Source organism: Harpia harpyja, chromosome 4 (assembly GCF_026419915.1).
Source record: "Harpia harpyja isolate bHarHar1 chromosome 4, bHarHar1 primary haplotype, whole genome shotgun sequence".
Classification (NCBI taxonomy): Eukaryota; Metazoa; Chordata; class Aves; order Accipitriformes; family Accipitridae; genus Harpia; species Harpia harpyja.
Genome location: NC_068943.1, coordinates 38,858,181 through 38,987,737, shown reverse-complemented (window position 1 = coordinate 38,987,737; position 129,557 = coordinate 38,858,181).

Genomic DNA, 129,557 nt, shown 5'->3' with positions numbered 1-129,557 from the left:
GTCCCCGGCAGCCGAGCCCTCGTCGAGTAGTTTTTCTTCGGCAGCCGAGCCTTAGTCGAGTAGTTGTTCTTCGGCAGCCGAGCCCTCGTCGAAGAAAAGGTCCCCGGCTTCCGAGCCCTCGTCGAACATTATTTTTTTGTGAGCCGAGCCCTCGTCGAAGAAAAGGTCCCCGGCAGCCGAGCCCTCGTCTAGTAGTTTTTCTTCGGCAGCCGAGCCCTCGTCGAGTAGTTTTTCTTCGGCAGCCGAGCCCTTGTTGAAGAAAAGGTGCCCGGCAGCCGAGCCCTCGTCGAACATTGTTTTTTTGTCAGCCGAGCCCTCGTCGAACATTGTTTTTTTGTCAGCCGAGCCCTCGTCGAAGAAAAGGTCCCCGGCAGCCGAGCCCTCGTCGAAGAAAAGGTCCCCGGCAGCCGAGCCCTCGTCGAGTAGTTTTTCTTCGGCAGCCGAGCCCTCGTCGAAGAAAAGGTCCCCGGCAGCCGAGCCCTCGTCGAAGAAAAGGTCCCCGGCAGCCGAGCTCTCGTCGAAGAAAAGGTCCCCGGCAGCCGAGCCCTCGTCGAAGAAAAGGTCCCCGGCAGCCGAGCCTTCGTCGAAGAAAAGGTCCCCGGCAGCTGAGCCCTCGTCGAAGAAAAGGTCCCCGGCAGCCGAGCCCTCGTGGAAGAAAAGGTCCCCGGCAGCCGAGCCCTCGTCGAAGAAATGGTCCCCGGCAGCCGAGCTCTCGTCGAAGAAAAGGTCCCCGGCAGCCGAGCCCTCGTGGAAGAAAAGGTCCCCGGCAGCCGAGACCTCGTCGAAGAAAAGGTCCCCGGCAGCCGAGCCCTCGTCGAGTAGTTTTTCTTCGGCAGCCGAGCCCTCGTCGAAGAAAAGGTCCCCGGCAGCCGAGCCCTCGTCGAGTAGTTTTTCTTCGGCAGCCGAGCCCTCGTCGAGTAGTTTTTCTTCGGCAGCCGAGCCCTCGTCGAAGAAAAGGTCCCCGGCAGCCGAGCCCTCGTCGAAGAAAAGGTCCCCGGCAGCCGAGCCCTCGTCGAAGAAAAGGTCCCCGGCAGCCGAGCTCTCGTCGAAGAAAAGGTCCCCGGCAGCCGAGCCCTCGTCGAGTAGTTTTTCTTCGGCAGCCGAGCCTTAGTCGAGTAGTTGTTCTTCGGCAGCCGAGCCCTCGTCGAAGAAAAGGTCCCCGGCTTCCGAGCCCTCGTCGAACATTATTTTTTTGTGAGCCGAGCCCTCGTCGAAGAAAAGGTCCCCGGCAGCCGAGCCCTCGTCGAAGAAAAGGTCCCCGGCAGCCGAGCCCTCGTCGAAGAAAAGGTGCCCGGCAGCCGAGCCCTCGTCGAAGAAAAGGTGCCCGGCAGCCGAGCCCTCGTCGAAGAAAAGGTGCCCGGCAGCCGAGCCCTCGTCGAAGAAAAGGTCCCCGGCAGCCGAGCCTTCGTCGAAGAAAAGGTCCCCGGCAGCTGAGCCCTCGTCGAAGAAAAGGTCCCCGGCAGCCGAGCCCTCGTGGAAGAAAAGGTCCCCGGCAGCCGAGCCCTCGTCGAAGAAATGGTCCCCGGCAGCCGAGCTCTCGTCGAAGAAAAGGTCCCCGGCAGCCGAGCCCTCGTGGAAGAAAAGGTCCCCGGCAGCCGAGACCTCGTCGAAGAAAAGGTCCCCGGCAGCCGAGCCCTCGTCGAGTAGTTTTTCTTCGGCAGCCGAGCCCTCGTCGAAGAAAAGGTCCCCGGCAGCCGAGCCCTCGTCGAGTAGTTTTTCTTCGGCAGCCGAGCCCTCGTCGAAGAAATGGTCCCCGGCAGCCGAGCTCTCGTCGAAGAAAAGGTCCCCGGCAGCCGAGCCCTCGTCGAAGAAAAGGTCCCCGGCAGCCGAGACCTCGTCGAAGAAAAGGTCCCCGGCAGCCGAGCCGTCGTCGAGCAGTTTTTTTTGGCAGCCGAGCCCTTGTCGAAGAAAAGGTCCCCGGCAGCCAAGCCCTCGTCGAAGAAAACGTCCCCGGCAGCCGAGCCCTCGTCGAAGAAAAGGTCCCCGGCAGCCGAGCCCTCATCGAAGAAAAGGTGCCCGGCAGCCGAGCCCTCGTCGAAGAAAAGGTCCCCGGCAGCCGAGCCCTCGTCGAAGAAAAGGTCCCCGGCAGCCGAGCCCTCGTCGAAGAAAAGGTGCCCGGCAGCCGAGCCCTCGTCGAAGAAAAGGTCCCCGGCAGCCGAGCCCTCGTCGAAGAAAAGGTGCCCGGCAGCCGAGCCCTCGTCGAAGAAAAGGTCCCCGGCAGCCGAGCCCTCGTCGAAGAAAAGGTCCCCAAGAGCCGAGCCCTCTTCGAAGAAAAGGTCCCCGGCAGCCGAGCCCTCGTCGAGTAGTTTTTCTTCGGCAGCCGAGCCCTCGTCGAAGAAAAGGTCCCCGGCAGCCAAGCCCTCGTCGAGTAGTTTTTTTTCGGCAGCCGAGCCCTCGTCGAGTAGTTTTTTTTCGGCAGCCGAGCCTTAGTCGAGTAGTTGTTCTTCGGCAGCCGAGCCCTCGTCGAAGAAAAGGTCCCTGGCTTCCGAGCCCTCGTCGAACATTATTTTTTTGTGAGCCGAGCCCTCGTCGAAGAAAAGGTCCCCGGCAGCCGAGCCCTCGTCGAAGAAAAGGTCCCCGGCAGCCGAGCCCTCGTCGAAGAAAAGGTGCCCGGCAGCCGAGCCCTCGTCGAAGAAAAGGTGCCCGGCAGCCGAGCCGTCTTCGAAGAAAAAGTCCCCGGCAGCCGAGCCCTCGTCGAGTAGTTTTTCTTCGGCAGCCGAGCCCTCGTCGAAGAAAAGGTCCCCGGCAGCCGAGCACTCGTCGAGTAGTTTTTTTTCGGCAGCCGAGCCCTCGTCGAGTAGTTTTTCTTCGGCAGCCGAGCCCTCGTCGAAGAAAAGGTGCCCGGCAGCCGAGCCCTCATCGAACATTGTTTTTTTGTCAGCCGAGCCCTCGTCGAACATTGTTTTTTGTCAGCCGAGCCCTCGTCGAAGAAAAGGTCCCCGGCAGCCGAGCCCTCGTTGAAGAAAAGGTCCCCGGCAGCCGAGCCCTCGTCGAAGAAAAGTTCCCCGGCAGCCGAGCCCTCGTCGAGTAGTTTTTCTTTGGCAGCCGAGCCCTCTTCGAAGAAAAGGTCCCCAGCAGCCGAGCCCTCGTCGAGTAGTTTTTCTTTGGCAGCCGAGCCCTCGTCGAAGAAAAGGTCCCCGGCAGCCGAGCCCTCGTCGAAGACAAGGTCCCCGGCAGCCGAGCCCTCGTCGAGTAGTTTTTCTTCGGCAGCCGAGCCCTTGTCGAAGAAAAGGTCCCCGGCAACCGAGCCGTCGTCGAGCAGTTTTTCGTCGGCAGCCGAGCCCTTGTCGAAGAAAAGGTCCCCGGCAGCCGAGCCCTCGTCAAAGAAAAGGTCCCCGGCAGCCGAGCCCTCGTCGAAGAAAAGGTGCCCGGCAGCCAAGCCCTCGTCGAAGAAAAGGTCCTCAGCAGCCGAGCCCTCGTCGAAGAAAAGGTCCCCGGCAGCCGAGCCCTCGTCGAAGAAAAGGTCCCCGGCAGCCGAGCTCTCGTCGAAGAAAAGGTCCCCGGCAGCCGAGCTCTCGTCGAGTAGTTCTTCTTCGGCAGCCGAGCCTTAGTCGAGTAGTTTTTCTTCGGCAGCCGAGCCCTCGTCGAAGAAAAGGTCCCCGGCAGCCGAGCCCTCGTCGAGTAGTTTTTCTTTGGCAGCCGAGCCCTCGTCGAAGAAAAGGTCCCCGGCAGCCGAGCCCTCGTCGAAGAAAAGGTCCCCGGCAGCCGAGCCCTCGTCCAAGAAAAGGTCCCCGGCATCCGAGCCCTCGTCGAGTAGTTTTTCTTCGGCAGCCGAGCACTCGTCGAAGAAAAGGTCCCCGGCAGCCGAGCCCTCGTCGAAGAAAAGGTGCCCGGCAGCCGAGCCCTCGTCGAAGAAAAGGTGCCCGGCAGACGAGCCCTCGTCGAAAAAAAAGGTCCCCGGCAGCCGAGCCCTCGTCGAAGAAAAAGTCCCCGGCAGCCGAGCCGTCTTTGAAGACAATGTCCCCGGCAGCCGAGCCCTCGTCGAGTAGCTTTTCTTCGGCAGCCGAGCCCTCCTCGAGTAGTTTTTCTTCGGCAGCCGAGCCCTTGTCGAAGAAAAGGTCCCCGGCAGCCGAGCACTCGTCGAGTAGTTTTTTTTCGGCAGCCCAGCCCTCGTCGAGTAGTTTTTCTTCGGCAGCCGAGCCCTTGTCGAAGAAAAGGTGCCCGGCAGCCGAGCACTCATCGAACATTGTTTTTTTGTTAGCCGAGCCCTCGTCGAACATTGTTTTTTTTTCAGCCGAGCCCTCGTCTAAGAAAAGGTCCCCTGCAGCCGAGCCCTCGTCGAAGAAAAGGTCCCCGGCAGCCGAGCCCTCGTCGAGTAGTTTTTCTTTGGCAGCCGAGCCCTCGTCGATTAGTTTTTCTTCGGCAGCCGAGCCCTCGTCGAAGAAAAGGTCCCCGGCAGCCGAGCGCTCGTCGAGTAGTTTTTCTTCGGCAGCCGAGCCCTCGTCGAGTAGTTTTTCTTCGGCAGCCGAGCCCTCGTCGAAGAAAAGGTCCCCGGCAGCCGAGCCCTCGTCGAAGAAAAGGTCCCCGGCAGCCGAGCCCTCGTCGAAGAAAAGGTCCCCGGCAGCCGAGCTCTCGTCGAAGAAAAGGTCCCCGGCAGCCGAGCCCTCGTCGAGTAGTTTTTCTTCGGCAGCCGAGCCTTAGTCGAGTAGTTGTTCTTCGGCAGCCGAGCCCTCGTCGAAGAAAAGGTCCCCGGCTTCCGAGCCCTCGTCGAACATTATTTTTTTGTGAGCCGAGCCCTCGTCGAAGAAAAGGTCCCCGGCAGCCGAGCCCTCGTCTAGTAGTTTTTCTTCGGCAGCCGAGCCCTCGTCGAGTAGTTTTTCTTCGGCAGCCGAGCCCTTGTTGAAGAAAAGGTGCCCGGCAGCCGAGCCCTCGTCGAACATTGTTTTTTTGTCAGCCGAGCCCTCGTCGAAGAAAAGGTCCCCGGCAGCCGAGCCCTCGTCGAAGAAAAGGTCCCCGGCAGCCGAGCCCTCGTCGAGTAGTTTTTCTTCGGCAGCCGAGCCCTCATCGAAGAAATGGTCCCCGGCAGCCGAGCTCTCGTCGAGTAGTTTTTTTTCGGAAGCCGAGCCCTCGTCGAAGAAAAGGTCCCCGGCAGCCGAGCCCTCGTCGAAGAAAAGGTCCCCGGCAGCCGAGCTCTCGTCGAAGAAAAGGTCCCCGGCAGCCGAGCCCTCGTCGAAGAAAAGGTCCCCGGCAGCCGAGCCTTCGTCGAAGAAAAGGTCCCCGGCAGCTGAGCCCTCGTCGAAGAAAAGGTCCCCGGCAGCCGAGCCCTCGTGGAAGAAAAGGTCCCCGGCAGCCGAGCCCTCGTCGAAGAAAAGGTCCCCGGCAGCCGAGCTCTCTTCGAAGAAAAGGTCCCCGGCAGCCGAGCCCTCGTCGAAGAAAAGGTCCCCGGCAGCCGAGACCTCGTCGAAGAAAAGGTCCCCGGCAGCCGAGCCCTCGTCGAGTAGTTTTTCTTCGGCAGCCGAGCCCTTGTCGAAGAAAAGGTCCCCGGCAGCCGAGCCGTCGTCGAGCAGTTTTTCTTTGGCAGCCGAGCCCTTGTCGAAGAAAAGGTCCCCGGCAGCCAAGCCCTCGTCGAAGAAAACGTCCCCGGCAGCCGAGCCCTCGTCGAAGAAAAGGTCCCCGGCAGCCGAGCCCTCGTCGAAGAAAAGGTGCCCGGCAGCCGAGCCCTCGTCGAAGAAAAGGTCCCCGGCAGCCGAGCCCTCGTCGAAGAAAAGGTCCCCGGCAGCCGAGCCGTCGTCGAAGAAAAGGTGCCCGGCAGCCGAGCCCTCGTCGAAGAAAAGGTCCCCGGCAGCCGAGCCCTCGTCGAAGAAAAGGTGCCCGGCAGCCGAGCCCTCGTCGAAGAAAAGGTCCCCGGCAGCCGAGCCCTCGTCGAAGAAAAGGTCCCCAAGAGCCAAGCCCTCTTCGAAGAAAAGGTCCCCGGCAGCCGAGCCCTCGTCGAGTAGTTTTTCTTCGGCAGCCGAGCCCTCGTCGAAGAAAAGGTCCCCGGCAGCCAAGCCCTCGTCGAGTAGTTTTTTTTCGGCAGCCGAGCCCTCGTCGAGTAGTTTTTTTTCGGCAGCCGAGCCCTCGTCGAGTAGTTTTTCTTCGGCAGCCGAGCCCTCGTCGAGTAGTTTTTCTTCGGCAGCCGAGCACTCGTCGAAGAAAAGGTGCCCGGCAGCCGAGCCCACATCGAACATTGTTTTTTTGTCAGCCGAGGCCTTGTCGAACATTGTTTTTTTTTCAGCCGAGCCCTCGTCGAAGAAAAGGTCCCCGGCAGCCGAGCCGTCGTCGAGTAGTTTTTCTTCGGCAGCCGAGCCCTCGTCGAAGAAAAGGTCCCCGGCAGCCAAGCCCTCGTCGAGTAGTTTTTTTTCGGCAGCCGAGCCCTCGTCGAGTAGTTTTTTTTCGGCAGCCGAGCCCTCGTCGAGTAGTTTTTCTTCGGCAGCCGAGCCCTCGTCGAGTAGTTTTTCTTCGGCAGCCGAGCCCTCGTCGAATAAATGGTCCCCGGCAGCCGAGCCCTCGTCGAAGAAAAGGTCCCCGGCAGCCGAGCCCTCGTCGAAGAAAAGGTCCCCGGCAGCCGAGCCCTCGACGAAGAAAAGGTGCCCGGCAGCCGAGCCCTCGTCGAAGAAAAGGTGCCCGGCAGCCGAGCCCTCGTCGAAGAAAAGGTGCCCGGCAGCCGAGCCCTCGTCGAAGAAAAGGTGCCCGGCAGCCGAGCCCTCATCGAACATTGTTTTTTTGTCAGCCGAGCCCTCGTCGAACATTGTTTTTTTTTCAGCCGAGCCCTCGTCGAAGAAAAGGTCCCCGGCAGCCGAGCCCTCGTCGAAGAAAAGGTGCCCGGCAGCCGAGCCCTCGTCGAGTAGTTTTTCTTCGGCAGCCGAGCCCTCGTCGATTAGTTTTTCTTCGGCAGCCGAGCCCTCGTCGAAGAAAAGGTCCCCGGCAGCCGAGCCCTCGTCGAGTAGTTTTTCTTCGGCAGCCGAGCCCTCGTCGAGTAGTTTTTCTTCGGCAGCCGAGCCCTCGTCGAAGAAAAGGTCCCCGGCAGCCGAGCCCTCGTCGAAGAAAAGGTCCCCGGCAGCCGAGCCCTCGTCGAAGAAAAGGTCCCCGGCAGCCGAGCTCTCGTCGAAGAAAAGGTCCCCGGCAGCCGAGCCCTCGTCTAGTAGTTTTTCTTCGGCAGCCGAGCCCTCGTCGAGTAGTTTTTCTTCGGTAGCCGAGCCCTTGTTGAAGAAAAGGTGCCCGGCAGCCGAGCCCTCGTCGAACATTGTTTTTTTGTCAGCCGAGCCCTCGTCGAAGAAAAGGTCCCCGGCAGCCGAGCCCTCGTCGAAGAAAAGGTCCCCGGCAGCCGAGCCCTCGTCGAGTAGTTTTTCTTCGGCAGCCGAGCCCTCGTCGAAGAAATGGTCCCCGGCAGCCGAGCTCTCGTCGAGTAGTTTTTCTTCGGCAGCCGAGCCCTCGTCGAAGAAAAGGTCCCCGGCAGCCGAGCCCTCGTCGAAGAAAAGGTCCCCGGCAGCCGAGCTCTCGTCGAAGAAAAGGTCCCCGGCAGCCGAGCCCTCGTCGAAGAAAAGGTCCCCGGCAGCCGAGCCTTCGTCGAAGAAAAGGTCCCCGGCAGCTGAGCCCTCGTCGAAGAAAAGGTCCCCGGCAGCCGAGCCCTCGTGGAAGAAAAGGTCCCCGGCAGCCGAGCCCTCGTCGAAGAAAAGGTCCCCGGCAGCCGAGCTCTCGTCGAAGAAAAGGTCCCCGGCAGCCGAGCCCTCGTGGAAGAAAAGGTCCCCGGCAGCCGAGACCTCGACGAAGAAAAGGTCCCCGGCAGCTGAGCCCTCGTCGAGTAGTTTTTCTTCGGCAGCCGAGCCCTTGTCGAAGAAAAGGTCCCCGGCAGCCGAGCCGTCGTCAAGCAGTTTTTCTTTGGCAGCCGAGCCCTTGTCGAAGAAAAGGTCCCCGGCAGCCGAGCCCTCGTCGAAGAAAAGGTCCCCGGCAGCCAAGCCCTCGTCGAAGAAAAGGTCCCCGGCAGCCGAGCCCTCGTCGAAGAAAAGGTGCCCGGCAGCCGAGCCCTCGTCGAAGAAAAGGTGCCCGGAAGCCGAGCCCTCGTCGAAGAAAGGTGCCCGGCAGCCGAGCCCTCGTCGAAGAAAAGGTGCCCGGCAGCCGAGCCCTCGTCGAAGAAAAGGTCCCCGGCAGCCGAGCCCTCGTCGAAGAAAAGGTCCTCGGCAGCCGAGCCCTCTTCGAAGAAAAGGTCCCCGGCAGCCGAGCCCTCGTCGAGTAGTTTTTCTTCGGCAGCCGAGCCCTCGTCGAGTAGTTTTTTTTCGGCAGCCGAGCCCTCGTAGAGTAGTTTTTCTTCGGCAGCCGAGCCCTCGTCGAGTAGTTTTTCTTCGGCAGCCGAGCCCTCGTCGAAGAAAAGGTGCCCGGCAGCCGAGCCCACATCGAACATTGTTTTTTTGTCAGCCGAGCCCTCGTCGAACATTGGTTTTTTTTCAGCCGAGACCTCGTCGAAGAAAAGGTCCCCGGCAGCCGAGCCCTCGTCGAAGAAAAGGTCCCCGGCAGCCGAGCCCTCGTCGAAGAAAAGGTCCCCGGCAGCCGTGCCCTAGTCGAAGAAAAGGTCCCCGGCAGCCGAGCCCTCGTCAAAGAAAAGGTCCCCGGCAGCCGAGCCCTCGTCAAAGAAAAGGTGCCCGGCAGCCGAGCCCTCATCGAACATTGTTTTTTTGTCAGCCGAGCCCTCGTCGAACATTGTTTTTTTGGCAGCCGAGCCCTCGTCAAAGAAAAGGTCCCCGGCAGCCGAGCCCTCGTCAAAGAAAAGGTCCCTGGCAGCCGAGCCCTCGTCGAAGAAAAGGCCCCCGACAGCCGAGCCCTCGTCGAAGAAAAGGTGCCCGGCAGCCGAGCCCTCGTCGAAGAAAAGGTGCCCGGCAGCCGAGCCCTCGTCGAAGAAAAGGTGCCCGGCAGCCGAGCCCTCGTCGAAGAAAAGGTGCCCGGCAGCCGAGCCCTCGTCGAAGAAAAGGTGCCCGGCAGCCGAGCCCTCGTCGAAGAAAAGGTGCCCGGCAGCCGAGCCCTCGTCGAAGAAAAGGTCCCCGGCGGCCGAGCCGTCTTCGAAGGCAAGGTCCCCGGCAGCCGAGCCCTCGTCGAGTAGTTTTTCTTCGGCAGCCGAGCCCTCATCGAAGAAAAGGTCCCCTGCAGCCGAGCCCTCGTCGAGTAGTTTTTTTTCGGCAGCCCAGCCCTCGTCGAGTAGTTTTTCTTCGGCAGCCGAGCCCTCGTCGAAGAAAAGGTGCCCGGCAGCCGAGCCCTCATCGAACATTGTTTTTTTTTCAGCCGAGCACTCGTCGAAGAAAAGGTCCCCGGCAGCCGAGCCCTCGTCGAAGAAAAGGTCCCCGGCAGCCGAGCCCTCGTCGAGTAGTTTTTCTTTGGCAGCCGAGCCCTCGTCGAAGAAAAGGTCCCCGGCAGCCGAGCCCTCGTCGAGTAGTTTTTCTTCGGCAGCCGAGCCCTCATCGAAGAAAAGGTCCCCGGCAGCCCAGCCCTCGTCGAGTAGTTTTTCTTCGGCAGCCGAGCCCTCGTCGAAGAAAAGGTCCCCGGCAGCCGAGCCCTCGTCGAAGAAAAGGTCCCCGGCAGCCGAGCTCTCGTCGAAGAAAAGGTCCCCGGCAGCCGAGCCCTCGTCGAGTAGTTTTTCTTCGGCAGCCGAGCCTTAGTCGAGTAGTTTTTCTTCGGCAGCCGAGCCCTCGTCGAAGAAAAGGTCCCCGGCAGCCGAGCCCTCGTCGAGTAGTTTTTCTTTGGCAGCCGAGCCCTCGTCGAAGAAAAGGTCCCCGGCAGCTGAGCCCTCGTTGAAGAAAAGGTCCCCGGCAGCCGAGCCCTCGTCGAGCAGTTTTTCTTCGGCAGCCGAGCCCTTGTCGAAGAAAAGGTCCCCGGCAGCCGAGCCCTCGTCGAAGAAAAGGTCCCCGGCAGCCGAGCCCTCGTCGAAATAAAGGTCCCCGGCAGCCGAGCCCTCGTCGAGTAGTTTTTCTTCGGCAGCCGAGCCCTTGTCGAAGAAAAGGTGCCCGGCAGCCGAGCCCTCGTCGAACATTGTTTTTTTGTCAGCCGAGTCCTCGTCGAACATTGTTTTTTTGGCAGCCGAGCCCTCGTCAAAGAAAAGGTCCCCGGCAGCCGAGCCCTCGTCAAAGAAAAGGTCCCCGGCAGCCGAGCCCTCGTCGAAGAAAAGGTGCCCGGCAGCCGAGCCCTCGTTGAAGAAAAGGTGCCCGGCAGCCGAGCCCTCGTCGAAGAAAAGGTGCCCGGCAGCCGAGCCCTCGTCGAAGAAAAGGTGCCCGGCAGCCGAGCCCTCGTCGAAGAAAAGGTGCCCGGCAGCCGAGCCCTCGTCGAAGAAAAGGTGCCCGGCAGCCGAGCCCTCGTCGAAGAAAAGGTCCCCGGCAGCCGAGCCCTCGTCGAAGACAAGGTCCCCGGCAGCCGAGCCCTCGTCGAGTAGTTTTTCTTCGGCAGCCGAGCCCTCGTCGAAGAAAAGGTCCCCGGCAGCCGAGCCCTCGTCGAGTAGTTTTTTTTCGGCAGCTGAGCCCTCGTCGAGTAGTTTTTCTTCGGCAGCCGAGCCCTCGTCGAAGAAAAGGTGCCCGGCAGACGAGCCCTCATCGAACATTGTTTTTTTGTCAGCCGAGCCCTCGTCGAACATTGTTTTTTTTTCAGGCGAGCTCTCGTCGAAGAAAAGGTCCCCGGCAGCCGAGCCCTCGTCGAAGAAAAGGTCCCCGGCAGCCGAGCCCTCGTCGAAGAAAAGGTCCCCGGCAGCCGAGCCCTCGTCGAGTAGTTTTTTTTCGGCAGCCGAGCCCTCGTCGAAGAAAAGGTCCCCGGCAGACGAGCCCTCGTCGAGTAGTTTTTCTTCGGCAGCCGAGCCCTCGTCGAAGAAAAGGTCCCCGGCAGCCGAGCCCTCGTCGAGTAGTTTTTCTTCGGCAGCCGAGCCCTCGTCGAGTAGTTTTTCTTCAGCAGCCGAGCCCTCGTCGAAGAAAAGGTCCCCGGCAGCCGAGCCCTCGTCGAAGAAAAGGTCCCCGGCAGCCGAGCTCTCGTCGAAGAAAAGGTCCCCGGCAGCCGAGCCCTCGTCGAGTAGTTCTTCTTCGGCAGCTGAGCCTTAGTCGAGTAGTTTTTCTTCGGCAGCCGAGCCCTCGTCGAAGAAAAGGTCCCCGGCAGCCGAGCCCTCGTCGAAGAAAAGGTGCCCGGCAGCCGAGCCCTCGTCGAAGAAAAGGTGCCCGGCCGCCGAGCCCTCGTCGAAGAAAAGGTGCCCGGCAGCCGAGGCCTCGTCGAAGAAAAGGTGCCCGGCAGCCGAGCCCTCGTCGAAGAAAAGGTGCCCGGCAGCCGAGCCCTCGTCGAAGAAAAGGTCCCCGGCAGCCGAGCCCTCGTCGAAGAAAAGGTCCCCGAGAGCCGAGCCCTCTTCGAAGAAAAGGTCCCCGGCAGACGAGCCCTCGTCGAGTAGTTTTTCTTCGGCAGCCGAGCCCTCGTCGAAGAAAAGGTCCCCGGCAGCCAAGCCCTCGTCGAGTAGTTTTTTTTCGGCAGCCGAGCCCTCGTCGAGTAGTTTTTTTTCGGCAGCCGAGCCCTCGTAGAGTAGTTTTTCTTCGGCAGCCGAGCCCTCGTCGAGTAGTTTTTCTTCGGCAGCCGAGCACTCGTCGAAGAAAAGGTGCCCGGCAGCCGAGCCCACATCGAACATTGTTTTTTTGTCAGCCGAGGCCTCGTCGAACATTGTTTTTTTTTCAGCCGAGCCCTCGTCGAAGAAAAGGTCCCCGGCAGCCGAGCCCTCGTCGAAGAAAAGGTCCCCGGCAGCCGAGCCCTCGTCGAAGAAAAGGTCCCCGGCAGCCGAGCCCTCGTCGAAGAAAAGGTCCCCGGCAGCCGAGCCCTCGTCGAAGAAAAGGTCCCCGGCAGCCGAGCCCTCGTCAAAGAAAAGGTCCCCGGCAGCCGAGCCCTCGTCAAAGAAAAGGTCCCCGGCAGCCGAGCCCTTGTCGAAGAAAAGGTCCCCGGCAGCCGAGCCCTCGTCAAAGAAAAAGTCCCCGGCAGCCGAGCCCTCGTCGAAGAAAAGGTGCCCGGCAGCCGAGCCCTCGTCGAAGAAAAGGTGCCCGGCAGCCGAGCCCTCGTCGAAGAAAAGGTGCCCGGCAGCCGAGACCTCGTCGAGTAGTTTTTCTTCGGCAGCCGAGCCCTCGTCGAAGAAAAGGTCCCCGGCAGCCGAGCCCTCGTCGAAGAAAAGGTGCCCGGCAGCCGAGCCCTCGTCGAAGAAAAGGTGCCCGGCAGCCGAGCCCTCGTCGAAGAAAAGGTGCCCGGCAGCCGAGCCCTCATCGAACATTGTTTTTTTGTCAGCCGAGCCCTCGTCGAACATTGTTTTTTTTTCAGCCGAGCCCTCGTCTAAGAAAAGGTCCCCGGCAGCCGAGCCCTCGTCGAAGAAAAGGTCCCCGGCAGCCGAGCCCTCGTCGAGTAGTTTTTCTTTGGCAGCCGAGCCCTCGTCGATTAGTTTTTCTTCGGCAGCCGAGCCCTCGTCGAAGAAAAGGTCCCCGGCAGCCGAGCCCTCGTCGAGTAGTTTTTCTTCGGCAGCCGAGCCCTCGTCGAGTAGTTTTTCTTCGGCAGCCGAGCCCTCGTCGAAGAAAAGGTCCCCGGCCGCCGAGCCCTCGTCGAAGAAAAGGTCCCCGGCAGCCGAGCCCTCGTCGAAGAAAAGGTCCCCGGCAGCCGAGCCCTCGTCGAAGAAAAGGTCCCCGGCAGCCGAGCCCTCGTCGAAGAAAAGGTCCCCGGCAGCCGAGCCCTCGTCGAAGAAAAGGTCCCCGGCAGCCGAGCCCTCGTCGAGTAGTTTTTTTTCGGCAGCCGAGCCCTCGTCGAAGAAAAGGTCCCCGGCAGCCGAGCCCTCGTCGAGTAGTTTTTCTTCGGCAGCCGAGCCCTCGTCGAAGAAAAGGTCCCCGGCAGCCGAGCCCTCGTCGAGTAGTTTTTCTTCGGCAGCCGAGCCCTCGTCGAGTAGTTTTTCTTCAGCAGCCGAGCCCTCGTCGAAGAAAAGGTCCCCGGCAGCCGAGCCCTCGTCGAAGAAAAGGTCCCCGGCAGCCGAGCTCTCGTCGAAGAAAAGGTCCCCGGCAGCCGAGCCCTCGTCGAGTAGTTCTTCTTCGGCAGCTGAGCCTTAGTCGAGTAGTTTTTCTTCGGCAGCCGAGCCCTCGTCGAAGAAAAGGTGCCCGGCAGCCGAGCCCTCGTCGAAGAAAAGGTGCCCGGCAGCCGAGCCCTCGTCGAAGAAAAGGTGCCCGGCAGCCGAGCCCTCGTCGAAGAAAAGGTCCCCGGCAGCCGAGCCCTCGTCGAAGAAAAGGTGCCCGGCAGCCGAGCCCTCGTCGAAGAAAAGGTCCCCGGCAGCCGAGCCCTCGTCGAAGAAAAGGTCCCCGAGAGCCGAGCCCTCTTCGAAGAAAAGGTCCCCGGCAGACGAGCCCTCGTCGAGTAGTTTTTCTTCGGCAGCCGAGCCCTCGTCGAAGAAAAGGTCCCCGGCAGCCAAGCCCTCGTCGAGTAGTTTTTTTTCGGCAGCCGAGCCCTCGTCGAGTAGTTTTTTTTCGGCAGCCGAGCCCTCGTAGAGTAGTTTTTCTTCGGCAGCCGAGCCCTCGTCGAGTAGTTTTTCTTCGGCAGCCGAGCACTCGTCGAAGAAAAGGTGCCCGGCAGCCGAGCCCACATCGAACATTGTTTTTTTGTCAGCCGAGGCCTCGTCGAACATTGTTTTTTTTTCAGCCGAGCCCTCGTCGAAGAAAAGGTCCCCGGCAGCCGAGCCCTCGTCGAAGAAAAGGTCCCCGGCAGCCGAGCCCTCGTCAAAGAAAAGGTCCCCGGCAGCCGAGCCCTCGTCAAAGAAAAGGTCCCCGGCAGCCGAGCCCTTGTCGAAGAAAAGGTCCCCGGCAGCCGAGCCCTCGTCAAAGAAAAAGTCCCCGGCAGCCGAGCCCTCGTCGAAGAAAAGGTGCCCGGCAGCCGAGCCCTCGTCGAAGAAAAGGTGCCCGGCAGCCGAGCCCTCGTCGAAGAAAAGGTGCCCGGCAGCCGAGACCTCGTCGAGTAGTTTTTCTTCGGCAGCCGAGCCCTCGTCGAAGAAAAGGTCCCCGGCAGCCGAGCCCTCGTCGAAGAAAAGGTGCCCGGCAGCCGAGCCCTCGTCGAAGAAAAGGTGCCCGGCAGCCGAGCCCTCGTCGAAGAAAAGGTGCCCGGCAGCCGAGCCCTCATCGAACATTGTTTTTTTGTCAGCCGAGCCCTCGTCGAACATTGTTTTTTTTTCAGCCGAGCCCTCGTCGAAGAAAAGGTCCCCGGCAGCCGAGCCCTCGTCGAAGAAAAGGTCCCCGGCAGCCGAGCCCTCGTCGAGTAGTTTTTCTTTGGCAGCCGAGCCCTCGTCGATTAGTTTTTCTTCGGCAGCCGAGCCCTCGTCGAAGAAAAGGTCCCCGGCAGCCGAGCCCTCGTCGAGTAGTTTTTCTTCGGCAGCCGAGCCCTCGTCGAGTAGTTTTTCTTCGGCAGCCGAGCCCTCGTCGAAGAAAAGGTCCCCGGCCGCCGAGCCCTCGTCGAAGAAAAGGTCCCCGGCAGCCGAGCCCTCGTCGAAGAAAAGGTCCCCGGCAGCCGAGCCCTCGTCGAAGAAAAGGTCCCCGGCAGCCGAGCTCTCGTCGAAGAAAAGGTCCCCGGCAGCCGAGCCCTCGTCGAGTAGTTTTTCTTCGGCAGCCGAACCTTAGTCGAGTAGTTGTTCTTCGGCAGCCGAGCCCTCGTTGAAGAAAAGGTGCCCGGCAGCCGAGCCCACATCGAACATTGTTTTTTTGTCAGCCAAGCCCTGGTCGAACATTGTTTTTTTTTCAGCCGAGCCCTCGTCGAAGAAAAGGTCCCCGGCAGCCGAGCCCTCGTCGAAGAAAAGGTCCCCGGCAGCCGAGCCCTCGTCGAAGAAAAGGTCCCCGGCAGCCGAGCCCTCGTCGAAGAAAAGGTCCCCGGCAGCCGAGCCCTCGTCGAAGAAAAGGTGCCCGGCAGCCGAGCCCTCGTCGAAGAAAAGGTGCCCGGCAGCCGAGCCCTCGTCGAAGAAAAGGTGCCCGGCAGCCGAGCCGTCTTCGAAGACAAGGTCCCCGGCAGCCGAGCCCTCGTCGAGTAGTTTTTCTTCGGCAGCCGAGCCCTCGTCGAAGAAAAGGTCCCCGGCAGCCGAGCCCTCGTCGAGTAGTTTTTTTTCGGCAGCTGAGCCCTCGTCGAGTAGTTTTTCTTCGGCAGCCGAGCCCTCGTCGAAGAAAAGGTGCCCGGCAGACGAGCCCTCATCGAACATTGTTTTTTTGTCAGCCGAGCCCTCGTCGAACATTGTTTTTTTTTCAGGCGAGCTCTTGTCGAAGAAAAGGTCCCCGGCAGCCGAGCCCTCGTCGAAGAAAAGGTCCCCGGCAGCCGAGCCCTCGTCGAGTAGTTTTTTTTCGGCAGCCGAGCCCTCGTCGAAGAAAAGGTCCCCGGCAGCCGAGCCCTCGTCGAGTAGTTTTTCTTCGGCAGCCGAGCCCTCGTCGAAGAAAAGGTCCCCGGCAGCCGAGCCCTCGTCGAGTAGTTTTTCTTCGGCAGCCGAGCCCTCGTCGAAGAAAAGGTCCCCGGCAGCCGAGCCCTCGTCGAAGAAAAGGTCCCCGGCAGTCGAGCTCTCGTCGAAGAAAAGGTCCCCGGCAGCCGAGCCCTCGTCGAGTAGTTCTTCTTCGGAAGCCGAGCCTTAGTCGAGTAGTTTTTCTTCGGCAGCCGAGCCTTCGTCGAAGAAAAGGTCCCCGGCAGCCGAGCCCTCGTCGAGTAGTTTTTCTTTGGCAGCTGAGCCCTCGTCGAAGAAAAGGTCCCCGGCAGCCGAGCCCTCGTCGAAGAAAAGGTCCCCGGCAGCCGAGCCCTCGTCGAGTATTTTTTCTTCGGCAGCCGAGCCCTTGTCGAGTAGTTTTTCTTCGGCAGCTGAGCCCTCGTCGAAGAAAAGGTCCCCGGCAGCCGAGCTCTCGTCGAAGAAAAGGTCCCCGGCAGCCGAGATCTCGTCGAAGAAAAGGTCCCCGGCAGCCGAGATCTCGTCGAAGAAAAGGTCCCCGGCAGCCGAGCCCTTGTCGAAGAAAAGGTCCCCGGCAGCCGAGATCTCGTCGAAGAAAAGGTCCCCGGCAGCTGAGCCCTCGTCGAAGAAAAGGTCCCCGGCAGCCGAGCCCTCGTCGAGCAGTTTTTCTTCGGCAGCCGAGCCCTCATCGAAGAAAAGGTCCCCGGCAGCCGAGCCCTCGTCGAAGAAAAGGTCCCCGGCAGCCGAGCCCTCGTCAAGTAGTTTTTCTTCGGCAGCCAAGCCCTTGTCGAAGAAAAGGTGCCCGGCAGCCGAGCCCTCATCGAACATTGTTTTTTTGTCAGCCGAGCCCTCGTCGAACATTTTTTTTTTGGCAGCCGAGCCCTCGTCAAAGAAAAGGTCCCCGGCAGCCGAGCCCTCGTCAAAGAAAAGGTCCCTGGCAGCCGAGCCCTCGTCGAAGAAAAGGTCCCCGACAGCCGAGCCCTCGTCGAAGAAAAGGTGCCCGGCAGCCGAGCCCTCGTCGAAGAAAAGGTGCCCGGCAGCCGAGCCCTCATCGAAGAAAAGGTGCCCGGCAGCCGAGCCCTCGTCGAAGAAAAGGTGCCCGGCAGCCGAGCCCTCGTCGAAGAAAAGGTGCCCGGCAGCTGAGCCCTCGTCGAAGAAAAGGTGCCCGGCAGCCGAGCCCTCGTCGAAGAAAAGGTCCCCGGCAGCCGAGCCGTCTTCGAAGGCAAGGTCCCCGGCAGCCGAGCCCTCGTCGAGTAGTTTTTCTTCGGCAGCCGAGCCCTCGTCGAAGAAAAGGTCCCCTGCAGCCGAGCCCTCGTCGAGTAGTTTTTTTTCGGCAGCCCAGCCCTCGTCGAGTAGTTTTTCTTCGGCAGCCGAGCCCTCGTCGAAGAAAAGGTCCCCGGCAGCCGAGCCCTCATCGAACATTGTTTTTTTGTCAGCCGAGCCCTCGTCGAACATTGTTTTTTTTTCAGCCGAGCCCTCGTCGAAGAAAAGGTCCCCGGCAGCCGAGCCCTCGTCGAAGAAATGTTCCCCGGCAGCCGAGCCCTCGTCGAGTAGTTTTTCTTTGGCAGCCGAGCCCTCGTCGAAGAAAAGGTCCCCGGCAGCCGAGCCCTCGTCGAGTAGTTTTTCTTCGGCAGCCGAGCCCTCGTCGAAGAAAAGGTCCCCGGCAGCCGAGCCCTCGTCGAAGAAAAGGTCCCCGGCAGCCGAGCTCTCGTCGAAGAAAAGGTCCCCGGCAGCCGAGCCCTCGTCGAGTAGTTTTTCTTCGGCAGCCGAGCCTTAGTCGAGTAGTTTTTCTTCGGCAGCCGAGCCCTCGTCGAAGAAAAGGTCCCCGGCAGCCGAGCCCTCGTCAAGTAGTTTTTCTTTGGCAGCCGAGCCCTCGTCGAAGAAAAGGTCCCCGGCAGCTGAGCCCTCGTTGAAGAAAAGGTCCCCGGCAGCCGAGCCCTCGTCGAGCAGTTTTTCTTCGGCAGCCGAGCCCTTGTCGAAGAAAAGGTCCCCGGCAGCCGAGCCCTCGTCGAAGAAAAGGTCCCCGGCAGCCGAGCCCTCGTCGAAATAAAGGTCCCCGGCAGCCGAGCCCTCGTCGAGTAGTTTTTCTTCGGCAGCCGAGCCCTTGTCGAAGAAAAGGTGCCCGGCAGCCGAGCCCTCGTAGAACATTGTTTTTTTGTCAGCCGAGTCCTCGTCGAACATTGTTTTTTTGGCAGCCGAGCCCTCGTCAAAGAAAAGGTCCCCGGCAGCGAGCCCTCGTCAAAGAAAAGGTCCCCGGCAGCCGAGCCCTCGTCGAAGAAAAGGTGCCCGGCAGCCGAGCCCTAGTCGAAGAAAAGGTGCCCGGCAGCCGAGCCCTCGTCGAAGAAAAGGTGCCCGGCAGCCGAGCCCTCGTCGAAGAAAAGGTGCCCGGCAGCCGAGCCCTCGTCGAAGAAAAGGTGCCCGGCAGCCGAGCCCTCGTCGAAGAAAAGGTCCCCGGCAGCCGAGCCGTCTTCGAAGACAAGGTCCCCGGCAGCCGAGACCTCGTCGAGTAGTTTTTCTTCGGCAGCCGAGCCCTCGTCGAAGAAAAGGCCCCCGGCAGCCGAGCCCTCGTCGAGTAGTTTTTTTTCGGCAGCTGAGCCCTCGTCGAGTAGTTTTTCTTCGGCAGCCGAGCCCTCGTCGAAGAAAAGGTGCCCGGCAGACGAGCCCTCATCGAACATTGTTTTTTTGTCAGCCGAGCCCTCGTCGATCATTGTTTTTTTTTCAGGCGAGCTCTTGTCGAAGAAAAGGTCCCCGGCAGCCGAGCCCTCGTCGAAGAAAAGGTCCCCGGCAGCCGAGCCCTCGTCGAGTAGTTTTTTTTCGGCAGCCGAGCCCTCGTCGAAGAAAAGGTCCCCGGCAGCCGAGCCCTCGTCGAGTAGTTTTTCTTCGGCAGCCGAGCCCTCGTCGAAGAAAAGGTCCCCGGCAGCCGAGCCCTCGTCGAGTAGTTTTTCTTCGGCAGCCGAGCCCTCGTCGAAGAAAAGGTCCCCGGCAGCCGAGCCCTCGTCGAAGAAAAGGTCCCCGGCAGTCGAGCTCTCGTCGAAGAAAAGGTCCCCGGCAGCCGAGCCCTCGTCGAGTAGTTCTTCTTCGGAAGCCGAGCCTTAGTCGAGTAGTTTTTCTTCGGCAGCCGAGCCTTCGTCGAAGAAAAGGTCCCCGGCAGCCGAGCCCTCGTTGAGTAGTTTTTCTTTGGCAGCCGAGCCCTCGTCGAAGAAAAGGTCCCCGGCAGCCGAGCCCTCGTCGAGTATTTTTTCTTCGGCAGCCGAGCCCTTGTCGAGTAGTTTTTCTTCGGCAGCTGAGCCCTCGTCGAAGAAAAGGTCCCCGGCAGCCGAGCTCTCGTCGAAGAAAAGGTCCCCGGCAGCCGAGATCTCGTCGAAGAAAAGGTCCCCGGCAGCCGAGATCTCGTCGAAGAAAAGGTCCCCGGCAGCCGAGCCCTTGTCGAAGAAAAGGTCCCCGGCAGCCGAGATCTCGTCGAAGAAAAGGTCCCCGGCAGCTGAGCCCTCGTCGAAGAAAAGGTCCCCGGCAGCCGAGCCCTCGTCGAAGAAAAGGTCCCCGGCAGCCGAGCCCTCGTCAAGTAGTTTTTCTTCGGCAGCCAAGCCCTTGTCGAAGAAAAGGTGCCCGGCAGCCGAGCCCTCATCGAACATTGTTTTTTTGTCAGCCGAGCCCTCGTCGAACATTGTTTTTTTGGCAGCCGAGCCCTCGTCAAAGAAAAGGTCCCCGGCAGCCGAGCCCTCGTCAAAGAAAAGGTCCCTGGCAGCCGAGCCCTCGTCGAAGAAAAGGTCCCCGGCAGCCGAGCCCTCGTCGAAGAAAAGGTGCCCGGCAGCCGAGCCCTCGTCGAAGAAAAGGTGCCCGGCAGCCGAGCCCTCGTCGAAGAAAAGGTGCCCGGCAGCCGAGCCCTCGTCGAAGAAAAGGTGCCCGGCAGCCGAGCCCTCGTCGAAGAAAAGGTGCCCGGCAGCTGAGCCCTCGTCGAAGAAAAGGTGCCCGGCAGCCGAGCCCTCGTCGAAGAAAAGGTCCCCGGCAGCCGAGCCGTCTTCGAAGGCAAGGTCCCCGGCAGCCGAGCCCTCGTCGAGTAGTTTTTCTTCGGCAGCCGAGCCCTCGTCGAAGAAAAGGTCCCCGGCAGCCGAGCCCTCGTCGAGTAGTTTTTTTTCGGCAGCCCAGCCCTCGTCGAGTAGTTTTTCTTCGGCAGCCGAGCCCTCGTCGAAGAAAAGGTTCCCGGCAGCCGAGCCCTCATCGAACATTTTTTTTCTGTCAGCCGAGCCCTCGTCGAACATTGTTTTTTTTTCAGCCGAGCCCTCGTCGAAGAAAAGGTCCCCGGCAGCCGAGCCCTCGTCGAAGAAAAGGTCCCCGGCAGCCGAGCCCTCGTCGAGTAGTTTTTCTTCGGCAGCCGAGCCCTCGTCGAAGAAAAGGTCCCCGGCAGCCCAGCCCTCGTCGAGTAGTTTTTCTTCGGCAGCCGAGCCCTCGTCGAGTAGTTTTTCTTCGGCAGCCGAGCCCTCGTCGAAGAAAAGGTCCCCGGCAGCCGAGCCCTCGTCGAAGAAAAGGTCCCCGGCAGCCGAGCTCTCGTCGAAGAAAAGGTCCCCGGCAGCCGAGCACTCGTCGAGTAGTTTTTCTTCGGCAGCCGAGCCTTAGTCGAGTAGTTTTTCTTCAGCAGCCGAGCCCTCGTTGAAGAAAAGGTCCCCGGCAGCCGAGCCCTCGTCGAGTAGTTTTTCTTTGGCAGCCGAGCCCTCGTCGAAGAAAAGGTCCCCGGCAGCTGAGCCCTCGTTGAAGAAAAGGTCCCCGGCAGCCGAGCCCTCGTCGAAGAAAAGGTGCCCGGCAGCCGAGCCCTCGTCGAAGAAAAGGTGCCCGGCAGCCGAGCCCTCGTCGAAGAAAAGGTGCCCGGCAGCCGAGCCCTCGTCGAAGAAAAGGTGCCCGGCAGCCGAGCCCTCGTCGAAGAAAAGGTCCCCGGCAGCCGAGCCGTCTTCGAAGACAAGGTCCCCGGCAGCCGAGACCTCGTCGAGTAGTTTTTCTTCGGCAGCCGAGCCCTCGTCGAAGAAAAGGTCCCCGGCAGCCGAGCCCTCGTCGAGTAGTTTTTTTTCGGCAGCTGAGCCCTCGTCGAGTAGTTTTTCTTCGGCAGCCGAGCCCTCGTCGAAGGAAAGGTGCCCGGCAGACGAGCCCTCATCGAACATTGTTTTTTTGTCAGCCGAGCCCTCGTCGAACATTGTTTTTTTTTCAGGCGAGCTCTTGTCGAAGAAAAGGTCCCCGGCAGCCGAGCACTCGTCGAAGAAAAGGTCCCCGGCAGCCGAGCCCTCGTCGAGTAGTTTTTTTTCGGCAGCCGAGCCCTCGTCGAAGAAAAGGTCCCCGGCAGCCGAGCCCTCGTCGAGTAGTTTTTCTTCGGCAGCCGAGCCCTCGTCGAAGAAAAGGTCCCCGGCAGCCGAGCCCTCGTCGAGTAGTTTTTCTTCGGCAGCCGAGCCCTCGTCGAAGAAAAGGTCCCCGGCAGCCGAGCCCTCGTCGAAGAAAAGGTCCCCGGCAGTCGAGCTCTCGTCGAAGAAAAGGTCCCCGGCAGCCGAGCCCTCGTCGAGTAGTTCTTCTTCGGAAGCCGAGCCTTAGTCGAGTAGTTTTTCTTCGGCAGCCGAGCCTTCGTCGAAGAAAAGGTCCCCGGCAGCCGAGCCCTCGTTGAGTAGTTTTTCTTTGGCAGCCGAGCCCTCGTCGAAGAAAAGGTCCCCGGCAGCCGAGCCCTCGTCGAAGAAAAGGTCCCCGGCAGCCGAGCCCTCGTCGAGTATTTTTTCTTCGGCAGCCGAGCCCTTGTCGAGTAGTTTTTCTTCGGCAGCTGAGCCCTCGTCGAAGAAAAGGTCCCCGGCAGCCGAGCTCTCGTCGAAGAAAAGGTCCCCGGCAGCCGAGATCTCGTCGAAGAAAAGGTCCCCGGCAGCCGAGATCTCGTCGAAGAAAAGGTCCCCGGCAGCCGAGCCCTTGTCGAAGAAAAGGTCCCCGGCAGCCGAGATCTCGTCGAAGAAAAGGTCCCCGGCAGCTGAGCCCTCGTCGAAGAAAAGGTCCCCGGCAGCCGAGCCCTCGTCGAGTAGTTTTTCTACGGCAGCCGAGCCCTTGTCGAAGAAAAGGTCCCCGGCAGCCGAGCCCTCGTCGAAGAAAAGGTCCCCGGCAGCCGAGCCCTCGTCAAGTAGTTTTTCTTCGGCAGCCAAGCCCTTGTCGAAGAAAAGGTGCCCGGCAGCCGAGCCCTCATCGAACATTGTTTTTTTGTCAGCCGAGCCCTCGTCGAACATTGTTTTTTTGGCAGCCGAGCCCTCGTCAAAGAAAAGGTCCCCGGCAGCCGAGCCCTCGTCAAAGAAAAGGTCCCTGGCAGCCGAGCCCTCGTCGAAGAAAAGGTCCCTGGCAGCCGAGCCCTCGTCGAAGAAAAGGTCCCCGGCAGCCGAGCCCTCGTCGAAGAAAAGGTGCCCGGCAGCCGAGCCCTCGTCGAAGAAAAGGTGCCCGGCAGCCGAGCCCTCGTCGAAGAAAAGGTGCCCGGCAGCCGAGCCCTCGTCGAAGAAAAGGTGCCCGGCAGCCGAGCCCTCGTCGAAGAAAAGGTGCCCGGCAGCTGAGCCCTCGTCGAAGAAAAGGTGCCCGGCAGCCGAGCCCTCGTCGAAGAAAAGGTCCCCGGCAGCCGAGCCGTCTTCGAAGGCAAGGTCCCCGGCAGCCGAGCCCTCGTCGAGTAGTTTTTCTTCGGCAGCCGAGCCCTCGTCGAAGAAAAGGTCCCCGGCAGCCGAGCCCTCGTCGAGTAGTTTTTTTTCGGCAGCCCAGCCCTCGTCGAGTAGTTTTTCTTCGGCAGCCGAGCCTTCGTCGAAGAAAAGGTTCCCGGCAGCCGAGCCCTCATCGAACATTTTTTTTCTGTCAGCCGAGCCCTCGTCGAACATTGTTTTTTTTTCAGCCGAGCCCTCGTCGAAGAAAAGGTCCCCGGCAGCCGAGCCCTCGTCGAGTAGTTTTTCTTCGGCAGCCGAGCCCTCGTCGAAGAAAAGGTCCCCGGCAGCCGAGCCCTCGTCGAAGAAAAGGTCCCCGGCAGCCGAGCTCTCGTCGAAGAAAAGGTCCCCGGCAGCCGAGCACTCGTCGAGTAGTTTTTCTTCAGCAGCCGAGCCCTCGTTGAAGAAAAGTTCCCCGGCAGCCGAGCCCTCGTCGAGTAGTTTTTCTTTGGCAGCCGAGCCCTCGTCGAAGAAAAGGTCCCCGGCAGCTGAGCCCTCGTTGAAGAAAAGGTCCCCGGCAGCCGAGCCCTCGTCGAGCAGTTTTTCTTCGGCAGCCGAGCCCTTGTCGAAGAAAAGGTCCCCGGCAGCCGAGCCCTCGTCGAAGAAAAGGTCCCCGGCAGCCGAGCCCTCGTCGAAATAAAGGTCCCCGGCAGCCGAGCCCTCGTTGAGTAGTTTTTCTTCGGCAGCCGAGCCCTTGTCGAAGAAAAGGTGCCCGGCAGCCGAGCCCTCGTCGAACATTGTTTTTTTGTCAGCCGAGTCCTCGTCGAACATTGTTTTTTTGGCAGCCGAGCCCTCGTCAAAGAAGAGGTCCCCGGCAGCCGAGCCCTTGTCGAAGAAAAGGTGCCCGGCAGCCGAGCCCTCGTCGAAGAAAAGGTGCCCGGCAGCCGAGCCCTCGTCGAAGAAAAGGTGCCCGGCAGCCGAGCCCTCGTCGAAGAAAAGGTGCCCGGCAGCCGAGCCCTCGTCGAAGAAAAGGTGCCCGGCAGCCGAGCCCTCGTCGAAGAAAAGGTCCCCGGCAGCCGAGCCGTCTTCGAAGACAAGGTCCCCGGCAGCCGAGCCGTCTTCGAAGACAAGGTCCCCGGCAGCCGAGACCTCATCGAGTAGTTTTTCTTCGGCAGCCGAGCCCTCGTCGAAGAAAAGGTCCCCGGCAGCCGAGCCCTCGTCGAGTAGTTTTTTTTCGGCAGCTGAGCCCTCGTCGAGTAGTTTTTCTTCGGCAGCCGAGCCCTCGTCGAAGAAAAGGTGCCCGGCAGACGAGCCCTCATCGAACATTGTTTTTTTGTCAGCCGAGCCCTCGTCGAACATTGTTTTTTTTTCAGGCGAGCTCTTGTCGAAGAAAAGGTCCCCGGCAGCCGAGCCCTCGTCGAAGAAAAGGTCCCCGGCAGCCGAGCCCTCGTCGAGTAGTTTTTTTTTCGGCAGCCGAGCCCTCGTCGAAGAAAAGGTCCCCGGCAGCCGAGCCCTCGTCGAAGAAAAGGTGCCCGGCAGCCGAGCCCTCGTCGAAGAAAAGGTGCCCGGCAGACGAGCCCTCGTCGAAAAAAAAGGTTCCCGGCAGCCGAGCCCTCGTCGAAGAAAAGGTCCCCGGCTGCCGAGCCGTCTTTGAAGACAAGGTCCCCGGCAGCTGAGCCCTCGTCGAGTAGTTTTTCTACGGCAGCCGAGCCCTTGTCGAAGAAAAGGTCCCCGGCAGCCGAGCCCTCGTCGAGTAGTTTTTCTACGGCAGCCGAGCCCTTGTCGAAGAAAAGGTCCCCGGCAGCCGAGCCCTCGTCGAAGAAAAGGTCCCCGGCAGCCGAGCCCTCGTCAAGTAGTTTTTCTTCGGCAGCAAAGCCCTTGTCGAAGAAAAGGTGCCCGGCAGCCGAGCCCTCATCGAACATTGTTTTTTTGTCAGCCGAGCCCTCGTCGAACATTGTTTTTTTGGCAGCCGAGCCCTCGTCAAAGAAAAGGTCCCCGGCAGCCGAGCCCTCGTCAAAGAAAAGGTACCTGGCAGCCGAGCCCTCGTCGAAGAAAAGGTCCCCGGCAGCCGAGCCCTCGTCGAAGAAAAGGTGCCCGGCAGCCGAGCCCTCGTCGAAGAAAAGGTGCCCGGCAGCCGAGCCCTCGTCGAAGAAAAGGTGCCCGGCAGCCGAGCCCTCGTCGAAGAAAAGGTGCCCGGCACCCGAGCCCTCGTCGAAGAAAAGGTGCCCGGCAGCCGAGCCCTCGTCGAAGAAAAGGTCCCCGGCAGCCGAGCCGTCTTCGAAGGCAAGGTCCCCGGCAGCCGAGCCCTCGTCGAGTAGTTTTTCTTCGGCAGCCGAGCCCTCGTCGAAGAAAAGGTCCCCGGCAGCCGAGCCCTCGTCGAGTAGTTTTTTTTCGGCAGCCCAGCCCTCGTCGAGTAGTTTTTCTTCGGCAGCCGAGCCCTCGTCGAAGAAAAGGTTCCCGGCAGCCGAGCCCTCATCGAACATTTTTTTTCTGTCAGCCGAGCCCTCGTCGAACATTGTTTTTTTTTCAGCCGAGCCCTCGTCGAAGAAAAGGTCCCCGGCAGCCGAGCCCTCGTCGAAGAAAAGGTCCCCGGCAGCCGAGCCCTCGTCGAGTAGTTTTTCTTTGGCAGCCGAGCCCTCGTCTAAGAAAAGGTCCCCGGCAGCCGAGCCCTCGTCGAGTAGTTTTTCTTTGGCAGCCGAGCCCTCGTCGAAGAAAAGGTCCCCGGCAGCCCAGCCCTCGTCGAGTAGTTTTTCTTCGGCAGCCGAGCCCTCGTCGAGTAGTTTTTCTTCGGCAGCCGAGCCCTCGTCGAAGAAAAGGTCCCCGGCAGCCGAGCCCTCGTCGAAGAAAAGGTCCCCGGCAGCCGAGCCCTCGTCGAAGAAAAGGTCCCCGGCAGCCGAGCTCTCGTCGAAGAAAAGGTCCCCGGCAGCCGAGCACTCGTCGAGTAGTTTTTCTTCGGCAGCCGAGCCTTAGTCGAGTAGTTTTTCTTCAGCAGCCGAGCCCTCGTCGAAGAAAAGGTCCCCGGCAGCCGAGCCCTCGTCGAGTAGTTTTTCTTTGGCAGCCGAGCCCTCGTCGAAGAAAAGGTCCCCGGCAGCTGAGCCCTCGTTGAAGAAAAGGTCCCCGGCAGCCGAGCCCTCGTCGAGCAGTTTTTCTTCGGCAGCCGAGCCCTTGTCGAAGAAAAGGTCCCCGGCAGCCGAGCCCTCGTCGAAGAAAAGGTCCCCGGCAGCCGAGCCCTCGTCGAAATAAAGGTCCCCGGCAGCCGAGCCCTCGTTGAGTAGTTTTTCTTCGGCAGCCGAGCCCTTGTCGAAGAAAAGGTGCCCGGCAGCCGAGCCCTCGTCGAACATTGTTTTTTTGTCAGCCGAGTCCTCGTCGAACATTGTTTTTTTGGCAGCCGAGCCCTCGTCAAAGAAGAGGTCCCTGGCAGCCGAGCCCTCGTCGAAGAAAAGGTGCCCGGCAGCCGAGCCCTCGTCGAAGAAAAGGTGCCCGGCAGCCGAGCCCTCGTCGAAGAAAAGGTGCCCGGCAGCCGAGCCCTCGTCGAAGAAAAGGTGCCCGGCAGCCGAGCCCTCGTCGAAGAAAAGGTGCCCGGCAGCCGAGCCCTCGTCGAAGAAAAGGTCCCCGGCAGCCGAGCCGTCTTCGAAGACAAGGTCCCCGGCAGCCGAGCCGTCTTCGAAGACAAGGTCCCCGGCAGCCGAGCCGTCTTCGAAGACAAGGTCCCCGGCAGCCGAGACCTCATCGAGTAGTTTTTCTTCGGCAGCCGAGCCCTCGTCGAAGAAAAGGTCCCCGGCAGCCGAGCCCTCGTCGAGTAGTTTTTTTTCGGCAGCTGAGCCCTCGTCGAGTAGTTTTTCTTCGGCAGCCGAGCCCTCGTCGAAGAAAAGGTGCCCGGCAGACGAGCCCTCATCGAACATTGTTTTTTTGTCAGCCGAGCCCTCGTCGAACATTGTTTTTTTTTCAGGCGAGCTCTTGTCGAAGAAAAGGTCCCCGGCAGCCGAGCCCTCGTCGAAGAAAAGGTCCCCGGCAGCCGAGCCCTCGTCGAGTAGTTTTTTTTCGGCAGCCGAGCCCTCGTCGAAGAAAAGGTCCCCGGCAGCCGAGCCCTCGTCGAGTAGTTTTTCTTTGGCAGCCGAGCCCTCGTCGAAGAAAAGGTCCCCGGCAGCCGAGCCCTCGTCGAGTAGTTTTTCTTCGGCAGCCGAGCCCTCGTCGAGTAGTTTTTCTTCAGCAGCCGAGCCCTCGTCGAAGAAAAGGTCCCCGGCAGCCGAGCCCTCGTCGAAGAAAAGGTCCCCGGCAGCCGAGCTCTCATCGAAGAAAAGGTCCCCGGCAGCCGAGCCCTCGTCGAGTAGTTCTTCTTCGGCAGCCGAGCCTTAGTCGAGTAGTTTTTCTTCGGCAGCCGAGCCCTCGTCGAAGAAAAGGTCCCCGGCAGCCGAGCCCTCGTCGAGTAGTTTTTCTTTGGCAGCCGAGCCCTCGTCGAAGAAAAGGTCCCCGGCAGCCGAGCCCTCGTCGAAGAAAAGGTCCCCGGCAGCCGAGCCCTCGTCCAAGAAAAGGTGCCCGGCAGCTGATTCCTCGTCGAGTAGTTTTTCTTCGGCAGCCGAGCCCTCGTCAAAAAAAAGGTCCCCGGCAGCCGAGCCCTCGTCGAAGAAAAGGTCCCCGGCAGCCGAGCCCTCGTCGAAGAAAAGGTCCCCGGCAGCCGAGCCCTCGTCGAAGAAAAGGTGCCCGGCAGCCGAGCCCTCGTCGAAGAAAAGGTGCCCGGCAGACGAGCCCTCGTCGAAAAAAAAGGTTCCCGGCAGCCGAGCCCTCGTCGAAGAAAAGGTCCCCGGCTGCCGAGCCGTCTTTGAAGACAAGGTCCCCGGCAGCTGAGCCCTCGTCGAGTAGTTTTTCTTCGGCAGCCGAGCCCTCGTCGAGTAGTTTTTCTTCGGCAGCCGAGCCCTCGTCGAAGAAAAGGTCCCCGGCAGCCGAGCCCTCGTCGAGTAGTTTTTTTTCGGCAGCCCAGCCCTCGTCGAGTAGTTTTTCTTCGGCAGCCGAGCCCTCGTCGAAGAAAAGGTGCCCGGCAGCCGAGCCCTCATCGAACATTGTTTTTTTGTCAGCCGAGCCCTCGTCGAACATTGTTTTTTTTTCAGCCGAGCCCTCGTCGAAGAAAAGGTCCCCGGCAGCCGAGCCCTCGTCGAAGAAAAGGTCCCCGGCAGCCGAGCCCTCGTCGAAGAAAAGGTCCCCGGCAGCCGAGCCCTCGTCGAGTAGTTTTTCTTCGGCAGCCGAGCCCTCGTCGAAGAAAAGGTCCCCGGCAGCCGAGCCCTCGTCGAGTAGTTTTTCTTCGGCAGCCGAGCCCTCGTCGAAGAAAAGGTCCCCGGCAGCCGAGCCCTCGTCGAGTAGTTTTTCTTCGGCAGCCGAGCCCTCGTCGAGTAGTTTTTCTTCGGCAGCCGAGCCCTCGTCGAAGAAAAGGTCCCCGGCAGCCGAGCCCTCGTCGAAGAAAAGGTGCCCGGCAGCCGAGCTCTCGTCGAAGAAAAGGTCCCCGGCAGCCGAGCCCTCGTCGAGTAGTTTTTCTTCGGCAGCCGAGCCTTAGTCGAGTAGTTTTTCTTCGGCAGCCGAGCCTTAGTTGAGTAGTTTTTCTTCGGCAGCCGAGCCCTCGTCGAAGAAAAGGTCCCCGGCAGCCGAGCCCTCGTCGAGTAGTTTTTCTTTGGCAGCCGAGCCCTCGTCGAAGAAAAGGTCCCCGGCAACCGAGCCCTCGTCGAAGAAAAGGTCCCCGGCAGCCGAGCCCTCGTCGAAATAAAGGTCCCCGGCATCCGAGCCCTCGTCGAGTAGTTTTTCTTCGGCAGCCGAGCCCTTGTCGAAGAAAAGGTGCCCGGCAGCCGAGCCCTCATCGAACATTGTTTTTTTGTCAGCCGAGCCCTCGTCGAACATTGTTTTTTTGTCAGCCGAGCCCTCGTCGAAGAAAAGGTCCCCGGCAGCCGAGCCCTCGTCGAAGAAAAGGTCCCCGGCAGCCGAGCCCTCGTCGAGTAGTTTTTCTTTGGCAGCCGAGCCCTCGTCGATTAGTTTTTCTTCGGCAGCCGAGCCCTCGTCGAAGAAAAGGTCCCCGGCAGCCGAGCCCTCGTCGAGTAGTTTTTCTTCGGCAGCCGAGCCCTCGTCGAGTAGTTTTTCTTCGGCAGCCGAGCCCTCGTCGAAGAAAAGGTCCCCGGCAGCCGAGCTCTCGTCGAAGAAAAGGTCCCCGGCAGCCGAGCCCTCGTCGAGTAGTTTTTCTTCGGCAGCCGAGCCTTAGTTGAGTAGTTTTTCTTCGGCAGCCTAGCCCTCGTCGAAGAAAAGGTCCCCGGCAGCCGAGCCCTCGTCGAGTAGTTTTTCTTTGGCAGCCGAGCCCTCGTCGAAGAAAAGGTCCCCGGCAGCCGAGCCCTCGTCGAAGAAAAGGTCCCCGGCAGCCGAGCCCTCGTCGAAGAAAAGGTCCCCGGCAGCCGAGCCCTCGTCGAGTAGTTTTTCTTCGGCAGCCGAGCCTTAGTCGAGTAGTTGTTCTTCGGCAGCCGAGCCCTCGTCGAAGAAAAGGTCCCCGGCTTCCGAGCCCTCGTCGAACATTATTTTTTTGTCAGCCGAGCCCTCGTCGAAGAAAAGGTCCCCGGCAGCCGAGCCCTCGTCTAGTAGTTTTTCTTCGGCAGCCGAGCCCTCGTCGAGTAGTTTTTCTTCGGCAGCCGAGCCCTTGTTGAAGAAAAGTTGCCCGGCAGCCGAGCCCTCGTCGAACATTGTTTTTTTGTCAGCCGAGCCCTCGTCGAACATTGTTTTTTTGTCAGCCGAGCCCTCGTCGAAGAAAAGGTCCCCGGCAGCCGAGCCCTCGTCGAAGAAAAGGTCCCCGGCAGCCGAGCCCTCGTCGAGTAGTTTTTCTTCGGCAGCCGAGCCCTCGTCGAAGAAATGGTCCCCGGCAGCCGAGCTCTCGTCGAGTAGTTTTTCTTCGGCAGCCGAGCCCTCGTTGAAGAAAAGGTCCCCGGCAGCCGAGCCCTCGTCGAAGAAAAGGTCCCCGGCAGCCGAGCTCTCGTCGAAGAAAAGGTCCCCGGCAGCCGAGCCCTCGTCGAAGAAAAGGTCCCCGGCAGCCGAGCCTTCGTCGAAGAAAAGGTCCCCGGCAGCTGAGCCCTCGTCGAAGAAAAGGTCCCCGGCAGCCGAGCCCTCGTGGAAGAAAAGGTCCCCGGCAGCCGAGCCCTCGTCGAAGAAAAGGTCCCCGGCAGCCGAGCCCTCGTCGAAGAAAAGGTGCCCGGCAGCCGAGCCCTCGTCGAAGAAAAGGTGCCCGGCAGCCGAGCCCTCGTCGAAGAAAAGGTGCCCGGCAGCCGAGCCCTCGTCGAAGAAAAGGTGCCCGGCAGCCGAGCCCTCGTCGAAGAAAAGGTGCCCGGCAGCCGAGCCCTCGTCGAAGAAAAGGTCCCCGGCAGCCGAGCCCTCGTCGAAGAAAAGGTCCCCGGCAGCCGAGCCGTCTTCGAAGAAAAGGTCCCCGGCAGCCGAGCCCTCGTCGAGTAGTTTTTCTTCGGCAGCCGAGCCCTCGTCGAAGAAAAGGTCCCCGGCAGCCAAGCCCTCGTCGAGTAGTTTTTTTTCGGCAGCCGAGCCCTCGTAGAGTAGTTTTTCTTCGGCAGACGAGCCCTCGTCGAGTAGTTTTTCTTCGGCAGCCGAGCCCTCGTCGAAGAAAAGGTGCCCGGCAGCCGAGCCCACATCGAACATTGTTTTTTTGTCAGCCGAGCCCTCGTCGAACATTGTTTTTTTTTCAGCCGAGCCCTCGTCGAAGAAAAGGTCCCCGGCAGCCGAGCCCTCGTCGAAGAAAAGGTCCCCGGCAGCCGAGCCCTCGTCGAAGAAAAGGTGCCCGGCAGCCGAGCCCTCGTCGAAGAAAAGGTCCCCGGCAGCCGAGCCCTCGTCAAAGAAAAGGTCCCCGGCAGCCGAGCCCTCTTCAAAGAAAAGGTCCCCGGCAGCCGAGCCCTCGTCAAAGAAAAGGTCCCCGGCAGCCGAGCCCTCGTCGAAGAAAAGGTCCCCGGCAGCCGAGCCCTCGTCAAAGAAAAGGTCCCCGGCAGCCGAGCCCTCGTCAAAGAAAAGGTCCCCGGCAGCCGAGTCCTCGTCGAAGAAAAGGTGCCCGGCAGCCGAGCCCTCGTCGAAGAAAAGGTGCCCGGCAGCCGAGCCCTCGTCGAAGAAAAGGTCCCCGGCAGCCGAGCCCTCGTCGAAGAAAAGGTGCCCGGCAGCCGAGCCCTCGTCGAAGAAAAGGTGCCCGGCAGCCGAGCCCTCGTCGAAGAAAAGGTCCCCGGCAGCCGAGCCCTCGTCGAAGAAAAGGTGCCCGGCAGCCGAGCCCTCGTCGAGTAGCTTTTCTTCGGCAGCCGAGCCCTCGTAGAAAAAAAGGTGCCCGGCAGCCGAGCCCTCGTCGAGTAGCTTTTCTTCGGCAGCCGAGCCCTCGTCGAAAAAAAGGTCCCCGGCAGCCGAGCACTCGTCGAGTAGTTTTTCTTCGGCAGCCGAGCCCTCGTCTAGTAGTTTTTCTTCGGCAGCCGAGCCCTTGTCGAAGAAAAGGTGCCCGGCAGCCGAGCCCTCGTCGAACATTGTTTTTTTGTCAGCCGAGCCCTCGTCGAAGAAAAGGTCCCCGGCAGCCGAGCCCTCGTCGAAGTAAAGGTCCCCGGCAGCCGAGCCCTCGTCGAGTAGTTTTTCTTCGGCAGCCGAGCCCTCGTCGAAGAAAAGGTCTCCGGCAGCCGAGCTCTCGTCGAGTAGTTTTTCTTCGGCAGCCGAGCCCTCGTCGAAGAAAAGGTCCCCGGCAGCCGAGCCCTCGTCGAAGAAAAGGTCCCCGGCAGCCGAGCTCTCGTCGAAGAAAAGGTCCCCGGCAGCCGAGCCCTCGTCGAAGAAAAGGTCCCCGGCAGCCGAGCCCTCGTCGAAGAAAAGGTCCCCGGCTGCCGAGCCCTCGTCGAGTAGTTTTTCTTCGGCAGCCGAGCCCTCGTCAAGTAGTTTTTCTTCGGCAGCCGAGCCCTTGTCGAAGAAAAGGTCCCCGGCACCCGAGCCGTCGTCGAGCAGTTTTTCGTCGGCAGCCGAGCCCTTGTCGAAGAAAAGGTCCCCGGCAGCCGAGCCCTCGTCGAAGAAAAGGTCCCCGGCAGCCGAGCCCACGTCGAAGAAAAGGTCCCCGGCAGCCGAGCCCTCGTCGAAGAAAAGGTGCCCGGCAGCCAAGCCCTCGTCGAAGAAAAGGTCCCCGGCAGCCGAGCCCTCGTCGAGTAGTTTTTCTTCGGCAGCCGAGCCCTCGTCGAAGAAAAGGTCCCCGGCAGCCGAGCCCTCGTCGAGCATTTTTTCTTCGGCAGCCGAGCCCTTGTCGAGTAGTTTTTCTTCGGCAGCCGAGCCCTCGTCGAAGAAAACGTCCCCGGCAGCCGAGCCCTCGTCGAAGAAAAGGTCCCCGGCAGCAGAGATCTCGTCGAAGAAACGGTGCCCGGCAGCCGAGCCCTCGTCGAAGAAAAGGTCCCCGGCAGCAGAGATCTCGTCGAAGAAACGGTGCCCGGCAGCCGAGCCCTCGTCGAAGAAAAGGTCCCCGGCAGCCGAGATCTCGTCGAAGAAAAGGTCCCCGGCAGCCGAGATCTCGTCGAAGAAAAGGTCCCCGGCAGCCGAGATCTCGTCGAAGAAAAGGTCCCCGGCAGCCGAGCCCTCGTCAAAATAAAGGTCCCCGGCAGCCGAGCCCACGTCGAGTAGTTTTTCTTCGGCAGCCGAGCCCTTGTCGAAGAAAAGGTGCCCGGCAGCCGAGCCCTCGTCGAACATTGTTTTTTTGTCAGCCGAGCCCTCGTCGAACATTGTTTTTTTGGCAGCCGAGCCCTCGTCAAAGAAAAGGTCCCCGGCAGCCGAGCCCTCGTCAAAGAAAAGGTCCCCGGCAGCCGAGCCCTCGTCGAAGAAAAGGTCCCCGGCAGCCGAGCCCTCGTCGAAGAAAAGGTGCCCGGCAGCCGAGCCCTCGTCGAAGAAAAGGTGCCCGGCAGCCGAGCCCTCGTCGAAGAAAAGGTGCCCGGCAGCCGAGCCCTCGTCGAAGAAAAGGTGCCCGGCAGCCGAGCCCTCGTCGAAGAAAAGGTGCCCGGCAGCCGAGCCCTCGTCGAAGAAAAGGTGCCCGGCAGCCGAGCCCTCGTCGAAGAAAAGGTGCCCGGCAGCCGAGCCCTCGTCGAAGAAAAGGTCCCCGGCAGCCGAGCCGTCTTCGAAGACAAGGTCCCCGGCAGCCGAGCCCTCGTCGAGTAGTTTTTCTTCGGCAGCCGAGCCCTCGTTGAAGAAAAGGTCCCCGGCAGCCGAGCCCTCGTCGAGTAGTTTTTTTCGGCAGCCGAGCCCTCGTCGAGTAGTTTTTCTTCGGCAGCCGAGCCCTCGTCGAAGAAAAGGTGCCCGGCAGCCGAGCCCTCATCGAACATTGTTTTTTTGTCAGCCGAGCCCTCGTCGAAGAAAAGGTCCCTGGCAGCCGAGCCCTCGTCGAAGAAAAGGTCCCTGGCAGCCGAGCCCTCGTCGAAGAAAAGGTCCCCGGCAGCCGAGCCCTCGTCGAGTAGCTTTTCTTTGGCAGCCGAGCCCTCGTCGAAGAAAAGGTCCCCGGCAGCCGAGCCCTCGTCGAGTAGTTTTTCTTCGGCAGCCGAGCCCTCGTCGAACAAAAGGTCCCCGGCAGCCGAGCTCTCGTCGAAGAAAAGGTCCCCGGCAGCCGAGCTCTCGTCGAAGAAAAGGTCCCCGGCAGCCGAGCTCTCGTCGAAGAAAAGGTCCCCGGCAGCCGAGCCCTCGTCGAAGAAAAGGTGCCCGGCAGCCGAGCCCTGGTCGAAGAAAAGGTCCCCGGCAGCCGAGCCCGCGTCGAGCAGTTTTTCTTCGGCAGCCGAGCCCTTGTCGAAGAAAAGGTCCCCGGCAGCCGAGCCCTCGTCGAAGAAAAGGTCCCCGGCAGCAGAGCCCTCGTCGAAATAAAGGTCCCCGGCAGCCGAGCCCTCGTCGAGTAGTTTTTCTTCGGCAGCCGAGCCCTCGTCGAAGAAAAGGTGCCCGGCAGCCGAGCCCTCGTCGAACATTGTTTTTTTGTCAGCCGAGCCCTCGTCGAACATTGTTTTTTTGGCAGCCGAGCCCTCGTCAAAGAAAAGGTCCCCGGCAGCCGAGCCCTCGTCAAAGAAAAGGTCCCCGGCAGCCGAGCCCTCGTCGAAGAAAAGGTCCCCGGCAGCCGAGCCCTCGTCGAAGAAAAGGTCCCCGACAGCCGAGCCCTCGTCGAAGAAAAGGTGCCCGGCAGCCGAGCCCTCGTCGAAGAAAAGGTGCCCGGCAGCCGAGCCCTCGTCGAAGAAAAGGTGCCCGGCAGCCGAGCCCTCGTCGAAGAAAAGGTGCCCGGCAGCCGAGCCCTCGTCGAAGAAAAGGTGCCCGGCAGCCGAGCCCTCGTCGAAGAAAAGGTCCCCGGCAGCCGAGCCCTCGTCGAAGAAAAGGTCCCCGGCAGCCGAGCCCTCGTCGAAGAAAAGGTCCCCGGCAGCCGAGCTCTCGTCGAAGAAAAGGTCCCCGGCAGCCGAGCCCTCGTCGAAGAAAAGGTCCCCGGCAGCCGAGCCCTCGTCGAAGAAAAGGTCCCCGGCAGCCGAGCCCTCGTCGAAGAAAAGGTCCCCGGCAGCCGAGCCCTCGTCGAAGAAAAGGTCCTCGGCAGCCGAGCCCTCGTCGAAGAAAAGGTCCCCGGCAGCCGAGCCCTCGTCGAAGAAAAGGTCCCCGGCAGCCGAGCCCTCGTCGAAGAAAAGGTCCCCGGCAGCCGAGCCCTCGTCGAAGAAATGGTCCCCGGCAGCCGAGCCCTCGTCGAAGAAAAGGTCCCCGGCAGCCGAGCCCTCGTCGAAGAAAAGGTCCCCGGCAGCCGAGCCCTCGTCGAGTAGTTTTTCTTCGGCAGCCGAGCCCTCGTCGAAGAAAAGGTGCCCGGCAGCCGAGCCCTCGTCGAACATTGTTTTTTTGTCAGCCGAGCCCTCGTCGAACATTGTTTTTTTGGCAGCCGAGCCCTCGTCAAAGAAAAGGTCCCCGGCAGCCGAGCCCTCGTCAAAGAAAAGGTCCCCGGCAGCCGAGCCCTCGTCGAAGAAAAGGTCCCCGACAGCCGAGCCCTCGTCGAAGAAAAGGTGCCCGGCAGCCGAGCCCTCGTCGAAGAAAAGGTGCCCGGCAGCCGAGCCCTCGTCGAAGAAAAGGTGCCCGGCAGCCGAGCCCTCGTCGAAGAAAAGGTGCCCGGCAGCCGAGCCCTCGTCGAAGAAAAGGTGCCCGGCAGCCGAGCCCTCGTCGAAGAAAAGGTGCCCGGCAGCCGAGCCCTCGTCGAAGAAAAGGTCCCCGGCAGCCGAGCCGTCTTCGAAGACAAGGTCCCCGGCAGCCGAGCCCTCGTCGAGTAGTTTTTCTTCGGCAGCCGAGCCCTCGTTGAAGAAAAGGTCCCCGGCAGACGAGCCCTCGTCGAGTAGTTTTTTTCGGCAGCCGAGCCCTCGTCGAGTAGTTTTTCTTCGGCAGCCGAGCCCTCGTCGAAGAAAAGGTGCCCGGCAGCCGAGCCCTCATCGAACATTGTTTTTTTGTCAGCCGAGCCCTCGTCGAAGAAAAGGTCCCTGGCAGCCGAGCCCTCGTCGAAGAAAAGGTCCCTGGCAGCCGAGCCCTCGTCGAAGAAAAGGTCCCCGGCAGCCGAGCCCTCGTCGAGCAGTTTTTCTTCGGCAGCCGAGCCCTTGTCGAAGAAAAGGTCCCCGGCAGCCGAGCCCTCGTCGAAGAAAAGGTCCCCGGCAGCAGAGCCCTCGTCGAAATAAAGGTCCCCGGCAGCCGAGCCCTCGTCGAGTAGTTTTTCTTCGGCAGCCGAGCCCTCGTCGAAGAAAAGGTGCCCGGCAGCCGAGCCCTCGTCGAACATTGTTTTTTTGTCAGCCGAGCCCTCGTCGAACATTGTTTTTTTGGCAGCCGAGCCCTCGTCAAAGAAAAGGTCCCCGGCAGCCGAGCCCTCGTCAAAGAAAAGGTCCCCGGCAGCCGAGCCCTCGTCGAAGAAAAGGTCCCCGGCAGCCGAGCCCTCGTCGAAGAAAAGGTCCCCGACAGCCGAGCCCTCGTCGAAGAAAAGGTGCCCGGCAGCCGAGCCCTCGTCGAAGAAAAGGTGCCCGGCAGCCGAGCCCTCGTCGAAGAAAAGGTGCCCGGCAGCCGAGCCCTCGTCGAAGAAAAGGTGCCCGGCAGCCGAGCCCTCGTCGAAGAAAAGGTGCCCGGCAGCCGAGCCCTCGTCGAAGAAAAGGTCCCCGGCAGCCGAGCCCTCGTCGAAGAAAAGGTCCCCGGCAGCCGAGCCCTCGTCGAAGAAAAGGTCCCCGGCAGCCGAGCTCTCGTCGAAGAAAAGGTCCCCGGCAGCCGAGCCCTCGTCGAAGAAAAGGTCCCCGGCAGCCGAGCCCTCGTCGAAGAAAAGGTCCCCGGCAGCCGAGCCCTCGTCGAAGAAAAGGTCCCCGGCAGCCGAGCCCTCGTCGAAGAAAAGGTCCTCGGCAGCCGAGCCCTCGTCGAAGAAAAGGTCCCCGGCAGCCGAGCCCTCGTCGAAGAAAAGGTCCCCGGCAGCCGAGCCCTCGTCGAAGAAAAGGTGCCCGGCAGCCGAGCCCTCGTCGAACATTGTTTTTTTGTCAGCCGAGCCCTCGTCGAACATTGTTTTTTTGGCAGCCGAGCCCTCGTCAAAGAAAAGGTCCCCGGCAGCCGAGCCCTCGTCAAAGAAAAGGTCCCCGGCAGCCGAGCCCTCGTCGAAGAAAAGGTCCCCGACAGCCGAGCCCTCGTCGAAGAAAAGGTGCCCGGCAGCCGAGCCCTCGTCGAAGAAAAGGTGCCCGGCAGCCGAGCCCTCGTCGAAGAAAAGGTGCCCGGCAGCCGAGCCCTCGTCGAAGAAAAGGTGCCCGGCAGCCGAGCCCTCGTCGAAGAAAAGGTGCCCGGCAGCCGAGCCCTCGTCGAAGAAAAGGTGCCCGGCAGCCGAGCCCTCGTCGAAGAAAAGGTCCCCGGCAGCCGAGCCGTCTTCGAAGACAAGGTCCCCGGCAGCCGAGCCCTCGTCGAGTAGTTTTTCTTCGGCAGCCGAGCCCTCGTTGAAGAAAAGGTCCCCGGCAGACGAGCCCTCGTCGAGTAGTTTTTTTCGGCAGCCGAGCCCTCGTCGAGTAGTTTTTCTTCGGCAGCCGAGCCCTCGTCGAAGAAAAGGTGCCCGGCAGCCGAGCCCTCATCGAACATTGTTTTTTTGTCAGCCGAGCCCTCGTCGAAGAAAAGGTCCCTGGCAGCCGAGCCCTCGTCGAAGAAAAGGTCCCTGGCAGCCGAGCCCTCGTCGAAGAAAAGGTCCCCGGCAGCCGAGCCCTCGTCGAGTAGCTTTTCTTTGGCAGCCGAGCCCTCGTCGAAGAAAAGGTCCCCGGCAGCCGAGCCCTCGTCGAGTAGTTTTTCTTCGGCAGCCGAGCACTCGTCGAACAAAAGGTCCCCGGCAGCCGAGCTCTCGTCGAAGAAAAGGTCCCCGGCAGCCGAGCTCTCGTCGAAGAAAAGGTCCCCGGCAGCCGAGCTCTCGTCGAAGAAAAGGTCCCCGGCAGCCGAGCCCTCGTCGAAGAAAAGGTGCCCGGCAGCCGAGCCCTGGTCGAAGAAAAGGTCCCCGGCAGCCGAGCCCGCGTCGAGCAGTTTTTCTTCGGCAGCCGAGCCCTTGTCGAAGAAAAGGTCCCCGGCAGCCGAGCCCTCGTCGAAGAAAAGGTCCCCGGCAGCAGAGCCCTCGTCGAAATAAAGGTCCCCGGCAGCCGAGCCCTCGTCGAGTAGTTTTTCTTCGGCAGCCGAGCCCTCGTCGAAGAAAAGGTGCCCGGCAGCCGAGCCCTCGTCGAACATTGTTTTTTTGTCAGCCGAGCCCTCGTCGAACATTGTTTTTTTGGCAGCCGAGCCCTCGTCAAAGAAAAGGTCCCCGGCAGCCGAGCCCTCGTCAAAGAAAAGGTCCCTGGCAGCCGAGCCCTCGTCGAAGAAAAGGTCCCCGGCAGCCGAGCCGTCTTCGAAGACAAGGTCCCCGGCAGCCGAGCCCTCGTCGAGTAGTTTTTCTTCGGCAGCCGAGCCCTCGTTGAAGAAAAGGTCCCCGGCAGACGAGCCCTCGTCGAGTAGTTTTTTTCGGCAGCCGAGCCCTCGTCGAGTAGTTTTTCTTCGGCAGCCGAGCCCTCGTCGAAGAAAAGGTGCCCGGCAGCCGAGCCCTCATCGAACATTGTTTTTTTGTCAGCCGAGCCCTCGTCGAAGAAAAGGTCCCTGGCAGCCGAGCCCTCGTCGAAGAAAAGGTCCCTGGCAGCCGAGCCCTCGTCGAAGAAAAGGTCCCCGGCAGCCGAGCCCTCGTCGAGCAGTTTTTCTTCGGCAGCCGAGCCCTTGTCGAAGAAAAGGTCCCCGGCAGCCGAGCCCTCGTCGAAGAAAAGGTCCCCGGCAGCAGAGCCCTCGTCGAAATAAAGGTCCCCGGCAGCCGAGCCCTCGTCGAGTAGTTTTTCTTCGGCAGCCGAGCCCTCGTCGAAGAAAAGGTGCCCGGCAGCCGAGCCCTCGTCGAACATTGTTTTTTTGTCAGCCGAGCCCTCGTCGAACATTGTTTTTTTGGCAGCCGAGCCCTCGTCAAAGAAAAGGTCCCCGGCAGCCGAGCCCTCGTCAAAGAAAAGGTCCCCGGCAGCCGAGCCCTCGTCGAAGAAAAGGTCCCCGGCAGCCGAGCCCTCGTCGAAGAAAAGGTCCCCGACAGCCGAGCCCTCGTCGAAGAAAAGGTGCCCGGCAGCCGAGCCCTCGTCGAAGAAAAGGTGCCCGGCAGCCGAGCCCTCGTCGAAGAAAAGGTGCCCGGCAGCCGAGCCCTCGTCGAAGAAAAGGTGCCCGGCAGCCGAGCCCTCGTCGAAGAAAAGGTGCCCGGCAGCCGAGCCCTCGTCGAAGAAAAGGTCCCCGGCAGCCGAGCCCTCGTCGAAGAAAAGGTCCCCGGCAGCCGAGCTCTCGTCGAAGAAAAGGTCCCCGGCAGCCGAGCCCTCGTCGAAGAAAAGGTCCCCGGCAGCCGAGCCCTCGTCGAAGAAAAGGTCCCCGGCAGCCGAGCCCTCGTCGAAGAAAAGGTCCTCGGCAGCCGAGCCCTCGTCGAAGAAAAGGTCCCCGGCAGCCGAGCCCTCGTCGAAGAAAAGGTCCCCGGCAGCCGAGCCCTCGTCGAAGAAAAGGTCCCCGGCAGCCGAGCCCTCGTCGAAGAAAAGGTTCCCGGCAGCCGAGCCCTCGTCGAAGAAAAGGTCCCCGGCAGCCGAGCCCTCGTCGAAGAAAAGGTCCCCGGCAGCCGAGCCCTCGTCGAGTAGTTTTTCTTCGGCAGCCGAGCCCTCGTCGAAGAAAAGGTGCCCGGCAGCCGAGCCCTCGTCGAACATTGTTTTTTTGTCAGCCGAGCCCTCGTCGAACATTGTTTTTTTGGCAGCCGAGCCCTCGTCAAAGAAAAGGTCCCCGGCAGCCGAGCCCTCGTCAAAGAAAAGGTCCCCGGCAGCCGAGCCCTCGTCGAAGAAAAGGTCCCCGACAGCCGAGCCCTCGTCGAAGAAAAGGTGCCCGGCAGCCGAGCCCTCGTCGAAGAAAAGGTGCCCGGCAGCCGAGCCCTCGTCGAAGAAAAGGTGCCCGGCAGCCGAGCCCTCGTCGAAGAAAAGGTGCCCGGCAGCCGAGCCCTCGTCGAAGAAAAGGTGCCCGGCAGCCGAGCCCTCGTCGAAGAAAAGGTGCCCGGCAGCCGAGCCCTCGTCGAAGAAAAGGTCCCCGGCAGCCGAGCCGTCTTCGAAGACAAGGTCCCCGGCAGCCGAGCCCTCGTCGAGCAGTTTTTCTTCGGCAGCCGAGCCCTTGTCGAAGAAAAGGTCCCCGGCAGCCGAGCCCTCGTCGAGGAAAAGGTCCCCGGCAGCCGAGCCCTCGTCGAAGAAAAGGTCCCCGGCAGCCGAGCCCTCGTCGAAATAAAGGTCCCCGGCAGCCGAGCCCTCGTCGAGTAGTTTTTCTTCGGCAGCCGAGCCCTTGTCGAAGAAAAGGTGCCCGGCAGCCGAGCCCTCGTCGAACATTGTTTTTTTGTCAGCCGAGCCCTCGTCGAACATTGTTTTTTTGGCAGCCGAGCCCTCGTCAAAGAAAAGGTCCCCGGCAGCCGAGCCCTCGTCAAAGAAAAGGTCCCCGGCAGCCGAGCTCTCGTCGAAGAAAAGGTGCCCGGCAGCCGAGCCCTCGTCAAAGAAAAGGTGCCCGGCAGCCGAGCCCTCGTCAAAGAAAAGGTGCCCGGCAGCCGAGCCCTCGTCGAAGAAAAGGTGCCCGGCAGCCGAGCCCTCGTCGAAGAAAAGGTGCCCTGCAGCCGAGCCCTCGTCGAAGAAAAGGTCCCCGGCAGCCGAGCCCTCGTCGAAGAAAAGGTCCCCGGCAGCCGAGCCCTCGTCGAAGAAAAGGTCCCCGGCAGCCGAGCCCTCGTCGAAGAAAAGGTCCCCGGCAGCCGAGCCCTCGTCGAAGAAAAGGTGCCCGGCAGCCGAGCCCTCGTCGAAGAAAAGGTCCCCGGCAGCCGAGCCCTCGTCGAGTAGTTTTTCTTCGGCAGCCGAGCCCTCGTCGCAGAAAAGGTCCCCGGCAGCCGAGCCCTCGTCGAGTAGTTTTTCTTCGGCAGCCGAGCCCTCGTCGACTAGTTTTTCTTCGGCAGCCGAGCCCTCGTCGAAGAAAAGGTCCCCGGCAGCCGAGACCTCGTCCAAGAAAAGGTCCCTGGCAGCCGATCCCTCGTGGAGTAGTTTTTCTTCGGCAGCCGAGCACTCGTCGAAGAAAAGGTCCCCGGCAGCCGAGCCCTCGTCAAAGAAAAGGTCCCCGGCAGCCGAGCCCTCGTCGAAGAAAAGGTCCCCGGCAGCCGAGCCCTCGTCGAAGAAAAGGTCCCCGGCAGCCGAGCCCTCGTCGAAGAAAAGGTCCCCGGCAGCCGAGCTCTAGTCGAAGAAAAGGTCCCCGGCAGCCGAGCCCGCGTCGAGTAGTTTTTCTTCGGCAGCCGAGCCTTAGTCGAGTAGTTTCTCTTCGGCAGCCGAGCCCTCGTCGAAGAAAAGGTCCCCGGCAGCCGAGCCCTCGTCAGGTAGTTTTTCTTTGGCAGCCGAGCCCTCGTCGAAGAAAAGGTCCCCGGCAGCCGAGCCCTCGTCGAAGAAAAGGTCCCCGGCAGCCGAGCCCTCGTCGAGCAGTTTTTCTTCGGCAGCCGAGCCCTTGTCGAAGAAAAGGTCCCCGGCAGCCGAGCCCTAGTCGAGGAAAAGGTCCCCGGCAGCCGAGCCCTCGTCGAAGAAAAGGTCCCCGGCAGCCGAGCCCTCGTCGAAATAAAGGTCCCCGGCAGCCGAGCCCTCGTCGAAGGAAAGGTCCCCGGCAGCCGAGCTCTCGTCGAAGAAAAGGTCCCCGGCAGCCGAGCTCTCGTCGAAGAAAAGGTCCCCGGCAGCCGAGCCCGCGTCGAGTAGTTTTTCTTCGGCAGCCGAGCCTTAGTCGAGTAGTTTCTCTTCGGCAGCCGAGCCCTCGTCGAAGAAAAGGTCCCCGGCAGCCGAGCCCTCGTCAGGTAGTTTTTCTTTGGCAGCCGAGCCCTCGTCGAAGAAAAGGTCCCCGGCAGCCGAGCCCTCGTCGAAGAAAAGGTCCCCGGCAGCCGAGCCCTCGTCGAGCAGTTTTTCTTCGGCAGCCGAGCCCTTGTCGAAGAAAAGGTCCCCGGCAGCCGAGCCCTCGTCGAGGAAAAGGTCCCCGGCAGCCGAGCCCTCGTCGAAGAAAAGGTCCCCGGCAGCCGAGCCCTCGTCGAAATAAAGGTCCCCGGCAGCCTAGCCCTCGTCGAAATAAAGGTCCCCGGCAGCCGAGCCCTCGTCGAGTAGTTTTTCTTCGGCAGCCGAGCCCTTGTCGAAGAAAAGGTGCCCGGCAGCCGAGCCCTCGTCGAACATTGTTTTTTTGTCAGCCGAGCCCTCGTCGAACATTGTTTTTTTGGCAGCCGAGCCCTCGTCAAAGAAAAGGTCCCCGGCAGCCGAGCCCTCGTCAAAGAAAAGGTCCCCGGCAGCCGAGCCCTCGTCGAAGAAAAGTTCCCCGACAGCCGAGCCCTCGTCGAAGAAAAGGTGCCCGGCAGCCGAGCCCTCGTCAAAGAAAAGGTGCCCGGCAGCCGAGCCCTCGTCAAAGAAATGGTGCCCGGCAGCCGAGCCCTCGTCGAAGAAAAGGTGCCCGGCAGCCGAGCCCTCGTCGAGGAAAAGGTCCCCGGCAGCCGAGCCCTCGTCGAAGAAAAGGTCCCCGGCAGCCGAGCCCTCGTCGAAATAAAGGTCCCCGGCAGCCGAGCCCTCGTCGAGTAGTTTTCCTTCGGCAGCCGAGCCCTTGTCGAAGAAAAGGTGCCCGGCAGCCGAGCCCTCGTCGAACATTGTTTTTTTGTCAGCCGAGCCCTCGTCGAACATTGTTTTTTTGGCAGCCGAGCCCTCGTCAAAGAAAAGGTCCCCGGCAGCCGAGCCCTCGTCGAAGAAAAGGTCCCCGGCAGCCGAGCCCTCGTCGAAGAAAAGTTCCCCGACAGCCGAGCCCTCGTCGAAGAAAAGGTGCCCGGCAGCCGAGCCCTCGTCAAAGAAAAGGTGCCCGGCAGCCGAGCCCTCGTCAAAGAAAAGGTGCCCGGCAGCCGAGCTCTCGTCGAAGAAAAGGTGCCCGGCAGCCGAGCCCTCGTCGAAGAAAAGGTGCCCGGCAGCCGAGCCCTCGTCGAAGAAAAGGTGCCCGGCAGCCGAGCCCTCGTCGAAGAAAAGGTCCCCGGCAGCCGAGCCCTCGTCGAAGAAAAGGTCCCCGGCAGCCGAGCCCTCGTCGAAGAAAAGGTCCCCGGCAGCCGAGCCCTCGTCGAAGAAAAGGTCCCCGGCAGCCGAGCCCTCGTCGAAGAAAAGGTCCCCGGCAGCCGAGCCCTCGTCGAAGAAAAGGTCCCCGGCAGCCGAGCCCTCGTCGAAGAAAAGGTCCCCGGCAGCCGAGCCCTCGTCGAAGAAAAGGTCCCCGGCAGCCGAGCCCTCGTCGAAGAAAAGGTCCCCGGCAGCCGAGCCCTCGTCGAGTAGTTTTTCTTCGGCAGCCGAGCCCTCGTCGAACAAAAGGTCCCCGGCAGCCGAGCCCTTGTCGAGTAGTTTTTCTTCGGCAGCCGAGCCCTCGTCGAGTAGTTTTTCTTCGGCAGCCCAGCCCTCGTCGAAGAAAAGGTCCCCGGCAGCCGAGACCTCGTCGAAGAAAAGGTCCCCGGCAGCCGAGCTCTCGTCGAAGAAAAGGTCCCCGGCAGCCGAGCCCTCGTCGAGTAGTTTTTCTTCGGCAGCCGAGCCTTAGTCGAGTAGTTTTTCTTCGGCAGCAGAGCCCTCGTCGAAGAAAAGGTCCCCGGCAGCCGAGCCCTCGTCAGGTAGTTTTTCTTTGGCAGCCGAGCCCTCGTCGAAGAAAAGGTCCCCGGCAGCCGAGCCCTCGTCGAAGAAAAGGTCCCCGGCAGCCGAGCCCTCGTCGAAGAAAAGGTCCCCGGCAGCCGAGCCCTCGTCGAAATAAAGGTCCCCGGCAGCCGAGCCCTCGTCGAAGAAAAGGTCCCCGGCAGCCGAGCCCTCGTCGAAGAAAAGGTCCCCGGCAGCCGAGCCCTCGTCGAAGAAAAGGTCCCCGGCAGCCGAGCCCTCGTCGAGTAGTTTTTCTTCGGCAGCCGAGCCCTTGTCGAAGAAAAGGTGCCCGGCAGCCGAGCCCTCGTCGAACATTGTTTTTTTGTCAGCCGAGCCCTCGTCGAACATTGTTTTTTTGGCAGCCGAGCCGTCGTCAAAGAAAATGTGCCCGGCAGCCGAGCCCTCGTCGAAGAAAAGGTGCCCGGCAGCCGAGCCCTCGTCGAAGAAAAGGTGCCCGGCAGCCGAGCCCTCGTCGAAGAAAAGGTGCCCGGCAGCCGAGCCCTCGTCGAAGAAAAGGTCCCCGGCAGCCGAGCCCTCGTCGAAGAAAAGGTCCCCGGCAGCCGAGCCGTCTTCGACGACAAGGTCCCCGGCAGCTGAGCCCTCGTCGAGTAGTTTTTCTTCGGCAGCCGAGCCCTCGTTGAAGAAAAGGTCCCCGGCAGCCGAGCCCTCGTCGAGTAGTTTTTTTTCGGCAGCCGAGCCCTCGTCGAGTAGTTTTTCTTCGGCAGCCGAGCCCTCGTCGAAGAAAAGGTGCCCGGCAGCCGAGCCCTCATCGAACATTGTTTTTTTGTCAGCCGAGCCCTCGTCGAACATTGTTTTTTTTTCAGCCGAGCCCTCGTCGAAGAAAAGGTCCCCGGCAGCCGAGCCCTCGTCGAAGAAAAGGTCCCCGGCAGACGAGCCCTCGTCGAAGAAAAGGTCCCCGGCAGCCGAGGCCTCGTCGAAGAAAAGGTGCCCGGCAGCCGAGCCCTCGTCGAGTAGTTTTTCTTCGGCAGCCGAGCCCTCGTCGAAGAAAAGGTCCCCGGCAGCCGAGCCCTCGTCGAGTAGTTTTTCTTCGGCAGCCGAGCCTTAGTCGAGTAGTTTTTCTTCGGCAGCCGAGCCCTCGTCGAGTAGTTTTTCTTTTGCAGCCAAGGCCTCGTCGAGTAGTTTTTCTTTGGCAGCCGAGCCCTCGTCGAAGAAAAGGTCCCCGGCAGCCGAGCCCTCGTCGAAGAAAAGGTCCCCGGCAGCCGAGCCCTCGTCGAAGAAAAGGTCCCCGGCAGCCGAGCCCTCGTCGAAGAAAAGGTCCCCGGCAGCCGAGCCCTCGTCGAGTAGCTTTTATTCGGCAGGCGAGACCTCGTCGAAAAAAAGGTCCCAGGCAGCCGAGCACTCGTCGAGTAGTTTTTCTTCGGCAGCCAAGCCCTCGTCGAAGAAAAGGTCCCCGGCAGCCGAGCCCTCGTCGAAGAAAAGGTCCCCGGCAGCCGAGCCCTCGTCGAAGAAAAGGTGCCCGGCAGCCGAGGCCTCGTCGAGTATTTTTTCTTTGGCAGCTGAGCCCTCGTCGAAGAAAAGGTTCCCGGCAGCCGAGCCCTCGTCGAAGAAAAGGTGCCCGGCAGCCGAGCCCTCGTCGAAGAAAAGGTGCCCGGCAGCCGAGCCCTCGTCGAAGAAAAGGTGCCCGGCAGCCGAGCCCTCGTCGAAGAAAAGGTCCCCGGCTTCCGAGCCCTCGTCGAACATTATTTTTTTGTCAGCCGAGCCCTCGTCGAAGAAAAGGTCCCCGGCAGCCGAGCCCTCGTCGAAGAAAAGGTCCCCGGCAGCCGAGCCCTCGTCGAGTAGTTTTTCTTCGGCAGCCGAGCCCTCGTCGAACAAAAGGTCCGCGGCTGCCGAGCCCTTGTCGAGTAGTTTTTCTTCGGCAGCCGAGCCCTCGTCGAGTAGTTTTTCTTCGGCAGCCCAGCCCTCGTCGAAGAAAAGGTCCCCGGCAGCCGAGACCTCGTCGAAGAAAAGGTCCCCGGCAGCCGAGCTCTCGTCGAAGAAAAGGTCCCCGGCAGCCGAGCCCTCGTCGAGTAGTTTTTCTTCGGCAGCCGAGCCTTAGTCGAGTAGTTTTTCTTCGGCAGCAGAGCCCTCGTCGAAGAAAAGGTCCCCGGCAGCCGAGCCCTCGTCAGGTAGTTTTTCTTTGGCAGCCGAGCCCTCGTCGAAGAAAAGGTCCCCGGCAGCCGAGCCCTCGTCGAAGAAAAGGTCCCCGGCAGCCGAGCCCTCGTCGAAGAAAAGGTCCCCGGCAGCCGAGCCCTCGTCGAAATAAAGGTCCCCGGCAGCCGAGCCCTCGTCGAAGAAAAGGTCCCCGGCAGCCGAGCCCTCGTCGAAGAAAAGGTCCCCGGCAGCCGAGCCCTCGTCGAAGAAAAGGTCCCCGGCAGCCGAGCCCTCGTCGAGTAGTTTTTCTTCGGCAGCCGAGCCCTTGTCGAAGAAAAGGTGCCCGGCAGCCGAGCCCTCGTCGAACATTGTTTTTTTGTCAGCCGAGCCCTCGTCGAACATTGTTTTTTTGGCAGCCGAGCCGTCGTCAAAGAAAATGTGCCCGGCAGCCGAGCCCTCGTCGAAGAAAAGGTGCCCGGCAGCCGAGCCCTCGTCGAAGAAAAGGTGCCCGGCAGCCGAGCCCTCGTCGAAGAAAAGGTGCCCGGCAGCCGAGCCCTCGTCGAAGAAAAGGTCCCCGGCAGCCGAGCCCTCGTCGAAGAAAAGGTCCCCGGCAGCCGAGCCGTCTTCGACGACAAGGTCCCCGGCAGCCGAGCCCTCGTCGAGTAGTTTTTCTTCGGCAGCCGAGCCCTCGTTGAAGAAAAGGTCCCCGGCAGCCGAGCCCTCGTCGAGTAGTTTTTTTTCGGCAGCCGAGCCCTCGTCGAGTAGTTTTTCTTCGGCAGCCGAGCCCTCGTCGAAGAAAAGGTGCCCGGCAGCCGAGCCCTCATCGAACATTGTTTTTTTGTCAGCCGAGCCCTCGTCGAACATTGTTTTTTTTTCAGCCGAGCCCTCGTCGAAGAAAAGGTCCCCGGCAGCCGAGCCCTCGTCGAAGAAAAGGTCCCCGACATCCGAGCCCTCGTCGAAGAAAAGGTCCCCGGCAGCCGAGGCCTCGTCGAAGAAAAGGTGCCCGGCAGCCGAGCCCTCGTCGAGTAGTTTTTCTTCGGCAGCCGAGCCCTCGTCGAAGAAAAGGTCCCCGGCAGCCGAGCCCTCGTCGAGTAGTTTTTCTTCGGCAGCCGAGCCCTCGTCGAGTAGTTTTTCTTTTGCAGCCAAGGCCTCGTCGAGTAGTTTTTCTTTGGCAGCCGAGCCCTCGTCGAAGAAAAGGTCCCCGGCAGCCGAGCCCTCGTCGAAGAAAAGGTCCCCGGCAGCCGAGCCCTCGTCGAAGAAAAGGTCCCCGGCAGCCGAGCCCTCGTCGAAGAAAAGGTCCCCGGCAGCCGAGCCCTCGTCGAGTAGCTTTTATTCGGCAGGCGAGACCTCGTCGAAAAAAAGGTCCCAGGCAGCCGAGCACTCGTCGAGTAGTTTTTCTTCGGCAGCCAAGCCCTCGTCGAAGAAAAGGTCCCCGGCAGCCGAGCCCTCGTCGAAGAAAAGGTCCCCGGCAGCCGAGCCCTCGTCGAAGAAAAGGTGCCCGGCAGCCGAGGCCTCGTCGAGTATTTTTTCTTTGGCAGCTGAGCCCTCGTCGAAGAAAAGGTTCCCGGCAGCCGAGCCCTCGTCGAAGAAAAGGTGCCCGGCAGCCGAGCCCTCGTCGAAGAAAAGGTGCCCGGCAGCCGAGCCCTCGTCGAAGAAAAGGTGCCCGGCAGCCGAGCCCTCGTCGAAGAAAAGGTGCCCGGCAGCCGAGCCCTCGTCGAACATTATTTTTTTGTCAGCCGAGCCCTCGTCGAAGAAAAGGTCCCCGGCAGCCGAGCCCTCGTCTAGTAGTTTTTCTTCGGCAGCCGAGCCCTCGTCGAGTAGTTTTTCTTCGGCAGCCGAGCCCTTGTTGAAGAAAAGGTGCCCGGCAGCCGAGCCCTCATCGAATATTGTTTTTTTGTCAGCCGAGCCCTCGTCGAACATTGTTTTTTTGTCAGCCGAGCCCTCGTCGAAGAAAAGGTCCCCGGCAGCCGAGCCCTCGTCGAAGAAAAGGTCCCCGGCAGCCGAGCCCTCGTCGAAGAAAAGGTCCCCGGCAGCCGAGCCCTCGTCGAAGAAAAGGTCCCCGGCAGCCGAGCCCTCGTCGAGTAGTTTTTCTTTGGCAGCCGAGCCCTCGTCGAAGAAAAGGTCCCCGGCAGCCGAGCCCTAGTCGAGTAGTTTTTCTTCGGCAGCCGAGCCCTCGTCGAACAAAAGGTCCCCGGCAGCCGAGCCCTCGTCGAGTAGTTTTTCTTCGGCAGCCGAGCCCTCGTCGAGTAGTTTTTCTTCGGCAGCCCAGCCCTCGTCGAAGAAAAGGTCCCCGGCAGCCGAGACCTCGTCGAAGAAAAGGTCCCCGGCAGCCGAGCTCTCGTCGAAGAAAAGGTCCCCGGCAGCCGAGCCCTCGTCGAGTAGTTTTTCTTCGGCAGCCGAGCCTTAGTCGAGTAATTTTTTTTTCGGCAGCCGAGCCCTCGTCGAAGAAAAGGTCCCCGGCAGCCGAGCCCTCGTCGAGCAGTTTTTCTTCGGCAGCCGAGCCCTTGTCGAAGAAAAGGTCCCCGGCAGCCGAGCCCTCGTCGAGGAAAAGGTCCCCGGCAGCCGAGCCCTCGTCGAAGAAAAGGTCCCCGGCAGCTGAGCCCTCGTCGAAATAAAGGTCCCCGGCAGCCGAGCCCTCGTCGAGTAGTTTTTCTTCGGCAGCCGAGCCCTTGTCGAAGAAAAGGTGCCCGGCAGCCGAGCCCTCGTCGAACATTGTTTTTTTGTCAGCCGATCCCTCGTCGAACATTGTTTTTTTGGCAGCCGAGCCCTCGTCAAAGAAAAGGTCCCCGGCAGCCGAGCCCTCGTCGAAGAAAAGGTCCCCGGCAGCCGAGCCCTCGTCGAAGAAAAGTTCCCCGACAGCCGAGCCCTCGTCGAAGAAAAGGTGCCCGGCAGCCGAGCCCTCGTCAAAGAAAAGGTGCCCGGCAGCCGAGCCCTCGTCAAAGAAAAGGTGCCCGGCAGCCGAGCCCTCGTCGAAGAAAAGGTGCCCGGCAGCCGAGCCCTCGTCGAAGAAAAGGTCCCCGGCAGCCGAGCCCTCGTCGAAGAAAAGGTCCCCGGCAGCCGAGCCCTCGTCGAAGAAAAGGTCCCCGGCAGCCGAGCCCTCGTCGAAGAAAAGGTCCCCGGCAGCCGAGCCCTCGTCGAAGAAAAGGTCCCCGGCAGCCGAGCCCTCGTCGAAGAAAAGGTCCCCGGCAGCCGAGCCCTCGTCGAAGAAAAGGTCCCCGGCAGCCGAGCCCTCGTCGAAGAAAAGGTCCCCGGCAGCCGAGCCCTCGTCGAAGAAAAGGTCCCCGGCAGCCGAGCCCTCGTCAAAGAAAAGGTCCCCGGCAGCCGAGCCCTCGTCGAGTAGTTTTTCTTTGGCAGCCGAGCCCTCGTCGAAGAAAAGGTCCCCGGCAGCCGAGCCCTCGTCGAGTAGTTTTTCTTCGGCAGCCGAGCCCTTGTCGAAGAAAAGGTCCCCGGCAGCCGAGCCCTCGTCGAGTAGTTTTTCTTCGGCAGCCGAGCCCTCGTCGAGTAGTTTTTCTTCGGCAGCCCAGCCCTCGTCGAAGAAAAGGTCCCCGGCAGCCGAGACCTCGTCGAAGAAAAGGTCCCCGGCAGCCGAGCTCTCGTCGAAGAAAAGGTCCCCGGCAGCCGAGCCCTCGTCGAGTAGTTTTTCTTCGGCAGCCGAGCCTTAGTCGAGTAGTTTTTCTTCGGCAGCCGAGCCCTCGTCGAAGAAAAGGTCCCCGGCAGCCGAGCCCTCGTCAGGTAGTTTTTCTTTGGCAGCCGAGCCCTCGTCGAAGAAAAGGTCCCCGGCAGCCGAGCCCTCGTCGAAGAAAAGGTCCCCGGCAGCCGAGCCCTCGTCGAAGAAAAGGTCCCCGGCAGCCGAGCCCTCGTCGAAGAAAAGGTCCCCGGCAGCCGAGCCCTCGTCGAGCAGTTTTTCTTCGGCAGCCGAGCCCTCGTCGAAGAAAAGGTCCCCGGCAGCCGAGCCCTCGTCGAAATAAAGGTCCCCGGCAGCCGAGCCCTCGTCGAAGAAAAGGTCCCCGGCAGCCGAGCCCTCGTCGAAGAAAAGGTCCCCGGCAGCCGAGCCCTCGTCGAGTAGTTTTTCTTCGGCAGCCGAGCCCTTGTCGAAGAAAAGGTGCCCGGCAGCCGAGCCCTCGTCGAACATTGTTTTTTTGTCAGACGAGCCCTCGTCGAACATTGTTTTTTTGGCAGCCGAGCCCTCGTCAAAGAAAATGTGCCCGGCAGCCGAGCCCTCGTCGAAGAAAAGGTGCCCGGCAGCCGAGCCCTCGTCGAAGAAAAGGTGCCCGGCAGCCGAGCCCTCGTCGAAGAAAAGGTGCCCGGCAGCCGAGCCCTCGTCGAAGAAAAGGTCCCCGGCACCCGAGCCCTCGTCGAAGAAAAGGTCCCCGGCAGCCGAGCCGTCTTCGACGACAAGGTCCCCGGCAGCCGAGCCCTCGTCGAGTAGTTTTTCTTCGGCAGCCGAGCCCTCGTTGAAGAAAAGGTCCCCGGCAGCCGAGCCCTCGTCGAGTAGTTTTTTTTCGGCAGCCGAGCCCTCATCGAGTAGTTTTTCTTCGGCAGCCGAGCCCTCGTCGAAGAAAAGGTGCCCGGCAGCCGAGCCCTCATCGAACATTGTTTTTTTGTCAGCCGAGCCCTCGTCGAACATTGTTTTTTTTTCAGCCGAGCCCTCGTCGAAGAAAAGGTCCCCGGCAGCCGAGCCCTCGTCGAAGAAAAGGTCCCCGGCAGACGAGCCCTCGTCGAAGAAAAGGTCCCCGGCAGCCGAGGCCTCGTCGAAGAAAAGGTGCCCGGCAGCCGAGCCCTCGTCGAGTAGTTTTTCTTCGGCAGCCGAGCCCTCGTCGAGTAGTTTTTCTTCGGCAGCCGAGACCTCATCGAAGAAAAGGTCCCCGGCAGCCGAGCCCTCGTCGAGTAGTTTTTCTTCGGCAGCCGAGACCTCGTCGAAGAAAAGGTTCCCGGCAGCCGAGCCCCCGTGGAAGAAAAGGTGCCCGGCAGCCGAGCCCTCGTCGAAGAAAAGGTGCCCGGCAGCCGAGCCCTCGTCGAAGAAAAGGTCCCCGGCACCCGAGCCCTCGTCGAAGAAAAGGTGCCCGGCAGCCGAGCCCTCGTCGAAGAAAAGGTCCCCGGCACCCGAGCCCTCGTCGAAGAAAAGGTGCCCGGCAGCCGAGCCCTCGTCGAAGAAAAGTTCCCCGGCAGCCAAGCCCTCGTCGAAGTAAAGGTCCCCGGCAGCCGAGCCCTCGTCGAGTAGTTTTTCTTCGGCAGCCGAGCCCTCGTCGAGTAGTTTTTCTTCGGCAGCCGAGCCCTCGTCGAGTAGTTTTTCTTCGGCAGCCGAGCCCTCGACGAAGAAAAGGTCCCCGGCAGCCGAGCCCTCGTCGAAGAAAAGGTCCCCGGCAGCCGAGCCCTCGTCGAAGAAAAGGTCCCCGGCAGCCGAGCCCTCGTCGAAGAAAAGGTCCCCGGCAGCCGAGCCCTCGTCGAAGAAAAGGTCCCCGGCAGCCGAGCCCTCGTCGAGTAGTTTTTCTTCGGCAGCCGAGACCTCATCGAAGAAAAGGTCCCCGGCAGCCGAGCCCTCGTCGAGTAGTTTTTCTTCGGCAGCCGAGACCTCGTCGAAGAAAAGGTTCCCGGCAGCCGAGCCCTCGTCGAAGAAAAGGTGCCCAGCAGCCGAGCCCTCGTGGAAGAAAAGGTGCCCGGCAGCCGAGCCCTCGTCGAAGAAAAGGTGCCCGGCAGCCGAGCCCTCGTCGAAGAAAAGGTCCCCGGCACCCGAGCCCTCGTCGAAGAAAAGGTGCCCGGCAGCCGAGCCCTCGTCGAAGAAAAGGTCCCCGGCACCCGAGCCCTCGTCGAAGAAAAGGTGCCCGGCAGCCGAGCCCTCGTCGAAGAAAAGGTCCCCGGCACCCGAGCCCTCGTCGAAGAAAAGGTGCCCGGCAGCCGAGCCCTCGTCGAAGAAAAGGTCCCCGGCAGCCGAGCCCTCGTCGAAGAAAAGGTCCCCTGCAGCCGAGCCTTCGTCGAAGAAAAGGTCCCCGGCAGCCGAGCTCTCGTCGAGTAGTTTTTCTTCGGCAGCCGAGCCCTCGTCGAGTAGTTTTTCTTCGGCAGCCGAGCCCTCGTCGAAGAAAGGTCCCCGGCAGCCGAGCCCTCGTCGAAGAAATGGTCCCCGGCAGCCGAGCCCTCGTCGAAGAAAAGGTCCCCGGCAGCCGAGCCCTCGTCGAAGAAAAGGTCCCCGGCAGCCGAGCCCTCGTCGAGTAGTTTTTCTTCGGCAGCCGAGCCCTTGTCGAATAAAAGGTCCCCGGCAGCCGAGCCCTCGTCGAGCAGTTTTTCTTCGGCAGCCGAGCCCTTGTCGAAGAAAAGGTCCCCGGCAGCCGAGCACTTGTTGAGGAAAAGGTCCCCGGCAGCCGAGCCCTCGTCGAAGTAAAGGTCCCCGGCAGCCGAGCCCTCGTCGAGTAGTTTTTCTTCGGCAGCCGAGCCCTCGTCGAGTAGTTTTTCTTCGGCAGCCGAGCCCTCGACGAAGAAAAGGTCCCCGGCAGCCGAGCCCTCGTCGAAGAAAAGGTCCCCGGCATCCGAGCCCTCGTCGAAGAAAAGGTCCCCGGCAGCCGAGCCCTCGTCGAGTAGTTTTTCTTCGGCAGCCGAGACCTCATCGAAGAAAAGGTCCCCGGCAGCCGAGCCCTCGTCGAGTAGTTTTTCTTCGGCAGCCGAGACCTCGTCGAAGAAAAGGTTCCCGGCAGCCGAGCCCTCGTCGAAGAAAAGGTGCCCGGCAGCCGAGCCCTCGTCGAAGAAAAGGTGCCCGGCAGCCGAGCCCTCGTCGAAGAAAAGGTGCCCGGCAGCCGAGCCCTCGTCGAAGAAAAGGTCCCAGGCACCCGAGCCCTCGTCGAAGAAAAGGTGCCCGGCAGCCGAGCCCTCGTCGAAGAAAAGGTCCCCGGCACCCGAGCCCTCTTCGAAGAAAAGGTGCCCGGCAGCCGAGCCCTCGTCGAAGAAAAGGTCCCCGGCAGCCGAGCCCTCGTCGAAGAAAAGGTGCCCGGCAGCCGAGCCCTCGTCGAGCATTTTTTCTTCGGCAGCCGAGCCCTTGTCGAGTAGTTTTTCTTCGGCAGCCGAGCCCTCGTCGAAGAAAAGGTCCCCGGCAGCCGAGCCCTCGTCGAAGAAAAGGTGCCCGGCAGCCGAGATCTCGTCGAAGAAAAGGTCCCCGGCAGCCGAGATCTCGTCGAAGAAAAGGTCCCCGGCAGCCGAGATCTCGTCGAAGAAAAGGTCCCCGGCAGCCGAGATCTCGTCGAAGAAAAGGTCCCCGGCAGCCGAGCCCTCGTCGAAGAAAAGGTCCCCGGCAGCCGAGATCTCGTCGAAGAAAAGGTCCCCGGCAGCCGAGATCTCGTCGAAGAAAAGGTCCCCGGCAGCCGAGATCTCGTCGAAGAAAAGGTCCCCGGCAGCCGAGATCTCGTCGAAGAAAAGGTCCCCGGCAGCCGAGATCTCGTCGAAGAAAAGGTGCCCGGCAGCCGAGACCTCGTCGAAGAAAAGGTCCCCGGCAGCCGAGCCCTCGTCGAGTAGTTTTTCTTCGGCAGCCGAGCCCTTGTCGAATAAAAGGTCCCCGGCAGCCGAGCCCTCGTCGAGCAGTTTTTCTTCGGCAGCCGAGCCCTCGTCGAAGAAAAGGTCCCCGGCAGCCAAGCCCTCGTCGAAGAAAAGGTCCCCGGCAGCCGAGCCCTCGTCGAAATAAAGGTCCCCGGTAGCCGAGCACTCGTCGAGTAGTTTTTCTTCGGCAGCCGAGCCCTCGTCGAAGAAAAGGTGCCCGGCAGCCGAGCCCTCGTCGAACATTGTTTTTTTGTCAGCCGAGCCCTCGTCGAACATTGTTTTTTTGGCAGCCGAGCCCTCGTCAAAGAAAAGGTCCCCGGCAGCCGAGCCCTCGTCAAAGAAAAGGTCCCCGGCAGCCGAGCCCCTCGTCGAAGAAAAGGTCCCCGACAGCCGAGCCCTCGTCCAAGAAAAGGTGCCCGGCAGCCGAGCCCTCGTCGAAGAAAAGGTGCCCGGCAGCCGAGCCCTCGTCGAAGAAAAGGTGCCCGGCAGCCGAGCCCTTGTCGAAATAAAGGTCCCCGGTAGCCGAGCCCTCGTCGAGTAGTTTTTCTTCGGCAGCCGAGCCCTTGTCGAATAAAAGGTCCCCGGCAGCCGAGCCCTCGTCGAGCAGTTTTTCTTCGGCAGCCGAGCCCTCGTCGAAGAAAAGGTCCCCCGGCAGCCGAGCCCCTCGTCGAAGAAAAGGTCCCCGGCAGCCGAGCCCTCGTCGAAATAAAGGGTCCCCCGGTAGCCGAGCCCTCGTCGAGTAGTTTTTCTTCGGCAGCCGAGCCCTCGTCGAAGAAAAGGTGCCCGGCAGCCGAGCCCCTCGTCGAACATTGTTTTTTTTGTCAGCCGAGCCCCTCGTCGAACATTGTTTTTTTGGCAGCCGAGCCCCTCGTCAAAGAAAAGGTCCCCCGGCAGCCGAGCCCTCGTCAAAGAAAAGGTCCCCGGCAGCCGAGCCCTCGTCGAAGAAAAGGTCCCCCGACAGCCGAGCCCTCGTCGAAGAAAAGGTGCCCGGCAGCCGAGCCCTCGTCGAAGAAAAGGTGCCCGGCAGCCGAGCCCTCGTCGAAGAAAAGGGTGCCCGGCAGCCGAGCCCTCGTCGAAGAAAAGGTGCCCGGCAGCCGAGCCCCTCGTCGAAGACAAGGTCCCCCGGCAGCCGAGCCCTCGTCGAGTAGTTTTTCTTCGGCAGCCGTGCCCTCGTTGAAGAAAAGGTCCCCCGGCAGCCGAGCCCCTCGTCGAGTAGTTTTTTTCGGCATCCGAGCCCCTCGTCGAGTAGTTTTTCTTCGGCAGCCGAGCCCCTCGTCGAAGAAAAGGGTGCCCGGCAGCCGAGCCCTCATCGAACATTTTTTTTTTGTCAGCCGAGCCCTCGTCGAACATTGTTTTATTTTCAGCCGAGCCCCTCGTCGAAGAAAAGGTCCCCGGCAGCCGAGCCCTCGTCGAAGAAAAGGTCCCCGGCAGCCGAGCCCTCGTCGAAGAAAAGGTCCCCGGCAGCCGAGCCCTCGTCGAGTAGATTTTCTTTGGCAGCCGAGCCCTCGTCGAAGAAAAGGTCCCCGGCAGCCGAGCCCCTCGTTGAGTAGTTTTTCTTCGGCAGCCGAGCCCTCGTCGAAGAAAAGGTCCCCGGCAGCCGAGCCCTCGTCGAGTAGTTTTTCTTCGGCAGCCGAGCCCTATTCAAATAGTTTTTCTTCGGCAGCCGAGCCCTCGTCGAAGAAAAGGTCCCCGGCAGCCGAGCCCTCGTCGAAGAAAAGGTCCCCGACAGCCGAGCTCTCGTCGAAGAAAAGGTCCCCGGCAGCCGAGCTCTCGTCGAAGAAAAGGTCCCCGGCAGCCGAGCCCTCGTCGAGTAGTTTTTCTTCGGCAGCCGAGCCTTAGTCGAGTAGTTTTTCTTCGGCAGCCGAGCCCTCGTCGAAGAAAAGGTCCCCGGCAGCCGAGCCCTCGTCAGGTAGTTTTTCTTTGGCAGCCGAGCCCTCGTCGAAGAAAAGGTCCCCGGCAGCCGAGCCCTCGTCGAAGAAAAGGTCCCCGGCAGCCGAACCCTCGTCGAGCAGTTTTTCTTCGGCAGCCGAGCCCTCGTCAAAGAAAAGGTCCCCGGCAGCCGAGCCCTCGTCGAAGAAAAGGTCCCCGGCAGCCGAGCCCTCGTCGAAATAAAGGTCCCCGGCAGCCGAGCCCTCGTCGAGTAGTTTTTCTTCGGCAGCCGAGCCCTTGTCGAAGAAAAGGTGCCCGGCAGCCGAGCCCTCGTCGCACATTGTTTTTTTGTCAGCCGAGCCCTCGTCGAACATTGTTTTTTTGGCAGCCGAGCCCTCGTCAAAGAAAAGGTCCCCGGCAGCCGAGCCCTCGTCAAAGAAAAGGTCCCCGGCAGCCGAGCCCTCGTCGAAGAAAAGGTGCCCGGCAGCCGAGCCCTCGTCGAAGAAAAGGTGCCCGGCAGCCGAGCCCTCGTCGAAGAAAAGGTGCCCGGCAGCCGAGCCCTCGTCGAAGAAAAGGTGCCCGGCAGCCGAGCCCTCGTCGAAGAAAAGGTGCCCGGCAGCCGAGCCCTCGTCGAAGAAAAGGTGCCCGGCAGCCGAGCCCTCGTCGAAGAAAAGGTGCCCGGCACCCGAGCCCTCGTCGAAGAAAAGGTGCCCGGCAGCCGAGCCGTCGTCGAAGAAAAGGTGCCCGGCAGCCGAGCCCTCGTCGAAGAAAAGGTCCCCGGCAGCCGAGCCGTCTTCGAAGACAAGGTCCCCGGCAGCCGAGCCCTCGTCGAGTAGTTTTTCTTCGGCAGCCGAGCCCTCGTCGAAGAAAAGGTCCCCGGCAGCCGAGCCCTCGTCGAAGAAAAGGTCCCCGGCAGCCGAGCCCTCGTCGAAGAAAAGTTCCCCGGCAGCCGAGCCCACGTCGAGTAGTTTTTCTTCGGCAGCCGAGCCCTCGTCGAGTAGTTTTTCTTCGGCAGCCGAGCCCTTGTCGAATAAAAGGTCCCCGGCAGCCGAGCCCTCGTCGAGCAGTTTTTCTTCGGCAGCCGAGCCCTTGTCGAAGAAAAGGTCCCCGGCAGCCGAGCACTCGTTGAGGAAAAGGTCCCCGGCAGCCGAGCCCTCGTCGAAGTAAAGGTCCCCGGCAGCCGAGCCCTCGTCGAGTAGTTTTTCTTCGGCAGCCGAGCCCTCGTCGAGTAGTTTTTCTTCGGCAGCCGAGCCCTCGTCGAAGAAAAGGTCCCCGGCAGCCGAGCCCTCGTTGAGTATTTTTTCTTCGGCAGCCGAGCCCTCGTTGAGTATTTTTTCTTCGGCAGCCGAGCCCTCGTCGAAGAAAAGGTGCCCGGCAGCCGAGCCCTCGTCGAAATAAAGGTCCCCGGTAGCCGAGCCCTCGTCAAGTAGTTTTTCTTCGGCAGCCGAGCCCTTGTCGAATAAAAGGTCCCCGGCAGCCGAGCCCTCGTCGAGCAGTTTTTCTTCGGCAGCCGAGCCCTCGTCGAAGAAAAGGTCCCCGGCAGCCGAGCCCTCGTCGAAGAAAAGGTCCCCGGCAGCCGAGCCCTCGTCGAAATAAAGGTCCCCGGTAGCCGAGCCCTCGTCGAGTAGTTTTTCTTCGGCAGCCGAGCCCTCGTCGAAGAAAAGGTGCCCGGCAGCCGAGCCCTCGTCGAACATTGTTTTTTTGTCAGCCGAGCCCTCGTCGAACATTGTTTTTTTGGCAGCCGAGCCCTCGTCAAAGAAAAGGTCCCCGGCAGCCGAGCCCTCGTCAAAGAAAAGGTCCCCGGCAGCCGAGCCCTCGTCGAAGAAAAGGTCCCCGACAGCCGAGCCCTCGTCGAAGAAAAGGTGCCCGGCAGCCGAGCCCTCGTCGAAGAAAAGGTGCCCGGCAGCCGAGCCCTCCTCGAAGAAAAGGTGCCCGGCAGCCGAGCCCTCGTCGAAGAAAAGGTCCCCGGCAGCCGAGCCCTCGTCGAGTAGTTTTTCTTCGGCAGCCGTGCCCTCGTTGAAGAAAAGGTCCCCGGCAGCCGAGCCCTCGTCGAGTAGTTTTTTTTCGGCATCCGAGCCCTCGTCGAGTAGTTTTTCCTCGGCAGCCGAGCCCTCGTCGAAGAAAAGGTGCCCGGCAGCCGAGCCCTCATCGAACATTGTTTTTTTGTCAGCCGAGCCCTCGTCGAACATTGTTTTTTTTTCAGCCGAGCCCTCGTCGAAGAAAAGGTCCCCGGCAGCCGAGCCCTCGTCGAAGAAAAGGTCCCCGGCAGCCGAGCCCTCGTCGAAGAAAAGGTCCCCGGTAGCCGAGCCCTCGTCGAGTAGATTTTCTTTGGCAGCCGAGCCCTCGTCGAAGAAAAGGTCCCCGGCAGCCGAGCCCTCGTCGAGTAGTTTTTCTTCGGCAGCCGAGCCCTCGTCGAAGAAAAGGTCCCCGGCAGCCGAGCCCTCGTCGAGTAGTATTTCTTCGGCAGCCGAGCCCTCGTCAAATAGTTTTTCTTCGGCAGCCGAGCCCTCGTCGAAGAAAAGGTCCCCGGCAGCCGAGCCCTCGTCGAAGAAAAGGTCCCCGACAGCCGAGCTCTCGTCGAAGAAAAGGTCCCCGGCAGCCGAGCTCTCGTCGAAGAAAAGGTCCCCGGCAGCCGAGCCCTCGTCGAGTAGTTTTTCTTCGGCAGCCGAGCCTTAGTCGAGTAGTTTTTCTTCGGCAGCCGAGCCCTCGTCGAAGAAAAGGTCCCCGGCAGCCGAGCCCTCGTCGAAGAAAAGGTCCCCGGCAGCCGAACCCTCGTCGAGCAGTTTTTCTTCGGCAGCCGAGCCCTCGTCAAAGAAAAGGTCCCCGGCAGCCGAGCCCTCGTCGAAGAAAAGGTCCCCGGCAGCCGAGCCCTCGTCGAAATAAAGGTCCCCGGCAGCCGAGCCCTCGTCGAGTAGTTTTTCTTCGGCAGCCGAGCCCTTGTCGAAGAAAAGGTGCCCGGCAGCCGAGCCCTCGTCGAACATTGTTTTTTTGTCAGCCGAGCCCTCGTCGAACATTGTTTTTTTGGCAGCCGAGCCCTCGTAAAGAAAAGGTCCCCGGCAGCCGAGCCCTCGTCAAAGAAAAGGTCCCCGGCAGCCGAGCCCTCGTCGAAGAAAAGGTGCCCGGCAGCCGAGCCCTCGTCGAAGAAAAGGTGCCCGGCAGCCGAGCCCTCGTCGAAGAAAAGGTGCCCGGCAGCCGAGCCCTCGTCGAAGAAAAGGTGCCCGGCAGCCGAGCCCTCGTCGAAGAAAAGGTGCCCGGCACTCGAGCCCTCGTCGAAGAAAAGGTGCCCGGCAGCCGAGCCCTCGTCGAAGAAAAGGTGCCCGGCAGCCGAGCCCTCGTAGAAGAAAAGGTCCCCGGCAGCCGAGCCGTCTTCGAAGACAAGGTCCCCGGCAGCCGAGCCCTCGTCGAGTAGTTTTTCTTCGGCAGCCGAGCCCTCGTCGAAGAAAAGGTCCCCGGCAGCCGAGCCCTCGTCGAAGAAAAGGTCCCCGGCAGCCGAGCCCTCGTCGAAGAAAAGTTCCCCGGCAGCCGAGCCCACGTCGAGTAGTTTTTCTTCGGCAGCCGAGCCCTCGTCGAGTAGTTTTTCTTCGGCAGCCGAGCCCTTGTCGAATAAAAGGTCCCCGGCAGCCGAGCCCTCGTCGAGCAGTTTTTCTTCGGCAGCCGAGCCCTTGTCGAAGAAAAGGTCCCCGGCAGCCGAGCACTCGTTGAGGAAAAGGTCCCCGGCAGCCGAGCCCTCGTCGAAGTAAAGGTCCCCGGCAGCCGAGCCCTCGTCGAGTAGTTTTTCTTCGGCAGCCGAGACCTCGTCGAAGAAAAGGTTCCCGGCAGCCGAGCCCTCGTCGAAGAAAAGGTGCCCAGCAGCCGAGCCCTCGTGGAAGAAAAGGTGCCCGGCAGCCGAGCCCTCGTCGAAGAAAAGGTGCCCGGCAGCCGAGCCCTCGTCGAAGAAAAGGTCCCCGGCACCCGAGCCCTCGTCGAAGAAAAGGTGCCCGGCAGCCGAGCCCTCGTCGAAGAAAAGGTCCCCGGCACCCGAGCCCTCGTCGAAGAAAAGGTGCCCGGCAGCCGAGCCCTCGTCGAAGAAAAGGTCCCCGGCACCCGAGCCCTCGTCGAAGAAAAGGTGCCCGGCAGCCGAGCCCTCGTCGAAGAAAAGGTCCCCGGCAGCCGAGCCCTCGTCGAAGAAAAGGTCCCCTGCAGCCGAGCCTTCGTCGAAGAAAAGGTCCCCGGCAGCCGAGCTCTCGTCGAGTAGTTTTTCTTCGGCAGCCGAGCCCTCGTCGAGTAGTTTTTCTTCGGCAGCCGAGCCCTCGTCGAAGAAAGGTCCCCGGCAGCCGAGCCCTCGTCGAAGAAATGGTCCCCGGCAGCCGAGCCCTCGTCGAAGAAAAGGTCCCCGGCAGCCGAGCCCTCGTCGAAGAAAAGGTCCCCGGCAGCCGAGCCCACGTCGAGTAGTTTTTCTTCGGCAGCCGAGCCCTCGTCGAGTAGTTTTTCTTCGGCAGCCGAGCCCTTGTCGAATAAAAGGTCCCCGGCAGCCGAGCCCTCGTCGAGCAGTTTTTCTTCGGCAGCCGAGCCCTTGTCGAAGAAAAGGTCCCCGGCAGCCGAGCACTTGTTGAGGAAAAGGTCCCCGGCAGCCGAGCCCTCGTCGAAGTAAAGGTCCCCGGCAGCCGAGCCCTCGTCGAGTAGTTTTTCTTCGGCAGCCGAGCCCTCGTCGAGTAGTTTTTCTTCGGCAGCCGAGCCCTCGACGAAGAAAAGGTCCCCGGCAGCCGAGCCCTCGTCGAAGAAAAGGTCCCCGGCATCCGAGCCCTCGTCGAAGAAAAGGTCCCCGGCAGCCGAGCCCTCGTCGAGTAGTTTTTCTTCGGCAGCCGAGACCTCATCGAAGAAAAGGTCCCCGGCAGCCGAGCCCTCGTCGAGTAGTTTTTCTTCGGCAGCCGAGACCTCGTCGAAGAAAAGGTTCCCGGCAGCCGAGCCCTCGTCGAAGAAAAGGTGCCCGGCAGCCGAGCCCTCGTCGAAGAAAAGGTGCCCGGCAGCCGAGCCCTCGTCGAAGAAAAGGTGCCCGGCAGCCGAGCCCTCGTCGAAGAAAAGGTCCCAGGCACCCGAGCCCTCGTCGAAGAAAAGGTGCCCGGCAGCCGAGCCCTCGTCGAAGAAAAGGTCCCCGGCACCCGAGCCCTCTTCGAAGAAAAGGTGCCCGGCAGCCGAGCCCTCGTCGAAGAAAAGGTCCCCGGCAGCCGAGCCCTCGTCGAAGAAAAGGTGCCCGGCAGCCGAGCCCTCGTCGAGCATTTTTTCTTCGGCAGCCGAGCCCTTGTCGAAGAAAAGGTCCCCGGCAGCCGAGCCCTCGTCGAAGAAAAGGTGCCCGGCAGCCGAGATCTCGTCGAAGAAAAGGTCCCCGGCAGCCGAGATCTCGTCGAAGAAAAGGTCCCCGGCAGCCGAGATCTCGTCGAAGAAAAGGTCCCCGGCAGCCGAGATCTCGTAGAAGAAAAGGTCCCCGGCAGCCGAGATCTCGTCGAAGAAAAGGTCCCCGGCAGCCGAGATCTCGTCGAAGAAAAGGTCCCCGGCAGCCGAGATCTCGTCGAAGAAAAGGTCCCCGGCAGCCGAGATCTCGTCGAAGAAAAGGTCCCCGGCAGCCGAGATCTCGTCGAAGAAAAGGTGCCCGGCAGCCGAGACCTCGTCGAAGAAAAGGTCCCCAGCAGCCGAGATCTCGTCGAAGAAAAGGTCCCCGGCAGCCGAGATCTCGTCGAAGAAAAGGTCCCCGGCAGCCGAGATCTCGTCGAAGAAAAGGTGCCCGGCAGCCGAGACCTCGTCGAAGAAAAGGTCCCCGGCAGCCGAGCCCTCGTCGAGTAGTTTTTCTTCGGCAGCCGAGCCCTTGTCGAATAAAAGGTCCCCGGCAGCCGAGCCCTCGTCGAGCAGTTTTTCTTCGGCAGCCGAGCCCTCGTCGAAGAAAAGGTCCCCGGCAGCCGAGCCCTCGTCGAAGAAAAGGTCCCCGGCAGCCGAGCCCTCGTCGAAATAAAGGTCCCCGGTAGCCGAGCACTCGTCGAGTAGTTTTTCTTCGGCAGCCGAGCCCTCGTCGAAGAAAAGGTGCCCGGCAGCCGAGCCCTCGTCGAACATTGTTTTTTTGTCAGCCGAGCCCTCGTCGAACATTGTTTTTTTGGCAGCCGAGCCCTCGTCAAAGAAAAGGTCCCCGGCAGCCGAGCCCTCGTCAAAGAAAAGGTCCCCGGCAGCCGAGCCCTCGTCGAAGAAAAGGTCCCCGACAGCCGAGCCCTCGTCGAAGAAAAGGTGCCCGGCAGCCGAGCCCTCGTCGAAGAAAAGGTGCCCGGCAGCCGAGCCCTCGTCGAAGAAAAGGTGCCCGGCAGCCGAGCCCTTGTCGAAATAAAGGTCCCCGGTAGCCGAGCCCTCGTCGAGTAGTTTTTCTTCGGCAGCCGAGCCCTTGTCGAATAAAAGGTCCCCGGCAGCCGAGCCCTCGTCGAGCAGTTTTTCTTCGGCAGCCGAGCCCTCGTCGAAGAAAAGGTCCCCGGCAGCCGAGCCCTCGTCGAAGAAAAGGTCCCCGGCAGCCGAGCCCTCGTCGAAATAAAGGTCCCCGGTAGCCGAGCCCTCGTCGAGTAGTTTTTCTTCGGCAGCCGAGCCCTCGTCGAAGAAAAGGTGCCCGGCAGCCGAGCCCTCGTCGAACATTGTTTTTTTGTCAGCCGAGCCCTCGTCGAACATTGTTTTTTTGGCAGCCGAGCCCTCGTCAAAGAAAAGGTCCCCGGCAGCCGAGCCCTCGTCAAAGAAAAGGTCCCCGGCAGCCGAGCCCTCGTCGAAGAAAAGGTCCCCGACAGCCGAGCCCTCGTCGAAGAAAAGGTGCCCGGCAGCCGAGCCCTCGTCGAAGAAAAGGTGCCCGGCAGCCGAGCCCTCGTCGAAGAAAAGGTGCCCGGCAGCCGAGCCCTCGTCGAAGAAAAGGTGCCCGGCAGCCGAGCCCTCGTCGAAGAAAAGGTGCCCGGCAGCCGAGCCCTCGTCGAAGAAAAGGTCCCCGGCAGCCGAGCCGTCTTCGAAGACAAGGTCCCCGGCAGCCGAGCCCTCGTCGAGTAGTTTTTCTTCGGCAGCCGTGCCCTCGTTGAAGAAAAGGTCCCCGGCAGCCGAGCCCTCGTCGAGTAGTTTTTTTTCGGCATCCGAGCCCTCGTCGAGTAGTTTTTCTTCGGCAGCCGAGCCCTCGTCGAAGAAAAGGTGCCCGGCAGCCGAGCCCTCATCGAACATTTTTTTTTTGTCAGCCGAGCCCTCGTCGAACATTGTTTTTTTTTCAGCCGAGCCCTCGTCGAAGAAAAGGTCCCCGGCAGCCGAGCCCTCGTCGAAGAAAAGGTCCCCGGCAGCCGAGCCCTCGTCGAAGAAAAGGTCCCCGGCAGCCGAGCCCTCGTCGAGTAGATTTTCTTTGGCAGCCGAGCCCTCGTCGAAGAAAAGGTCCCCGGCAGCCGAGCCCTCGTTGAGTAGTTTTTCTTCGGCAGCCGAGCCCTCGTCGAAGAAAAGGTCCCCGGCAGCCGAGCCCTCGTCGAGTAGTTTTTCTTCGGCAGCCGAGCCCTATTCAAATAGTTTTTCTTCGGCAGCCGAGCCCTCGTCGAAGAAAAGGTCCCCGGCAGCCGAGCCCTCGTCGAAGAAAAGGTCCCCGACAGCCGAGCTCTCGTCGAAGAAAAGGTCCCCGGCAGCCGAGCTCTCGTCGAAGAAAAGGTCCCCGGCAGCCGAGCCCTCGTCGAGTAGTTTTTCTTCGGCAGCCGAGCCTTAGTCGAGTAGTTTTTCTTCGGCAGCCGAGCCCTCGTCGAAGAAAAGGTCCCCGGCAGCCGAGCCCTCGTCAGGTAGTTTTTCTTTGGCAGCCGAGCCCTCGTCGAAGAAAAGGTCCCCGGCAGCCGAGCCCTCGTCGAAGAAAAGGTCCCCGGCAGCCGAACCCTCGTCGAGCAGTTTTTCTTCGGCAGCCGAGCCCTCGTCAAAGAAAAGGTCCCCGGCAGCCGAGCCCTCGTCGAAGAAAAGGTCCCCGGCAGCCGAGCCCTCGTCGAAATAAAGGTCCCCGGCAGCCGAGCCCTCGTCGAGTAGTTTTTCTTCGGCAGCCGAGCCCTTGTCGAAGAAAAGGTGCCCGGCAGCCGAGCCCTCGTCGCACATTGTTTTTTTGTCAGCCGAGCCCTCGTCGAACATTGTTTTTTTGGCAGCCGAGCCCTCGTCAAAGAAAAGGTCCCCGGCAGCCGAGCCCTCGTCGAAGAAAAGGTGCCCGGCAGCCGAGCCCTCGTCGAAGAAAAGGTGCCCGGCAGCCGAGCCCTCGTCGAAGAAAAGGTGCCCGGCAGCCGAGCCCTCGTCGAAGAAAAGGTGCCCGGCAGCCGAGCCCTCGTCGAAGAAAAGGTGCCCGGCAGCCGAGCCCTCGTCGAAGAAAAGGTGCCCGGCAGCCGAGCCCTCGTCGAAGAAAAGGTGCCCGGCACCCGAGCCCTCGTCGAAGAAAAGGTGCCCGGCAGCCGAGCCGTCGTCGAAGAAAAGGTGCCCGGCAGCTGAGCCCTCGTCGAAGAAAAGGTCCCCGGCAGCCGAGCCGTCTTCGAAGACAAGGTCCCCGGCAGCCGAGCCCTCGTCGAGTAGTTTTTCTTCGGCAGCCGAGCCCTCGTCGAAGAAAAGGTCCCCGGCAGCCGAGCCCTCGTCGAAGAAAAGGTCCCCGGCAGCCGAGCCCTCGTCGAAGAAAAGTTCCCCGGCAGCCGAGCCCACGTCGAGTAGTTTTTCTTCGGCAGCCGAGCCCTCGTCGAGTAGTTTTTCTTCGGCAGCCGAGCCCTTGTCGAATAAAAGGTCCCCGGCAGCCGAGCCCTCGTCGAGCAGTTTTTCTTCGGCAGCCGAGCCCTTGTCGAAGAAAAGGTCCCCGGCAGCCGAGCACTCGTTGAGGAAAAGGTCCCCGGCAGCCGAGCCCTCGTCGAAGTAAAGGTCCCCGGCAGCCGAGCCCTCGTCGAGTAGTTTTTCTTCGGCAGCCGAGCCCTCGTCGAGTAGTTTTTCTTCGGCAGCCGAGCCCTCGTCGAAGAAAAGGTCCCCGGCAGCCGAGCCCTCGTTGAGTATTTTTTCTTCGGCAGCCGAGCCCTCGTTGAGTATTTTTTCTTCGGCAGCCGAGCCCTCGTCGAAGAAAAGGTGCCCGGCAGCCGAGCCCTCGTCGAAATAAAGGTCCCCGGTAGCCGAGCCCTCGTCAAGTAGTTTTTCTTCGGCAGCCGAGCCCTTGTCGAATAAAAGGTCCCCGGCAGCCGAGCCCTCGTCGAGCAGTTTTTCTTCGGCAGCCGAGCCCTCGTCGAAGAAAAGGTCCCCGGCAGCCGAGCCCTCGTCGAAGAAAAGGTCCCCGGCAGCCGAGCCCTCGTCGAAATAAAGGTCCCCGGTAGCCGAGCCCTCGTCGAGTAGTTTTTCTTCGGCAGCCGAGCCCTCGTCGAAGAAAAGGTGCCCGGCAGCCGAGCCCTCGTCGAACATTGTTTTTTTGTCAGCCGAGCCCTCGTCGAACATTGTTTTTTTGGCAGCCGAGCCCTCGTCAAAGAAAAGGTCCCCGGCAGCCGAGCCCTCGTCAAAGAAAAGGTCCCCGGCAGCCGAGCCCTCGTCGAAGAAAAGGTCCCCGACAGCCGAGCCCTCGTCGAAGAAAAGGTGCCCGGCAGCCGAGCCCTCGTCGAAGAAAAGGTGCCCGGCAGCCGAGCCCTCCTCGAAGAAAAGGTGCCCGGCAGCCGAGCCCTCGTCGAAGAAAAGGTGCCCGGCAGCCGAGCCCTCGTCGAAGAAAAGGTCCCCGGCAGCCGAGCCGTCTTCGAAGACAAGGTCCCCGGCAGCCGAGCCCTCGTCGAGTAGTTTTTCTTCGGCAGCCGTGCCCTCGTTGAAGAAAAGGTCCCCGGCAGCCGAGCCCTCGTCGAGTAGTTTTTTTTCGGCATCCGAGCCCTCGTCGAGTAGTTTTTCCTCGGCAGCCGAGCCCTCGTCGAAGAAAAGGTGCCCGGCAGCCGAGCCCTCATCGAACATTGTTTTTTTGTCAGCCGAGCCCTCGTCGAACATTGTTTTTTTTTCAGCCGAGCCCTCGTCGAAGAAAAGGTCCCCGGCAGCCGAGCCCTCGTCGAAGAAAAGGTCCCCGGCAGCCGAGCCCTCGTCGAAGAAAAGGTCCCCGGTAGCCGAGCCCTCGTCGAGTAGATTTTCTTTGGCAGCCGAGCCCTCGTCGAAGAAAAGGTCCCCGGCAGCCGAGCCCTCGTCGAGTAGTTTTTCTTCGGCAGCCGAGCCCTCGTCGAAGAAAAGGTCCCCGGCAGCCGAGCCCTCGTCGAGTAGTATTTCTTCGGCAGCCGAGCCCTCGTCAAATAGTTTTTCTTCGGCAGCCGAGCCCTCGTCGAAGAAAAGGTCCCCGGCAGCCGAGCCCTCGTCGAAGAAAAGGTCCCCGACAGCCGAGCTCTCGTCGAAGAAAAGGTCCCCGGCAGCCGAGCCCTCGTCGAAGAAAAGGTCCCCGACAGCCGAGCTCTCGTCGAAGAAAAGGTCCCCGGCAGCCGAGCTCTCGTCGAAGAAAAGGTCCCCGGCAGCCGAGCCCTCGTCGAGTAGTTTTTCTTCGGCAGCCGAGCCTTAGTCGAGTAGTTTTTCTTCGGCAGCCGAGCCCTCGTCGAAGAAAAGGTCCCCGGCAGCCGAGCCCTCGTCGAAGAAAAGGTCCCCGGCAGCCGAACCCTCGTCGAGCAGTTTTTCTTCGGCAGCCGAGCCCTCGTCAAAGAAAAGGTCCCCGGCAGCCGAGCCCTCGTCGAAGAAAAGGTCCCCGGCAGCCGAGCTCTCGTCGAAGAAAAGGTCCCCGGCAGCCGAGCCCTCGTCGAGTAGTTTTTCTTCGGCAGCCGAGCCTTAGTCGAGTAGTTTTTCTTCGGCAGCCGAGCCCTCGTCGAAGAAAAGGTCCCCGGCAGCCGAGCCCTCGTCAGGTAGTTTTTCTTTGGCAGCCGAGCCCTCGTCGAAGAAAAGGTCCCCGGCAGCCGAGCCCTCGTCGAAGAAAAGGTCCCCGGCAGCCGAACCCTCGTCGAGCAGTTTTTCTTCGGCAGCCGAGCCCTCGTCAAAGAAAAGGTCCCCGGCAGCCGAGCCCTCGTCGAAGAAAAGGTCCCCGGCAGCCGAGCCCTCGTCGAAATAAAGGTCCCCGGCAGCCGAGCCCTCGTCGAGTAGTTTTTCTTCGGCAGCCGAGCCCTTGTCGAAGAAAAGGTGCCCGGCAGCCGAGCCCTCGTCGAACATTGTTTTTTTGTCAGCCGAGCCCTCGTCGAACATTGTTTTTTTGGCAGCCGAGCCCTCGTCAAAGAAAAGGTCCCCGGCAGCCGAGCCCTCGTCAAAGAAAAGGTCCCCGGCAGCCGAGCCCTCGTCGAAGAAAAGGTGCCCGGCAGCCGAGCCCTCGTCGAAGAAAAGGTGCCCGGCAGCCGAGCCCTCGTCGAAGAAAAGGTGCCCGGCAGCCGAGCCCTCGTCGAAGAAAAGGTGCCCGGCAGCCGAGCCCTCGTCGAAGAAAAGGTGCCCGGCACCCGAGCCCTCGTCGAAGAAAAGGTGCCCGGCAGCCGAGCCCTCGTCGAAGAAAAGGTGCCCGGCAGCCGAGCCCTCGTCGAAGAAAAGGTCCCCGGCAGCCGAGCCGTCTTCGAAGACAAGGTCCCCGGCAGCCGAGCCCTCGTCGAGTAGTTTTTCTTCGGCAGCCGAGCCCTCGTCGAAGAAAAGGTCCCCGGCAGCCGAGCCCTCGTCGAAGAAAAGGTCCCCGGCAGCCGAGCCCTCGTCGAAGAAAAGTTCCCCGGCAGCCGAGCCCACGTCGAGTAGTTTTTCTTCGGCAGCCGAGCCCTCGTCGAGTAGTTTTTCTTCGGCAGCCGAGCCCTTGTCGAATAAAAGGTCCCCGGCAGCCGAGCCCTCGTCGAGCAGTTTTTCTTCGGCAGCCGAGCCCTTGTCGAAGAAAAGGTCCCCGGCAGCCGAGCACTCGTTGAGGAAAAGGTCCCCGGCAGCCGAGCCCTCGTCGAAGTAAAGGTCCCCGGCAGCCGAGCCCTCGTCGAGTAGTTTTTCTTCGGCAGCCGAGCCCTCGTCGAGTAGTTTTTCTTCGGCAGCCGAGCCCTCGTCGAAGAAAAGGTCCCCGGCAGCCGAGCCCTCGTTGAGTATTTTTTCTTCGGCAGCCGAGCCCTCGTTGAGTATTTTTTCTTCGGCAGCCGAGCCCTCGTCGAAGAAAAGGTCCCCGGCAGCCGAGCCCTCGTCGAAGAAAAGGTCCCCGGCAGCCGAGCCCTCGTCGAGTAGTTTTTCTTCGGCAGCCGAGACCTCATTGAAGAAAAGGTCCCCGGCAGCCGAGCCCTCGTCGAGTAGTTTTTCTTCGGCAGCCGAGCCCTCGTCGAAGAAAAGGTTCCCGGCAGCCGAGCCCTCGTCAAAGAAAAGGTGCCCGGCAGCCGAGCCCTCGTCGAAGAAAAGGTGCCCGGCAGCCGAGCCCTCGTCGAAGAAAAGGTGCCCGGCAGCCGAGCCCTCGTCGAAGAAAAGGTCCCCGGCAGCCGAGCCCTCGTCGAAATAAAGGTCCCCGGCACCCGAGCCCTCGTCGAAATATAGGTCCCCGGCAGCCGAGCCCTCGTCGAGTAGTTTTTCTTCGGCAGCCAAGCCCTTGTCGAAGAAAAGGTGCCCGGCAGCCGAGCCCTCGTCGAACATTGTTTTTTTGTCAGCCGAGCCCTCGTCGAACATTGTTTTTTTGGCAGCCGAGCCCTCGTCAAAGAAAAGGTCCCCGGCAGCCGAGCCCTCGTCAAAGAAAAGGTCCCCGGCAGCCGAGCCCTCGTCGAAGAAAAGGTGCCCGGCAGCCGAGCCCTCGTCGAAGAAAAGGTGCCCGGCAGCCGAGCCCTCGTCGAAATAAAGGTCCCCGGTAGCCGAGCCCTCGTCAAGTAGTTTTTCTTCGGCAGCCGAGCCCTTGTCGAATAAAAGGTCCCCGGCAGCCGAGCCCTCGTCGAGCAGTTTTTCTTCGGCAGCCGAGCCCTCGTCGAAGAAAAGGTCCCCGGCAGCCGAGCCCTCGTCGAAGAAAAGGTCCCCGGCAGCCGAGCCCTCGTCGAAATAAAGGTCCCCGGTAGCCGAGCCCTCGTCGAGTAGTTTTTCTTCGGCAGCCGAGCCCTCGTCGAAGAAAAGGTGCCCGGCAGCCGAGCCCTCGTCGAACATTGTTTTTTTGTCAGCCGAGCCCTCGTCGAACATTGTTTTTTTGGCAGCCGAGCCCTCGTCAAAGAAAAGGTCCCCGGCAGCCGAGCCCTCGTCAAAGAAAAGGTCCCCGGCAGCCGAGCCCTCGTCGAAGAAAAGGTCCCCGACAGCCGAGCCCTCGTCGAAGAAAAGGTGCCCGGCAGCCGAGCCCTCGTCGAAGAAAAGGTGCCCGGCAGCCGAGCCCTCCTCGAAGAAAAGGTGCCCGGCAGCCGAGCCCTCGTCGAAGAAAAGGTGCCCGGCAGCCGAGCCCTCGTCGAAGAAAAGGTCCCCGGCAGCCGAGCCGTCTTCGAAGACAAGGTCCCCGGCAGCCGAGCCCTCGTCGAGTAGTTTTTCTTCGGCAGCCGTGCCCTCGTTGAAGAAAAGGTCCCCGGCAGCCGAGCCCTCGTCGAGTAGTTTTTTTTCGGCATCCGAGCCCTCGTCGAGTAGTTTTTCCTCGGCAGCCGAGCCCTCGTCGAAGAAAAGGTGCCCGGCAGCCGAGCCCTCATCGAACATTGTTTTTTTGTCAGCCGAGCCCTCGTCGAACATTGTTTTTTTTTCAGCCGAGCCCTCGTCGAAGAAAAGGTCCCCGGCAGCCGAGCCCTCGTCGAAGAAAAGGTCCCCGGCAGCCGAGCCCTCGTCGAAGAAAAGGTCCCCGGTAGCCGAGCCCTCGTCGAGTAGATTTTCTTTGGCAGCCGAGCCCTCGTCGAAGAAAAGGTCCCCGGCAGCCGAGCCCTCGTCGAGTAGTTTTTCTTCGGCAGCCGAGCCCTCGTCGAAGAAAAGGTCCCCGGCAGCCGAGCCCTCGTCGAGTAGTATTTCTTCGGCAGCCGAGCCCTCGTCAAATAGTTTTTCTTCGGCAGCCGAGCCCTCGTCGAAGAAAAGGTCCCCGGCAGCCGAGCCCTCGTCGAAGAAAAGGTCCCCGACAGCCGAGCTCTCGTCGAAGAAAAGGTCCCCGGCAGCCGAGCTCTCGTCGAAGAAAAGGTCCCCGGCAGCCGAGCCCTCGTCGAGTAGTTTTTCTTCGGCAGCCGAGCCTTAGTCGAGTAGTTTTTCTTCGGCAGCCGAGCCCTCGTCGAAGAAAAGGTCCCCGGCAGCCGAGCCCTCGTCAGGTAGTTTTTCTTTGGCAGCCGAGCCCTCGTCGAAGAAAAGGTCCCCGGCAGCCGAGCCCTCGTCGAAGAAAAGGTCCCCGGCAGCCGAACCCTCGTCGAGCAGTTTTTCTTCGGCAGCCGAGCCCTCGTCAAAGAAAAGGTCCCCGGCAGCCGAGCCCTCGTCGAAGAAAAGGTCCCCGGCAGCCGAGCCCTCGTCGAAATAAAGGTCCCCGGCAGCCGAGCCCTCGTCGAGTAGTTTTTCTTCGGCAGCCGAGCCCTTGTCGAAGAAAAGGTGCCCGGCAGCCGAGCCCTCGTCGAACATTGTTTTTTTGTCAGCCGAGCCCTCGTCGAACATTGTTTTTTTGGCAGCCGAGCCCTCGTCAAAGAAAAGGTCCCCGGCAGCCGAGCCCTCGTCAAAGAAAAGGTCCCCGGCAGCCGAGCCCTCGTCGAAGAAAAGGTGCCCGGCAGCCGAGCCCTCGTCGAAGAAAAGGTGCCCGGCAGCCGAGCCCTCGTCGAAGAAAAGGTGCCCGGCAGCCGAGCCCTCGTCGAAGAAAAGGTGCCCGGCAGCCGAGCCCTCGTCGAAGAAAAGGTGCCCGGCACCCGAGCCCTCGTCGAAGAAAAGGTGCCCGGCAGCCGAGCCCTCGTCGAAGAAAAGGTGCCCGGCAGCCGAGCCCTCGTCGAAGAAAAGGTCCCCGGCAGCCGAGCCGTCTTCGAAGACAAGGTCCCCGGCAGCCGAGCCCTCGTCGAGTAGTTTTTCTTCGGCAGCCGAGCCCTCGTCGAAGAAAAGGTCCCCGGCAGCCGAGCCCTCGTCGAAGAAAAGGTCCCCGGCAGCCGAGCCCTCGTCGAAGAAAAGTTCCCCGGCAGCCGAGCCCACGTCGAGTAGTTTTTCTTCGGCAGCCGAGCCCTCGTCGAGTAGTTTTTCTTCGGCAGCCGAGCCCTTGTCGAATAAAAGGTCCCCGGCAGCCGAGCCCTCGTCGAGCAGTTTTTCTTCGGCAGCCGAGCCCTTGTCGAAGAAAAGGTCCCCGGCAGCCGAGCACTCGTTGAGGAAAAGGTCCCCGGCAGCCGAGCCCTCGTCGAAGTAAAGGTCCCCGGCAGCCGAGCCCTCGTCGAGTAGTTTTTCTTCGGCAGCCGAGCCCTCGTCGAGTAGTTTTTCTTCGGCAGCCGAGCCCTCGTCGAAGAAAAGGTCCCCGGCAGCCGAGCCCTCGTTGAGTATTTTTTCTTCGGCAGCCGAGCCCTCGTTGAGTATTTTTTCTTCGGCAGCCGAGCCCTCGTCGAAGAAAAGGTCCCCGGCAGCCGAGCCCTCGTCGAAGAAAAGGTCCCCGGCAGCCGAGCCCTCGTCGAGTAGTTTTTCTTCGGCAGCCGAGACCTCATTGAAGAAAAGGTCCCCGGCAGCCGAGCCCTCGTCGAGTAGTTTTTCTTCGGCAGCCGAGCCCTCGTCGAAGAAAAGGTTCCCGGCAGCCGAGCCCTCGTCAAAGAAAAGGTGCCCGGCAGCCGAGCCCTCGTCGAAGAAAAGGTGCCCGGCAGCCGAGCCCTCGTCGAAGAAAAGGTGCCCGGCAGCCGAGCCCTCGTCGAAGAAAAGGTCCCCGGCAGCCGAGCCCTCGTCGAAATAAAGGTCCCCGGCACCCGAGCCCTCGTCGAAATATAGGTCCCCGGCAGCCGAGCCCTCGTCGAGTAGTTTTTCTTCGGCAGCCAAGCCCTTGTCGAAGAAAAGGTGCCCGGCAGCCGAGCCCTCGTCGAACATTGTTTTTTTGTCAGCCGAGCCCTCGTCGAACATTGTTTTTTTGGCAGCCGAGCCCTCGTCAAAGAAAAGGTCCCCGGCAGCCGAGCCCTCGTCGAAGAAAAGGTGCCCGGCAGCCGAGCCCTCGTCGAAGAAAAGGTGCCCGGCAGCCGAGCCCTCGTCGAAGAAAAGGTGCCCGGCAGCCGAGCCCTCGTCGAAGAAAAGGTGCCCGGCAGCCGAGCCCTCGTCGAAGAAAAGGTGCCCGGCAGCCGAGCCCTCGTCGAAGAAAAGGTGCCCGGCAGCCGAGCCCTCGTCGAAGAAAAGGTGCCCGGCAGCCGAGCCGTCTTCGAAGACAAGGTCCCCGGCAGCCGAGCCCTCGTCGAGTAGTTTTTCTTCGGCAGCCGAGAACTCGTTGAAGAAAAGGTCCCCGGCAGCCGAGCCCTCGTCAAGTAGTTTTTTTTCGGCAGCCGAGCCCTCGTCGAGTAGTTTTTCTTCGGCAGCCGAGCCCTCGTCGAAGAAAAGGTGCCCGGCAGCCGAGCCCTCATCGAACATTGTTTTTTTGTCAGCCGAGCCCTCGTCGAACATTGTTTTTTTTTCAGCCGAGCCCTCGTCGAAGAAAAGGTCCCCGGCAGCCGAGCCCTCGTCGAAGAAAAGGTCCCCGGCAGCCGAGCCCTCGTCGAAGAAAAGGTCCCCAGCAGCCGAGCCCTCGTCGAAGAAAAGGTCCCCGGCAGCCGAGCCCTCGTCGAGTAGTTTTTCTTTGGCAGCCGAGCCCTCGTCGAAGAAAAGGTCCCCGGCAGCCGAGCCCTCGTCTAGTAGTTTTTCTTCGGCAGCCGAGCCCTCGTCGAACAAAAGGTCCCCGGCAGCCGAGCCCTCGTCGAGTAGTTTTTCTTCGGCAGCCGAGCCCTCGTCGAGTAGTTTTTCTTCGGCAGCCGAGCCCTCGTCGAAGAAAAGGTGCCCGGCAGCCGAGCACTCGTCGAAGAAAAGGTCCCCGGCAGCCGAGCTCTCGTCGAAGAAAAGGTCCCCGGCAGCCGAGCCCTCGTCGAGTAGTTTATCTTCGGCAGCCGAGCCTTAGTCGAGTAGTTTTTCTTCGGCAGCCGAGCCCTCGTCGAAGAAAAGGTCCCCGGCAGCCGAGCCCTCGTCGAGTAGTTTTTCTTCGGCAGCCGAGCCCTCGTCGAAGAAAAGGTCCCCGGCAGCCGAGCCCTCGTCGAACATTGTTTTTTTGTCAGCCGAGCCCTCGTCGAACATTGTTTTTTTGGCAGCCGAGCCCTCGTCGAGTAGATTTTCTTTGGCAGCCGAGCCCTCGTCGAAGAAAAGGTCCCCGGCAGCCGAGCCCTCGTCGAGTAGTTTTTCTTCGGCAGCCGAGCCCTCGTCGAAGAAAAGGTCCCCGGCAGCCGAGCCCTCGTCGAGTAGTTTTTCTTCGGCAGCCGAGCCCTCGTCAAATAGTTTTTCTTCTGCAGCCGAGCCCTCGTCGAAGAAAAGGTCCCCGGCAGCCGAGCCCTCGTCGAAGAAAAGGTCCCCGACAGCCGAGCTCTCGTCGAAGAAAAGGTCCCCGGCAGCCGAGCTCTCGTCGAAGAAAAGGTCCCCGGCAGCCGAGCCCTCGTCAGGTAGTTTTTCTTTGGCAGCCGAGCCCTCGTCGAAGAAAAGGTCCCCGGCAGCCGAGCCCTCGTCGAAGAAAAGGTCCCCGGCAGCCGAACCCTCGTCGAGCAGTTTTTCTTCGGCAGCCGAGCCCTCGTCAAAGAAAAGGTCCCCGGCAGCCGAGCCCTCGTCGAAGAAAAGGTCCCCGGCAGCCGAGCCCTCGTCGAAATAAAGGTCCCCGGCAGCCGAGCCCTCGTCGAGTAGTTTTTCTTCGGCAGCCGAGCCCTTGTCGAAGAAAAGGTGCCCGGCAGCCGAGCCCTCGTCGAACATTGTTTTTTTGTCAGCCGAGCCCTCGTCGAACATTGTTTTTTTGGCAGCCGAGCCCTCGTCAAAGAAAAGGTCCCCGGCAGCCGAGCCCTCGTCAAAGAAAAGGTCCCCGGCAGCCGAGCCCTCGTCGAAGAAAAGGTCCCCGAAAGCCGAGCCCTCGTCGAAGAAAAGGTGCCCGGCAGCCGAGCCCTCGTCGAAGAAAAGGTGCCCGGCAGCCGAGCCCTCGTCGAAGAAAAGGTGCCTGGCAGCCGAGCCCTCGTCGAAGAAAAGGTGCCCGGCAGCCGAGCCCTCGTCGAAGAAAAGGTGCCCGGCACCCGAGCCCTCGTCGAAGAAAAGGTGCCCGGCAGCCGAGCCCTTCGCGAAGAAAAGGTGCCCGGCAGCCGAGCCCTCGTCGAAGAAAAGGTCCCCGGCAGCCGAGCCGTCTTCGAAGACAAGGTCCCCGGCAGCCGAGCCCTCGTCGAGTAGTTTTTCTTCGGCAGCCGAGCACTCGTTGAAGAAAAGGTCCCCGGCAGCCGAGCCCTCGTCAAGTAGTTTTTTTTCGGCAGCCGAGCCCTCGTCGAGTAGTTTTTCTTCGGCAGCCGAGCCCTCGTCGAAGAAAAGGTGCCCGGCAGCCGAGCCCTCATCGAAGAAAAGGTCCCCGGCAGCCGAGCCCTCGTCGAAGAAAAGGTCCCCGGCAGCCGAGCCCTCGTCGAAGAAAAGGTCCCCAGCAGCCGAGCCCTCGTCGAAGAAAAGGTCCCCGGCAGCCGAGCCCTCGTCGAGTAGTTTTTCTTTGGCAGTCGAGCCCTCGTCGAAGTAAAGGTCCCCAGCAGCCGAGCCCTCGTCTAGTAGTTTTTCTTCGGCAGCCGAGCCCTCGTCGAACAAAAGGTCCCCGGCAGCCGAGCCCTCGTCGAGTAGTTTTTCTTCGGCAGCCGAGCCCTCGTCGAGTAGTTTTTCTTCGGCAGCCGAGCCCTCGTCGAAGAAAAGGTGCCCGGCAGCCGAGCACTCGTCGAAGAAAAGGTCCCCGGCAGCCGAGCTCTCGTCGAAGAAAAGGTCCCCGGCAGCCGAGCCCTCGTCGAGTAGTTTTTCTTCGGCAGCCGAGCCTTAGTCGAGTAGTTTTTCTTCGGCAGCCGAGCCCTCGTCGAAGAAAAGGTCCCCGGCAGCCGAGCCCTCGTCGAGTAGTTTTTCTTCGGCAGCCGAGCCCTCGTCGAAGAAAAGGTCCCCGGCAGCCGAGCCCTTGTCGAACATTGTTTTTTTGTCAGCCGAGCCCTCGTCGAACATTGTTTTTTTGGCAGCCGAGCCCTCGTCGAGTAGATTTTCTTTGGCAGCCGAGCACTCGTCGAAGAAAAGGTCCCCGGCAGCCGAGCCCTCGTCGAGTAGTTTTTCTTCGGCAGCCGAGCCCTCGTCGAAGAAAAGGTCCCCGGCAGCCGAGCCCTCGTCGAGTAGTTTTTCTTCGGCAGCCGAGCCCTCGTCAAATAGTTTTTCTTCTGCAGCCGAGCCCTCGTCGAAGAAAAGGTCCCCGGCAGCCGAGCCCTCGTCGAAGAAAAGGTCCCCGACAGCCGAGCCCTCGTCGAAGAAAAGGTCCCCGGCAGCCGAGCTCTCGTCGAAGAAAAGGTCCCCGGCAGCCGAGCCCTCGTCAGGTAGTTTTTCTTTGGCAGCCGAGCCCTCGTCGAAGAAAAGGTCCCCGGCAGCCGAGCCCTCGTCGAAGAAAAGGTCCCCGGCAGCCGAACCCTCGTCGAGCAGTTTTTCTTCGGCAGCCGAGCCCTCGTCAAAGAAAAGGTCCCCGGCAGCCGAGCCCTCGTCGAAGAAAAGGTCCCCGGCAGCCGAGCCCTCGTCGAAGAAAAGTTCCCCGGCAGCCGAGCCCACGTCGAGTAGTTTTTCTTCGGCAGCCGAGCCCTCGTCGAGTAGTTTTTCTTCGGCAGCCGAGCCCTTGTCGAATAAAAGGTCCCCGGCAGCCGAGCCCTCGTCGAGCAGTTTTTCTTCGGCAGCCGAGCCCTTGTCGAAGAAAAGGTCCCCGGCAGCCGAGCACTCGTTGAGGAAAAGGTCCCCGGCAGCCGAGCCCTCGTCGAAGTAAAGGTCCCCGGCAGCCGAGCCCTCGTCGAGTAGTTTTTCTTCGGCAGCCGAGCCCTCGTCGAGTAGTTTTTCTTCGGCAGCCGAGCCCTCGTCGAAGAAAAGGTCCCCGGCAGCCGAGCCCTCGTTGAGTAGTTTTTCTTCGGCAGCCGAGCCCTCGTTGAGTATTTTTTCTTCGGCAGCCGAGCCCTCGTCGAAGAAAAGGTCCCCGGCAGCCGAGCCCTCGTCGAAGAAAAGGTCCCCGGCAGCCGAGCCCTCGTCGAGTAGTTTTTCTTCGGCAGCCGAGACCTCATTGAAGAAAAGGTCCCCGGCAGCCGAGCCCTCGTCGAGTAGTTTTTCTTCGGCAGCCGAGCCCTCGTCGAAGAAAAGGTTCCCGGCAGCCGAGCCCTCGTCGAAGAAAAGGTGCCCGGCAGCCGAGCCCTCGTCGAAGAAAAGGTGCCCGGCAGCCGAGCCCTCGTCGAAGAAAAGGTCCCCGGCAGCCGAGCCCTCGTCGAAGAAAAGGTCCCCGGCAGCCGAGCCCTCGTCGAAATAAAGGTCCCCGGCACCCGAGCCCTCGTCGAAATAAAGGTCCCCGGCATCCGAGCCCTCGTCGAGTAGTTTTTCTTCGGCAGCCGAGCCCTTGTCGAAGAAAAGGTGCCCGGCAGCCGAGCCCTCGTCGAACATTGTTTTTTTGTCAGCCGAGCCCTCGTCGAACATTGTTTTTTTGGCAGCCGAGCCCTCGTCAAAGAAAAGGTCCCCGGCAGCCGAGCCCTCGTCGAAGAAAAGGTCCCCGGCAGCCGAGCCCTCGTCGAAGAAAAGGTGCCCGGCAGCCGAGCCCTCGTCGAAGAAAAGGTGCCCGGCAGCCGAGCCCTCGTCGAAGAAAAGGTGCCCGGCAGCCGAGCCCTCGTCGAAGAAAAGGTCCCCGGCAGCCGAGCCGTCTTCGAAGACAAGGTCCCCGGCAGCCGAGCCCTCGTCGAGTAGTTTTTCTTCGGCAGCCGAGCACTCGTTGAAGAAAAGGTCCCCGGCAGCCGAGCCCTCGTCAAGTAGTTTTTTTTCGGCAGCCGAGCCCTCGTCGAGTAGTTTTTCTTCGGCAGCCGAGCCCTCGTCGAAGAAAAGGTGCCCGGCAGCCGAGCCCTCATCGAACATTGTTTTTTTGTCAGCCGAGCCCTCGTCGAACATTGTTTTTTTTTCAGCCGAGCCCTCGTCGAAGAAAAGGTCCCCGGCAGCCGAGCCCTCGTCGAAGAAAAGGTCCCCGGCAGCCGAGCCCTCGTCGAAGAAAAGGTCCCCGGCAGCCGAGCCCTCGACGAAGAAAAGGTCCCCAGCAGCCGAGCCCTCGTTGAAGAAAAGGTCCCCGGCAGCCGAGCCCTCGTCGAGTAGTTTTTCTTTGGCAGCCGAGCCCTCGTCGAAGAAAAGGTCCCCGGCAGCCGAGCCCTCGTCGAGTAGTTTTTCTTCGGCAGCCGAGCCCTCGTCGAACAAAAGGTCCCCGGCAGCCGAGCCCTCGTCGAGTAGTTTTTCTTCGGCAGCCGAGCCCTCGTCGAGTAGTTTTTCTTCGGCAGCCGAGCCCTCGTCGAAGAAAAGGTGCCCGGCAGCCGAGCACTCGTCGAAGAAAAGGTCCCCGGCAGCCGAGCTCTCGTCGAAGAAAAGGTCCCCGGCAGCCGAGCCCTCGTCGAGTAGTTTTTCTTCGGCAGCCGAGCCTTAGTCGAGTAGTTTTTCTTCGGCAGCCGAGCCCTCGTCGAGTAGTTTTTCTTCGGCAGCCGAGCCCTCGTCGAAGAAAAGGTCCCCGGCAGCCGAGCCCTCGTCGAACATTGTTTTTTTGTCAGCCGAGCCCTCGTCGAACATTGTTTTTTTGGCAGCCGAGCCCTCGTCAAAGAAAAGGTCCCCGGCAGCCGAGCCCTCGTCAAAGAATAGGTCCCCGGCAGCCGAGCTCTCGTCGACTAGTTTTTCTTCGGCAGCCGAGCCCTCGTCGAGTAGTTTTTCTTCGGCAGCCGAGCCCTCGACGAAGAAAAGGTCCCCGGCAGCCGAGCCCTCGTCGAAGAAAAGGTCCCCGGCAGCCGAGCCCTCGTCGAAGAAAAGGTCCCCGGCATCCGAGCCCTCGTCGAAGAAAAGGTCCCCGGCAGCCGAGCCCTCATCGAGTAGTTTTTCTTCGGCAGCCGAGACCTCATCGAAGAAAAGGTCCCCGGCAGCCGAGCCCTCGTCGAGTAGTTTTTCTTCGGCAGCCGAGACCTCGTCGAAGAAAAGGTGCCCGGCAGCCGAGCCCTCGTCGAAGAAAAGGTGCCCGGCAGCCGAGCCCTCGTCGAAGAAAAGGTCCCCGGCACCCGAACCCTCGTCGAAGAAAAGGTGCCCGGCAGCCGAGCCCTCGTCGAAGAAAAGGTCCCCGGCAGCCGAGCCCTCGTCGAAGAAAAGGTGCCCGGCAGCCGAGCCCTCGTCGAAGAAAAGGTCCCCGGCAGCCGAGCCCTCGTCGAAGAAAAGGTGCCCGGCAGCCGAGCCCTCGTCGAGCATTTTTTCTTCGGCAGCCGAGCCCTCGTCGAGTAGTTTTTCTTCGGCAGCCGAGCCCTTGTCGAATAAAAGGTCCCCGGCAGCCGAGCCCTCGTCGAGCAGTTTTTCTTCGGCAGCCGAGCCCTTGTCGAAGAAAAGGTCCCCGGCAGCCGAGCACTCGTTGAGGAAAAGGTACCCGGCAGCCGAGCCCTCGTCGAAGTAAAGGTCCCCGGCAGCCGAGCCCTCGTCGAGTAGTTTTTCTTCGGCAGCCGAGCCCTCGTCGAGTAGTTTTTCTTCGGCAGCCGAGCCCTTGTCGAAGAAAAGGTCCCCGGCAGCCGAGCCCTCGTTGAGTATTTTTTCTTCGGCAGCCGAGCCCTCGTCGAAGAAAAGGTCCCCGGCAGCCGAGCCCTCGTCGAAGAAAAGGTCCCCGGCAGCCGAGCCCTCGTCGAAGAAAAGGTCCCCTGCAGCCGAGCCCTCGTCGAGTAGTTTTTCTTCGGCAGCCGAGACCTCATTGAAGAAAAGGTCCCCGGCAGCCGAGCCCTCGTCGAGTAGTTTTTCTTCGGCAGCCGAGCCCTCGTCGAAGAAAAGGTTCCCGGCAGCCGAGCCCTCGTCGAAGAAAAGGTGCCCGGCAGCCGAGCCCTCGTCGAAGAAAAGGTGCCCGGCAGCCGAGCCCTCGTCGAAGAAAAGGTGCCCGGCAGCCGAGCCCTCGTCGAAGAAAAGGTCCCCGGCAGCCGAGCCCTCGTCGAAATAAAGGTCCCCGGCACCCGAGCCCTCGTCGAAATAAAGGTCCCCGGCAGCCGAGCCCTCGTCGAGTAGTTTTTCTTCGGCAGCCGAGCCCTTGTCGAAGAAAAGGTGCCCGGCAGCCGAGCCCTCGTCGAACATTGTTTTTTTGTCAGCCGAGCCCTCGTCAAAGAAAAGGTCCCCGGCAGCCGAGCCCTCGTCAAAGAAAAGGTCCCCGGCAGCCGAGCCCTCGTCGAAGTAAAGGTCCCCGACAGCCGAGCCCTCGTCGAAGAAAAGGTGCCCGGCAGCCGAGCCCTCGTCGAAGAAAAGGTGCCCGGCAGCCGAGCCCTCGTCGAAGAAAAGGTGCCCGGCAGCCGAGCCCTCGTCGAAGAAAAGGTGCCCGGCAGCCGAGCCCTCGTCGAAGAAAAGGTCCCCGGCAGCCGAGCCGTCTTCGAAGACAAGGTCCCCGGCAGCCGAGCCCTCGTCGAGTAGTTTTTCTTCGGCAGCCGAGCACTCGTTGAAGAAAAGGTCCCCGGCAGCCGAGCCCTCGTCAAGTAGTTTTTTTTCGGCAGCCGAGCCCTCGTCGAGTAGTTTTTCTTCGGCAGCCGAGCCCTCCTCGAAGAAAAGGTCCCCGGCAGCCGAGCCCTCATCGAACATTGTTTTTTGGTCAGCCGAGCCCTCGTCGAACATTGTTTTTTTTTCAGCCGAGCCCTCGTCGAAGAAAAGGTCCCCGGCAGCCGAGCCCTCGTCGAAGAAAAGGTCCCTGGCAGCCGAGCCCTCGTCGAAGAAAAGGTCCCCGGCAGCCGAGCCCTCGTCGAAGAAAAGGTCCCCAGCAGCCGAGCCCTCGTCGAAGAAAAGGTCCCCGGCAGCCGAGCCCTCGTCGAGTAGTTTTTCTTTGGCAGCCGAGCCCTCGTCGAAGAAAAGGTCCCCGGCAGCCGAGCCCTCGTCGAGTAGTTTTTCTTCGGCAGCCGAGCCCTCGTCGAACAAAAGGTCCCCGGCAGCCGAGCCCTCGTCGAGTCGTTTTTCTTCGGCAGCCGAGCCCTCGTCGAGTAGTTTTTCTTCGGCAGCCGAGCCCTCGTCGAAGAAAAGGTGCCCGGCAGCCGAGCACTCGTCGAAGAAAAGGTCCCCGGCAGCCGAGCTCTCGTCGAAGAAAAGGTCCCCGGCAGCCGAGCCCTCGTCGAGTAGTTTTTCTTCGGCAGCCGAGCCTTAGTCGAGTAGTTTTTCTTCGGCAGCCGAGCCCTCGTCGAAGAAAAGGTCCCCGGCAGCCGAGCCCTCGTCGAGTAGTTTTTCTTCGGCAGCCGAGCCCTCGTCGAAGAAAAGGTCCCCGGCAGCCGAGCCCTCGTCGAACATTGTTTTTTTGTCAGCCGAGCCCTCGTCGAACATTGTTTTTTTGGCAGCCGAGCCCTCGTCAAAGAAAAGGTCCCCGGCAGCCGAGCCCTCGTCAAAGAATAGGTCCCCGGCAGCCGAGCTCTCGTCGACTAGTTTTTCTTCGGCAGCCGAGCCCTCATCGAGTAGTTTTTCTTCGGCAGCCGAGCCCTCGTCGAAGAAAAGGTCCCCGGCAGCCGAGCCCTCGTCGAAGAAAAGGTCCCCGGCAGCCGAGCCCTCGTCGAAGAAAAGGTCCCCGGCAGCCGAGCCCTCGTCGAAGAAAAGGTCCCCGGCAGCCGAGCCCTCGTCGAAGAAAAGGTCCCCGGCAGCCGAGCCCACGTCGAGTAGATTTCTTCGGCAGCCGAGCCCTCGTCGAGTAGTTTTTCTTCGGCAGCCGAGCCCTTGTCGAATAAAAGGTCCCCGGCAGCCGAGCCCTCGTCGAGCAGTTTTTCTTCGGCAGCCGAGCGCTTGTCGAAGAAAAGGTCCCCGGCAGCCGAGCACTCGTTGAGGAAAAGTTCCCCGGCAGCCAAGCCCTCGTCGAAGTAAAGGTCTCCGGCAGCCGAGCCCTCGTCGAGTAGTTTTTCTTCGGCAGCCGAGCCCTCGTCGAGTAGTTTTTCTTCGGCAGCCGAGCCCTCGTCGAGTAGTTTTTCTTCGGCAGCCGAGCCCTCGACGAAGAAAAGGTCCCCGGCAGCCGAGCCCTCGTCGAAGAAAAGGTCCCCGGCAGCCGAGCCCTCGTCGAAGAAAAGGTCCCCGGCATCCGAGCCCTCGTCAAAGAAAAGGTCCCCGGCAGCCGAGCCCTCATCGAGTAGTTTTTCTTCGGCAGCCGAGACCTCATCGAAGAAAAGGTCCCCGGCAGCCGAGCCCTCGTCGAGTAGTTTTTCTTCGGCAGCCGAGACCTCGTCGAAGAAAAGGTTCCCGGCAGCCGAGCCCTCGTCGAAGAAAAGGTGCCCGGCAGCCGAGCCCTCGTCGAAGAAAAGGTGCCCGGCAGCCGAGCCCTCGTCGAAGAAAAGGTGCCCGGCAGCCGAGCCCTCGTCGAAGAAAAGGTCCCCGGCACCCGAACCCTCGTCGAAGAAAAGGTGCCCGGCAGCCGAGCCCTCGTCGAAGAAAAGGTCCCCGGCACCCGAGTCCTCGTCGAAGAAAAGGTGCCCGGCAGCCGAGCCCTCGTCGAAGAAAAGGTCCCCGGCAGCCGAGCCCTCGTCGAAGAAAAGGTGCCCGGAAGCCGAGCCCTCGTCGAGCATTTTTTCTTCGGCAGCCGAGCCCTTGTCGAGTAGTTTTTCTTCGGCAGCCGAGCCCTCGTCGAAGAAAAGGTGCCCGGCAGCCGAGCCCTCGTCGAAGAAAAGCTGCCCGGCAGCCGAGATCTCGTCGAAGAAAAGGTCCCCGGCAGCCGAGATCTCGTCGAAGAAAAGGTCCCCGGCAGCCGAGATCTCGTCGAAATAAAGGTCCCCGGCAGCCGAGCCCTCGTCGAAGAAAAGGTCCCCGGCAGCCGAGATCTCGTCGAAGAAAAGGTCCCCGGCAGCCGAGATCTCGTCGAAGAAAAGGTCCCCGGCAGCCGAGATCTCGTCGAAGAAAAGGTCCCCGGCAGCCGAGATCTCGTCGAAGAAAAGGTCCCCGGCAGCCGAGATCTCGTCGAAGAAAAGGTCCCCGGCAGCCGAGATCTCGTCGAAGAAAAGGTGCCCGGCAGCCGAGCTCTCGTCGAAGAAAAGGTCCCCGGCAGCCGAGCCCTCGTCGAGTAGTTTTTCTTCGGCAGCCGAGCCCTTGTCGAAGAAAAGGTCCCCGGCAGCCGAGCCCTCGTCGAGCAGTTTTTCTTCGGCAGCCGAGCCCTCGTCGAAGAAAAGGTCCCCGGCAGCCGAGCCCTCGTCGAAGAAAAGGTCCCCGGCAGCCGAGCCCTCGTCGAAATAAAGGTCCCCGGTAGCCGAGCCCTCGTCGAGTAGTTTTTCTTCGGCAGCCGAGCCCTCGTCGAAGAAAAGGTGCCCGGCAGCCGAGCCCTCGTCGAACATTGTTTTTTTGTCAGCCGAGCCCTCGTCGAACATTGTTTTTTTGGCAGCCGAGCCCTCGTCAAAGAAAAGGTCCCCGGCAGCCGAGCCCTTGTCAAAGAAAAGGTGCCCGGCAGCCGAGCCCTCGTCGAAGAAAAGGTCCCCGGCAGCCGAGCCCTCGTCGAGTAGTTTTTTTTCGGCAGCCGAGCCCTCGTCGAGTAGTTTTTCTTCGGCAGCCGAGCCCTCGTCGAAGAAAAGGTGCCCGGCAGCCGAGCCCTCATCGAACATTTTTTTTTTGTCAGCCGAGCCCTCGTCGAACATTGTTTTTTTTTCAGCCGAGCCCTCGTCGAAGAAAAGGTCCCCGGCAGCCGAGCCCTCGTCGAAGAAAAGGTCCCCGGCAGCCGAGCCCTCGTCGAAGAAAAGGTCCCCGGCAGCCGAGCCCTCGTCGAAGAAAAGGTCCCCGGCAGCCGAGCCCTCGTCGAAGAAAAGGTCCCCAGCAGCCGAGCCCTCGTCGAAGAAAAGGTCCCCGGCAGCCGAGCCCTCGTCGAGTAGTTTTTCTTTGCCAGCCGAGCCCTCGTCGAAGAAAAGGTCCCCGGCAGCCGAGCCCTCGTCGAGTAGTTTTTCTTCGGCAGCCGAGCCCTCGTCGAACAAAAGGTCTCCGGCAGCCGAGCCCTCGTCGAGTAGTTTTTCTTCGGCAGCCGAGCCCTCGTCGAGTAGTTTTTTTTGGCAGCCGAGCCCTCGTCGAAGAAAAGGTGCCCGGCAGCCGAGCCCTCGTCGAAGAAAAGGTCCCCGGCAGCCGAGCTCTCGTCGAAGAAAAGGTCCCCGGCAGCCGAGCCCTCGTCGAGTAGTTTTTCTTCGGCAGCCGAGCCTTAGTCGAGTAGTTTTTCTTCGGCAGCCGAGCCCTCATCGAAGAAAAGGTCCCCGGCAGCCGAGCCCTCGTCAGGTATTTTTTCTTTGGCAGCCGAGCCCTCGTCGAAGAAAAGGTCCCCAGCAGCCAAGCCCTCGTCGAAGAAAAGGTCCCCGGCAGCCGAGCCCTCGTCGAGCAGTTTTTCTTCGGCAGCCGAGCCCTCGTCGAAGAAAAGGTCCCCGGCAGCCGAGCCCTCGTCGAAGAAAAGGTCCCCGGCAGCCGAGCCGTCGTCGAAATAAAGGTCCCCGGCAGCCGAGCCCTCGTCGAGTAGTTTTTCTTCGGCAGCCGAGCCCTTGTCGAAGAAAAGGTCCCCGGCAGCCGAGCCCTCGTCGAAGAAAAGGTCCCCGGCAGCCGAGCCCTCGTCGAAGAAAAGGTCCCCGACATCCGAGCCCTCGTCGAAGAAAAGGTGCCCGGCAGCCGAGCCCTCGTCGAAGAAAAGGTGCCCGGCAGCCGAGCCCTCGTCGAAGAAAAGGTGCCCGGCAGCCGAGCCCTCGTCGAAGAAAAGGTCTCCGGCAGCCGAGTCGTCTTCGAAGACAAGGTCCCCGGCAGCCGAGCCCTCGTCGAGTAGTTTTTCTTCGGCAGCCGAGCCCTCGTCGAAGAAAAGGTCCCCGGCAGCCGAGCCCTCGTCGAGTAGTTTTTTTTCGGCAGCCGAGCCCTCGTCGAGTAGTTTTTCTTCGGCAGCCGAGCCCTCGTCGAAGAAAAGGTCCCGGCAGCCGAGCCCTCGTCGAAGAAAAGGTCCCCGGCAGCCGAGCTCTCGTCGAAGAAAAGGTCCCCGGCAGCCGAGCTCTCGTCGAAGAAAAGGTCCCCGGCAGCCGAGCCCTCGTCGAGTATTTTTTCTTCGGCAGCCGAGCCTTAGTCGAGTAGTTTTTCTTCGGCAGCCGAGCCCTCGTCGAAGAAAAGGTCCCCGGCAGCCGAGCCCTCGTCGAGTAGTTTTTCTTTGGCAGCCGAGCCCTCGTCGAAGAAAAGGTCCCCGGCAGCCGAGCCCTCGTCGAAGAAAAGGTCCCCGGCAGCCGAGCCCTCGTCCAAGAAAAGGTCCCCGGCAGCCGATCCCTCGTCGAGTAGTTTTTCTTCGGCAGCCGAGCCCTCGTCGAAGAAATGGTCCCCGGCAGCCGAGCCCTCGTCGAAGAAAAGGTGCCCGGCAGCCGAGCCCTCGTCGAAGAAAAGGTCCCCGGCAGCCGAGCCCTCGTCGAGTAGCTTTTCTTCGGCAGGCGAGACCTCGTCGAAAAAAAGGTCCCCGGCAGCCGAGCACTCGTCGAGTAGTTTTTCTTCGGCAGCCAAGCCCTCGTCGAATGAAAGGTCCCCGGCATCCGAGCCCTCGTCGCAGAAAAGGTGCCCGGCAGCCGAGCCCTCGTCGAAGAAAAGGTGCCCGGCAGCCGAGCCCTCATCGAAGAAAAGGTGCCCGGCAGCCGAGCCCTGGTCGAAGAAAAGGTGCCCGGCAGCCGAGCCCTCGTCGAAGAAAAGGTCCCCGGCTTCCGAGCCCTCGTCGAACATTATTTTTTTGTCAGCCGAGCCCTCGTCGAAGAAAAGGTCCCCGGCAGCCGAGCCCTCGTCTAGTATTTTTTCTTCGGCAGCCGAGCCCTCGTCGAGTAGTTTTTCTTCGGCAGCCGAGCCCTTGTTGAAGAAAAGGTGCCCGGTAGCCGAGCCCTCGTCGAACATTGTTTTTTTGTCAGCCGAGCCCTCGTCGAACATTGTTTTTTTGTCAGCCGAGCCCTCGTCGAAGAAAAGGTCCCCGGCAGCCGAGCCCTCGTCGAAGAAAAGGTCCCCGGCAGCCGAGCCCACGTCGAGTAGTTTTTCTTCGGCAGCCGAGCCCTCGTCGAGTAGTTTTTCTTCGGCAGCCGAGCCCTTGTCGAATAAAAGGTCCCCGGCAGCCGAGCCCTCGTCGAGCAGTTTTTCTTCGGCAGCCGAGCCCTTGTCGAAGAAAAGGTCCCCGGCAGCCGAGCCCTCGTCGAAGTAAAGGTCCCCGGCAGCCGAGCCCTCGTCGAGTAGTTTTTCTTCGGCAGCCAAGCCCTCGTCGAGTAGTTTTTCTTCGGCAGCCGAGCCCTCGTCGAGTAGTTTTTCTTCGGCAGCCGAGCACTCGTCGAAGAAAAGGTCTCCGGCAGCCGAGCCCTCGTCGAAGAAAAGGTCCCCGGCAGCCGAGCCCTCGTCGAAATAAAGGTCCCCGGCAGCCGAGCCCTCGTCAAGTAGTTTTTCTTCGGCAGCCGAGCCCTTGTCGAAGAAAAGGTCCCCGGCAGCCGAGAACTCGTCGAAGAAAAGGTACCCGGCAGCCGAGACCTCGTCGAAGAAAAGGTCCCCGACATCCGAGCCCTCGTCGAAGAAAAGGTGCCCGGCAGCCGAGCCCTCGTCGAAGAAAAGGTGCCCGGCAGCCGAGCCCTCGTCGAAGAAAAGGTGCCCGGCAGCCGAGCCCTCGTCGAAGAAAAGGTGCCCGGCAGCCGAGCCATCGTCGAAGAAAAGGTCCCCGGCAGCCGAGCCGTCTTCGAAGACAAGGTCCCCGGCAGCCGAGCCCTCGTCGAGTAGTTTTTCTTCGGCAGCCGAGCCCTCGTCGAAGAAAAGGTCCCCGGCAGCCGAGCCCTCGTCGAGTAGTTTTTTTTCGGCAGCCGAGCCCTCGTCGAGTAGTTTTTCTTCGGCAGCCGAGCCCTCGTCGAAGAAAAGGTGCCCGGCAGCCGAGCCCTCATCGAACATTGTTTTTTTATCAGCCGAGCCCTCGTCGAACATTGTTTTTTTTCCAGCCGAGCCCTCGTCGAAGAAAAGGTCCCCGGCAGCCGAGCCCTCGTCGAAGAAAAGGTCCCCGGCAGCCGAGCCCTCGTCGAAGAAAAGGTCCCCGGCAGCCAAGCCCTCGTCGAGTAGTTTTTCTTTGGCAGCCGAGCCCTCGTCGAAGAAAAGGTCCCCGGCAGCCGAGCCCTCGTCGAGTAGTTTTTCTTCGGCAGCCGAGCCCTCGTCGAAGAAAAGGTCCCCGGCAGCCGAGCCCTCGTCGAGTAGTTTTTCTTCGGCAGCCGAGCCCTCGTCGAGTAGTTTTTCTTCGGCAGCCGAGCCCTCGTCGAAGAAAAGGTCCCCGGCAGCCGAGCCCTCGTCGAGCAGTTTTTCTTCGGCAGCCGAGCGCTTGTCGAAGAAAAGGTCCCCGGCAGCCGAGCAATCGTTGAGGAAAAGTTCCCCGGCAGCCAAGCCCTCGTCGAAGTAAAGGTCTCCGGCAGCCGAGCCCTCGTCGAGTAGTTTTTCTTCGGCAGCCGAGCCCTCGTCGAGTAGTTTTTCTTCGGCAGCCGAGCCCTCGTCGAGTAGTTTTTCTTCGGCAGCCGAGCCCTCGACGAAGAAAAGGTCCCCGGCAGCCGAGCCCTCGTCGAAGAAAAGGTCCCCGGCAGCCGAGCCCTCGTCGAAGAAAAGGTCCCCGGCATCCGAGCCCTCGTCAAAGAAAAGGACCCCGGCAGCCGAGCCCTCATCGAGTAGTTTTTCTTCGGCAGCCGAGACCTCATCGAAGAAAAGGTCCCCGGCAGCCGAGCCCTCGTCGAGTAGTTTTTCTTCGGCAGCCGAGCCCTCGTCGAAGAAATGGTCCCCGGCAGCCGAGCCCTCGTCGAAGAAAAGGTGCCCGGCAGCCGAGCCCTCGTCGAAGAAAAGGTCCCCGGCAGCCGAGCCCTCGTCGAGTAGCTTTTCTTCGGCAGGCGAGACCTCGTCGAAAAAAAGGTCCCCGGCAGCCGAGCACTCGTCGAGTAGTTTTTCTTCGGCAGCCAAGCCCTCGTCGAATGAAAGGTCCCCGGCATCCGAGCCCTCGTCGCAGAAAAGGTGCCCGGCAGCCGAGCCCTCGTCGAAGAAAAGGTGCCCGGCAGCCGAGCCCTCATCGAAGAAAAGGTGCCCGGCAGCCGAGCCCTGGTCGAAGAAAAGGTGCCCGGCAGCCGAGCCCTCGTCGAAGAAAAGGTCCCCGGCTTCCGAGCCCTCGTCGAACATTATTTTTTTGTCAGCCGAGCCCTCGTCGAAGAAAAGGTCCCCGGCAGCCGAGCCCTCGTCTAGTATTTTTTCTTCGGCAGCCGAGCCCTCGTCGAGTAGTTTTTCTTCGGCAGCCGAGCCCTTGTTGAAGAAAAGGTGCCCGGTAGCCGAGCCCTCGTCGAACATTGTTTTTTTGTCAGCCGAGCCCTCGTCGAACATTGTTTTTTTGTCAGCCGAGCCCTCGTCGAAGAAAAGGTCCCCGGCAGCCGAGCCCTCGTCGAAGAAAAGGTCCCCGGCAGCCGAGCCCACGTCGAGTAGTTTTTCTTCGGCAGCCGAGCCCTCGTCGAGTAGTTTTTCTTCGGCAGCCGAGCCCTTGTCGAATAAAAGGTCCCCGGCAGCCGAGCCCTCGTCGAGCAGTTTTTCTTCGGCAGCCGAGCCCTTGTCGAAGAAAAGGTCCCCGGCAGCCGAGCCCTCGTCGAAGTAAAGGTCCCCGGCAGCCGAGCCCTCGTCGAGTAGTTTTTCTTCGGCAGCCAAGCCCTCGTCGAGTAGTTTTTCTTCGGCAGCCGAGCCCTCGTCGAGTAGTTTTTCTTCGGCAGCCGAGCACTCGTCGAAGAAAAGGTCTCCGGCAGCCGAGCCCTCGTCGAAGAAAAGGTCCCCGGCAGCCGAGCCCTCGTCGAAATAAAGGTCCCCGGCAGCCGAGCCCTCGTCAAGTAGTTTTTCTTCGGCAGCCGAGCCCTTGTCGAAGAAAAGGTCCCCGGCAGCCGAGAACTCGTCGAAGAAAAGGTACCCGGCAGCCGAGACCTCGTCGAAGAAAAGGTCCCCGACATCCGAGCCCTCGTCGAAGAAAAGGTGCCCGGCAGCCGAGCCCTCGTCGAAGAAAAGGTGCCCGGCAGCCGAGCCCTCGTCGAAGAAAAGGTGCCCGGCAGCCGAGCCCTCGTCGAAGAAAAGGTGCCCGGCAGCCGAGCCATCGTCGAAGAAAAGGTCCCCGGCAGCCGAGCCGTCTTCGAAGACAAGGTCCCCGGCAGCCGAGCCCTCGTCGAGTAGTTTTTCTTCGGCAGCCGAGCCCTCGTCGAAGAAAAGGTCCCCGGCAGCCGAGCCCTCGTCGAGTAGTTTTTTTTCGGCAGCCGAGCCCTCGTCGAGTAGTTTTTCTTCGGCAGCCGAGCCCTCGTCGAAGAAAAGGTGCCCGGCAGCCGAGCCCTCATCGAACATTGTTTTTTTATCAGCCGAGCCCTCGTCGAACATTGTTTTTTTTCCAGCCGAGCCCTCGTCGAAGAAAAGGTCCCCGGCAGCCGAGCCCTCGTCGAAGAAAAGGTCCCCGGCAGCCGAGCCCTCGTCGAAGAAAAGGTCCCCGGCAGCCAAGCCCTCGTCGAGTAGTTTTTCTTTGGCAGCCGAGCCCTCGTCGAAGAAAAGGTCCCCGGCAGCCGAGCCCTCGTCGAGTAGTTTTTCTTCGGCAGCCGAGCCCTCGTCGAAGAAAAGGTCCCCGGCAGCCGAGCCCTCGTCGAGTAGTTTTTCTTCGGCAGCCGAGCCCTCGTCGAGTAGTTTTTCTTCGGCAGCCGAGCCCTCGTCGAAGAAAAGGTCCCCGGCAGCCGAGCCCTCGTCGAGCAGTTTTTCTTCGGCAGCCGAGCGCTTGTCGAAGAAAAGGTCCCCGGCAGCCGAGCAATCGTTGAGGAAAAGTTCCCCGGCAGCCAAGCCCTCGTCGAAGTAAAGGTCTCCGGCAGCCGAGCCCTCGTCGAGTAGTTTTTCTTCGGCAGCCGAGCCCTCGTCGAGTAGTTTTTCTTCGGCAGCCGAGCCCTCGTCGAGTAGTTTTTCTTCGGCAGCCGAGCCCTCGACGAAGAAAAGGTCCCCGGCAGCCGAGCCCTCGTCGAAGAAAAGGTCCCCGGCAGCCGAGCCCTCGTCGAAGAAAAGGTCCCCGGCATCCGAGCCCTCGTCAAAGAAAAGGACCCCGGCAGCCGAGCCCTCATCGAGTAGTTTTTCTTCGGCAGCCGAGACCTCATCGAAGAAAAGGTCCCCGGCAGCCGAGCCCTCGTCGAGTAGTTTTTCTTCGGCAGCCGAGACCTCGTCGAAGAAAAGGTTCCCGGCAGCCGAGCCCTCGTCGAAGAAAAGGTGCCCGGCAGCCGAGCCCTCGTCGAAGAAAAGGTGCCCGGCAGCCGAGCCCTCGTCGAAGAAAAGGTCCCCGGCACCCGAACCCTCGTCGAAGAAAAGGTGCCCGGCAGCCGAGCCCTCGTCGAAGAAAAGGTCCCCGGCACCCGAGTCCTCGTCGAAGAAAAGGTGCCCGGCAGCCGAGCCCTCGTCGAAGAAAAGGTCCCCGGCAGCCGAGCCCTTGTCGAAGAAAAGGTGCCCGGCAGCCGAGCCCTCGTCGAACATTGTTTTTTTGTCAGCCGAGCCCTCGTCGAACATTGTTTTTTTGGCAGCCGAGCCCTCGTCAAAGAAAAGGTCCCCGGCAGCCGAGCCCTTGTCAAAGAAAAGGTGCCCGGCAGCCGAGCCCTCGTCGAAGAAAAGGTCCCCGGCAGCCGAGCCCTCGTCGAGTAGTTTTTTTTCGGCAGCCGAGCCCTCGTCGAGTAGTTTTTCTTCGGCAGCCGAGCCCTCGTCGAAGAAAAGGTGCCCCGCAGCCGAGCCCTCATCGAACATTGTTTTTTTGTCAGCCGAGCCCTCGTCGAACATTGTTTTTTTTTCAGCCGAGCCCTCGTCGAAGAAAAGGTCCCCGGCAGCCGAGCCCTCGTCGAAGAAAAGGTCCCCGGCAGCCGAGCCCTCGTCGAAGAAAAGGTCCCCGGCAGCCGAGCCCTCGTCGAAGAAAAGGTCCCCAGCAGCCGAGCCCTCGTCGAAGAAAAGGTCCCCGGCAGCCGAGCCCTCGTCGAGTAGTTTTTCTTTGCCAGCCGAGCCCTCGTCGAAGAAAAGGTCCCCGGCAGCCGAGCCCTCGTCGAGTAGTTTTTCTTCGGCAGCCGAGCCCTCGTCGAACAAAAGGTCCCCGGCAGCCGAGCCCTCGTCGAGTAGTTTTTCTTCGGCAGCCGAGCCCTCGTCGAGTAGTTTTTTTTGGCAGCCGAGCCCTCGTCGAAGAAAAGGTGCCCGGCAGCCGAGCCCTCGTCGAAGAAAAGGTCCCCGGCAGCCGAGCTCTCGTCGAAGAAAAGGTCCCCGGCAGCCGAGCCCTCGTCGAGTAGTTTTTCTTCGGCAGCCGAGCCTTAGTCGAGTAGTTTTTCTTCGGCAGCCGAGCCCTCGTCGAAGAAAAGGTCCCCGGCAGCCGAGCCCTCGTCAGGTATTTTTTCTTTGGCAGCCGAGCCCTCGTCGAAGAAAAGGTCCCCAGCAGCCAAGCCCTCGTCGAAGAAAAGGTCCCCGGCAGCCGAGCCCTCGTCGAGCAGTTTTTCTTCGGCAGCCGAGCCCTCGTCGAAGAAAAGGTCCCCGGCAGCCGAGCCCTCGTCGAAGAAAAGGTCCCCGGCAGCCGAGCCCTCGTCGAAATAAAGGTCCCCGGCAGCCGAGCCCTCGTCGAGTAGTTTTTCTTCGGCAGCCGAGCCCTTGTCGAAGAAAAGGTCCCCGGCAGCCGAGCCCTCGTCAAAGAAAATGTCCCCGGCAGCCGAGCCCTCGTCGAAGAAAAGGTCCCCGACATCCGAGCCCTCGTCGAAGAAAAGGTGCCCGGCAGCCGAGCCCTCGTCGAAGAAAAGGTGCCCGGCAGCCGAGCCCTCGTCGAAGAAAAGGTGCCCGGCAGCCGAGCCCTCGTCGAAGAAAAGGTCCCCGGCAGCCGAGTCGTCTTCGAAGACAAGGTCCCCGGCAGCCGAGCCCTCGTCGAGTAGTTTTTCTTCGGCAGCCGAGCCCTCGTCGAAGAAAAGGTCCCCGGCAGCCGAGCCCTCGTCGAGTAGTTTTTTTTCGGCAGCCGAGCCCTCGTCGAGTAGTTTTTCTTCGGCAGCCGAGCCCTCGTCGAAGAAAAGGTCCCGGCAGCCGAGCCCTCGTCGAAGAAAAGGTCCCCGGCAGCCGAGCTCTCGTCGAAGAAAAGGTCCCCGGCAGCCGAGCTCTCGTCGAAGAAAAGGTCCCCGGCAGCCGAGCCCTCGTCGAGTATTTTTTCTTCGGCAGCCGAGCCTTAGTCGAGTAGTTTTTCTTCGGCAGCCGAGCCCTCGTCGAAGAAAAGGTCCCCGGCAGCCGAGCCCTCGTCGAGTAGTTTTTCTTTGGCAGCCGAGCCCTCGTCGAAGAAAAGGTCCCCGGCAGCCGAGCCCTCGTCGAAGAAAAGGTCCCCGGCAGCCGAGCCCTCGTCCAAGAAAAGGTCCCCGGCAGCCGATCCCTCGTCGAGTAGTTTTTCTTCGGCAGCCGAGCCCTCGTCGAAGAAATGGTCCCCGGCAGCCGAGCCCTCGTCGAAGAAAAGGTGCCCGGCAGCCGAGCCCTCGTCGAAGAAAAGGTCCCCGGCAGCCGAGCCCTCGTCGAGTAGCTTTTCTTCGTCAGGCGAGACCTCGTCGAAAAAAAGGTCCCCGGCAGCCGAGCACTCGTCGAGTAGTTTTTCTTCGGCAGCCAAGCCCTCGTCGAAGGAAAGGTCCCCGGCAGCCGAGCCCTCGTCGCAGAAAAGGTCCCCGGCAGCCGAGCCCTCGTCGAAGAAAAGGTGCCCGGCAGCCGAGCCCTCGTCGAAGAAAAGGTGCCCGGCAGCCGAGCCCTCGTCGAAGAAAAGGTGCCCGGCAGCCGAGCCCTCGTCGAAGAAAAGGTCCCCGGCTTCCGAGCCCTCGTCGAACATTATTTTTTTGTCAGCCGAGCCCTCGTCGAAGAAAAGGTCCCCGGCAGCCGAGACCTCGTCTAGTATTTTTTCTTCGGCAGCCGAGCCCTCGTCGAGTAGTTTTTCTTCGGCAGCCGAGCCCTTGTTGAAGAAAAGCTGCCCGGCAGCCGAGCCCTCGTCGAACATTGTTTTTTTGTCAGCCGAGCCCTCGTCGAACATTGTTTTTTTGTCAGCCGAGCCCTCGTCGAAGAAAAGGTCCCCGGCAGCCGAGCCCTCGTCGAAGAAAAGGTCCCCGGCAGCCGAGCCCACGTCGAGTAGTTTTTCTTCGGCAGCCGAGCCCTCGTCGAGTAGTTTTTCTTCGGCAGCCGAGCCCTTGTCGAATAAAAGGTCCCCGGCAGCCGAGCCCTCGTCGAGCAGTTTTTCTTCGGCAGCCGAGCCCTTGTCGAAGAAAAGGTCCCCGGCAGCCGAGCACTCGTTGAGGAAAAGGTCCCCGGCAGCCGAGCCCTCGTCGAAGTAAAGGTCCCCGGCAGCCGAGCCCTCGTCGAGTAGTTTTTCTTCGGCAGCCAAGCCCTCGTCGAGTAGTTTTTCTTCTGCAGCCGAGCCCTCGTCGAGTAGTTTTTCTTCGGCAGCCGAGCACTCGTCGAAGAAAAGGTCTCCGGCAGCGGAGCCCTCGTCGAAGAAAAGGTCCCCGGCAGCCGAGCCCTCGTTGAGTATTTTTTCTTCGGCAGCCGAGCCCTCGTCGAAGAAAAGGTCCCCGGCAGCCGAGCCCTCGTCGAAGAAAAGGTCCCCGGCAGCCAAGCCCTCGTCGAGTAGTTTTTCTTCGGCAGCCGAGACCTCATCGAAGAAAAGGTCCCCGGCAGCCGAGCCCTCGTCGAGTAGTTTTTCTTCGGCAGCCGAGACCTCGTCGAAGAAAAGGTTCCGGCAGCCGAGCCCTCGTCGAAGAAAAGGTGCCTGGCAGCCGAGCCCTCGTCGAAGAAAAGGTCCCCGGCAGCCGAGCCCTCGTCGAAGGAAAGGTCCCCGGCAGCCGAGCCCTCGTCGAAGAAAAGGTGCCCGGCAGCCGAGCCCTCGTCGAAGAAAAGGTGCCCGGCAGCCGAGCCCTCGTCGAAGAAAAGGTGCCCGGCACCCGAGCCCTCGTCGAAGAAAAGGTGCCCGGCAGCCGAGCCCTCGTCGAAGAAAAGGTCCCCGGCACCCGAGCCCTCGTCGAAGAAAAGGTGCCCGGCAGCCGAGCCCTCGTCGAAGAAAAGGTGCCCGGCAGCCGAGCCCTCGTCGAAGAAAAGGTGCCCGGCAGCCGAGCCCTCGTCGAAGAAAAGGTCCCCGGCAGCCGAGCCCTCGTCGAAGAAAAGGTCCCCGGCAGCCGAGCCCTCGTCGAAGAAAAGGTCCCCGGCAGCCGAGCGCTCGTCGAAGAAAAGGTCCCCGGCAGCCGAGCCCTCGTCGAACATTGTTTTTTTGTCAGCCGAGCCCTCGTCGAAGAAAAGGTCCCCGGCAGCCGAGCCCTCGTCGAACATTGTTTTTTTGTCAGCCGAGCCCTCATCGAAGAAAAGGTCCCCGGCAGCCGAGCCCTCGTCGAGTAGTTTTTCTTCGGCAGCCGAGCCCTCGTCGAAGAAAAGGTGCCCGGCAGCCGAGCCCTCGTCGAACATTGTTTTTTTGTCAGCCGAGCCCTCGTCGAACATTGTTTTTTTGTCAGACGAGCCCTCGTCGAAGAAAAGGTCCCCGGCAGCCGAGCCCTCGTCGAAGAAAAGGTCCCCGGCAGCCGAGTCCTCGTCGAGTAGTTTCTCTTCGGTAGCCGAGCCCTCTTCGAAGAAAAGGTCCCCGGCAGCCGAGCCCTCGTCGAGTAGTTTTTCTTCGGCAGCCGAGCCCTCGTCGAAGAAAAGGTGCCCGGCAGCCGAGCCCTCGTCAAACATTGTTTTTTTGTCAGCCCAGCCCTCGTCGAACATTGTTTTTTTTTCAGCCGAGCCCTCGTCGAAGAAAAGGTCCCCGGCAGCCGAGCCCTCGTCGAAGAAAAGGTCCCCGCAGCCGAGCCCTCGTCGAGTAGTTTTTCTTCGGCAGCCGAGCCCATGTCGAAGAAAAGGTCCCCGCAGCCGAGCCCTCGTCGAGTAGTTTTTTTTCGGCACCCGAGCCCTCGTCGAGTAGTTTTTATTCGGCAGCCGAGCCCTCGTCGAAGAAAAGGTGCCCGGCAGCCGAGCCCTCGTCGAGTAGTTTTTCTTCGGCAGCCGAGCCCTCGTCGAAGAAAAGGTCCCCGGCAGCCGAGCCCTCGTCGACGAAAAGGTGCCCGGCAGCCGAGCCCTCGTCGAAGAAAAGGTGCCCGGCAGCCGAGCCCTCGACGAAGAAAAGGTCCCCAGCAGCCGAGCCCTCGTCAAGGAAAGGTCCCCGGCAGCCAAGCTCTCGTCGAAGAAAAGGTCCCCGGCAGCCGAGCGCTCGTCGAAGAAAAGGTCCCCGGCAGCCGAGCCCTCGTCGAGTAGTTTTTCTTCGTCAGCCGAGACCTCGTCGAAGAAAAGGTCCCTGGCAGCCGAGCCCTCGTCGAGTATTTTTTCTTCGGCAGCCGAGCCCTCGTCGAAGAAAAGGTGCCCGGCAGCCGAGCCCTCGTCAAAGAAAAGGTGCCCGGCAGCCGAGCCCTCGTCGAAGAAAAGGTCCCCGGCAGCCGAGCCCTCGTCGAAGAAAAGGTGCCCGGCAGCCGAGCCCTTGTCGAAGAAAAGGTCCCCGGCAGCCGAGCCCTCGTCGAGTATTTTTTCTTCGGCAGCCGAGCCCTCGTCGAAGAAAAGGTCCCCGGCAGCCGAGCCCTCGTCGAGTATTTTTTCTTCGGCAGCCGAGCCCTCGTCGAAGAAAAGGTCCCCGGCAGCCGAGCCCTCGTCGAGTATTTTTTCTTCGGCAGCCGAGCCCTCGTCGAAGAAAAGGTCCCCGGCAGCCGAGCCCTCGTCGAGTAGTTTTTCTTCGGCAGCCGAGCCCTCGTTGAAGTAAAGGTGCCCGGCAGCCAAGCCCTCGTCGAAGAAAAGGTCCCCGGCAGCCGAGCCCTCGTCAAAGAAAAGGTCCCCGGCACCCGAGCCCTCGTCGAGCAGTTTTTCTTCGGCAGCCGAGCCCTCGTCTAAGAAAAGGTCCCCGGCAGCCGAGCCCTCGTCGAAGAAAAGGTCCCCGGCAGCCGAGCCCTCGTCGAAGAAAAGGTCCCCGGCAGCCGAGCCCTCGTCGAAGAAAAGGTCCCCGGCAGCCGAGCCCTCGTCGAGCAGTTTTTCTTCGGCAGCCGAGCCCTCGTCGAAGAAAAGGTCCCCGGCAGACGAGCCCTCGTCGAAGAAAAGGTGCCCGGCAGCCGAGCCCTCGTCGAAGAAAAGGTCCCCGGCAGCCGAGCCCTCGTCAAAGAAAAGGTGCCCGGCAGCCGAGCCCTCGTCGAAGAAAAGGTGCCCGGCAGCCGAGCCCTCGTCGAAGAAAAGGTGCAAGGCAGCCGAGCCCTCGTCGAAGAAAAGGTACCCGGCAGCCGAGCCCTCGTCGAACATTATTTTTTTGTCAGCCGAGCCCTCGTCGAAGAAAAGGTCCCCGGCAGCCGAGCCCTCGTCTAGTAGTTTTTCTTCGGCAGCCGAGCCCTCGTCGAGTAGTTTTTCTTCGGCAGCCGAGCCCTCGTCTAGTAGTTTTTCTTCGGCAGCCGAGCCCTTGTCGAAGAAAAGGTCCCCGGCAGCCGAGCCCTCGTCGAGCAGTTTTTCTTCGGCAGCTGAGCCCTCGTCGAAGAAAAGGTCCCCGACAGCCGAGCCCTCGACGAAGAAAAGGTGCCCGGCAGCCGAGCCCTCGTCGAAGAAAAGGTGCCCGGCAGCCGAGCCCTCGTCGAAGAAAAGGTGCCCGGCAGCCGAGCCCTCGTCGAAGAAAAGGTGCCCGGGAGCCGAGCCCTCGTCGAAGAAAAGGTGCCCGGCAGCCGAGCCCTCGTCGAGTAGTTTTTCTTCGGCAGCCGAGCCCTCGTCGAAGAAAAGGTGCCCGGCAGCCGAGCCCTCATCGAACATTGTTTTTTTATCAGCCGAGCCCTCGTCGAACATTGTTTTTTTTTCAGCCGAGCCCTCGTCGAAGAAAAGGTCCCCGGAAGCCGAGCCCTCGTCGAAGAAAAGGTCCCCGGCAGCCGAGCCCTCGTCGAAGAAAAGGTCCCCGGCAGCCGAGCCCTCATCGAAGAAAAGGTCCCCGGCAGCCGAGCCCTCGTCGAGTAGCTTTTCTTCGGCAGGCGAGACCTCGTCGAAAAAAAGGTCCCCGGCAGCCGAGCACTCGTCGAGTAGTTTTTCTTCGGCAGCCAAGCCCTCGTCGAAGGAAAGGTCCCCGGCAGCCGAGCCCTCGTCGCAGAAAAGGTCCCCGGCAGCCGAGCCCTCGTCGAAGAAAAGGTGCCCGGCAGCCGAGCCCTCGTCGAAGAAAAGGTGCCCGGCAGCCGAGCCCTCGTCGAAGAAAAGGTGCCCGGCAGCCGAGCCCTCGTCGAAGAAAAGGTCCCCGGCTTCCGAGCCCTCGTCGAACATTATTTTTTTGTCAGCCGAGCCCTCGTCGAAGAAAAGGTCCCCGGCAGCCGAGCCCTCGTCTAGTATTTTTTCTTCGGCAGCCGAGCCCTCGTCGAGTAGTTTTTCTTCGGCAGCCGAGCCCTTGTTGAAGAAAAGCTGCCCGGCAGCCGAGCCCTCATCGAACATTGTTTTTTTGTCAGCCGAGCCCTCGTCGAACATTGTTTTTTTGTCAGCCGAGCCCTCGTCGAAGAAAAGGTCCCCGGCAGCCGAGCCCTCGTCGAAGAAAAGGTCCCCGGCAGCCGAGCCCACGTCGAGTAGTTTTTCTTCGGCAGCCGAGCCCTCGTCGAGTAGTTTTTCTTCGGCAGCCGAGCCCTTGTCGAATAAAAGGTCCCCGGCAGCCGAGCCCTCGTCGAGCAGTTTTTCTTCGGCAGCCGAGCCCTTGTCGAAGAAAAGGTCCCCGGCAGCCGAGCACTCGTTGAGGAAAAGGTCCCCGGCAGCCGAGCCCTCGTCGAAGTAAAGGTCCCCGGCAGCCGAGCCCTCGTCGAGTAGTTTTTCTTCGGCAGCCAAGCCCTCGTCGAGTAGTTTTTCTTCTGCAGCCGAGCCCTCGTCGAGTAGTTTTTCTTCGGCAGCCGAGCACTCGTCGAAGAAAAGGTCTCCGGCAGCGGAGCCCTCGTCGAAGAAAAGGTCCCCGGCAGCCGAGCCCTCGTTGAGTATTTTTTCTTCGGCAGCCGAGCCCTCGTCGAAGAAAAGGTCCCCGGCAGCCGAGCCCTCGTCGAAGAAAAGGTCCCCGGCAGCCAAGCCCTCGTCGAGTAGTTTTTCTTCGGCAGCCGAGACCTCATCGAAGAAAAGGTCCCCGGCAGCCGAGCCCTCGTCGAGTAGTTTTTCTTCGGCAGCCGAGACCTCGTCGAAGAAAAGGTTCCGGCAGCCGAGCCCTCGTCGAAGAAAAGGTGCCCGGCAGCCGAGCCCTCGTCGAAGAAAAGGTGCCCGGCAGCCGAGCCCTCGTCGAAGGAAAGGTGCCCGGCAGCCGAGCCCTCGTCGAAGAAAAGGTGCCCGGCAGCCGAGCCCTCGTCGAAGAAAAGGTGCCCGGCACCCGAGCCCTCGTCGAAGAAAAGGTGCCCGGCAGCCGAGCCCTCGTCGAAGAAAAGGTCCCCGGCACCCGAGCCCTCGTCGAAGAAAAGGTCCCCGGCAGCCGAGCCCTCGTCGAAGAAAAGGTCCCCGGCAGCCGAGCCCTCGTCGAAGAAAAGGTCCCCGGCAGCCGAGCCCTCGTCGAAGAAAAGGTCCCCGGCAGCCGAGCGCTCGTCGAAGAAAAGGTCCCCGGCAGCCGAGCGCTCGTCGAAGAAAAGGTCCCCGGCAGCCGAGCCCTCGTCGAACATTGTTTTTTTGTCAGCCGAGCCCTCGTCGAAGAAAAGGTCCCCGGCAGCCGAGCCCTCGTCGAACATTGTTTTTTTGTCAGCCGAGCCCTCATCGAAGAAAAGGTCCCCGGCAGCCGAGCCCTCGTCGAGTAGTTTTTCTTCGGCAGCCGAGCCCTCGTCGAAGAAAAGGTGCCCGGCAGCCGAGCCCTCGTCGAACATTGTTTTTTTGTCAGCCGAGCCCTCGTCGAACATTGTTTTTTTGTCAGACGAGCCCTCGTCGAAGAAAAGGTCCCCGGCAGCCGAGCCCTCGTCGAAGAAAAGGTCCCCGGCAGCCGAGTCCTCGTCGAGTAGTTTCTCTTCGGCAGCCGAGCCCTCTTCGAAGAAAAGGTCCCCGGCAGCCGAGCCCTCGTCGAGTAGTTTTTCTTCGGCAGCCGAGCCCTCGTCGAAGAAAAGGTGCCCGGCAGCCGAGCCCTCGTCAAACATTGTTTTTTTGTCAGCCCAGCCCTCGTCGAACATTGTTTTTTTTTCAGCCGAGCCCTCGTCGAAGAAAAGGTCCCCGGCAGCCGAGCCCTCGTCGAAGAAAAGGTCCCCGCAGCCGAGCCCTCGTCGAGTAGTTTTTCTTCGGCAGCCGAGCCCATGTCGAAGAAAAGGTCCCCGCAGCCGAGCCCTCGTCGAGTAGTTTTTCTTCGGCAGCCGAGCCCTCGTCGAGTAGTTTTTATTCGGCAGCCGAGCCCTCGTCGAAGAAAAGGTGCCCGGCAGCCGAGCCCTCGTCGAGTAGTTTTTCTTCGGCAGCCGAGCCCTCGTCGAAGAAAAGGTGCCCGGCAGCCGAGCCCTCGTCGACGAAAAGGTGCCCGGCAGCCGAGCCCTCGTCGAAGAAAAGGTGCCCGGCAGCCGAGCCCTCGACGAAGAAAAGGTCCCCAGCAGCCGAGCCCTCGTCAAGGAAAGGTCCCCGGCAGCCGAGCTCTCGTCGAAGAAAAGGTCCCCGGCAGCCGAGCGCTCGTCGAAGAAAAGGTCCCCGGCAGCCGAGCCCTCGTCGAGTAGTTTTTCTTCGTCAGCCGAGACCTCGTCGAAGAAAAGGTCCCTGGCAGCCGAGCCCTCGTCGAGTATTTTTTCTTCGGCAGCCGAGCCCTCGTCGAAGAAAAGGTGCCCGGCAGCCGAGCCCTCGTCAAAGAAAAGGTGCCCGGCAGCCGAGCCCTCGTCGAAGAAAAGGTCCCCGGAAGCCGAGCCCTCGTCGAAGAAAAGGTCCCCGGCAGCCGAGCCCTCGTCGAAGAAAAGGTCCCCGGCAGCCGAGCCCTCGTCGAAGAAAAGGTCCCCGGCAGCCGAGCCCTCATCTAAGAAAAGGTCCCCGGCAGCCGAGCCCTCGTCGAGTAGTTTTTCTTTGGCAGCCGAGCCCTCGTCGAAGAAAAGGTCCCCGGCAGCCGAGCCCTCGTCGAGTAGTTTTTCTTCGGCAGCCGAGCCCTCGTCGAAGAAAAGGTCCCTGGCAGCCGAGCCCTCGTTGAGTAGTTTTTCTTCGGCAGCCGAGCCCTCGTCGAGTAGTTTTTCTTCGGCAGCCGAGACCTCGTCGAGTAGTTTTTCTTCGGCAGCCGAGCCCTTGTCGAATAAAAGGTCCCCGGCAGCCGAGCCCTCGTCGAGCAGTTTTTCTTCGGCAGCCGAGCCCTTGTCGAAGAAAAGGTCCCCGGCAGCCGAGCCCTCGTCGAAGTAAAGGTCCCCGTCAGCCGAGCCCTCGTCGAGTAGTTTTTCTTCGGCAGCGAAGCCCTCGTCGAGTAGTTTTTCTTCGGCAGCCGAGCCCTCGTCGAGTAGTTTTTCTTCGTCAGCCGAGCACTCGTCGAAGAAAAGGTCTCCGGCAGCCGAGCCCTCGTCGAAGAAAAGGTCCCCGGCAGCCGAGCCCTCGTTGAGTATTTTTTCTTCGGCAGCCGAGCACTCGTCGAAGAAAAGGTCCCCGGCAGCCGAGCACTCGTCGAAGAAAAGGTACCCGGCAGCCAAACCCTCGTCGAAGAAAAGGTCCCCGGCAGCCGAGCCCTCGTCGAAGAAAAGGTCCCCGGCAGCCGAGCCATCGTCGAGTAGTTTTTCTTCGGCAGCCGAGACCTCATCGAAGAAAAGGTCCCCGGCAGCGGAGCCCTCGTCGAGTAGTTTTTCTTCGGCAGCCGAGACCTCGTCGAAGTAAAGGTTCCTGGCAGCCGAGCCCTCGTCGAAGAAAAGGTCCCCGGCAGCCGAGCCCTCGTCGAAGAAAAGGTGCCCGGCAGCCGAGCCCTCGTCGAAGAAAAGGTCCCCGGCACCCGAGCCCTCGTCGAAGAAAAGGTGCCCGGCAGCCGAGCCCTCGTCGAAGAAAAGGTCCCCGGCACCCGAGCCCTCGTCGAAGAAAAGGTGCCCGCCAGCCGAGCGCTCGTCGAAGAAAAGGTCCCCGGCAGCCGAGCCCTCGTCGAACATTGTTTTTTTGTCAGCCGAGCCCTCGTCGAAGAAAAGGTCCCCGGCACCCGAGCCCTCGTCGAAGAAAAGGTGCCCGCCAGCCGAGCCCTCGTCGAAGAAAAGGTCCCCGGCAGCCGAGCCCTCGTCGAAGAAAAGGTCCCCGGCAGCCGAGCGCTCGTCGAAGAAAAGGTCCCCGGCAGCCGAGCCCTCGTCGAACATTGTTTTTTTGTCAGCCGAGCCCTCGTCGAAGAAAAGGTCCCCGGCATCCGAGAACTCGTCGAACATTGTTTTTTTGTCAGCCGAGCCCTCATCGAAGAAAAGGTCCCCGGCAGCCGAGCCCTCGTCGAGTAGTTTTTCTTCGGCAGCCGAGCCCTCGTCGAAGAAAAGGTGCCCGGCAGCCGAGACCTCGTCGAACATTGTTTTTTTGTCAGCCGAGCCCTCGTCGAACATTGTTTTTTTGTCAGACGAGCCCTCGTCGAAGAAAAGGTCCCCGGCAGCCGAGCCCTCGTCGATGAAAAGGTCCCCAGCAGCCGAGCCCTCGTCGAGTAGTTTTTCTTCGGCAGCCGAGCCCTCGTCGAAGAAAAGGTGCCCGGCAGCCGAGCCCTCGTCAAACATTGTTTTTTTGTCAGCCGAGCCCTCGTCGAACATTGTTTTTTTTTCAGCCGAGCCCTCTTCGAAGAAAAGGTCCCCGGCAGCCGAGCCCTCGTCGAAGAAAAGGTCCCCGCAGCCGAGCCCTCGTCGAGTAGTTTTTCTTCGGCAGCCGAGCCCATGTCGAAGAAAAGGTGCCCGCAGCCGAGCCCTCGTCGAGTACTTTTTCTTCGGCAGCCGAGCCCTCGTCGAAGAAAAGGTCCCCGGCAGCCGAGCCCTCATCGAGTAGTTTTTCTTCGGCAGCCGAGCCCTTGTCGAGTAGTTTTTCTTCGGCAGCCGAGACCTCGTCGAAGAAAAGGTCCCCGGCAGCCGAGCCCTCGTCGAGTAGTTTTTCTTCGGCAGCCGAGCCCTCGTCGAACAGTTTTTCTTCGGCAGCCGAGCCCTCGTCGAAGAAAAGGTCCCCGGCAGCCGAGCCCTCGTCAAAGAAAAGGTCCCCGGCAGCCGAGCCCTCGTCGAAGAAAAGGTGCCCGGCAGCCGAGCCCTCGTCGAAGAAAAGGTGCACGGCAGCCGAGCCCTCGTCGAGTAGTTTTTCTTCGGCAGCCGAGACCTCGTCGAAGAAAAGGTCCCCGGCAGCCGAGCCCTCGTCGAGTAGTTTTTCTTCGGCAGCCGAGCCCTCGTCGAACAGTTTTTCTTCGGCAGCCGAGCCCTCGTCGAAGAAAAGGTCCCCGGCAGCCGAGCCCTCGTCAAAGAAAAGGTCCCCGGCAGCCGAGCCCTCGTCGAAGAAAAGGTGCCCGGCAGCCGAGCCCTCGTCGAAGAAAAGGTGCGCGGCAGCCGAGCCCTCGTCGAAGAAAAGGTACCCGGCAGACGAGCCCTTGTCGAACATTATTTTTTTGTCAGCCGAGCCCTCGTCGAAGAAAAGGTCCCCGGCAGCCGAGCCCTCGTCTAGTAGTTTTTCTTCGGCAGCCGAGCCCTCGTCGAGTAGTTTTTATTCGGCAGCCGAGCCCTCGTCGAGTAGTTTTTCTTCGGCAGCCGAGCCCTTGTCGAAGAAAAGGTCCCCGGCAGCCGAGCCCTCGTCGAGCAGTTTTTCTTTGGCAGCCGAGCCCTCGTCGAAGAAAAGGTCCCTGACAGCTGAGCCCTCGTCGAAGAAAAGGTGCCCGGCAGCCGAGCCCTCGTCGAAGAAAAGGTGCCCGGCAGCCGAGCCCTCGTCGAAGAAAAGGTGCCCGGCAGCCGAGCCCTCGTCGAAGAAAAGGTCCCCGGCAGCCGAGCCCTCGTCGAAGAAAAGGTGCCCGGCAGCCGAGCCCTCGTCGAAGAAAAGGTGCCCGGCAGCCGAGCCCTCGTCGAAGAAAATGTGCCCGGCAGCCGAGCCCTCGTCGAAGAAAAGGTGCCCGGCAGCCGAGCCCTCGTCGAAGAAAAGGTGCCCGGCAGCCGAGCCCTCGTCGAAGAAAAGGTGCCCGGCAGCCGAGCCCTCGTCGAAGAAAAGGTGCCCGGCAGCCGAGCCCTCATCGAGTAGTTTTTCTTCGGCAGCCGAGCCCTCGTCGAAGAAAAGGTGCCCGGCAGCCGAGCCCTCGTCGAAGAAAAGGTGCCCGGCAGCCGAGCCCTCGTCGAAGAAAAGGTGCCCGGCAGCCGAGCCCTCGTCGAAGAAAAGGTGCCCGGCAGCCGAGCCCTCGTCGAAGAAAAGGTGCCCGGCAGCCGAGCCCTCGTCGAAGAAAAGGTGCCCGGCAGCCGAGCCCTAGTCGAAGAAAAGGTCCCCGGCAGCCGAGCCCTCGTCGAACATTGTTTTTTTGTCAGCCGAGCCCTCGTCGAAGAAAAGGTCCCCGGCAGCCGAGCCCTCGTCAAGAAAAGGTCCCCGGCAGCCGAGCCCTCGTCAAGAAAAGGTCCCCGGCAGCCGGGCCCTCGTCGAGTAGTTTTTCTTCGGCAGCCGAGCCCTCGTCGAAGAAAAGGTCCCCGGCAGACGAGACCTCGTCGAGTATTTTTACTTCCGCAGCCGAGACCTCGTCGAAGAAAAGGTTCCCGGCAGCCGAGCCCTCGTCGAAGAAAAGGTCCCCGGCAGACGAGACCTCGTCGAGTATTTTTACTTCCGCAGCCGAGACCTCGTCGAAGAAAAGGTTCCCGGCAGCCGAGCCCTCGTCGAAGAAAAGGTGCCCGGCAGCCGAGCCCTCGTCGAAGAAAACTTGCCCGGCAGCCGAGCCCTCGTCGAAGAAAAGGTGCCCGGCAGCCGAGCCCTCGTCGAAGAAAAGGTGCCCGGCAACCGAGCCCTCGTCGAAGAAAAGGTCCCCGGCAGCCGAGCCCTCGTCGAAGAAAAGGTCCCCGGCAGCCGAGCCCTCGTCCAAGAAAAGGTCCCCGGCAGCCGAGCCCTCGTCGAGTAGTTTTTCTTCGGCAGCCGAGCCCTCGTCGAGTAGTTTTTCTTCGGCAGCAGAGCCCTCATCGAGTAGTTTTTCTTCGGCAGCCGAGCACTCGTCGAAGAAAAGGTCCCCGGCAGCCGAGCCCTCGTCCAAGAAAAGGTCCCCGGCAGCCGAGCCCTCGTTGAGTATTTTTTCTTCGGCAGCCGAGCCCTCGTCGAAGAAAAGGTCCCCGGCAGCCGAGCCCTCGTCGAAGAAAAGGACCCCGGCAGGCGAGCCCTCGTTGAAGAAAAGGTCCCCGGCAGCCGAGCCCTCGTCGAGTAGTTTTTCTTCGGCAGCCGAGACCTCATCGAAGAAAAGGTCCCCGGCAGCCGAGCCCTCATCGAGTAGTTTTTCTTCGGCAGCCGAGCCCTCGTCGAAGAAAAGGTGCCCGGCAGCCGAGCCCTCGTCGAAGAAAAGGTGCCCGGCAGCCGAGCCCTCGTCGAAGAAAAGGTCCCCGGCAGCCGAGCCCTCGTCGAAGAAAAGGTGCCCGGCAGCCGAGCCCTCGTCGAAGAAAAGGTGCCCGGAAGCCGAGCCCTCGTCGAACATTGTTTTTTTGTCAGCCGAGCCCTCGTCGAAGAAAAGGTCCCCAGCAACCGAGCCCTCGTCAAGAAAAGGTCCCCGGCAGCCGGGCCCTCGTCGAGTAGTTTTTCTTCGGCAGCCGAGCCCTCGTCGAAGAAAAGGTCCCCGGCAGCCGAGCCCTCGTCGAAGAAAAGGTGCCCGGCAGCCGAGCCCTCGTCGAACATTGTTTTTTTGTCAGCCGAGCCCTCGTCGAAGAAAAGGTCCCCAGCAACCGAGCCCTCGTCAAGAAAAGGTCCCCGGCAGCCGGGCCCTCGTCGAGTAGTTTTTCTTCGGCAGCCGAGCCCTCGTCGAAGAAAAGGTCCCCGGCAGACGAGCCCTCGTCGAGTATTTTTACTTCCGCAGCCGAGACCTCGTCGAAGAAAAGGTTCCCGGCAGCCGAGCCCTCGTCGAATAAAAGGTGCCCGGCAGCCGAGCCCTCGTCGAAGAAAAGGTCCCCGGCAGCCGAGCCCTCGTCGAAGAAAAGGTGCCCGGCAGCCGAGCCCTCGTCGAAGAAAAGGTGCCCGGCAGCCGAGCCCTCGTCGAAGAAAAGGTCCCCGGCAGCCGAGCCCTCGTCGAAGAAAAGGTCCCCGGCAGCCGAGCCGTCGTCGAACATTGTTTTTTTGTCAGCCGAGCCCTCGTCGAAGAAAAGGTCCCCGGCAGCCGAGCCCTCGTCGAGTAGTTTTTCTTCGGCAGCTGAGCCCTCGTCGAGTAGTTTTTCTTCGGCAGCAGAGCCCTCGTCGAAGAAAAGGTGCCCGGCAGCCGAGCCCTCGTCGAACATTGGTTTTTTGTCAGCCGAGCCCTCGTCGAACATTGTTTTATTTTCAGCCAAGCCCTCGTCGAAGAAAAGGTGCCCGGCAGCCGAGCCGTCGTCGAAGAAAAGGTCCCCGGCAGCCCAGTCTTCGTCGAGTAGTTTTTCTTCGGCAGCCGAGCCCTCGTCGAAGAAAAGGTCCCCGGCAGCCGAGCCCTGGTCGAGTAGTTTTTCTTCGGCAGCCGAGCCTTCGTCGAAGAAAAGGTGCCCGGCAGCCGAGCCCTCATCAAACATTGTTTTTTTTTCAGCCGAGCCCTCGTCGAACATTGTTTTTTTTTCAGCCGAGCCCTCGTCGAAGAAAAGGTCCCCGGCAGCCGAGCCCTCGTCGAAGAAAAGGTCCCCGGCAGCCGAGCCTTCTCGAGTAGTTTTTATTCGGCAGCCGAGCCCTCGTCGAAGAAAAGGTCCCCGGCAGCCGAGCCCTCGTCGAGTAGTTTTTCTTCGGCAGCCGAGCCCTCGTCGAAGAAAAGGTCCCCGGCAGCCGAGCCCTCGTCGAGTAGTTTTTCTTCGGCAGCCGAGCCCTTGTCGAGTAGTTTTTCTTCGGCAGCCGAGCTCTTGTTGAAGGAAAGGTGCCCGGCAGCCGAGCCCTTGTCGAAGAGAAGGTGCCCGGCAGCCGAGCCCTCGTCGAAGAAAAAGTCCCCGGAAGCCGAGCCCTCGTCGAAGAAAAGGTCTCTGGCAGACGAGCCCTCGTCGAAGAAAAGGTCCCCAGCAGCCGAGCCCTCGTCGAAGAAAAGGTCTCCGGCAGACGAGCCCTCGTCGAAGAAAAGGTCCCCGGCAGCCAAGCCCTCATCGAAGAAAAGGTCTCCGGCAGACGAGCCCTCGTCGAAGAAAAGGTCCCCGGCAGCCTAGCCCTCGTCGAAGAAAAGGTCTCCGGCAGACGAGCCCTCGTCGAAGAAAAGGTCCCCGGCAGCCGAGCCCTCGTCGATGAAAAGGTCCCCGGCAGCCAAGCCCTCGTCGAAGAAAAGGTCCCCGGCAGCCGAGCCCTCGTCGAGTAGTTTTTCTGCGGCAGCCGAGACCTCGTCGAAGAAAAGGTCCCCGGCAGCCGAGCCCTCGTCGAAGAAAAGTCCCCGGCAGCCGAGCCCTCGTCAAGTAATTTTTCTTCGGCAGCCGAGACCTCGTCGAAGAAAAGGTCCCCGGCAGCCGAGCCCTCGTCGAAGAAAAGGTGCCCGGCAGCCGAGTCCTCGTCGAAGAAAAGGTGCCCGGCAGCCGAGCCCTCGTCGAAGAAAAGGTCCCCGGCAGCCGAGCCCTCGTCGAAGAAAAGGTGCCCGGCAGCCGAGCCCTCGTCGAAGAAAAGGTCCCCGGCAGCCGAGCCCTCGTCAAAGAAAAGGTCTCCGGCAGACGAGCCCTCGTCGAAGAAAAGGTCCCCAGCAGCCGAGCCCTCGTCGAAGAAAAGGTCCCCGGCAGCCGAGCCCTCGTCAAAGAAAAGGTCTCCGGCAGACGAGCCCTCGTCGAAGAAAAGGTCCCCAGCAGCCGAGCCCTCGTCGAAGAAAAGGTCTCCGGCAGACGAGCTCTCGTCAAAGAAAAGGTCCCCGGCAGCCGAGCCCTCGTCGAAGAAAAGGTCTCCGGCAGACGAGCCCTCGTCGAAGAAAAGGTCCCCGGCAGCCGAGCCCTCGTCGATGAAAAGGTCCCCGGCAGCCAAGCCCTCGTCGAAGAAAAGGTCCCCGGCAGCCGAGCCCTCGTCGAGTAGTTTTTCTGCGGCAGCCGAGACCTCGTCGAAGAAAAGGTCCCCGGCAGCCGAGCCCTCATCGAAGAAAAGGTCCCCGGCAGCCGAGCCCTCATCGAGTAATTTTTCTTCGGCAGCCGAGCCCTCGTCGAAGAAAAGGTGCCCGGCAGCCGAGCCCTCGTCGAAGAAAAGGTGCCCGGCAGCCGAGCCCTCGTCGAAGAAAAGGTCCCCGGCAGCCGAGCCCTCGTCCAAGAAAAGGTCCCCGGCAGCCGAGCCCTCGTCCAAGAAAAGGTCCCCGGCAGCCGATCCCTCGTCGAGTAGTTTTTCTTCGGCAGCCGAGCCCTCGTCGAGTAGTTTTTCTTCGGCAGCCGAGCACTCGTCGAAGAAAAGCTCCCCGGCAGCCGAGCCCTCGTCGAAGAAAACGTCCCCGGCAGCCGAGCCCTCGTCGAGTTTTTTTTCTTCGGCAGCCGAGCCCTCGTCGAAGAAAAGTTCCCCGGCAGCCGAGCCCTCGTCGAAGAAAAGGTCCCCGGCAGCCGAGCCCTCGTCGAAGAAAAGGTCCCCGGCAGCCGAGCCCTCGTCGAGTATTTTTTCTTCGGCAGCCCAGCCCTCGTCGAAGAAAAGGTGCCCGGCAGCCGAGCCCTCGTCGAATAAAAGGTGCCCGGCAGCCGAGCCCTCGTCGAAGAAAAGGTCCCCGGCAGCCGAGCCCTCGTCGAAGAAAAGGTGCCCGGCAGCCGAGCCCTCGTCGAAGAAAAGGTGCCCGGCAGCCGAGCCCTCGTCGAAGAAAAGGTCCCCGGCAGCCGAGCCCTCGTCGAAGAAAAGGTCCCCGGCAGCCGAGCCCTCGTCGAACATTGTTTTTTTGTCAGCCGAGCCCTCGTCGAAGAAAAGGTCCCCGGCAGCCGAGCCCTCGTCGAGTAGTTTTTCTTCGGCAGCTGAGCCCTCGTCGAGTAGTTTTTCTTCGGCAGCAGAGCCCTCGTCGAAGAAAAGGTGCCCGGCAGCCGAGCCCTCGTCGAACATTGGTTTTTTGTCAGCCGAGCCCTCGTCGAACATTGTTTTATTTTCAGCCAAGCCCTCGTCGAAGAAAAGGTGCCCGGCAGCCGAGCCGTCGTCGAAGAAAAGGTCCCCGGCAGCCCAGTCTTCGTCGAGTAGTTTTTCTTCGGCAGCCGAGCCCTTGTCGAGTAGTTTTTCTTTGGCAGCCGAGCCTTCGTCGAAGAAAAGGTGCCTGGCAGCCGAGCCCTCATCAAACATTGTTTTTTTTTCAGCCGAGCCCTCGTCGAACATTGTTTTTTTTTCAGCCGAGCCCTCGTCGAAGAAAAGGTCCCCGGCAGCCGAGCCCTCGTCAAAGAAAAGGTCCCCGGCAGCCGAGCCTTCTCGAGTAGTTTTTCTTCGGCAGCCGAGCCCTCTTCGAAGAAAAGGTCCCCGGCAGCCGAGCCCTCGTCGAGTAGTTTTTCTTCGGCAGCCTAGCCCTCGTCGAAGAAAAGGTCCCCGGCAGCCGAGCCCTCGTCGAGTAGTTTTTCTTCGGCAGCCGAGCCCTTGTCGAGTAGTTTTTCTTCGGCAGCCGAGCTCTTGTTGAAGGAAAGGTGCCCGGCAGCCGAGCCCTTGTCGAAGAGAAGGTGCCCGGCAGCCGAGCCCTCGTCGAAGAAAAAGTCCCCGGAAGCCGAGCCCTCGTCGAAGAAAAGGTCTCTGGCAGACGAGCCCTCGTCGAAGAAAAGGTCCCCAGCAGCCGAGCCCTCGTCGAAGAAAAGGTCTCTGGCAGACGAGCCCTCGTCGAAGAAAAGGTCCCCGGCAGCCGAGCCCTCGTCGAAGAAAAGGTCTCCGGCAGACGAGCCCTCGTCGAAGAAAAGTTCCCCGGCAGCCGAGCCCTCGTCGATGAAAAGGTCCCCGGCAGCCAAGCCCTCGTCGAAGAAAAGGTCCCCGGCAGCCGAGCCCTCGTCGAGTAGTTTTTCTGCGGCAGCCGAGACCTCGTCGAAGAAAAGGTCCCCGGCAGCCGAGCCCTCGTCGAAGAAAAGTCCCCGGCAGCCGAGCCCTCGTCAAGTAATTTTTCTTCGGCAGCCGAGACCTCGTCGAAGAAAAGGTCCCCGGCAGCCGAGCCCTCTTCGAAGAAAAGGTGCCCGGCAGCCGAGCCCTCGTCGAAGAAAAGGTGCCCGGCAGCAGAGCCCTCGTCGAAGAAAAGGTGCCCGGCAGCCGAGCCCTCGTCGAAGAAAAGGTGCCCGGCAGCCGAGCCCTCGTCGAAGAAAAGGTCCCCGGCAGCCGAGCCCTCGTCGAAGAAAAGGTGCCCGGCAGCCGAGCCCTCGTCAAAGAAAAGGTCCCCGGCAGCCGAGCCCTCGTCAAAGAAAAGGTCCCCGGCAGACGAGCCCTCGTCGAAGAAAAGGTCCCCGGCAGCCGAGCCCTCGTCGAAGAAAAGGTCTCCGGCAGACGAGCCCTCGTCGAAGAAAACGTCCCCGGCAGCCGAGCCCTCGTCGAGTTTTTTTTCTTTGGCAGCCGAGCCCTCGTCGAAGAAAAGTTCCCCGGCAGCCGAGCCCTCGTCGAAGAAAAGGTCCCCGGCAGCCGAGCCCTCGTCGAAGAAAAGGTCCCCGGCAGCCGAGCCCTCGTCGAGTATTTTTTCTTCGGCAGCCGAGCCCTCGTCGAAGAAAAGGTGCCCGGCAGCCGAGCCCTCGTCGAATAAAAGGTGCCCGGCAGCCGAGCTCTCGTCGAAGAAAAGGTCCCCGGCAGCCGAGCCCTCGTCGAAGAAAAGGTGCCCGGCAGCCGAGCCCTCGTCGAAGAAAAGGTGCCCGGCAGCCGAGCCCTCGTCGAAGAAAAGGTGCCCGGCAGCCGAGCCCTCGTCGAAGAAAAGGTCCCCGGCAGCCGAGCCCTCGTCGAACATTGTTTATTTGTCAGCCGAGCCCTCGTCGAAGAAAAGGTCCCCGGCAGCCGAGCCCTCGTCGAGTAGTTTTTCTTCGGCAGCTGAGCCCTCGTCGAGTAGTTTTTCTTCGGCAGCAGAGCCCTCGTCGAAGAAAAGGTGCCCGGCAGCCGAGCCCTCGTCGAACATTGGTTTTTTGTCAGCCGAGCCCTCGTCGAACATTGTTTTTTTTTCAGCCAAGCCCTCGTCGAAGAAAAGGTGCCCGGCAGCCGAGCCGTCGTCGAAGAAAAGGTCCCCGGCAGCCCAGTCTTCGTCGAGTAGTTTTTCTTCGGCAGCCGAGCCCTCGTCGAAGAAAAGGTCCCCGGCAGCCGAGCCCTGGTCGAGTAGTTTTTCTTCGGCAGCCGAGCCTTCGTCGAAGAAAAGGTGCCCGGCAGCCGAGCCCTCATCAAACATTGTTTTTTTTTCAGCCGAGCCCTCGTCGAACATTGTTTTTTTTTCAGCCGAGCCCTCGTCGAAGAAAAGGTCCCCGGCAGCCGAGCCCTCGTCGAAGAAAAGGTCCCCGGCAGCCGAGCCTTCTCGAGTAGTTTTTCTTCGGCAGCCGAGCCCTCGTCGAAGAAAAGGTCCCCGGCAGCCGAGCCCTCGTCGAGTAGTTTTTCTTCGGCAGCCGAGCCCTCGTCGAAGAAAAGGTCCCCGGCAGCCGAGCCCTCGTCGAGTAGTTTTTCTTCGGCAGCCGAGCCCTTGTCGAGTAGTTTTTCTTCGGCAGCCGAGCTCTTGTTGAATGAAAGGTGCCCGGCAGCCGAGCCCTTGTCGAAGAGAAGGTGCCCGGCAGCCGAGCCCTCGTCGAAGAAAAAGTCCCCGGAAGCCGAGCCCTCGTCGAAGAAAAGGTCTCTGGCAGACGAGCCCTCGTCGAAGAAAAGGTCCCCAGCAGCCGAGCCCTCGTCGAAGAAAAGGTCTCCGGCAGACGAGCCCTCGTCGAAGAAAAGGTCTCCGGCAGACGAGCCCTCGTCGAAGAAAAGGTCCCCGGCAGCCGAGCCCTCGTCGAAGAAAAGGTCTCCGGCAGACGAGCCCTCGTCGAAGAAAAGGTCCCCGGCAGCCGAGCCCTCGTCGATGAAAAGGTCCCCGGCAGCCAAGCCCTCGTCGAAGAAAAGGTCCCCGGCAGCCGAGCCCTCGTCGAGTAGTTTTTCTTCGGCAGCCGAGACCTCGTCGAAGAAAAGGTCCCCGGCAGCCGAGCCCTCGTCGAAGAAAAGTCCCCGGCAGCCGAGCCCTCGTCAAGTAATTTTTCTTCGGCAGCCGAGACCTCGTCGAAGAAAAGTCCCCGGCAGCCGAGCCCTCGTCAAGTAATTTTTCTTCGGCAGCCGAGACCTCGTCGAAGAAAAGGTCCCCGGCAGCCGAGCCCTCGTCGAAGAAAAGGTGCCCGGCAGCCGAGCCCTCGTCGAAGAAAAGGTGCCCGGCAGCAGAGCCCTCGTCGAAGAAAAGGTCCCCGGCAGCCGAGCCCCTCGTCGAAGAAAAGGTGCCCGGCAGCCGAGCACTCGTCGAAGAAAAGGTCCCCGGCAGCCGAGCCCTCGTCGAAGAAAAGGTGCCCGGCAGCCGAGCCCTCGTCGAAGAAAAGGTCCCCGGCAGCCGAGCCCTCGTCAAAGAAAAGGTCTCCGGCAGACGAGCCCTCGTCGAAGAAAAGGTCCCCGGCAGCCGAGCCCTCGTCGAAGAAAAGGTCTCCGGCAGACGAGCTCTCGTCAAAGAAAAGGTCCCCGGCAGCCGAGCCCTCGTCGAAGAAAAGGTCTCCGGCAGACGAGCCCTCGTCGAAGAAAAGGTCCCCGGCAGCCGAGCCCTCGTCGATGAAAAGGTCCCCGGCAGCCAAGCCCTCGTCGAAGAAAAGGTCCCCGGCAGCCGAGCCCTCGTCGAGTAGTTTTTCTGCGGCAGCCGAGACCTCGTCGAAGAAAAGGTCCCCGGCAGCCGAGCCCTCATCGAAGAAAAGGTCCCCGGCAGCCGAGCCCTCGTCGAGTAATTTTTCTTCGGCAGCCGAGCCCTCGTCGAAGAAAAGGTGCCCGGCAGCCGAGCCCTCGTCGAAGAAAAGGTGCCCGGCAGCCGAGCCCTCGTCGAAGAAAAGGTGCCCGGCAGCCGAGCCCTCGTCGAAGAAAAGGTCCCCGGCAGCCGAGCCCTCGTCGAAGAAAAGGTCCCCGGCAGCCGAGGCCTCGTCGAAGAATAGGTGCCCGGCAGCCGAGGCCTCGTCGAAGAAAAGGTCCCCGGCAGCCGAGGCCTCGTCGAGTAGTTTTTCTTCATCACCGAGACCTCGTCGAAGAAAAGGTCCCCGGCAGCCGAGCCCTCGTCGAGTAGTTTTTCTTCGGCAGCCGAGAACTCGTCGAAGAAAAGGTCCCCAGCAGCCGAGCCCTCGTCGAAGAAAAGGTCCCCGGCAGCCGAGCCCTCGTCGAGTAGTTTTTCTTCGGCAGCCGAGAACTCGTCGAAGAAAAGGTGTCCGGCAGCCGAGCCCTCGTCGAAGAAAAGGTCCCCGGCAGCCGAGCCCTCGTCGAGTAGTTTTTCTTCGGCAGCCGAGCCCTCGTCGAAGAAAAGGTCCCCGGCAGCCGAGCCCTCGTCGAGTATTTTTTCTTCGGCAGCCGAGCCCTCGTTGAAGAAAATGTGGCCGGCAGCCGAGCCCTCGTCGAAGAAAAGGTCCCCGGCAGCCGAGACCTCGTCGAAGAAAAGGTCCCCGGCAGCCGAGCCCTCGTCGAGCAGTTTTTCTTCGGAAGCCGAGCCCTCGTCGAAGAAAAGGTCCCCGGCAGCCGAGCCCTCGTCGAAGAAAAGGTCGCCGGCAGCCGAGCCCTCGTCGAAGAAAAGGTCCCCGGCAGCCGAGCCCTCGTCGAAGAAAAGGTCCCCGGCAGCCGAGCCCTCGTCGAAGAAAAGGTCCCCGGCAGCCGAGCCCTCGTCGAAGAAAAGGTCCCCGGCAGCCGAGCCCTCGTCGAAGAAAAGGTCCCCGGCAGCCGAGCCCTCGTCGAAGAAAAGGTCCCCGGCAGCTGAGCACTCGTCGAAGAAAAGGTCCCCGGCAGCCGAGCCCTCGTTGAAGAAAAGGTCCCCGGCAGCCGAGCCCTCGTCGAAGAAAAGGTCCCCGGCAGCCGAGCCCTCGTCGAAGAAAAGGTCCCCGGCAGCCGAGCCCTCGTAGAGTAGTTTTTCTTCGGCAGCCGAGACCTCGTCGAAGAAAAGGTCCCCGGCAGCCGAGCCCTCGTCGAGTAGTTTTTCTTCGGCAGCCGAGCCCTCGTCGAAGAAAAGGTCCCCGGCAGCCGAGCCCTCGTCGAAGAAAAGGTTCCCGGAAGCCCAGCCCTCGTCGAAGAAAAGGTCCCCGGCAGCGGAGCCCTCGTCGAAGAAAAGGTCCCCGGCAGCCGAGACCTCATCGAGTATTTTTTCTTCGGCAGCCGAGCCCTGGTCGAAGAAAAGGTCCCCGGCAGCCGAGCCCTCGTCGAAGAAAAGGTGCCCGGCAGCCGAGAACTCGTCGAAGAAAAGGTGCCCGGCAGCCGAGACCTCGTCGAAGAAAAGGTGCCCGGCAGCCGAGACCTCGTCGAAGAAAAGGTGCCCGGCAGCCGAGCCCTCGTCGAGTAGTTTTTCTTCGTCAGCCGAGCCCTCGTCGAAGAAAAGGTCCCCGGCAGCCGAGCCCTCGTCGAGTAGTTTTTCTTCGGCAGCCGAGCCCTCGTCGAAGAAAAGGTCGCCGGCAGCCGAGCCCTCGTCGAAGAAAAGGTCCCCGGCAGCCGAGTCCTCGTCGAGTATTTTTTCTTCGGCAGCCGAGACCTCGTCGAAGAAAAGGTCCCCGGCAGCCGAGCCCTCGTCGAAGAAAAGGTGCCCGGCAGCCGAGCCCTCGTCGAAGAAAAGGTCCCCGGCAGCCGAGGCCTCGTCGAAGAAAAGGTGCCCGGCAGCCGAGCCCTCGTCGAAGAAAAGGTGCCCGGCAGCCGAGCCCTCGTCGAGTAGTTTTTCTTCGGCAGCCGAGCCCTCGTCGAAGAAAAGGTCCCCGGCAGCCGAGCCCTCGTCGAAGAAAAGGTCCCCGGCAGCCGAGCCCTCGTCGAGTAGTTTTTCTTCGGCAGCCGAGCCCTTCTCGACTAGTTTTTCTTCGGCAGCCGAGCCCTTGTCGAAGGAAAGGTGCCCGGCAGCCGAGCCCTCTTCGAAGAAAAGGTCCCCGGCAGCCGAGCCCTCTTCGAAGAAAAGGTCCCCGGCAGCCGAGTCCTCTTCGAAGAAAAGGTCCCCGGCAGGCGAGCCCTCTTCGAAGAAAAGGTCCCCGGCAGCCGAGCCCTCATCGAAGAAAAGGTCCCCGGCAGCCGAGCACTCATCGAAGAAAAGGTCCCCGGCAGCCGAGCACTCATCGAAGAAAAGGTCCCCGGCAGCCGAGCCCTCGTCGAGTAATTTTTCTTCGGCAGCCGAGCCCTCGTCGAAGAAAAGGTGCCCGGCAGCCGAGCCCTCGTCGAAGAAAAGGTGCCCGGCAGCCGAGCCCTCGTCGAAGAAAAGGTCCCCGGCAGCCGAGCCCTCGTCGAAGAAAAGGTCCCCGGCAGCCGAGGCCTCGTCGAAGAAAAGGTCCCCGGCAGCCAAGCCCTCGTCGAGTAGTTTTTCTTCGGCAGCCGAGCCCTAGTCGAAGAAAAGGTCCCCGGCAGCCGAGCCCTCGTCGAAGAAAAGGTCCCCAGAAGCCCAGCCCTCGTCGAAGAAAAGGTCCCCGGCAGCGGAGCCCTCGTCGAAGAAAAGGTCCCCGGCAGCCGAGACCTCATCGAGTATTTTTTCTTCGGCAGCCGAGCCCTGGTCGAAGAAAAGGTCCCCGGCAGCCGAGCCCTCGTCGAAGAAAAGGTGCCCGGCAGCCGAGAACTCGTCGAAGAAAAGGTGCCCGGCAGCCGAGCCCTCGTCGAAGAAAAGGTGCCCGGCAGCCGAGCCCTCGTCGAGTAGTTTTTCTTCGTCAGCCGAGACCTCGTCGAAGAAAATGTCCCCGGCAGCCGAGCCCTCGTCGTGTAGTTTTTCTTCGGCAGCCGAGCCCTCGTCGAAGAAAAGGTCCCCGGCAGCCGAGCCCTCGTCGAAGAAAAGGTCGCCGGCAGCCGAGTCCTCGTCGAGTATTTTTTCTTCGGCAGCCGAGCCCTCGTCGAAGAAAAGGTGCCCGGCAGCCGAGCCCTCGTCGAAGAAAAGGTGCCCGGCAGCCGAGCCCTCGTCGAAGAAAAGGTCCCCGGCAGCCGAGGCCACGTCGAAGAAAAGGTGCCCGGCAGCCGAGCCCTCGTCGAAGGAAAGGTCCCCGGCAGCCGAGCCCTCGTCGAGTAGTTTTTCTTCGGCAGCCGAGCCCTCGTCGAAGAAAAGGTCCCCGGCAGCCGAGCCCTCGTCGAAGAAAAGGTCCCCGGCAGCCGAGCCCTCGTCGAGTAGTTTTTCTTCGGCAGCCGAGCCCTTCTCGACTAGTTTTTCTTCGGCAGCCGAGCCCTTGTCGAAGGAAAGGTGCCCGGCAGCCGAGCCCTCTTCGAAGAAAAGGTCCCCGGCAGCCGAGCCCTCTTCGAAGAAAAGGTCCCCGGCAGGCGAGCCCTCTTCGAAGAAAAGGTCCCCGGCAGCCGAGCCCTCATCGAAGAAAAGGTCCCCGGCAGCCGAGCACTCATCGAAGAAAAGGTCCCCGGCAGCCGAGCCCTCGTCGAGTAATTTTTCTTCGGCAGCCGAGCCCTCGTCGAAGAAAAGGTGCCCGGCAGCCGAGCCCTCGTCGAAGAAAAGGTGCCCGGCAGCCGAGCCCTCGTCGAAGAAAAGGTGCCCGGCAGCCGAGCCCTCGTCGAAGAAAAGGTGCCCGGCAGCCGAGCCCTCGTCGAAGAAAAGGTGCCCGGCAGCCGAGCCCTCGTCGAAGAAAAGGTGCCCGGCAGCCGAGCCCTCGTCGAACAAAAGGTGCCCGGCAGCCGAGCCCTCGTCGAAGAAAAGGTCCCCGGCAGCCGAGCCCTCGTCGAAGAAAAAGTCCCCGGAAGCCGAGCCCTCATCGAAGAAAAGGTCTCCGGCAGACGAGCCCTCGTCGAAGAAAAGGTCCCCGGCAGCCGAGCCCTCGTCGAAGAAAAGGTCTCCAGCAGACGAGCCCTCGTCGAAGAAAAGGTCCCCGGCAGCCGAGCCCTCGTCGATGAAAAGGTCCCCGGCAGCCAAGCCCTCGTCGAAGAAAAGGTCCCCGGCAGCCGAGCCCTCGTCGAGTAGTTTTTCTGCGGCAGCCGAGACCTCGTCGAAGAAAAGGTCCCCGGCAGCCGAGCCCTCATCGAAGAAAAGGTGCCCGGCAGCCGAGCCCTCATCGAGTAATTTTTCTTCGGCAGCCGAGCCCTCGTCGAAGAAAAGGTGCCCGGCAGCCGAGCCCTCGTCGAAGAAAAGGTGCCCGGCAGCCGAGCCCTCGTCGAAGAAAAGGTGCCCGGCAGCCGAGCCCTCGTCGAAGAAAAGGTGCCCGGCAGCCGAGCCCTCGTCGAAGAAAAGGTCCCCGGCAGCCGAGCCCTCGTCGAAGAAAAGGTCCCTGGCAGCCGAGGCCTCGTCGAAGAAAAGGTCCCCGGCAGCCAAGCCCTCGTCGAGTAGTTTTTCTTCGTCACCGAAACCTCGTCGAAGAAAAGGTCCCCGGCAGCCGAGCCCTCATCGAGTAGTTTTTCTTCGGCAGCCGAGAACTCGAAGAAAAGGTGCCCGGCAGCCGAGCCCTCGTCGAAGAAAAGGTCCCCGGCAGCCGAGCCCTCGTCGAGTAGTTTTTCTTCGGCAGCCGAGCCCTCGTCGAAGAAAAGGTCCCCGGCAGCCGAGCCCTCGTCGAGTATTTTTTCTTCGGCAGCCGAGCCCTCGTTGAAGAAAATGTGCCCGGCAGCCGAGCCCTCGTCGAAGAAAAGGTCCCCGGCAGCCGAGCCCTCGTCGAAGAAAAGGTCCCCGGCAGCCGAGCCCTCGTCGAAGAAAAGTTCCCCGGCAGCCGAGCCCTCGTCGAGCACTTTTTCTTCGGAAGCCGAGCCCTCGTCGAAGAAAAGGTGCCCGGCAGCCGAGCCCTCGTCGAAGAAAAGGTGCCCGGCAGCCGAGCCCTCGTAGAGTAGTTTTTCTTCGGCAGCCGAGACCTCGTCGAAGAAAAGGTCCCCGGTAGCCGAGACCTCGTCGAAGAAAAGGTCCTCGGCAGCCGAACCCTCGTCGAGTATTTTTTCTTCGGCAGCCGAGCCCTCGTCGAAGAAAAGGTCCCCGGCAGCCGAGCCCTCGTCGAAGAAAAGGTCCCCGGCAGCCGAGCCCTCGTCGAGTATTTTTTCTTCGGCAGCCGAGCCCTTCTCGAGTAGTTTTTCTTCGGCAGCCGAGCCCTCGTCGAAGGAAAGGTGCCCGGCAGCCGAGCCCTCGTCGAAGAAAAGGTGCCCGGCAGCCGAGCCCTCGTCGAAGAAAAGGTGCCCAGCAGCCGAGCCCTCGTCGAATAAAAGGTCGCCGGCAGCCGAGCCCTCGTCGAAGAAAAGGTCCCCGGCAGCCGAGCCCTCGTCGAATAAAAGGTCGCCGGCAGCCGAGCCCTCGTCGAAGAAAAGGTCCCCGGCAGCCGAGCCCTCGTCGAAGAAAAGGACCCCGGCAGCCGAGCCCTCGTCGAAGAAAAGGTGCCCGGCAGCCGAGCTCTCGTCGAAGAAAAGGTGCCCGGCAGCCGAGCCCTCGTCGAAGAAAAGGTCCCCGGCAGCCGAGCCCTCTTCGAAGAAAAGGTCCCCGGCAGCCGAGCCCTCTTCGAAGAAAAGGTCCCCGGCAGCCGAGCCCTCTTCGAAGAAAAGGTCCCCGGCAGCCGAGCCCTCTTCGAAGAAAAGGTCCCCGGCAGCCGAGCCCTCTTCGAAGAAAAGGTCCCCGGCAGCCGAGCCCTCTTCGAAGAAAAGGTCCCCGGCAGCCGAGCCTTCGTAGAGTAGTTTTTCTTCGTCAGCCGAGACCTCGTCGAAGAAAAGGTCCCCGGCAGCCGAGCCCTCGTCGAGTAGTTTTTCTTCGGCAGCCGAGCCCTCGTCGAAGAAAAGGTCCCCGGAAGCCGAGCCCTCGTCGAAGAAAAGGTCCCCGGAAGCCGAGCCCTCGTCGAAGAAAAGGTCCCCGGCAGCGGAGCCCTCGTCGAAGAAAAGGTCCCCGGCAGCCGAGCCCTCGTCGAGTATTTTTTCTTCGGCAGTCGAGCCCTGGTCGAAGAAAAGGTCAACGGCAGCCGAGCCCTCGTCGAAGAAAAGGTGCCCGGCAGCCGAGAACTCGTCGAAGAAAAGGTGCCCGGCAGCCGAGCCCTCGTCGAAGAAAAGGTGCCCGGCAGCCGAGCCCTCGTCGAAGAAAAGGTCCCCGGCAGCCGAGCCCTCGTCGAAGAAAAGGTCCCCGGCAGCCGAGCCCTCGTCGAAGAAAAGGTCCCCGGCAGCCGAGCCCTCGTCGAAGAAAAGGTCCCCGGCAGCCGAGCCCTCGTCGAGTCGTTTTTCTTCGTCAGCCGAGACCTCGTCGAAGAAAAGGTCCCCGGCAGCTGAGCCCTCGTCGAGTATTTTTTCTTCGGCAGCTGAGCCCTCGTCGAAGAAAAGCTCCCCGGCAGCCGAGCCCTCGTCGAATAAAAAGTCGCCGGCAGCCGAGCCCTCGTCGAAGTAAAGGTCCCCGGCAGCCGAGCCCTCGTCGAAGAAAAGGTCGCCGGCAGCCGAGCCCTCGTCGAAGAAAAGGTCCCCGGCAGCCGAGTCCTCGTCGAGTATTTTTTCTTCGGCAGCCGAGACCTCGTCGAAGAAAAGGTCCCCGGCAGCCGAGCCCTCGTCGAAGAAAAGGTCCCCGGCAGCCGAGCCCTCGTCGAAGAAAAGGTGCCCGGCAGCCGAGCCCTCGTCCAAGAAAAGGTCCCCGGCAGCCGATCCATCGTCGAGTAGTTTTTCTTCGGCAGCCGAGCCCTCGTCGAGTAGTTTTTCTTCGGCAGCCGAGCACTCGTCGAAGAAAAGGTCCCCGGCAGCCGAGCCCTCGTCGAAGAAAAGGTCCCCGGCAGCCGAGCCCTCGTCGAAGAAAAGGTCCCCGGCAGCCGAGCCCTCGTCGAAGAAAAGGTCCCCGGCAGCCGAGCCCTCGTCGAGTAGTTTTTCTTCGGCAGCCTAGACCTCGTCGAAGAAAAGGTCCCCGGCAGCCGAGCCCTCGTCGAAGAAAAGGTCCCCGGCAGCCGAGGCCTCGTCGAGTATTTTTTCTTCGGCAGCCGAGCCCTCGTCGAAGAAAAGGTCCCCGGCAGCCGAGCCCTCGTCGAAGAAAAGGTCCCCGGCAGCCGAGCCCTCGTCGAGTAGTTTTTCTTCGGCAGCCGAGCCCTTCTCGAGTAGTTTTTCTTCGGCAGCCGAGCCCTTGTCGAAGGAAAGGTGCCCGGCAGCCGAGCCCTCGTCGAAGAAAAGGTGCCCGGCAGCCGAGCCCTCGTCGAAGAAAAGGTGCCCGGCAGCCGAGCCCTCGTCGAAGAAAAGGTGCCCGGCAGCCGAGCCCTCGTCGAAAAAAAGGTGCCCGGCAGCCAAGCCCTCGTCGAAGAAAAGGTCCCTGGCAGCCGAGCCCTCGTCGAAGGAAAGGTCCCCGGCATCCGAGCCCTCGTCGAAGAAAAGGTCCCCGGCAGCCGAGCCCTCTTCGAAGAAAAGGTCCCCGGCAGCCGAGCCCTCTTCGAAGAAAAGGTCCCCGGCAGCCGAGCCCTCTTCGAAGAAAAGGTCCCCGGCAGCCGAGCCCTCTTCGAAGAAAAGGTCCCCGGCAGCCGAGCCCTCTTCGAAGAAAAGGTCCCCGGCAGCCGAGCCCTCTTCGAAGAAAAGGTCCCCGGCAGCCGAGCCCTCTTCGAAGAAAAGGTCCCCGGCAGCCGAGCCTTCGTAGAGTAGTTTTTCTTCGGCAGCTGAGACCTCGTCGAAGAAAAGGTCCCCGGCAGCCGAGCCCTCGTCGAGTAGTTTTTCTTCGGCAGCCGAGCCCTCGTCGAAGAAAATGTCCCCGGAAGCCGAGCCCTCGTCGAAGAAAAGGTCCCCGGAAGCCGAGCCCTCGTCGAAGAAAAGGTCCCCGGCAGCGGAGCCCTCGTCGAACAAAAGGTGCCCGGCAGCCGAGACCTCGTCGAAGAAAAGGTGCCCGGCAGCCGAGCCCTCGTCGAAGAAAAGGTCCCCGGCAGCCGAGCCCTCGTCGAGTAGTTTTTCTTCGTCAGCCGAGACCTCGTCGAAGAAAAGGTCCCCGGCAGCCGAGACCTCGTCGAGTATTTTTTCTTCGGCAGCCGAGCCCTCGTCGAAGAAAAGGTGCCCGGCAGCCTTGCCCTCGTCCAAGAAAAGGTCCCCGGCAGCCGAGCCCTCGTCGAGTAGTTTTTCTTCGTCAGCCGAGACCTCGTCGAAGAAAAGGTCCCCGGCAGCCGAGCCCTCGTCGAGTATTTTTTCTTCGGCAGCCGAGCCCTCGTCGAAGAAAAGGTCCCCGGCAGCCGAGCCCTCGTCGAGTAGTTTTTCTTCGGCATCCGAGCCCTCGTCGAAGAAAAGGTCCCCGGCAGCGGAGCCCTCGTCGAAGAAAAGGTCCCCGGCAGCCGAGCCCTCGTCGAGCAGTTTTTCTTCGTCAGCCGAGACCTCGTCGAAGAAAAGGTCCCCGGCAGCCGAGCCCTCGTCGAGTATTTTTTCTTCGGCAGCCGAGCCCTCGTCGAAGAAAAGGTCCCCGGCAGCCGAGCCCTCGTCGAATAAAAGGTCGCCGGCAGCCGAGCCCTCGTCGAAGAAAAGGTTCCCGGCAGCCGAGCCCTCGTCGAAGAAAAGGTCCCCGGCAGCCGAGCCCTCGTCGAAGAAAAGGTCCCCGGCAGCCGAGTCCTCGTCGAAGAAAAGGTCCCCGGCAGCCGAGCCCTCGTCGAATAAAAGGTCGCCGGCAGCCGAGCCCTCGTCGAAGAAAAGGTTCCCGGCAGCCGAGCCCTCGTCGAAGAAAAGGTCCCCGGCAGCCGAGCCCTCGTCGAAGAAAAGGTGCCCGGCAGCCGAGACCTCGTCGAAGAAAAGGTCCCCGGCAGCCGAGCCCTCGTCGAGTAGTTTTTCTTCGTCAGCCGAGACCTCGTCGAAGAAAAGGTCCCCGGCAGCCGAGACCTCGTCGAGTATTTTTTCTTCGGCAGCCGAGCCCTCGTCGAAGAAAAGGTGCCCGGCACCCTTGCCCTCGTCCAAGAAAAGGTCCCCGGCAGCCGAGCCCTCGTCGAGTAGTTTTTCTTCGTCAGCCGAGACCTCGTCGAAGAAAAGGTCCCCGGCAGCCGAGCCCTCGTCGAGTATTTTTTCTTCGGCAGCCGAGCCCTCGTCGAAGAAAAGGTCCCCGGCAGCCGAGCCCTCGTCGAATAAAAGGTCCCCGGCAGCCGAGCCCTCGTCGAAGAAAAGGTTCCCGGCAGCCGAGCCCTCGTCGAAGAAAAGGTCCCCGGCAGCCGAGCCCTCGTCGAAGAAAAGGTCCCCGGCAGCCGAGCCCTCGTCGAAGAAAAGGTCCCCGGCAGCCGAGCCCTCGTCGAAGAAAAGGTGCCCGGCAGCCGAGCCCTCGTCGAAGAAAAGGTCCCCGGCAGCCGAGCCCTCGACGAAGAAAAGGTGCCCGGCAGCCGAGCCCTCGTCGAAGAAAAGGTCCCCGGCAGCCGAGCCCTCGTCGAAGAAAAGGTCCCCGGCAGCCGAGACCGCGTCGAGTAGTTTTTCTTCGGCAGCCGAGACCTCGTCGAAGAAAAGATCCCCGGCAGCCGAGCCCTCGTCGAAGAAAAGGTCCCCGGCAGCCGAGGCCTCGTCGAGTATTTTTTCTTCGGCAGCCGAGCCCTCGTCGAAGAAAAGGTCCCCGGCAGCCGAGCCCTTGTCGAAGAAAAGGTCCCCGGCCGCCGAGCCCTCGTCGAGTAGTTTTTCTTCGGCAGCTGAGCCCTTCTCGAGTAGTTTTTCTTCGGCAGCCGAGCCCTCGTCGAAGGAAAGGTGCCCGGCAGCCGAGCCCTCGTCGAAGAAAAGGTGCCCGGCAGCCGAGCCCTCGTCGTAGAAAAGGTGCCCGGCAGCCGAGCCCTCGTCGAAGAAAAGGTGCCCGGCAGCCGAGCCCTCGTCGAAGAAAAGGTGCCCGGCAGCCGAGCCCTCGTCGAAGAAAAGGTGCCCGGCAGCCGAGCCCTCGTCGAAGAAAAGGTCCCCGGCAGCCGAGCCCTCGTCGAAGAAAAGGTCCGCGGCAGCCGAGCCCTCGTCGAAGAAAAGGTCCCCGGCAGCCGAGCCCTCGTCGAAGAAAAGGTCCCCGGCAGCCGAGCCCTCGTCGAAGAAAAGGTCCCCGGCAGCCGAGCCCTCTTCGAAGAAAAGGTCCCCGGCAGCCGAGCCCTCTTCGAAGAAAAGGTCCCCGGCAGCCGAGCCCTCTTCGAAGAAAAGGTCCCCGGCAGCCGAGCCCTCGTCGAAGAAAAGGTCCCCGGCAGCCGAGCCCTCTTCGAAGAAAAGGTCCCCGGCAGCCGAGCCCTCGTAGAGTAGTTTTTCTTCGGCAGCCGAGACCTCGTCGAAGAAAAGGTCCCCGGCAGCCGAGCCCTCGTCGAGTAGTTTTTCTTCGGCAGCCGAGCCCTCGTCGAAGAAAAGGTGCCCGGCACCCGAGCCCTCGTCGAAGAAAAGGTCCCCGGCAGCCGAGCCCTCATCGAGTATTTTTTCTTCGGCAGCCGAGCCCTCGTCGAAGAAAAGGTCCCCGGCAGCCGAGCCCTCGTCGAAGAAAAGGTGCCCGGCAGCCGAGAACTCGTCGAAGAAAAGGTCCCCGGCAGCCGAGCCCTCGTCGAAGAAAAGGTCCCCGGCAGCCGAGCCCTCGTAGAGTAGTTTTTCTTCGGCAGCCGAGACCTCGTCGAAGAAAAGGTCCCCGGCAGCCGAGCCCTCGTCGAGTAGTTTTTCTTCGGCAGCCGAGCCCTCGTCGAAGAAAAGGTCCCCGGCAGCCGAGCCCTCGTCGAAGAAAAGGTCCCCGGCAGCCGAGCCCTCGTCGAGTATTTTTTCTTCGGCAGACGAGCCCTCGTCGAAGAAAAGGTGCCCGGCAGCCGAGAACTCGTCGAAGAAAAGGTCCCCAGCAGCCGAGATCTCGTCGAAGAAAAGGTGCCCGGCAGCCGAGAACTCGTCGAAGAAAAGGTCCCCGGCAGCCGAGCCCTCGTCGAAGAAAAGGTGCCCAGCAGCCGAGCCCTCGTCGAAGAAAAGGTCCCCGGCAGCCGAGCCCTCGTCGAGTATTTTTTGTTCGGCAGCCGAGCCCTCGTCGAAGAAAAGGTCCCCGGCAGCCGAGCCCTCGTCGAATAAAAGGTCGCCGGCAGCCGAGCCCTCATCGAAGAAAAGGTCCCCGGTAGCCGAGCCCTCGTCGAATAAAAGGTCGCCGGCAGCCGAGCCCTCGTCGAAGAAAACGTCCCCGGCAGCCGAGCCCTCGACGAAGAAAAGGTGCCCGGCAGCCGAGCCCTCGTCGAAGAAAAGGTCCCCGGCAGCCGAGCCCTCGTCGAAGAAAAGGTCCCCGGCAGCCGAGACCGCGTCGAGTAGTTTTTCTTCGGCAGCCGAGACCTCGTCGAAGAAAAGATCCCCGGCAGCCGAGCCCTCGTTGAAGAAAAGGTCCCCGGCAGCCGAGGCCTCGTCGAGTATTTTTTCTTCGGCAGCCGAGCCCTCGTCGAAGAAAAGGTCCCCGGCAGCCGAGCCCTTGTCGAAGAAAAGGTCCCCGGCCGCCGAGCCCTCGTCGAGTAGTTTTTCTTCGGCAGCTGAGCCCTTCTCGAGTAGTTTTTCTTCGGCAGCCGAGCCCTCGTCGAAGGAAAGGTGCCCGGCAGCCGAGCCCTCGTCGAAGAAAAGGTGCCCGGCAGCCGAGCCCTCGTCGTAGAAAAGGTGCCCGGCAGCCGAGCCCTCGTCGAAGAAAAGGTGCCCGGCAGCCGAGCCCTCGTGGAAGAAAAGGTGCCCGGCAGCCGAGCCCTCGTCGAAGAAAAGGTGCCCGGCAGCCGAGCCCTCGTCGAAGAAAAGGTGCCCGGCAGCCGAGCCCTCGTCGAAGAAAAGGTCCCCGGCAGCCGAGCCCTCGTCGAAGAAAAGGTCCCCGGCAGCCGAGCCCTCGTCGAAGAAAAGGTCCCCGGCAGCCGAGCCCTCGTCGAAGAAAAGGTCCCCGGCAGCCGAGCCCTCTTCGAAGAAAAGGTCCCCGGCAGCCGAGCCCTCTTCGAAGAAAAGGTCCCCGGCAGCCGAGCCCTCTTCGAAGAAAAGGTCCCCGGCAGCCGAGCCCTCGTCGAAGAAAAGGTCCCCGGCAGCCGAGCCCTCTTCGAAGAAAAGGTCCCCGGCAGCCGAGCCCTCGTAGAGTAGTTTTTCTTCGGCAGCCGAGACCTCGTCGAAGAAAAGGTCCCCGGCAGCCGAGCCCTCGTCGAGTAGTTTTTCTTCGGCAGCCGAGCCCTCGTCGAAGAAAAGGTGCCCGGCACCCGAGCCCTCGTCGAAGAAAAGGTCCCCGGCAGCCGAGCCCTCATCGAGTATTTTTTCTTCGGCAGCCGAGCCCTCGTCGAAGAAAAGGTCCCCGGCAGCCGAGCCCTCGTCGAAGAAAAGGTGCCCGGCAGCCGAGAACTCGTCGAAGAAAAGGTCCCCGGCAGCCGAGCCCTCGTCGAAGAAAAGGTCCCCGGCAGCCGAGCCCTCGTAGAGTAGTTTTTCTTCGGCAGCCGAGACCTCGTCGAAGAAAAGGTCCCCGGCAGCCGAGCCCTCGTCGAGTAGTTTTTCTTCGGCAGCCGAGCCCTCGTCGAAGAAAAGGTCCCCGGCAGCCGAGCCCTCGTCGAAGAAAAGGTCCCCGGCAGCCGAGCCCTCGTCGAGTATTTTTTCTTCGGCAGACGAGCCCTCGTCGAAGAAAAGGTGCCCGGCAGCCGAGAACTCGTCGAAGAAAAGGTCCCCAGCAGCCGAGACCTCGTCGAAGAAAAGGTGCCCGGCAGCCGAGAACTCGTCGAAGAAAAGGTCCCCGGCAGCCGAGCCCTCGTCGAAGAAAAGGTGCCCAGCAGCCGAGCCCTCGTCGAAGAAAAGGTCCCCGGCAGCCGAGCCCTCGTCGAGTATTTTTTGTTCGGCAGCCGAGCCCTCGTCGAAGAAAAGGTCCCCGGCAGCCGAGCCCTCGTCGAATAAAAGGTCGCCGGCAGCCGAGCCCTCATCGAAGAAAAGGTCCCCGGTAGCCGAGCCCTCGTCGAATAAAAGGTCGCCGGCAGCCGAGCCCTCGTCGAAGAAAAGGTCCCCGGCAGCCGAGTCCTCGTCGAGTATTTTTTCTTCGGCAGCCGAGACCTCGTCGAAGAAAAGGTGCCCGGCAGCCGAGCCCTCGTCCAAGAAAAGGTCCCCGGCAGCCGATCCCTCGTCGAGTAGTTTTTCTTCGGCAGCCGAGCCCTCGTCGAGTAGTTTTTCTTCGGCAGCCGAGCACTCGTCGAAGAAAAGGTCCCCGGCAGCCGAGCCCTCGTCGAAGAAAAGGTTCCCGGCAGCCGAGCCCTCGTCGAAGAAAAGGTCCCCGGCAGCCGAGCCCTCGTCGAAGAAAAGGTCCCCGGCAGCCGAGCCCTCGTCGAAGAAAAGGTCCCCGGAAGCCGAGCCCTCGTCGAAGAAAAGGTCCCCGGCAGCCGAGACCGCGTCGAGTAGTTTTTCTTCGGCAGCCGAGACCTCGTCGAAGAAAAGATCCCCGGCAGCCGAGCCCTCGTCGAAGAAAAGGTCCCCGGCAGCCGAGGCCTCGTCGAGTATTTTTTCTTCGGCAGCCGAGCCCTCGTCGAAGAAAAGGTCCCCGGCAGCCGAGCCCTTGTCGAAGAAAAGGTCCCCGGCCGCCGAGCCCTCGTCGAGTAGTTTTTCTTCGGCAGCTGAGCCCTTCTCGAGTAGTTTTTCTTCGGCAGCCGAGCCCTTGTCGAAGGAAAGGTGCCCGGCAGCCGAGCCCTCGTCGAAGAAAAGGTGCCCGGCAGCCGAGCCCTCGTCGTAGAAAAGGTGCCCGGCAGCCGAGCCCTCGTCGAAGAAAAGGTGCCCGGCAGCCGAGCCCTCGTCGAAGAAAAGGTGCCCGGCAGCCGAGCCCTCGTCGAAGAAAAGGTGCCCGGCAGCCGAGCCCTCGTCGAAGAAAAGGTCCCCGGCAGCCGAGCCCTCGTCGAAGAAAAGGTCCCCGGCAGCCGAGCCCTCGTCGAAGAAAAGGTCCCCGGCAGCCGAGCCCTCGTCGAAGAAAAGGTCCCCGGCAGCCGAGCCCTCGTCGAAGAAAAGGTCCCCGGCAGCCGAGCCCTCTTCGAAGAAAAGGTCCCCGGCAGCCGAGCCCTCTTCGAAGAAAAGGTCCCCGGCAGCCGAGCCCTCTTCGAAGAAAAGGTCCCCGGCAGCCGAGCCCTCTTCGAAGAAAAGGTCCCCGGCAGCCGAGCCCTCGTCTAAGAAAAGGTCCCCGGCAGCCGAGCCCTCTTCGAAGAAAAGGTCCCCGGCAGCCGAGCCCTCGTCGAGTAGTTTTTCTTCGGCAGCCGAGACCTCGTCGAAGAAAAGGTCCCCGGCAGCCGAGCCCTCGTCGAGTAGTTTTTCTTCGGCAGCCGAGCCCTCGTCGAAGAAAAGGTGCCCGGCACCCGAGCCCTCGTCGAAGAAAAGGTCCCCGGCAGCCGAGCCCTCGTCGAGTATTTTTTCTTCGGCAGCCGAGCCCTCGTCGAAGAAAAGGTCCCCGGCAGCCGAGCCCTCGTCGAAGAAAAGGTGCCCGGCAGCCGAGAACTCGTCGAAGAAAAGGTCCCCGGCAGCCGAGCCCTCGTCGAAGAAAAGGTCCCCGGCAGCCGAGCCCTCGTAGAGTAGTTTTTCTTCGGCAGCCGAGACCTCGTCGAAGAAAAGGTCCCCGGCAGCCGAGCCCTCGTCGAGTAGTTTTTCTTCGGCAGCCGAGCCCTCGTCGAAGAAAAGGTCCCCGGCAGCCGAGCCCTCGTCGAAGAAAAGGTCCCCGGCAGCCGAGCCCTCGTCGAGTATTTTTTCTTCGGCAGACGAGCCCTCGTCGAAGAAAAGGTGCCCGGCAGCCGAGAACTCGTCGAAGAAAAGGTCCCCGGCAGCCGAGCCCTCGTCGAAGAAAAGGTCCCCGGCAGCCGAGCCCTCGTCGAAGAAAAGGTGCCCGGCAGCCGAGAACTCGTCGAAGAAAAGGTCCCCGGCAGCCGAGCCCTCGTCGAAGAAAAGGTGCCCGGCAGCCGAGCGCTCGTCGAAGAAAAGGTCCCCGGCAGCCGAGCCCTCGTCGAAGAAAAGGTCCCCGGCAGCCGAGCCCTCGTCGAAGAAAAGGTCCCCGGCAGCCGAGCCCTCGTCGAAGAAAAGGTCCCCGGCAGCCGAGCCCTCGTCGAGTAGTTTTTCTTCGTCAGCCGAGACCTCGTCGAAGAAAAGGTCCCCGGCAGCCGAGCCCTCGTCGAGTATTTTTTCTTCGGCAGACGAGCCCTCGTCGAAGAAAAGGTCCCCGGCAGCCGAGCCCTCGTCGAAGAAAAGGTCCCCGGCAGCCGAGCCCTCGTCGAAGAAAAGGTCCCCGGCAGCCGAGCCCTCGTCGAGTAGTTTTTCTTCGGCAGCCGAGCCCTCGTCGAAGAAAAGGTCCCCGGCAGCCGAGCCCTCGTCGAGTATTTTTTCTTCGGCAGCCGAGCCCTCGTCGAAGAAAAGGTCCCCGGCAGCCGAGCCCTCGTTGAAGAAAAGGTCCCCGGCAGCCGAGCCCTCGTCGAAGAAAAGGTGCCCGGCAGCCGAGCCCTCGTCGAAGAAAAGGTGCCCGGCAGCCGAGCCCTCATCGAAGGAAAGGTCCCCGGCAGCCGAGCCCTCGTCGAAGAAAAGGTCCCCGGCATCCGAGCCCTCGTCGAGTAGTTTTTCTTCGGCAGCCGAGACCTCGTCGAAGAAAAGGTCCCCGGCAGCGGAGCCCTCGTCGAAGAAAAGGTCCCCGGCAGCCGAGCCCTCGTCGAGTATTTTTTCTTCGACAGCCGAGACCTCGTCGAAGAAAAGGTCCCCGGCAGCCGAGCCCTCGTCGAAGAAAAGGTGCCCGGCAGCCGAGCCCTCGTCGAAGAAAAGGTCCCCGGCAGCCGAGCCCTCGTCGAAGAAAAGGTGCCCGGCAGCCGAGCCCTCGTCGAAGAAAAGGTCCCCGGCAGCCGAGCCCTCGTCGAAGAAAAGGTCCCCGGCAGCCGAGCCCTCGTCGAGTAGTTTTTCTTCGTCAGCCGAGACCTCGTCGAAGAAAAGGTCCCCGGCAGCAGAGCCCTCGTCGAGTAGTTTTTCTTCGGCAGCCGAGCCCTCGTCGAAGAAAAGGTCCCCGGCAGCCGAGCCCTCGTCGAGTAGTTTTTCTTCGGCAGCCGAGCCCTCGTTGAAGAAAAGGTGCCCGGCAGCCGAGCCCTCGTCGAAGAAAAGGTGCCCGGCAGCCGAGCCCTCGTCGAAGAAAAGGTGCCCGGCAGCCGAGCCCTCGTCGAAGAAAAGGTGCCCGGCAGCAGAGCCCTCGTCGAAGAAAAGGTGCCCGGCAGCCGAGCCCTCGTCGAAGAAAAGGTGCCCGGCAGCCGAGCCCTCGTCGAAGAAAAGGTGCCCGGCAGCCGAGCCCTCGTCGAGTAGTTTTTCTTCGGCAGCCGAGACCTCGTCGAAGAAAAGGTGCCCGGCAGCCGAGCCCTCGTCGAAGAAAAGGTGCCCGGCAGCCGAGCCCTCGTCGAGTAGTTTTTCTTCGTCAGCCGAGACCTCGTCGAAGAAAAGGTCCCCGGCAGCCGAGCCCTCGTCGAGTAGTTTTTCTTCGGCAGCCGAGCCCTCGTCGAAGAAAAGGTCCCCGGCAGCCGAGCCCTCGTCGAGAATTTTTTCTTCGGCAGCCGAGACCTCGTCGAAGAAAAGGTGCCCGGCAGCCGAGCCCTCGTCGAAGAAAAGGTGCCCGGCAGCCGAGCCCTCGTCGAAGAAAAGGTGCCCGGCAGCCGAGCCCTCGTCGAAGAAAAGGTGCCCGGCAGCCGAGCCCTCGTCGAAGAAAAGGTGCCCGGCAGCCGAGCCCTCGTCGAAGAAAAGGTGCCCGGCAGCCGAGCCCTGGTCGAAGAAAAGGTGCCCGGCAGACGAGCCCTCGTCGAACATTATTTTATTGTCAGCCGAGCCCTCGTGGAAGAAAAGGTGCCCGGCAGCCGAGCCCTGGTCGAAGAAAAGGTGCCCGGCAGCCGAGCCCTCGTCGAACATTATTTTTTTGTCAGCCGAGCCCTCGTGGAAGAAAAGGTGCCCGGCAGCCGAGCTCTCGTCGAAGAAAAGGTGCCCGGCAGCCGAGCCCTCGTCGAAGAAAAGGTGCCCGGCAGCCGAGCCCTCGTCGAAGAAAAGGTGCCCGGCAGCAGAGCCCTCGTCGAAGAAAAGGTGCCCGGCAGCCGAGCCCTCGTCGAAGAAAAGGTGCCCGGCAGCCGAGCCCTCGTCGAAGAAAAGGTGCCCGGCAGCCGAGCCCTCGTCGAGTAGTTTTTCTTCGTCAGCCGAGACCTCGTCGAAGAAAAGGTCCCCGGCAGCCGAGCCCTCGTCGAGTAGTTTTTCTTCGGCAGTCGAGCCCTCGTCGAAGAAAAGGTCCCCGGCAGCCGAGCCCTCGTCGAGAATTTTTTCTTCGGCAGCCGAGCCCTCGTTGAAGAAAAGGTGCCCGGCAGCCGAGCCCTCGTCGAAGAAAAGGTGCCCGGCAGCCGAGCCCTCGTCGAAGAAAAGGTGCCCGGCAGCCGAGCCCTCGTCGAAGAAAAGGTGCCCGGCAGCCGAGCCCTGGTCGAAGAAAAGGTGCCCGGCAGACGAGCCCTCGTCGAACATTATTTTATTGTCAGCCGAGCCCTCGTGGAAGAAAAGGTGCCCGGCAGCCGAGCCCTGGTCGAAGAAAAGGTGCCCGGCAGCCGAGCCCTCGTCGAACATTATTTTTTTGTCAGCCGAGCCCTCGTGGAAGAAAAGGTGCCCGGCAGCCGAGCCCTCGTCGAAGAAAAGGTGCCCGGCAGCCGAGCCCTCGTCGAAGAAAAGGTGCCCGGCAGCCGAGCCCTCGTCGAACATTGTTTTTTTGTCAGCCGAGCCCTCGTCGAACATTGTTTTTTTTCAGCCGAGCCCTGGTAGAAGAAAAGGTGCCCGGCAGCCGAGCCCTCGTCGAAGAAAAGGTCCCCAGCAGCCGAGCCCTCGTCGAGTAGTTTTTCTTCAGCAGCCGAGCCCTCGTCGAAGAAAAGGTCCCCGGCAGCCGAGCCCTCGTCGAAGAAAAGGTCCCCGGCAGCCGAGCCCTCGTCGAAGAAAAGGTCCCCGGCAGCCGAGCCCTCTTCGAAGAAAAGGTCCCCGGCAGCCGAGCCCTCGTCGAAGAAAAGGTCCCCGGCAGCCGAGCCCTCGTAGAGTAGTTTTTCTTCGGCAGCCGAGACCTCGTCGAAGAAAAGGTCCCCGGCAGCCGAGGCCTCGTCGAGCAGTTTTTCTTCGGCAGCCGAGCCCTCGTCGAAGAAAAGGTCCCCGGCAGCCGAGCCCTCGTCGAAGAAAAGGTCCCCGGCAGCCGAGCCCTCGTCGAAGAAAAGGTCCCCGGCAGCCGAGCCCTCGTCGAAGAAAAGGTCCCCGGCAGCCGAGCCCTCGTCGAGTATTTTTTCTTCGGCAGCCGAGACCTCGTCGAAGAAAAGGTCCCCGGCAGCCGAGCCCTCGTCGAAGAAAAGGTGCCCGGCAGCCGAGCCCTCGTCGAAGAAAAGGTCCCCGGCAGCCGAGCCCTCGTCGAAGAAAAGGTGCCCGGCAGCCGAGCCCTCGTCGAAGAAAAGGTCCCCGGCAGCCGAGCCCTCGTCGAAGAAAAGGTGCCCGGCAGCCGAGCCCTCGTCAAAGAAAAGGTCCCCGGCAGCCGAGCCCTCGTCAAAGAAAAGGTCCCCGGCAGCCGAGCCCTCTTCGAAGAAAAGGTCCCCGGCAGCCGAGCCCTCGTCGAGTAGTTTTTCTTCGTCAGCCGAGACCTCGTCGAAGAAAAGGTCCCCGGCAGCCGAGCCCTCGTCGAGTAGTTTTTCTTCGGCAGCCGAGCCCTCGTCGAAGAAAAGGTCCCCGGCAGCCGAGCCCTCGTCGAGTAGTTTTTCTTCGGCAGCCGAGCCCTCGTCGAAGAAAAGGTACCCGGCAGCCGAGCCCTCGTCGAGTAGTTTTTCTTCGGCAGCCGAGCCCTCGTCGAAGAAAAGGTCCCCGGCAGCCGAGCCCTCGTCGAGTATTTTTTCTTCGGCAGCCGAGACCTCGTCGAAGAAAAGGTGCCCGGCAGCCGAGCCCTCGTCGAAGAAAAGGTGCCCGGCAGCCGAGCCCTCGTCGAAGAAAAGGTGCCCGGCAGCCGAGCCCTCGTCGAAGAAAAGGTGCCCGGCAGCCGAGCCCTGGTCGAAGAAAAGGTGCCCGGTAGCCGAGCCCTGGTCGAAGAAATGGTGCCCGGCAGCCGAGCCCTCGTCGAACATTGTTTTTTTGTCAGCCGAGCCCTGGTCGAAGAAAAGGTGCCCGGCAGCCGAGCCCTCGTCGAAGAAAAGGTCCCCAGCAGCCGAGCCCTCGTCGAGTAGTTTTTCTTCGGCAGCCGAGCCCTCGTCGAAGAAAAGGTCCCCGGCAGCCGAGCCCTCGTCGAGTAGTTTTTCTTCGGCAGCCGAGCCCTCTTCAAGTAGTTTTTCTTCGGCAGCCGAGCCCTCGTCGAAGAAAAGGTCCCCGGCAGCCGAGCCCTCGTCGAGTATTTTTTATTCGGCAGCCGAGCCCTCGTCGAAGAAAAGGTGCCCGGCAGCCGAGCCCTCGTCGAAGGAAAGGTCCCCGGCAGCCGAGCCCTCGTCGAAGAAAAGGTCCCCGGCAGCCGAGCCCTCGTCGAGTAGTTTTTCTTCGGCAGCCGAGACCTCGTCGAAGAAAAGGTCCTCAGCAGCCGAGCCCTCGTCGAAGAAAAGGTCCCCGGCAGCCGAGCCCTCGTCGAGTATTTTTTCTTCGGCAGCCGAGACCTCGTCGAAGAAAAGGTCCCCGGCAGCCGAACCCTCGTCGAAGAAAAGGTCCCCGGCAGCCGAGCCCTCGTCGAGTAGTTTTTCTTCGGCAGCCAAGCCCTTCTCGAGTAGTTTTTCTTCGGCAGCGAGCCCTTGTTGAAGAAAAGGTGCCCGGCAGCCGAGCCCTCATCGAAGAAAAGGTGCCCGGCAGCCGAGCCCTCGTCGAAGAAAATGTGCCCGGCAGCCGAGCCCTCGTCGAAGAAAAGGTCCCCGGCAGCAGAGCCCTCGTCGAAGAAAAGGTTCCCGGCAGCCGAGCCCTCGTCGAAGAAAAGGTCCCCGGCAGCCGAGACCTCGTCGAAGAAAAGGTGCCCGGCAGCCGAGCCCTCGTCGAAGAAAAGGTCCCCGGCAGCAGAGCCCTCGTCGAAGAAAAGGTCCCCGGCAGCCGAGCCCTCGTCGAAGAAAAGGTCCCCGGCAGCCGAGCCCTCGTCGAAGAAAAGGTCCCCGGCAGCCGAGCCCTCGTCGAAGAAAAGGTCCCCGGCAGCCGAGCCCTCGTAGAGTAGTTTTTCTTCGGCAGCCGAGACCTCGTCGAAGAAAAGGTCCCCGGCAGCCAAGCCCTCGTCGAAGAAAAGGTCCCCGGCAGCCGAGCCCTCGTCGAAGAAAAGGTCCCCGGCAGCCGAGCCCTCGTCGAAGAAAAGGTCCCCGGCAGCCGAGCCCTCGTAGAGTAGTTTTTCTTCGGCAGCCGAGACCTCGTCGAAGAAAAGGTCCCCGGCAGCCGAGCCCTCGTCGAGCAGTTTTTCTTTGGCAGCCGAGCCCTCGTCGAAGAAAAGGTCCCCGGCAGCCGAGCCCTCGTCGAAGAAAAGGTCCCCGGCAGCGGAGCCCTCGTCGAAGAAAAGGTCCCCGGCAGCCGAACCCTCGTCAAAGAAAAGGTGCCCGGCAGCCGAACCCTCGTCGAAGAAAAGGTGCCCGGCAGCCGAGCCCTCGTCGAAGAAAAGGTGCCCGGCAGCCGAGCCCTCGTCGAAGAAAAGGTGCCCGGCAGCCGAGCCCTCGTCGAAGAAAAGGTGCCCGGCAGCCGAGCCCTCGTCGAAGAAAAGGTGCCCGGCAGCCGAGCCCTAGTCGAAGAAAAGGTGCCCGGCAGCCGAGCCCTGGTCGAAGAAAAGGTGCCCGGCAGCCGAGCCCTCGTCGAACATTATTTTTTTGTCAGCCGAGCCCTCGTGGGAGAAAAGGTGCCCGGCAGCCGAGCCCTGGTCGAAGAAAAGGTGCCCGGCAGCCGAGCCCTCGTCGAACATTATTTTTTTGTCAGCCGAGC